This window comes from Eublepharis macularius, chromosome 15 (assembly GCF_028583425.1).
Source record: "Eublepharis macularius isolate TG4126 chromosome 15, MPM_Emac_v1.0, whole genome shotgun sequence".
Taxonomy (NCBI): Eukaryota; Metazoa; Chordata; class Lepidosauria; order Squamata; family Eublepharidae; genus Eublepharis; species Eublepharis macularius.
Genome location: NC_072804.1, coordinates 23,462,016 through 23,606,194, shown reverse-complemented (window position 1 = coordinate 23,606,194; position 144,179 = coordinate 23,462,016). Strand labels below are relative to the sequence as shown.

Sequence of the window (144,179 nt, the reverse complement as noted above, 5' to 3'; positions counted from 1 at the left end):
TTGGGGGATCCCATCATAAAAAGGTCTTAGTTTTTGGGTGCTGTGAGGGTGGAGAAGGAGCTTTCGGTTTCCCTCCCACCACATTTTGCCAGCTGAAAGGGTGGGGGTGCTTTTTGCTTTTTTTCTGGCTCCTTGTGTGCTTTCTCAGGGCCAAGCTACACATGACGAAAGACACTTGCCTGGCAAGTGGATTGAGTGGAGGGCAAGTGAACAGGGAGAAATACACTTGCCATTCAAGTGTAATTCGTCACTTGTAGCTTGGCCCTCAGTTAGCCTAACCTACCTTACAGGATTATGTGAGGAAAAAATGGGAGACAAAAGAACAATTGGTCTCCATGCAAGAAAAAGGAGGCATATAAGTGAAATAAGTTTAAAATAAAATTTAAAAACCGTTGTTCTCTCTACTGTGTTGTGCTATTACTGTTCTCTCACAGTAGAGGGACTGGATTCTTTGATCTGCACTAGCTTCCATGGTGGCCTGGGAGGAAGTGGTGTGAAAAGGCACTTGCCACACCCTTGGCCTCAAGCACAGATGTGCTAGTGAGCCATTCCCCTGGCACCTGTGTAGGCACGAGCGGATCCCTATAATTGGCTTGTGCAATGAGCCAACCATGCAAAGAGCAACCATTGTCAGTGAGCATCTCAGTGTTGGCAACTGATGCCAACACTGATACATAGGGTCACTATGTAGAGGCAGACAATGGCAAATCACAGCACTGACTCCAATTTGTATAGTTTTAGAAGCTTCTCAGCAGTCTTGCCCCTGACCCCTAATCTCCACTTTTTCCCCCAGGGTGTCAAATTTTACATTTGTTGTTATGGAACATCTTGCTGTTACTCTGCAGCTTGTATAAAATGTATTAGCTGACCTCTAATGAATCGTCCTTCTTCCTAGTCTTCAACAATTTGGAAAGCAAAGGGAAATAATCACCCACCTTCTTTGAGCTAAAAAAGCAAAAGGCTCAAAGGCAGGTTCCCCTGAAAAAAATTAGAAAATTAGAAACAAATATTCTAACCCAATATGAAGAATAAAGTGTGTCTTTCTGTGAAAATGGGCTGGCCATCTTCCTGGGCTACTTTGGGATGTATCCTGACTTGAACATTAGAGAAGAAAGCACTTGGCCAGCATGAGTTCCTCTAAAACTCTTGCTATTGACCACATACTTCTTCCTTTCTTATCACCAATTTATAAGAAAAGCTTTTGGATAGTTTCGTACTTGGCTCTCTATTTAAAGCAATATGTTCAGTTGATTTTGGTAAACGCCCACAATGAACTTCTCTCCAAGACAAAATTTAGGCTCCACATGAAGTCTGGGTTTGTCTGAGGAGAACTGGCAGCTGTAACCTATTTTGATAAAAGCCAGCCCAGAGCATTTCATTTGCATTAGCTGGCTATTCCCAGAAAGATGTATCTACCCGACAGTCCCATAACAGATAGTGTGTGGGGGGGGCGGGGGCGGGGGGGAGTTGTAAGAATCTGATACGGATATTAATGTCACAGAAATCCCAAAGACTTTATAATCACATAAAACCAGAATGCTTATGGAGTAACACACAGGCCCTATAGTTGGCGCTAGGGTTACCAGCTGTGGGTGGGGTGGAGAGGGTAGCTTAATGGTTCTGCCTGACCTGGATGGCCCAAGGTAACCTGCTCTCATCTGAGTTTGGAAGCTAGGCAGGGTTGGTGCTGGTTAGTACTTGAATAGGAGACCACCAAGGAAGACAAGGGTCACTATGTAGAGGCAGACAATGGCAAGGCACCTCTATTGGTCTCTTGACACACACACACAACCTGCAATTTAATCAGTCCCTCTGAAAATCATAGTAAGTGTAGAGTTCTGATCTGTTCCTGTTTATTGTGACCAAGATACAATAAGGATCCTGCACAGATAATGGGGTGGGGGAGCCCCGAGCATTTTATTGTGGGGAGGAACTCCTATAAAAGTACAGGGTCATTGGGCAGAGATCCATGCTGCATGTCTAGGGCTGCTTCTACACAGAGGTGATTCTCTGAGCAACTTCTGTTTCTGCAGAATCATTTGCAATAATAACAAGGCACCCACCCCAACCAGAGAATTTTTTTTAAAAAAATTAGTAACAACTTTATCAGTATAGTGTTAGCACCTATATTTCAACAATGCACTAGTCCCCAGCTTTCATTTTTAAAAAAGGAGATCTCTAGCCCTTTTGCTTGTGGAGTTATAAAGAGAAATGTGCAGCCCTGTACGTTTCCATTTATGACTCACAATTGAAAGAGCTAGAGACTTTTTAAAAAATGAAAGCTGGGGACTAGTGCATTGTTGAAATAAAGGTGCTAACACTATACTGATAAAGTTGTTACTAATTTTTTTAAAAATAATTCTCTGGTTGGGGTGCGTGAAGTAGGTTGTTATAAAACGAAGTAGGTTGCTGATGAACTAGGTTGTTATAAGATTATAATGCTAGAGCAATATAGCTGTTATTTTTTTAAGCCTGAAAGAAGTCTACCAGTTGACTGCAATCTTTTATAAGTGATCATACCAAATCAATTTCAGGTAGATAGCTGTGTTGGTCTGCAATAGAATAGCAGGACTGCAGTCCACTAGCACCTTAGAAACCAATACCAGCACCTTGAATTGAGCCCAGAAGAAATTTGGAAGCTTGTGTAGATGGAACAAGAATGGAGTGATACGGCCCCTACTATCCACTCCAGTTAACATGCAGGCCACAGCATTCTATACCAAATGAATTTTGTGAACACTTCTAAAAGGCAGCCCCAGGGAGGGCTCATTGCAGTAATCTAATCTAGAAGTAACAGGAGGCAACTGGCTAATCTGTTGAAGCTGGTAACAGGCACACCTGGCCACGGCTGCTACCAGTTTATCCAGCAGCACCCTCAAGCTATGTGCCTGCTCCTTCAATAGGCTGCTGTGTATTAACTATACTTTTAAATGCATATATTTTGTAAACTGTATTGAGCTTAGAGGAAAAGTGGGTTTTAAAAAATACATCTATAAACCACCACAGCAAATAATCAGAGCGACAACAGTAATAATACATTCTTGTGAATATTTTCCTGGGAACATAAGTTTGAGTCCCTCCCAAACTAAAGTCATAAGGAACTTTTCAGATGAAATGGAGAATCGCTGTGCTGAGGCTCATTCCCTAGAGATGCCATTTCTCCTCAGAACTATTAATCAGAGACAATCGCCTCAGAAGTCTCACACATTCTATGACACTTTTATTCCATACTAAAGAGTAGCTAAAGCTTGGAAAAAGGATTTTGCATTCTTAACTGCTGAGATAATATTCATATACTTTTTTGATGGATCCCTCCCAACTTTTAATATATGGTTAACAGATTATCATTATTGTGTTGCCAGGTATGACCCACTCTTTCAGGCAGGCAGAACGTGTCAGCATTCCCAAGACATTCTGGACCAGAGAACTCATATTGGGTAGCTAAAACTGGTTTTAATGAACAAAAAGTATCCCAGCCTGGTGTAATAATTGCACCCTACTCCAAGAATAAAACAAATGTTTCCATTTTGAAAACACTGAAAGAGGCTTGATGGATGAGGTGCATCTAATTCAGCAACCTGCTGTCAACAGTGGCAAGTCAGGAATTTCTGAAAAATTCAGAATGGAGTGAAGTTTAAGAGCCTTCTCCTGAAGTCTGTCCTCAGCAGCAGATACTCAGAAATATACTGCTGTTGAATGTGGTATCTCTTGATAGACCTTTGTGGCAGTGAATCCCATGGGTTCATTTATACATTGTTTTTTCTTTCCTGAATCTACTGCCAGTCAGTGTTATTACATAAGAAGAGCCCTGCAAGATCAGACCAATTGGCCAGCTGCTGTAGCACAGTGGGTAAGCAGTTTGGCTGCAAATCAGCACTCTACTGGTTCAAATCCCACTCCTGCCATAAGCTCAGTAGGTGACCTTGGGTGAGCCACTCCTCTCAGCCCCAGCTCCCCAGCTGTATTGAGGGGATAATAATAACACTAACTTGTTCACCGCTCTGGGTTGGGCACTAATCTGTCTAGAAGAGTGGTATATAAGCACAGTTGTGGTTATCCTGTTTCATGCGGTGGCCAACCAGGATAACGAAGTTAAAGCTTCCTCCCATTGCTGCCACTCAGTAACTAGCATTCAGAGGTCTCCTGCCTTCAGACCAGGAGTTGCTGTGTAGCCAAGTGAGGCTAATAGCCATCGGTGGACCTATTCTCTTTGTAGTTATCTAATCTCATTGACACAATAGATACTTTTTCTTTCAGGGAAGGTGTAACCAACCCAACCCCTTGGCCATTTTCATTGCTGTTTTTTGTACCATTTCAGCCCACAGCTGCCATTACTCCCCCCTTCACCCCTCTCTATTTGTACTGAAACCCCACATGGAACCCCCCCCCATTCCCTTCCTGTTTCCCTATTCAACTGTGTAACAGTACAGACCAGCTTGACAGGAGAAGGTGAAAAAGCTCTTTAAAAGGCTAAGAGGGCGGTGGTGATGTGCCACTTAAGCACTTGTTTCTATGATGCTAATGTGGACTTCAGCTGTCCCCTATCTCAAGCAGCTAGGCCTTGGTGAGGAAGCCACCTTTTCAGCCTCCCCAGCTCACAAAGTTCCTTCTCAATGGCACCACCAGGCTGAGTTAGACGAGCTTTTGTCTGGCAACCTATTTTTTGTCTCTTAAGAGACTCATTTCCAAATTAAGAATCACTCCTGTATGCCAAATCACTGTGTAGGAGGGAAAACCTTGGAGATCTTGTTTATCTGGATTATTCATCCCCAGACAGGCAGTACCCCACCTTCCCTTTGTATCTAAGTGTGAGCTGAGTTAGACTTGCTGCAGAGACCACGATAACCCAGTTTCAGAAAAAAATGTTTTTAGTTATATAGTCTTTGGCTGAAAAAAGAAAAGCTGAGCAACAACTAACAGAATCTGAGCAAAGGAAATTAAAACAGGCAATCAACACCCCCCTAGTTCCCTCTGCCCAAGAAATGTCTAGGTTTCTGCTCCAGGGTTGGATCGTGACCGTTTTCCTCTTTGCCATTCTGTTGGTTTTCCCTTCTCCTTGAGAGATACCTCCCCTCTACCAGAGATCCTTACTGGGTATTCCAACCTTGTTTCTCCCTCTCCCCGCTTTAAGCTCTACCCCCTCCTCAAGGATAGATTAGTTATTAAGGCCACTAGGAAAATCCCACGGGGCTGGCAGCTGGGGTGCCCACACGAGACAGCCAGAAGCTGCCACAATGTACCAGAAGCCTTTGACACAGATGCAAGTCACCGGACCTGGCTTTACATGAGCCGGGAGCCCTTATCCTGTGTGAGCTCGAAAGCAGAGTGGGAAAGAACGCCCCTCTGCTTTTGAGCTGTTGCACTGGGATCTTTGCCCTGTTTGTTTGCTGCTCATCCTGTGTGAGGCAGGTGCCTAGTCTTCTCCATGGGTGGGGAGGAGACCGGGCTTAGGGAGGTGTCTTTTTCCAGAGCCATTTTTGCTTCCCATTCTGCCTCTGCATATAATGGCAACACAGGGAGTCTCCACATGGACACTTCCTTACAACCAATATACAAATTTGCCACCAAGCCACAGGAAAGCCGCTTCAAGGGAAAAGCCCTGTGAGCGTGCGACTCTCAGTCACTCTATTATTTATCCTTTATATTCCACAGCCAACGTTTACCTGTAAAACACACTTTACTATACTCTGGTAAGTGAAAGACATTGAGACCATGGGATTTAAAATCCAAAATCTAAAAATGTCTATTAAAACATAATTAAAATGATAATATGGTTATTTAACTGGTCATTTGTAACGCAGGTATACCTTGTTTTCTTCCTTAACATTAGTGTGCCTGATCCCACTGCGCTGATTTCTTGATTCAAATAGCCCGTCTCCCTCTCTTGAGCCTCCACCCAAGCTAGCCCAGGACTCCCAAAGTTCTGCTTCTTTGCCCTAACCTCTTCTGAGCACTGATGGGGCCAGCATCACTTTTGATGCTGACAACTTCCTCCTGGCCAGGTCTGCTCTCTGAAGACACAGGAACTAGGACCACCCCCAACCACCCCCAAGATCCCCCAGCTTCCTCAGCTGACCCTCTCAGGCTCTTCTTCCGCCAGCCTGCATGCAGTCTGTCAGGCCAGACTTCTTTCTTCTTCAAATGGCTCTTCTGCTTTCCTCTTCTGCGTCCCTCTGTTCATATTGCTGCAGCTACCAACAGCTACTGCCAACCTGTCCATGACCTCTAAACCAGGTTGTGTCTGACCTTTTATTCTGTCTGGCCAGACCCCTTCAGTCAATCAAGGATTGGCACATCTCAGGCCAAAAGCTCATTGGTCCTTAGCTGTAGATCAGAATGAATGGATAAATTGTCGGCTTACTGATACATTTTGAATCCCTCTATTACATATAGTTTCATATAGGTAGCCATGTTAGTCTGTACAAGAAAATCAAGATGCGAGTCCAGTAGCACCTTAAAGACCAACTAGATTTCCACGGTGTGAGCGTTTGAGAGTCAAAGCTAACAAAAGGAAATCTGGAAATCTAGTTGGTTTTTAAGGTGCTACTGGACCAGAATCTTGCTCAATTCCATATAAATATGAGATAGACTTACTGATGACTTCAGAGAGAACTATTCTCTTGATAGCAGTAACTTTGAAGCACCTCCACAGTTTGGCAGGCCTAGAAATTTGTAGCCTTGAAAATCACTTCTGGAAGTAGTATCACTCCACTTTTACCTCATAACTTTACTAACTCTTATTCTGAATCATTACTCTATCCATCCATGTAGACCTATTATTGACAATTTTATGTAAGCATCTGCTGAATTCTTTTCATGTGACATATATATTTATAGGCCTTACCATGAGCATTTGGTGTACTGAGTTGGTAGCTTGCGACCTGAGGCACCCATGAGTCTCTCTAGACAAGACTTCTGACACATGTTCTTCACGTGTTGGGAGATGCAATGTTAGCCAGGAAGTGTAGTTTTAAATGACAGAGCCAGCAGAGATAGCTCTGGAGGGGACAGATTCTCTTACAGCCCTGTTCTGCCTCTGGTGTACCAGACTGTCTCCCCTTCCAGAGCCTTTGCCCTGCCGAGGCTCAGTTAATTCAAACGTTTAAGCAGTGAGGGCAGCAGGGCCAAGGCTCTGGGAGACAGTCTGGCATGCCAGAGGCGGCAGAGGGCTGTGAGAAAATCCATCCTCTCTGGCGCTCTGCCCTCCCCAAGCACTGTCCTAAAAACAAGGCTGCACTTTTCTGTAACTGTTGTTCGTTGAGTGGTTTTCTGAGCAGGCGCACATGGAACTGCGCAGGCGCACATTCCAAAAGCTGCTAGAAGTGCGAGATGCTCACTCGTTCTTTTTGTGCACTCCCCTCCTAGTGCACCTATAAAAGGGTGGGCAAGTGGCTCCCTCCATCAGTTCTATTGACCACTGCTAGAGAAGAAGAGTTCATGGGGGGGGGGAGTTTGGAGGGAGGGATGTGTACCTGCACAGAAGAACACTCAACGAACAAAAATTACAGGTAAGTGCAACTTGTTTCATCTTAAAAAGTGCCTTCAACGCCATCGAACCAAAGGCAGCAGTTTGCATAGGAGCGTTGTGGATTCGAGGAGAGGAGAAAGGCATGTTCTTCTTCAGCAGTGACAAAAGAAGAACTGAGGGAGGGAGCTTCTTGCCCGCCCTTTTATAGGTGTACTGGGGGAAAAGTGCGCAAAAAGGACGGGGGAGCAAGTTGTGCTTCTAGAAGCTTTCGGAATATCCGCAGCAGGCCTGCACATGCGCAGTTCCGTGTGTGCCTGCACAGAAGCCACAGCAACGAATCTCCAGTCATTTCCCAAGTTGCCAACTCCTGCGGTTGTCTCTGGCCCAAAAAGAGCTGCTGGCTTCAGTTTTTAGACCTGGTTAGGGAAAGAAAGTGCCCAGGTCTGTACCATTGCTTTTATTTTAGGGATCTTTTCCACCAAAAGATAGGGTGCTGATGCAAGAGGGGAATGAAGATGGAGGCAGCGTTTTAGCACAATAATCAGAGTGTGTTTATTGAGAGGAACCAAAGTACAAGCAAGCCATCAGAGTACAATATTCAAGAACATTACAGCACCACACCACAATTAAGCCCACAAAACCCAGTACTGCAGTCCTAGTTCCCCCCTCCAATACTGACCCAGTGTGCAGTGTGCATTTGTGGGCCAAGCTACATGATACTGTTTTAATAAGTTGGATCCAGGTTCCCCAAACACAACTTGACTTCCCCACAGCCACACAGCAGCAGCTGTGTGGCTGTTGAAAATAAAGGAGATACTATTTGCGCTTGGAGCACCACTGCAGGGGGAGGAAGTACTCCTGCTCGACTAGCAATTTTTCCATGTCAATACAGTTTTTTGGGAGAGATCACTTCCCCATTTTTGCTTCTACACATGCACAGAACATTCCATGTAGAGCAAGAACAGAGAAATAATTTCCCTCCTCTGCTACAACTGGGGCATGAGGTGGGAGCCTTTATTTTTTAACAGCCATTCCCACAGTTGCTATACGGCTACAGGGAATTTGAGTTGGGTTAAAAACCCCAAACCCTCATGTCTAGTTTGGCCCTTAGAGTAATCTCCTTCAGTTACAGGCTGCATAACTTTTGCTTAAGCAAGATGGATGCCAGACAACAACATATTGTGCTTAAAAGCACCCCGATTGGATTGGAATGTTTACAATAACAGTTACAGAGCTGACTGAGCCCAGTTGAGTAATTTCTCTCTGGACCTTTCTTTTGTGTCAGGACTGCTCCTTTCTGCGACCAAACTAGCTGGCCATTCTATTTCGCCGTTAACATTCAGTCTTGCAAAAACCCTCAACCATCATTCTCAAGCACGGGCTTGCAGGGCTTCTTGAGTCTCGTAGGATAGGTGGGCTGGTTACAGACCAAAGTGGCAAAGACATAGGCCAACACAATGGAAGCCGAATGGTCAAGCCAACCCATGGAATGTACCCTTCCTGGACTGTACAGGACACCAAAAACGTACTATTTCTAATATTTTTTTATTTACTGTTGTCAGTATTTATTGGATCATTTCTAATGATAAAATATATTCACTCTGAGGGCCAAATGTATTTAGCAGGTGGAAGAACTTTATAACATATCATATCATAACATTTACATTTAACAGAAATGAAATGTGGGTATTCTGAAAACAGCTGCTTGAGGCATCTGGTTAAGACATCTGTTTTCACTTAAACTAAAAATGCAGATACAATGCAGAATACTGGAGGGATTATGTAGAATTTAACATTTTCACTGCCATCAATTAAATATACATTAAACAAAAAACTACAGAATTAGTTGCCTCAGAGAGGCATAAACATGACAATCAAAATCTCATCTTATATGAACTCAGTGTGCCAAATTCTGAGATGACATAAATACTTCTGGTCAGTAACCATAACAGGGCTCTTCAGTGAATTTAACAGAACTATTTAAATTAATAGCAACAAAGAACCTGGATAGCTTTATGCGGACATAATTTTCCTTCTAATTGCTACAGTTATTTTCCAGCATGAAATTACTTCTGGGTTATTGTTCAAAATGCTGTTGGAATTGCCGTGTTAGCTCTCTTAAACAGACAGGGAAGTAAGATCCAAGCTTGAAGAGCATCTTGTTCTTGAGTAAACCACGCCAGTGAGAACTGGACAGGAACTGAGCTGCGTGGGTCTTGGTGTGATGATGCCAACAGCTTTGGGCATGGGCGTGGCTGCCATTTCAGCACTGTGCCACGCAGTACTTCCTTTAGCAAAATTACCTTCATTTTCAACATTTAAAACATGATTTCTTTCGTCATCCCAATCCTACCTTGGCCACTCCTGTATGCCGTTCCGCTTACATTCTGGACCTCAGTCTACCTACAACAGGTTTATTGGCACAAAACTCTGTCCACCAAGAAGGTCTCTCCAGCACTTTGCTGCCCTGGAGGACGGTGCTCCACAGGTTCTTATACAGCTGCAAAAGAAACAGAGGGGCTCCTGTTAAAGCAGCCAGCTTCGGCCTTTCCTGAACCAGGACCCACTTTTAACACAAAACGGCAACACAGGACTCCCAATGAAGTGTTTTACTGCACACTTCTGCCTCTTACTAGGAGGACCAGATGGGAAAGGGGGGAATTTTGACAGGTACACTTTGCCAGGAAAGACATTTGTGCTGAAATACTCTTTTTGATGCAATTACTGAAAGAAAAAAAAGTTTCGTCTTCCTTTTCATCTGGTCACTGTAATCTCTGGCAGAGCTTTGGAAAAAAGAGGGTGTTTTTTTTTTACCTCTCCATCTGCTCTGCCAATGGGGGAGTTGAGAATGAAGTCAGGAGGAGCGATAACATCCACCAAGGCAACAGCCTCATCCTTCAGCTAGGCAGAAACAAAGAATAGAAATTGGAAACACCTTTGAGATTTCCGTGGCGACCAAGAAATGACAGCACATTAGCCCCACGGTTGTGACAAACTGTTAGCTAACAGCAGCTGAAGCCTTTGGATCTGGAAAGCCCCAGCATCAAGTCTATCTTTGCTATTGTTTCAAAAGCTAAGTTAGTGACTTCATTTTGCAAGTTTCTATAGCTTACACTTCTCACCCTCTATAATATTATGAGTAGTTTAAATCTTCGTATTAACCCGGAAAAGATGCCTGCCACAAGCGTATCTATTGCCTCATCCCCTGGCTGTGCAATTCCCTTATCCACCTCACGTCAGAGATCAGCTTCTGCCCCCACTGAGAAAGAAACCCCAAGGACCGCGCTTCACTTTTGGCTCCTAGGAGTGAACCTTTCGTTCATTTATTATGAAATAACTTAAAGGGATGCACACGGCTGAAGGTGGGAAGAAACCTGCTTTCTCCACCAACTGAGATTCCAGTCCGTTGCCATCTTCTGCAGGTGCTCTTCATGCTGCTCCGACTGGCAGTTCTCTCAAATTTTCCCAGATAAGAAGAAATCATGAATAATGCTCCATTTTCATTGGATGAGAAAGGCAGGAAGGGAGGGAGGGAGGGAGGGAGGAGGAGGAATGCCAGCGGCGGAACGTATTTGCTGAGGATTGCTTTCCCCGTTCCTGTCTTAGGTACCTGATAAAGCTCGGGTTTGGTGAGAGGCGTAATCTGAGGGGCAAAGCCAAAGGACTCTCCTGCGGCTCACAACCTGTGACCTCAATCAAGCCAGCCAGGACCAGCCTGAGATATACCTGTTTTGGGTTTTTCCTTCCATTTGCTGTGCTCTGGTTTTTTTTATGTATCTTTTTTTTTCTTATAAGCCACTTTGGGTCCTTTTTGGACCCAAAACTATATTCAGAGCTTCAAGAAAAGGCTGACCCCCCCATTCCCTTGATAAAGTGTGAAACTTCCAGATAAACGTGCCACTGTTTAGGGTCAGTTATCGATTTAGTATTTTACTAAGCCAAATTTGGAACATACCTTTGAACAAAGCTCTAGAATTGCATCTTGCACAAGTCTGCCCGCCTTTTCGCCTGAAACGAAGCCACCTGAAAGATACATACAATAATAAGTAGAGCTAAAGCCCTCTGTTTCCATTACAAAATTCCATACATCTATTTGGTACATACAGTCTCTGGGCTATACTCAAGGTGCTGGTGCTGGCCTTTATATTATTCTGTGTCCTGCTTTCCAGGTGCCTCCAGATAACACCAAGAAACACAACAGAAACAGTTTCATGACACAACACTGTAAAAGTAATAAAAAAGGGAAACAGCAACTATGAAATGGCCAATAAAAACTGCAACAGATTAAACGTTGTAAGGCTGGTTGAAATAACAAGTAGGGCCAACAGAAGGACAAGAGGAAGGAAACACCTCTGTAACTTACCTCACGCCAAAGGCCCGGGAAAACGAAAACACTTTTCCAGGGGCATGAAACTCAGAAGCGAAGGCACCAGGGGCAATGTTGTAAGGAGGAAACTCTACAGACATAGATCTAAATGCACCCCCTGCCCCAGTTGTGAACTTGCTCCATCAGGAAGAGTGCAACCCCCACCTAGAACAAGCAGATTCCTCACTCCCTGGTTATCACTGAAAAGCAACTTGTTCTGGTGTGGACTGAGCTTCCATTTACTGGCCTTCAGCCAGCCCATTACTATTCCTGTTACACCTTCCATTGTTCCATCCAGTTCTGCTGATAAGAAGAAGCAGGGTTGTTGTATGCTCAGCACACTTCACCCCAAATATCTGCATGACTGCAGAATAGCTTCATACAGATGAAACTGAACATCATGGGGAACAAGTTGGAAACAGAGTTGGGCAGCAGTTTGAAATAACTGGAGCAGGAGCCCTTGATATCCATCTTAGCTAAATGAGCCAGGATAGAGATAGACGATTGCTGGAAATTTTGAAGCCGTCGGGGGGTTGGGGGGGGGGGATCACATTTTCCCATTAAATCATTTTTTTCTGTTAAAAAACAAAAACAGAAATTCATGGGAAACTGAAAGCTAAGCAAGCCTAAACTAGCCACAAAAATGTATAATTTATAATTTAGCACATAAAATTGACAACCTAGCGCATAAATTTGTACTATTTGGCATATTTACGGAATTTAAAAGTATGAATGTTTTCATTTTCTATAAAAAAAATACAAGTACACCCAATACGTAACAAAGAGCTACAAACTGCTGCACCTTACGCTACCGTAGCATGTGCATCTTTAATTTTTGCTATGTGAGAGGTAAGAAAAAATAAAAGTTGATGATAGAAAACACGTCGTAAACAAAAGTATATTATTTGTACATAGACACCCTCACACAGTCACAATAAGTATCAGCAGATATTAAGTTAAAATTGAAAACACTGAACTCTTCAATAGATATAAGAGCATATAAAACTGTGGACAAAATTAATCACATTTAAACTAACTTGAGAATGCTAGCATTGCCTTCATCAAGATGGCAATGAGATGCTTGTTTCCCAGTCTGTGAATGTCTGTGTCACCCTCCTTTGAGGACAGACCTGTAACGGTTGGCCACAAGGGCCAGGTCAAAAGAACAAAGGATTCAGGATGTGAGGGTTTGGGGCAGAAGCTGAAGACAACCAGTACTTGGTCAGGATCTTCATTCCTAAGGTGAAAATTGTCTTCTATGAAAGGAATGAATGGAAGATCCTGACCTGGTGAAATAGGCTAGGACCTTCCTTAGGCAGAGGACATGGACCTCTCCAACCTACCAAGTAGATGTGACTGAGAAGACAGACCTTTCAGGCAGGTTCAGACAAGAGAATGGACTGCAAGCAAGGAGGAGAGACACCAAAAAGTGTCTTTAGCACCAAGAGAAAATGACAAGATGGAAACACACATTCCAGGACTGAACTAATGAAAACAGTTGATAGTACTGTGATATTAATCACCTCTTCCTGGACTCCCAGAATGCTGCCCTAGGCTGCTGGCAGTCTTCAAAATGATGTCACCAAGAGCCTGAATCAGCCTTTCTTGTAAGACCTCCAGTATCTGGAGAATCAGTCCCTAACAAAATAGGAGCAATCAGCTCTGTGAACCACTCTTTCTGCGGCTGTTCCAGCATCCAAGACAGAACTGCGCCTGACTCCTTTCTTTGTTCTCAAGACATTCAAAGTAATTAGCTGGCTGGAGGGCACCTCATCCAAGCTAGATCCATTCCATTCCAATTACACCAATCAGGGGTGATATATTGTGGGGGAGGAGGGAAGAAATTGATACCGGATTTTTGAAATGGAAGAATCGAAATAATCAAAATAAATAAAATGGAGCTGTTACAATAAGAATGAGCACATCTGATCTTCTCAGGAACCCTAAGGAGAATCATAACCAGAGAGAAAGCGGACTTGAAGGTCAGGGAACTGAAAATACATCTCTTACATCCATATCTGCATCCGGGAATCTAGACATGAACTGCGCAGTCTTAGTCTGAGACTGGAGATCAGAAGTCCCAGGATTGGGGATTGCCAGGGATCAACGGTAGGCGAAATATTTTCTCCTTTTTCCTCTGGCAGTTCAGCTAATACGTAAGGAAGATATATAAGAAAAAAGGAAAAAGGCAAATCTTTGTAATGGAAGGGGCTAGAGATTTACTTTTTTAAAAAAATGAAAGCTGGAGATTCAGAGAACCTGCTGCTATTATTACAACACTAGATCATTATAATATTATGAAACTGACAACATAAAAAAAATTGCGAAAGCTTGAGACTGGGGGGCTTAAGCATGTGCTTAAAATAAAAAAGGGGAGGGGTGCTGTGATGCCGCTGATGGTAACAGCACACTTGCTTGAAAATACTGATATTTTAGGGCACGTGAGGAAGAACATAAACCGACTCCACAACTGTTAAAAAGCAGAGGGAGGGCAGACATGTGGAAGAACTTAATCTAAACCGATTCCAGTGGATCAACTGCTAAGAAAATCAGCAGAAAATCCCTCTATGCTGTCTTGCTGATCTTGTCCACTTTATCCTAGAGGAGAATATCGTGCACTAGTACTGGATTTATTCCACTGGCGTCACAGCACTTTTCATCTATTGCTGAAAAGCCTGTAAGCACCAGACAGTATCACAAAACCCGATTCCTGGAAGTGAGTAAACCAGGGAGTGAGGACAGACGATAGTCATGAGAATCTTGTTGAAGGTAGCTAAGTCGAATAAGCAAAGCTGGCATCAGAAGTGCTGCTGCTTATATTCAAACCTGAAGAACCAGCAGTCATCTGGGAGAAATGGGATACAGATTCTCTTCTATGGTGAAAAGGAAGAAATCTGCCTTATGGAGTCTGCTGCTGCAATCTTAACAATGGTACATGGGGTCCATTTCAAAAATCAGAATGGACAGCCATAGAAGATAGTTGGAAGTGGGATTCCTTGCCCCCAGATGGGGCAGAATTTAACAGGTGGGAGCCATTTGTGGCTCTGGGGCAAATGTCGTATTGAGTGGTGGGAATAGTTTGCTGCATCTCCAACCTGAGTGTCTCTTCCGAGGAGGAGAATACCCTCCATCTCAGCATAGGAGAAGATCTGAGCCAGGAGAGTTGTTGCACATAAAAACTCAACCCCTATTTTGCATTGGCAAGAATGGGAACAAAAAACAAGAGCGCAAAAGTCCACACTGGATGCCCAGCAGAAGCCACTGGAGTCGGGGCTAGAGAACCCCATTTTTTATTGGGAAAATTTCCCTCTTGGTCCTCAATCTGTGCTGAGATTTACTGAGACCCAAGGGGGGTTGGCTGTTTAAAAAGCCTTTCCTACCTTCCCCCTTTGCCCAAGACTGTTTCTTCAGCATTGGGTTGCCACCAACAAGAGAACTCCCCCTTCCTCCTTTATTCTGGCCCTCTTGCACCCTAGCATCTTTACACAACTTTAGCCCCCTGATCATTGTGATTTCCAGATGTATCCATTCATACTTTAGGCAAATATAACACATTGCATAAAAAAACCCAGAAGAAGAGCTTCATGGCTTTCAAAAGTTCAGTTTGTTATACAGGCAGAATGTTAACCTCACCTTGGTAGAGCACAGCCATGTGCTTGTTTAAAGACCACAGTCCGTATAGTGAACAGAGGCGCTTTAGTACTGGCTGAAGAGTAGCGGGTGTGTCAGCACTGTGGACGTAATCATGGTATCTTTGCAAAACAGTGTGTTCGATGAAAGCTATCGCTAAAGAACGACAGTAGTATACCTTGAAGAAAGGAAAAGCAACAGTCACAGTGAATGAAACCATAGATATGCTAATCTTTGTAAGGAAAAGGACATAATCAACTAAGGATCCTGATAATCCACAGGAGTCAAAATGTGGAGTCTCCCTACACTTTCCAGAGATGACAACTGAATACACACATGAACATGACGCTGCCTTATACTGAATCAGACCATTGGTCCATTGAGGTCAATATTGTCTACTCCGACTGGCAGCGGCTCTCCAGGGTCTCAGGCTGAGGTCTTTCGTATCACCGACTGCCAGGTCCTTTTAACTGGAGATGCTGGGACTGAACTCTGGACCTTCTGCATGCCAAGCGGATGCTGGGCTACTGAGTCACAGCCCCCTCCCTACAGACCTCTGCTGTTTTGAAGCCAGATACGCTCAGTGAGAACTACAGAGATCACACACGGCAGGGAGCTGTGTGCCGACTCCTCTTCTTCTACTGAGGCTGTATTACCTAAAACAGACAGAGCAGAGTTTTCTGCTTTGCATGCAGAAGGTCCCAGGTTCAATCCTCAGCATCTCCACTTTCAAAAAAAGGACCAGGCAGAAAATGACGGGAAAGACCTTGACCTGAGACCCTGGAGAGTATAAATAGTATATAAATATAAATAGCTGCCAGTATAAACAGACAAGACTCACCTTGAGGACAGGTGGCCTGATGCAGTATAAGGCAGCTTCATGTGTGTACATCTTTATATTTGTAAATAAAGCAAATACTACAAAGGTGTCCTAGGTCTCTCTCCTGCAAAGGGAAACAATCCGGTATAAGCACTGCCCCCTTAGAACTTCTCACCAATCAAACCACACTATTGTGATTGTCAGGTATCATTTGCAGCTTTACTGGGGTCCTGGAGGTCCAGGTCTCTGAGGAAGCGGGGGTGGGGAGTGGGCAGGCAAAATCAAGTTGAAAGAGACAGGTCAGTAATGTAGTCCATGAAAAACTATGCAGAACAAAAACAAAACCCAAACTCACGGAATTCTAGAAATTGTTTACCTGGCTGTTGTTCCTGGCCTCAAACTCAGTACAACCGGATTGTTCCTGGTCTCTCAGCTTTTGGAAACTCTCTCGGAGCAAGTAACAAACCAGCCACTTGTATGCTGTTAGAGATACTGGAAAAAGAATATGCAGTTGTTTGCTATGTGCATTAAGTTATTCAAAATACAAAGGAAGAGCGGACTGCAGTTTTTAGTCTGAGGGCTGTGGGAAAGTGTTCATTCTGGCTAAGGCAAGGAAACTGTGAGAAAGCCTGAGAGTCTACTCTTGTCTAGTTCTGACAGACTGTATTTAATTTAATTAATCTGTGTGTTCTGCTTTGCGGATGAACACAGCCTAAGGGCTTTTCCACACAGGCAATTTGCTCCTCTCAGAATAGTCACCCCTCAAGGATCGAATTCAGTTTGGCCACCTACTTTTCAGCACTTTGCTTTTAATCCTGGTGGGCAGTCAAGGTGGTGCCGGATTTTTTATCCCACACCCTCATGAAATAAAGAGGATTATGTGGTGAGATGGATGGGTGAGAAAGAAAGAACTTCTCTCTACTGCTCCTCATGAGCCACCAGGTGCCATTTAAGTTTTTCATTTCTTCACCTTCCCTCATCCTTGGGACCCTCCCCACAGAAGTTTTTGTAAAAGGGATTATTTTCCCTTTTTTTAAACCCTCCCCCATTGGGCATCCGCAGGGAGGAAATGCTTTGGGTACTTCCCATCCCTGCACAAGTTTGCACAACAGAATGTCTTTCTCTCCCCCCCCGCCCCCCGCCCTTAATCCATCCACTGCCCCCAGGACTTGCATGGTGGGATGGGTATTCTGCACAAACCCTTTCTCGAATAGGAAAAAAGGGGGTGGTTATCCTAATGGCAGAACTAGGGCACTGTGTCCCTAGTATTGAGTGAAACACTCCTTCAAATGAAAGTTCTGGAAAGGAAAAGAAAAACTAACACGGCTCGTGTGCAGTGATCCTGCAGAGCTACCCCAAACCCAGACCATCCGAAGAGCTACAGAACACTAATTTTTGAAAACCTAAAAGAGATCCGTGTAACCAAAACACTAAGTAACCCTGTCATTAGATGACGCTATTATATTATTAAGCTTGTTTTAAATAATTAATTCTGTCTTCAAGTCATACCACAGCAATGCTCAGACTGTCTACATTTTTGTTTATGTTTGATGGCTGACTTCATGACATAGGATAATGGATAGCACATGTGGCACTATGTTTTATAATCCAAGACAACATGGAGGGTAAATAATTCTCATAAAGCAATAATGTCAACATTTAGAACAATGTTATTAAGCTTTTTACAAAAAAAGGCGCATCTTGGCATCACGGAAAGGGGGGAAAGGGGGAGGTAAGAGTTGAGAGGAGGATGGAGGGAGAGAGAGACAACATGGAAGAGAGACCAATAAGTGAGATGTGGGGTGGAAAGGGGGGAAAGAGGGCAGAACAGACGGCAGAGGGGTGGGGGAAGGGAAATTCTGCACGTTAGGAAAAGATAAGTCTAAACTGCCTTGAGAAAAACACTGGGGGAAAAGCGGTTACAGAAAATTTGAAGAAAGGCCTTGAAAACACCACATTGAAATCTGAAGGCAGAGATAAGCATGCGGAATTCTGAGTGAAGATCTGTTTGGAAAATTAATCTTTGTGACTGGCTCTCTGTGAATATACGTTTTAGAATATATCACTATGTTGAAACCACCAAGATTAAGAAACTATTATGAAACTAATATGCTTATCAACACCCTGCAGCTATCATGCATACGTACTTACAAATAAATTCTGGTTAAGCAAAACACCTTTTTCATCTGGAACAGACAATCCTTTTTTTAACCTCACAGCCACCTCCACGAACTGATCATTCGGTCACACTACTATTGATAACTAATTTTATGATTTGGGGTTTTTTAATGTAAAATGCTACTGATATTTTCATATATTTGAAGCTGTCCTGAGTGCTTCTCAATGTTATAAATTAGGAATTGCTGTCCTGTATTACTCTGGTGGGACCACCACATCTCCTGTCCTGCCCCGTCCTTGACATCTCCAACCCCTACTCCAGTTCTAACCATTTGCCACACATCCTTCTCTGCTCCCCCCAACACAAGAAAGTCCCCTCTCGGCAGGCATGGCCAACACACCAAATGCCAGTGAAATCCCCTACCCCACCTAACCCCCCCCAATAATTAAAGCCTCTCCCTAATCCAATATTCAATATTCAACATACACATATAAGATCAGTTACAGAGTTTGCTGATGTATCTTGGACCACATGGCACCCCCGACCCCACCCCCTGGACAGGCACACTTTTCAGGAACTCTCTGGCAGGCGAGGGAGAGAAGAGACACCTTAGGAGGAACCTCTGGCAGTTCTCACCAGAATGTTGCCTTCTCCTCCCTCGCTCCTGAGCAAGCTGCTGCTCAAACATCCTGTGAGGGCTGAGGACGGATGAAGCCTCAAGCAAACGGGCACTGGCAACTGACTCACCAGCTGTTTTCTTCTCAAGAAGAAGGCTCCCAGTATCAGTTCTGGATTGTTGTCAATAAATCATTCAATGCATTATCAGAGATTGTGCCGCTAGTGAGGACTAACACGTGGCACTCACACAGCCCGTGAGGACGATCATCCTCTCAATCATCCTATCCACAGCCCAGTCAGATCTTCTTATTCTCATCTTGCACTGGGGACTGAGGCTGAGAGCCAAACTAGACGAGATGCCTGACACGAGGAGGCCACGTGTCAGTTTCCTGTAAGTTTCCACGGGAAATCTAGTGAGAAAGAACCTCTGCCAGGGAGATGAGGGAGAGAATCCCTCTCCTCCCTGGCAGAGGATCTTTCTCTAAGCATCTCATCTAGTCCGCTCAGCTCCTTCTTGCCCACTGGGGCACTCAGCTCCCTCTGGCTGCCAAGTGCATTTAGGGGAGCAAGCCAAGCGTTCCGGCAGTGGTCAGAGGGAGCCAAGCACGCTGGCAGCAGCGAAAGAGAGTATGCTCCCCTTGCTCCCCTAAATGCACTTCACAGCCAAAAGGAGCTGAGCGCACCAGTGGGTGAGAGGTTGCCGAGCAGACTAGACAAGATGCCTAGAGAAAGAACCTCTGCCAGGGAGAAGAGGGATTCTCTCCCTCTTCTCCCTGGCAGAGTTTTCTTCTCTAAAATTTGGGATATTAAACCAGGATAAAGTAGGCTTAGAATCTTGCTTTATAGGGAGAAAACAAATTCCAATTTACTCCAGTGTCTGCATACAGGTGGTATGGAGAATTGGTGTTTGACTCCAGGCTTCCCAATTCCTTTGATTGCTTTCTGATCTCAGATCCAGCACCTGGGAGCGTTCACGTCCATCACAGATAAATCTGAATGTGGCCATTGGGACACTCTGCTTCATACTGGGTGGGGGTTTGGCTTTAGACTAACATTTCGACAGTGCACAGATTTCTGCCCACAGGGCTCCATCTCCTCCCACCCAATCCTATTATAAGCCCTTGTGCTCATAAGAAAGGTTGGTCTGGATCCAAGCCACTCTGCTCTATTGCCCAAGTCTGGAATCAGTATGTCTTAATGACTGCCGTCTTCCATATGGTTTCTGAGATGTTCCACTGTATCTATCCTCTTACATTACCAGACACTGTAACTCACCCATCTTAGCTCTCAGATATCGACAATCATCCTATGGATCTCTCTATATGTTGACCCTCTCAATATACCCTTTTACAACTAATGTTGTCTGAATTGATGGATTTAGTCAGGGAGTCACCATCTCTCCTAGATGTATAATAAAATCTATTTTTATGTTTTTGTTTGTTTTTGACATGTTAAAAATCTCTACGGATGCAGTCTTAAGCACATTAATCACATCTGTCCCATGGAGACCTACTTCCCAGAAAAGGGGCCCACCTAAAAGGCATGTGAAATGAGAAGAGCAAAGTGAACCAAGTTACCTGAAGAATCCATGCAGTCATGAACGTTTGAGACTGAGAATTTCTGGCGAAGAATGTGGTCATAGCCTTCCAAATAATCTAATGAACCCAGTGGAGATGTCACGGGACCTCTGTCTGAAACAAATCCAAATACCAGTTCAGAGTACATTAAGATCTGAGTGAAATTTTACAATTTCAAATTAATAAGAACCCAGAACTCCTGCTACTGAACTTGGGAATGGAGGGAATTCCAGCCCAACACAGGACGTTGATATTTTATATGACAGCAGCAGCTAGACTTTTGTATGCGCAAAAATGGAAAGTACAAGAAGTGCCAACTATTGAAGATTGGACTTACAAATTGCTGTATATGGCTGAAATGGACAAGATGACAAGAAAACTGAGAGATCTGGACTCAGGGCAGTTCAACACAGACTGGGAGAAGCTGAAACAATACCTGGAGAAGAAATGGGAGGTGGGAGGAAAACTGTGGCAGTTTGAGAACTACTGAAGTATTGAAGTAGAGGGGGGAGACTTTACCGGGGGGAGAAGAGATAAATGTGAATTAATAAGCAGTCAGATTAATAGATTGACATATATATAGATATATATAGGTTAACAAACAGAACATAGAGAAAATAATTAATTATAAGGACTAAATATAAGGAGCGATTAACTAACAATATTTTCTTTTTTTCTGATAAGTTTTGTACCAAACTGAATGTCTGAAGATATAGATGGGTCAAATTGATTGACTACGTGAGGAGAGATATATAGAACTATTATAAAAAGATAGAATGAGTAATATATATAGAGAATAAGTCAAATTGTTTGATATAAACGAATGTATGATCTATATGGTTTATGATATATAGAAATATCTGAAATTGAAAAATTGGGATAAATTGTTTATCTAAGATGGAAACAAAGACTTACAGTTTGGGCATATAATGTTAAAAATAGTTAAGGATGTACTGCTTAGAATAATGGAGAATATATATTTGTTTTAGATAGAGGAAGCTAATAAAAGTAAGGGAAAGGGGACAAAGGGTTGGAAAGCTGTTGGAAGTCAACAAAAAGGGGGGGGAAAGGGAGGGGGTTAGAGATGAAAAAATTGGGGAAAATTGAATGTAAATGTGGAAATAAGGGATTCTAACCCAATAAAAATTTTTCAAAAAAAAAAACAGAGTACATTAAGATCTAAGTAGTGACAGCTTTGAAAGTCAGTGAGAGGCACAAATCTGCTCATCTGTGCATTCACAGAGATAATCGCCTCCTAGGAAGCTCTCTTCTCAGCAGTGTCAAGCACGCATTCTCCTTAACATCACATTCATACTTCAGGGTTTTTCTTTCCTTTTTACAAGACTGTCCTCTAAGCTGCCAACTTAAAAAAAAAAACACTGTCTTCATTTTTGCAATTTAGAAATGACAGACAATTGTGCACTCTAAGACACAAGCTCCAGATATTGTTTATGGTTTAAATGAACATAATTGGCTGAGAAACTTGCTTTGCAACCCTATGCTTCATTTGCACTGGCTGAATGAAAAGATATTTCCTTGCCCCTGCGGATCCAAGAGATCCTGCCAGCATCAGGGATCTCTGCCACCCTTACCCTTGAGGCTGCATAAAATAATGATAAGTTGTGACAATCGTACTGCCCAGATGGCACTGCTGATGCAAGAGCCAATGGGGGGGGCACACTGGGGATGTGGCAAGGGAGCAGAAGAACTCCCTGAGAATTGTGCGCTTGCCTAGATCTCAGTCCTGTTCCTAGCCAGCCTCCCTCTGGACTCAGCTCACCTACCTCATTCCTTCTACACCGCCTCTGCAACTAGGCTGGGGCGCAGGATTCCTGTGCCCCAGCTTGGTTGCAGAAGCGGTGTAGAAGGATTCCTATCAGCACTGCTGACCGTCCAACAGCAGCGTATGAATAGCCCAACATGGACCCTACCTCTCAGATAACAGGGTGTAAGACGGGGGCTGCATCGCCACTGACCTCAAGTCCACAGTGTACAGGTGTAGACTTTAGTGGTGGGGAATCTGGTAAAAGGACACTCTGCACAATAAAGATGTCCTGTGCATAAAACTGCTCTGAACAACAACTACAGAAGGGGCTGTTGAGTCCAATGTTATCGAGAGAGAGAAAGAAGGCAACTAAAGCAAAAAAATGTTGTAACAAAGAGCAAGGTCAAGTACCATTCTGCTAACTTGGCAAAGGTATGCTCAAGCTAAACTAAGAGGTTTCTTAAAGGGAGAGCAACCCAATCTGAAAGACAAACCAAAAGTTAAACAGTTGCATGATTCAATACAAGCATACAGTACATTTATATGTAGATGTGTTGTATGCTTGTATTGAACCATGTAACTGTTTAACTAATTTGAACACACTATATTTTGGAATGCATTGGATTCACTTTTGTATGAGAGAGCTTTTGGTTTGTCTTGCAAATGTGTGCTCAAGTCATGCCCACAAAGACTAAGTTTCTGAATACTGTGAATAACTTTGCATTGGAACTACTGGACATTTATGATAATAGAAAGTTGCCCCAAAGTCCAAAATTTTGACTTTATTTCAAAAGAGGGGCTTTACAAAAATGATGGGACTCATCAGAAGGAAGTTAAAAGAAAAATCAAGGGAAACAAATCCCTCCAGGATGTTTGGAAACTAGCTAAAACTACATTACATGAGGGCCAGATAAAATATATCCCATAGTTAGGAAAGGTACCACCAAGTCTAAAAGGATGCTGAAATAGTTAATGACACAAGTGGAGGAAGCCATAAAAGGCTAAAAGGCTTCTTTTCGAAAATGGAAAATTGACCTAAATAACATAAACAGACAGGAATACAAATTCTGGCAAAAACATGACAGTAATATAAATGATAGCAGAATCTGAAGAGCGGATTGCCAAAAACATTAAGACAAATAATAAGAATTTCTTCAGGTCTATCAGAAGCAGGCAAACAGTACAGGGATGGGGAAGGCTGAGCCTTTGGAGGACAAAGGAGTAAAAAGATTGCTTAAGGAAGACTGGGAAATGGCAGACAAACGGAATGAATACTTTGGTCTGTTAACACACGGAAGAACATGAAGTGTTTACCCATTCTGGAGTCACTGTTTTCAGGAACAGTGTCTGAAGAATCAAGTCCAACGGAGGTGGACAAGAGAGGCAAGTTCTAGGACTATTAGGGCTGCCAACTCTGGGTGGTGAATTTCCTGGAGATTTGGGGGGGATGGAGCCTGGGGAGGATGGGGTTTAGGGAGGGGAGGGACCTCCACGGGGTATAATACCATAAAGTCCACCCTCAAAAGCAGCCATCTTCTCCAAGGGACCTGCTCTCTGTGGTCTGGAGATCAGTTGTAATTCCAGATCTCCTGGCCCCACCCAGAGACTGGCAACCCTAAGGACTACTAAGCCTGAATGGACTGGTATGGCCAACACTTGATGGTTCTTAAAGAACGCAAATGTGAAAATTGTTCATCTTTTAACCAACATATGAAACTCATTGCTAAAATCATCCTTCATACCAGAGAACTGGAAAGATCAAAAGGGGATCCAGGAATGCTGCTTAACAACAACTTTTGATTTATATACCACCCTTCAGGACAATTTAATGCCCACTCAGAGTGGTTTACAAAGTGTGTTATTATTATCCCCACAACAATCACCCTGTGGGGTGGCTACAAGTGGAGGAGTGGGGAATCAAACTTGGTTCTCCAGATTAGAATCCTACCACTGTCTTAACCTCTACACCAAACTGGCTCGCAAACTGCTTCTGCTGACCACCTTAACTCCAACCCACTGACAGGCCTTGCCCATCTTCTCCTAGAATTAGTGCTCCGTCTAGTTCTACACCCTCACCTTGATGCCTGGCATTCATCCAGCTGAGCAAGTAGTTGCTAGTTTGCTGCAGCAAAACATTGTTGTCTCCTTCATATGTGCAGTTTGGATCATTGTCATTACGGATGTCACCCAGACGATTCACTTTTGGGGGGGAAAAACACAAACAACATGAAATGTAGCCTCAGTAGTTCTGCAGAACATATGGGCAGTGCTCAACTACAGATTTAGCAGTTTGCAATCACTCAGCCTGTTCTATTTTGGTGTAAAACCTGGCAGTGGTAAAATCGGAACCTAGAAAAGAAACAAGCCTGAAAAAGCTTATGCAGCAGCATAAAAAAACACTCCTTTATTGTTTACATTTCTAGCCATCTTTTGACCATATTTGGTCCCTAAGACAGTTCACAGTTCATTTTGGATGTATAAGCAGCAGATTTTAAAAATTCCCAACCCTTAATTCATAATAAGCTGAAGAGAAATAACTTCCCCCTGAGACTAACATAAAATATGATAAATAAAAAAGGTCTTCTTGAATGGGAAGGTCTTTGGTCCAGTACAGAAGGCCCTTGGGGATACGGTCACTCTCTGATCTGGGGAAGGCATTTGCAGGTGGAGTGCAGTAGCAGAAGAGGCCTTCCTCCATGTCCTAGCCAACCAAGGCTGGGACATGAAGGGGCCATGACTCAGTGGGAGATCATTTGCTTTGCATGCAGCAGATTCCAGGTTCAGCCTCTGGCACCGCCGACTTACAAAAAGGATTAGGTAGCAGGTGACGTGAACGGCCTCCACCTTTCACTGACCTCGATGGATCCAGAGTAAGGTAGGTTCCCTGAGGAAGGCCCCTCCTGTGCATCTCATGTTCCAGGTAGAGATGGTTCTTTAGGTGCTGGGGACCATGAAAAGCAGCACCTGGTATGGGCCAGTAAACAAACTGGAAACCAGCACAGATGGCATAACACGGGCTTAATCTGCAGCTTGTTCTCCTAACACAGGCAATGTGTTGTTGTAATGATCTTTGAAGCTGCGCTATGTACCACGTGCAGTTCCCAAACCATGTCATGAGATTCTATTTGTTATCCACCCAGGATATTACTAAGGCACGGCTGACTGCGACCAAGTCAGCTTTCTCCAGGAATGGGCACAGCTGGCAAAGAAGCTTGCACTGATAACAGGTGCTTTGGGAAACTCCTGCCACTCTCTTTCCGAGGACAACATGGAGTCTGAAAGCATTCCCAAGCAGCATGCTGCATCAGGGTAAGCGTGACCTGATGCAGAAAGGGCTGAATGGCTATCCTTGCTACTACTTCTGCGGACCTTCTCTTCCTTCAGTACTGGTAAAGACCATCCCATCCCAATTACTCTTTCCACTTGTTCCCTGTTTTCGAGTTAGCTCTGTATGTGTGTTCTCTGTGTTTGCTCTTTTTGCTCTGTTAATAAAGAAGCCTTGCAACTGAACACGCGTCTATTGACTCGAGAGTTCTCGAAGGGAATGATCCTGGTATATATTGGGGGATATCATGCAGTTACCTCCTCTCGCTGTGTCTCCTTGAAGGCTAATTCCCCCAACTTTAATTTTAATCAGGACCTCACCAAGTAAAACTCTTTTTCTAGATTTCTAGCTGTGCAGCTGATGAAATAACTGACTTACTGGCCAGATAGCCATGGCCCCCACAGGCTTCTCGGCATTCTTGGGCTCCTTGTTGTGCAAGCCAGGAGGACAGCGGCTTGCCTGAAGTAGATAAGGCATGTATTTCACGCCCAAGTTCAGCCTGATATAAAAGGGAACAAAGAATACAACAGTCAACGTACAAAGACTCCTGGCCTAACAAAGGTCCTCTGCTATATCGGAGCCTCTCTTTTGCGATGTGGAGATGGGCTGTCATACCAGCAGCCACAAACAGCAAAACGAAAGCACAACCAAGAAGGAAATGTTGACATCCTTGTTCCTGTGCATGCAGGAAGGAGCCTTCTCCTCCAGGCACATCCCAGCCCAACCTGGAAGGGCAGCGTCTCCCCCAGGGTGGACAGAATTGGTTTAGAGTCAACCATAGAACATTTGGTTGTTGTGGGTTTTCCGGGCTGTACTGCCGTGGTCTTGGCATTGTAGTTCCTGACGTTTCGCCAGCAGCTGTGGCTGGCATCTTCAGAGGTGTAGCACCAAAAGACAGAGATCTCTCAGTGTCACTGAGACAATACGGCAATACAGCCCGGAAAACCCACAACAACCATCCTTCTCCGGCCGTGAAAGCCTTCGACAATACATAGAACATTTCTCTATTAAAAACAATCCAGTTTAAAATTAAATCTGCAGTTCTGTCCTAGATCTAATGCTGAGCCTGGCCCCCATGTGGATTGACAGACCCAGAGAAGGAGGCTATGTTCTGAGAGAGGGGATTCTTCTGCAGACCCAAGGAACTCCCACGTTTTGCAGAAAATATAAAAAAAACCCAAATTGAGACCAAACCCAAACAGAGACACGATGTCTGCCTAAACCTGGGGACAGGAGGAAGGGGAAGAGTCGGCCAAACGGAGTCTCTGGAAGCCCACTGCTGAAGCCTCTCCTCTGCAGGCAGGCACGGAAAGAAGAGCAGGAGTTGCACTGCCCCCCCCCCCACTGCCTCATCTCCTCTGCAGGCAGGGATTGAAGAGCGGGAGTGACTCTGCCACATGCAGCTTCCCTCTGCCGCCAAGGCAGTGGGAGCTGCCACTGCTCACCCTCTCCTTTGCTAAAAGCTGCACCTCTGCCACCTCTCCTCTGCAGGGAGGCTGGCAGGGGAGGAGGAGCAGAAGCTGTCCCTCCGGACCATGTGAGCCATGCGGGTGGGTGGGGGGAGGAGAGCAGGAGCAACACTGCAGGCGGGTGGGCAAGCTGGGTGGCCCTGAGTGGCTGGCCCGCCTGGTGGCTGAAGAGGAAGGCAAGTCTCCCCTGCGAGTCTCGTGGGTCCCCACGTGTAATCTCTTAAAACTGATCATGACCTTCTTATAAAATGATGCTTTTATTTGTAAAAGGAAGAGCAGAACACGAAAGTTCGTGCGTCACAGATCTCGCCAGTAACAGCCACTAGGCCTTCTTTCTGGCTGGGAGTATTTACTTCTGTCAGGTGAGGCACAGCAAGGCAGAGTTATGAGAAAGGTGACCAAGTAACAACCACCACAGTTCATTTGTATACTGCTCTTCTGGACAGATGAGGGCCCACTCAGAGCAGTGAACTAAGTCAGTGCTATCATGATCCCCACAATACAGCCGGAGAGGCCGGGCTGAGCGGAGTGGGGTTTGAACCAGCTGAGTGCTGCATTGCAGCTCAATTACTTAACCTCTATGCTAACTCAGCTCTCACTACGTCCACCAGACAGTGGCAGGAGGAGACCCTTGAAAGAAGCAGCAGGGCCTGTCTACAAAGAGCTGCCACAGCCGCCCACTGTAAGGGAGACATTGTCGGGGGTTATGAACATCAACTAAAAATTAAGGAATGTGTCGCGTGTCATTTTCTAGAAAACAGCAAAAAGTTAAATACTTAAGAAACACATTGCATACCGTCTGAGGTTTTATAAAGGTTATGTTCAACTTTACATCAGTATGTTTTATCATTAGAGCAACCAACCAGTAAGTACTTTTATTTAGGAAGTTTTTAAATAATCAGAGGGGAGTTTATTAAACTATTTAAATTGGTCTTTTCCGTTGATAATTTAAATCACCTTGATTTAAATCAGTCCACACCCCCACAAACTATGAACTGTAGAAACAGTAATGGCAACAAATACTACACAACATAACATAACTCAGTGTGCTTGTGTAAAGCGCCATCAAGTCACAGTCGACTTATGGTGGTGACCCATGCTGGATTTTTCAAGGCAAGTAACAGAGGTATGTTTGCTATTACCTGCCTCTGCGTAGCAACCCTTGTCTTCCTTGGTGGTCTTCCATCCAAGTACTAACCAGTGTCCAGTCTGCTTAGCTTCCCAGATCAGATGAGATCAAGTGGACAAAGACCCGATCCACATCAGGTACAAAATACAGGTGCCTTGGTAAGCATTTGGCTACTCCCCATGAGCTGGGATTCTTAGCCAGGTTGTGGGGAGCAGACAACCTCTGATTTACCCAGGTGCCCGTGTTAGTGTACCAAGAGGAACTGGACGTTATTTCAAACCAGGAATCCTCGATTGCGCTTTTGCTTTGAGACCTGTACGTCTCTTTGTATACAGACCTTGAGAAATAAGCCACTTGGTGTCTTTTGCAACAAACAGGGGCTTAGCATGACGTCTGAATACAGCCTCACTCTATTTTCAACACAAAAACCAAAATAAATCGCACTCAGCTGGGATGACTGCTGTGGATCTAAGAGCGGCCCCTCTGAGCATCCATCTGTTGAACTTCTAAGCTGTCCATAATTTTGTCAGGCAGGATAGAGAGCTTGTTGGCAGTTGCATTTACCTGATCGCCTTGTTTAGAAAAGGGCCTTAGTTCCTTTGGCCGTAGGAACAGGAGCAGCTCCCATTTCTGTCCTCCTCCTATCTTATCTTAACTTAGCTTGAGGAGGGAATGGTTTCTTCTAGTAATTTGGGAAGCACCTCAGATGAAAATAGGCTGTGTGTCCTTGCTGCATAATCTCTTCCTCTGGAAGCTGATCATCCTCCCTGCTGGGAAAAAGGAGCCGGGCAGGCTGAAAGCCTCTGAACATACAGGGAATTTTTCCTCAAGGCATTCTTCTCCCTATCTTTCACTTCTATTATAATGGATCAGAGGGGGCATTAGGGACTGAGAACCTGGGTAAGAAAGGGGGGGGATGAATTTCCAAGGTTTGGAAGCAGTCAGAAACCTTCAGCTCTGCAAACTGTTTTGGCATCTCACTGTTTCCCATCTCAGAAAAATAATGGCATCGAGCATAGATGCTGCTATTTTAGGGGAACCCTCCACAAGGGACAAAGTACACACTTCGATCATGCCAGGGGTAGTGGCCTCATCACACAAATAATAACTGAGAAATCCCTCACCTGCCGTGGACTCTTGTCCTTCATTAGAAGGCCAATGTGGAATTCAATGAAATTCATAAACAACGATTTGGAGAAATGGTCTAAGGCGTAGACAGCCGCTAAATAAGGAATCAACCGCCATTGCTGGAATGAAAATGGAATTTGCATGAGGGATGCACATGAAAGAGTTCGCTTTCAAAACACACAAAGGCAATATTACCCCCTCTCATACGTGTAAACACACAAAAACCCTTGCATAAACTTGTGAAAGCTCTGACGTCTTTACATCCAATGTATGCATATTACTTTGGATCCTTATGACCCAGTAAATTAAAATATGAGTGAGTACATTTTCTTAAAGATGAGTCTTAGCAAATCCTAGTAATCAGTAACATGTCAGAAAAGTGGTTTGGACAGCAATCCATATTTCTGCCAAGATTCCTTTATACTGCTAAAGCATGAAAAATATTCTTAGGCAATCGTATTTCCTAATACTAAGGGAGAAAAAAACCAAACAGCCCTCCTCATTAAACAGGGAGCCCTGCAGAGTTAATTCTGCGTCTTCTCCCTTGGTAACTACGGCTGTTTCTATCTAGAAAACACACAGCCTTGGAAACCTCCCTCCCTCACCCCCCCCCAACCAAACAGCCACTTCTTGCTTATGATACCATAGGCTCTTGCAGGTATTAAGAACTTCAACTAGCTTTTGGCGGGGCCAGCCAATAATGCTCGTCAGCTGTGCCCGTGGAGTTTCAAAGCCGTTACCATGCCTGAGAATATGAAAGGCTTGTGTTAATGTTTTAAGTTGACACTGGATCCTCAGTCTATGTTAGATGCTCATCAGGTGTTTCTAATTTTAACTGATCTCTGTTTTTCACCTGCATTTGATATTCAAGAACGGGGATCTCTTTCTCATCTGTTGGTCCAAACTGATGCCGAGTAGCTGAGAAACGAATTGCTATTGATACGGCAAGCTTTAAATTAACCACAGACATGGCTATAATCATAACTCTTCCGCTGGACAAAGCTCCAAGAGAAGCTCCCAAACGCTGCTTGAGATCCTAAGGAAACAAGGCAATACAAACAATAACAACAAAAATGTTAAGAACTTTTTCAACTTTTTTCCATAGACAACAAATTCGCCAAAATAGACCAAGTTTAAACCGAAGCTCAGTCCAGGCAAGAGGCTTGGTTTGGATGAGTCAGCCTGTTCTAGAAGTGATTGTACTCTCCCTAAGGAACAAATTTGTACTTGGGAGATGTTGTTTTACAGCTGTCAAAAACAAAAGATTGTGTCAGTGGTATGCCAGATTTGGCTGACCCTTTGTTGAAGGTAAGGATTGGCCACAGTTGTTCATTCTGTAACTGCATCCATGTTAGAGCCTTACGTGAGGCTGCTTTTAAAAATGGCCCAGTGATTGTTAAAGAGACAGAGCCTTTTTAGATGTATCATCCTGATTATAGTAAAGAGTCCAGTAGCACCTTTAAGATTAACCAACTTTATTGCAGTGCAAGCTTTCAAGAGCCATTGTTCTCTTCGTCAGATGCATCTGACGAAGAGAGCAGTGGCTCTTGAAAGCTTATGCTACAAAAAAGTTGGTTAGTCTTAAAGGTGCTACTGGACTCTTTACTATTTTGCAACTACAGACTGACACAGCTAACTCCTCTGGATCTACATCCTGATTATGGAACTCTCCTTCCTCCCTTATCCGCCTGGTTCTGAGATGATCAAGCTTTCAGTGTCAGAAGACTTCTTTATTTACCCAGGGATTTTGTAAGTTTGTGTGTGTGTGTGTGTGTGGGGGGGGGTATTGCTGATCTTAAGCCATTATTTGTATTTGTTTTATGAAGATGTACTTTTAAAATTTCAGTTTGCTCTTCATTGCTGTCTAGCCTGCTTTTATGCTATTTTATCACCGCTGGTTTTTCAAGTGCCACTGTTATTCATTTTAATTGTGTTCTTATTAGGGTTTAGCTGTTAATCTCTGGTGAGTTTACACCTTCTAATGTGGTTTTTATATTTGTTTATAGTATGTATGTATAGGTGTGTGTTTGTATGTATGTATATAATGTTTTACGGTTGCAAACCACCTTGAATGTCTGCATTGGCTAAAACACACAATTTTTTCAGCTAAATAACAACAACCATGGGTGACATAATGTTTGAACTTCCTAATCCTCATTTACTGAAACAAGCCTTGATGGAAAATGCCCTGAAGAGCATGTGAGGAAGAACTAAAAGGATGGGCGAATAAAAGGAATCCTGTTTGGAAAGAGATTAAGTGCAAGCATGAAGCACACAGAGGTTAATTAAGCACAATCCCTACCTTAAATGCACTCGTGTATGTGCCCTCGGCTGTGATATCTCCAGTTCGGTTCAGCAAGTTTTCTTTGGGTATCCTAACATTGTGGAACATGGCGAACCTGTCAATAAAGGAAGGAATTCACTGCAGAGACGACACTTACGGACCCAGGAGTTCTCTAAATTAAAAGGCTGAACGTACAGTCCCCAAACCCAGAGAGAAAGACGTTGCAGCCACACAGGAGGCAGATGTTTCACTTGGCACCAACTCCATCAGTTTTACCAGAAACTGAGCGTGGATCAAGTGCTTTGCATGACTCACAGGGCAGTAGAAGAACCAGACGATGAACCAGACAGTGAACAAGATGTATCCGAAAAGCATTCTCCTGGCAGTGATAAACACTATCCTTATGGATGTGAGGGCACCAAAATACAGAACCAAGACAGAACAGGCCAGGAACAGCTGGCAGCCAGAGCGTTCCAACAATTCGAAGATAATAAACAGGGGAGCCATAAGGACTTGTGGGGAGCACCTTTATTTTCCTCTCCCCTACTATTTCTTTTCCCTTTCCTGGCAGCCCTCATATCTTCTCCTTTTCCTGCTTCGTTCTCTCCTACTCACCCACCAGCCAACCTACATTTATCTACCCCCATCTTCAGCTATATGGCCATATATATATTATACTTCGTTTATATCAGAGTAGTAAGCCGAGAGCTCTTTTCAGAAAGGAGCCCAGTTGAGGGAGGTGGGTGTGGCCTGAAGGAGATGTGGAGAGGGAAACAGCTTCAGGGAAGCAGGGCAGAATCAGAGGACAGGAGCTGTACACAAAGGAGACCTGTTGCACAAAGTCTGCCGTTCATTTATCCCTTTGTATCTGAAGAAGTGAGCTCTGTCCCATGAAAGTTCATGTTGCAAGTCTTTTAAGACGCTCCTGGATTTTGTTTGGTTTTATTGATATGAATGGCCAAGGCCAGTCATATAGGGTTGCCAATTTGCAAAAGACAAGGCATGGAGGCAGAGCCCAGAGGCCAAAGGTCAGAATCTAGCAGGGTCAGAGGGCAGAGTTCACGCCCCTTCCAAGGGAACAACCAACAGTAAAGAGGCAGAACTTGCACATGATTTCTTTCATCAGAGCAAGATTTGAGTCCAGTAGCACCTTAAAGACCAACAATATTTCCAAGGTACACATGCTTTCGAGAGTCAACGTTTTCTTCTTCAGAACCTGATTTTAGAAAGTTTATTCCCTGGAAACCATGTTGGTCTTTAAGGTGCTACTGGACTCAAATCTATGCTCTTTTGCTGCAGAATAACACAGCTAACCACTTGAAATTATTTATATGGGGCAGCAAGATTTTTGGGTCCAGTTGCATCTTTAAGACCAACAAGATTTCCAAGGTATTAAGTTTTTGAAAGTCGAGGCTCTCTTGGTCTTCTGCCCTGGATCCCTTTCAGTCTGATTTCAGGTCGGACTATGGGATGGAGACAGCGACCCTAATGGATGACCTTTATATAAATGTAGACAAAGGCAATGGCCTTGCTTCTGCTCTTTCAACGCTAAACAGCAGCCTTTGATACAGAGGACCAGACCATTCCATTGAAATGTTTGGATGCACAAGTAGGGATTTGGATGGAGTAAAATCATTATTTAGAGACAGGACTCAGAAGGTTGGGAAATGGCCCCCTATCACGACTCTGCTGACCTGACCACGTGGATTCATCCTAGTACACTGAGGCTAGACTACTGTAATGCACTCTATGTGGGTCTGCCCTTAAAAGACATCCCAAAAACTCCAGTTGATATAGAACACCATGGCTCAGCTACTATTGGGTGCCAAGTGGAATCCACATATCACTCTCACTCTGCAGGCACTCCATTGGTTACCTACTGATCAGGTACAGGCTTCAATCCAAGGTTCTACCTATTACCTACAAAGTCCTTAATGACATTGGATCTACGTGTCTGCAAGACTGCTTCTCCAGCTATGTTCTGCCACAACAATTTTGTTCGCAAACATTCTCTGTGGTAGCTCTTATATTATGGAGTGGTCTGCCTGAGGCTATTAGGAAGTCCCCCCCCCTGCTTCTTCCGTTTTGCAAACTGTGCAAAACAGATTTGCTCAAGAAGGCATTTTTGTAGATGAATAGAGCTGTGGTGGATTGGATCAGCTTGGGAAGTGACCTCTGTTAGGATTAGTGTGTTTTTGATTCCAGTCCTTCAATCCCAGCCACACTGTGTTATGTTGTTTTACTAGGAATCCTTGCTGTTAAACTGAACTGTAGTTATCTTATTTTGTAATCCACTGGTTGATTGACTGAATAGGTTTGCTTTACTACAAATCTCTGCTGTTAGACTCAAGTGTTATCATTCGAATATCATCTTATTTTGTAATTGCATGACTGATTGAATAGTTCTACTGTACTTGTAATCTGCCTTGAGTTCCAGTGGGAAACAGAGACTATAAATGAGAATAAATAAATTAAATAAAACGTCAGAAGCAGCAGAACCTGATATGACAGTATTATCAATTCCAGAGTGCTCCTGTCCCGCCAAAAGAGTTTACCTTTAATTTCCCATGTCACAAATTACAGCAGTCCAGTGTCTACTGGAGCCCTACAATTACAATGTGTTTTATGCCAAAAGGTATAGTTTCCTTTTGTCACTCAAAGGTGTAGGAGCTCCCTCTGCTAAAGTCACTAATGATGTAGGCGCTCCCTCTAGATCTTAGGGAAGCCTGCATGTTTGTTAATTACCAGAAGAATTAATATTCATGTCATCTAGATACCCTGAGCTGATATTCCTATCACTAATTCACCAGCTGAACCTAGAGAATCCTGGCCAGCTCCCCAAGAAGAGTCTAATGCTGAAACCATGGCAGAGTGCAGATTCAAACATGGTTCTCCCAGATCCTAGTCTAACCATTACACCACACAGGCTTATCACTCACTGCTCCGCATATTGGACTAGATTCCCCCTAGAGAGGATGTGATTTTTTGATACCCCCCCCGCCCCCGCAGATCTGGTTTTCCCTCCAAGCTATTCCTGGGGGGGAGGGGTCTGTCATTCTTCCATTAACTGCCTTTCGGGAGAATTATCTTGACCCACAGGCATTCTAGGTAGGATCCAACAAATGGTGGATTGCCAAGTATGCTGTCAAGAGACTTCCATTACATATTTCCCCGCTATCTTTTTTACAACAAAAATGGTTTATTCCTGGCAATTCCAAGGAAGTTTTTCCTCTGTGGAGAGCACTTAAATTAACAAGACTATGGGATGTTACTTCTAACAACACTCTAAAATCTAAGTCCCAATTGGAATCATCAAGTAACACCAAAATTTCATAGTTTGAGTATTTTCAGTTAAATCATTTAATTAATAGTTCAAAAATCCAAACACAACTTAAAAGATCCTAAACTGACTTTGAAAGATTGTTGATTTCATGGAGCACAAAAGAAAAAGGTCTCATTTCTATTTTATATAAGATTTAAAACTCTCAAAGACGGTGTAAAAAAGCAAGATATCAGCTCCGCTGGCAGTCGGATTGTAATATACCTATTTCTGACTCACAATGGACCCAGATTTGGTCTTCAAAAATCTGCTCCATCAATGCAATCAATATAACAACAACAACATTTGATTTATATACTGCCCTTCAGGACAACTTAATGTCTACTCTTAGTGGTTTACAAAATATGTTATTATTATCCCCACAACAAACACCCTGTGAGGTAGGTGGGGCTGAGAGAGCTCCAGAGAGCTGTGACTAGCCCAAGGTCACCCAGCTGGCTTCAAGGGGAGAAGTGGGGAATCAAACCCAGCTCTCCAGATTAGAGTCCCGAGCTCTTAACCACTACACAAAACCGGTGTATAAGAATAACTTTCAAGAAGATGGTACTTAACCCTACTCAAGCTACATTACATAAATTCTTCTTACGACCCATACTGCTGCCATGGCTGTAAGCAAATAGGCTCTTTTCTAAATTGTTGGTGGGACCGCCCTTTGATTTCTCATTATTGAATTTTGATTTTCAACATGATTGAAAAAAATCACAGGATACACTATCCAACCATGTCCTGAACTTGTTTTTCTTAACCTATGGGAAATTGATTGTTTTTATTATTGCAACCCTTAGACTAGACATACAGGAGAAATACATATTTAAGAAATTTCACAATTTGTATAAACAGGTAAAAAAACAGATTAAACTTGATATAACATCTAAGTATGAAAATGTTCTTAACCTGAGTATCATCATACAGAAATTGGCTACTTGATAAGTGATCTCTGTCTGCTAAAAGAAACTCAAGTTTAAGTTTTTAGAGAGATGCAGGTTTATTCCAAACAACAGGGTAATTAACTTGCTGTGTGCCACCTTACAGTGTGAGCATGAAAAAAACATATGTTCTATAGTCTCTACTTATGTTGACTGGCCTTTTAGTATAGCAGATATTCTTATACTTGCCTTCAAGTATGGCAGAAGAGTGGAACACCTCACTAAAGTGAAGGCCCTTCTAAACCCTTTTACTTCTAAAGATGTTAAATAGTTTGCCAGTTCCAAAGAGTATTTGATGTTAACCCAAACCTTTGTATTTTGTAAACTAGAGCGGTCAGATTGGTATTCAGTATCTTCAATTCTCTGCTTAACTATTGTTTTTTTGGCATGCTCTGTTCCATAAGGAAGAAGCATTTGGGGAGAAAGTCCAATTCTCAGTAGATATCTCTGAACAACCTTCAGCCAGCGTGACCGATAGTTGTCACAAAATATCATAGGGAATAGACCTTTTGGGTTGAGATGTCCCTTTAACTGCATATATATAGATAGAATATAGATCCAGGCAGACTGCATCTCGATTGTTGAGAACCAGAACTTCCGATCTAATTTTTATGAGAAATGGTGGCCTTTTTTGGACTTTATGGAACAGCAAAGTAAATATCTAAAATTGGTTCCTGATAAAGTTATTGCCATCTATTAAGACTCGCCTTTTCTTTTTATTGGGCATCTATATATATTGTAAATATTGTTAAACGCTCTTTATATGCTGTTTCGAGCATATGCTTGCACTGTTTATACTGTTATAAATATCTGTTATGTTGTTAAAATTAAAAAAGAGAGACTTCCATTACAACTGCTTTTCAGTTCTGATAATATACACGGGGCCACTGTTGTGAAAATGATAAAAAAAAGTTGTAAAAGTGGGCAGGAATTGACAGGTGCAAGGCATCAAGAAAAAAAATTGGAATTCTGTCAAAACATTTCATCTAGTTTCAGCATTAAGCTTAAAGAGCCTATATAAATCTTTGCACAATCTACCTTCATTACTGTGAAAAACCTAGTGGCTACTATAAATTCAAGAGAGATCGAATTCAAGAGTTTACAGAACACTATATTATCACAGAAACACGTGTGCCACCTGCTGGAGAGCAGCTATTGGTACGCGAGTGAGTGTGCAAGGCCCCATCAAGTCACAGCTGACTAATGACGACCCCCCCCCCCCCGCTGGGGTTTTTAAGGCAAAGGACGTTTAGAGGCAGTATGCCGTTGCCTGCCTCTGCATAGCAACCCTGGACTTCCTTGGCAGTCTCCCATCCAAGTACTAACTAGGATTTAACCTGCGTAGCTTCCAAGATCTGATGAGATCTGGCTACTCTGGGCATATGCCCAGGGTACATGCTTATGAAAATAAACCAAAAGCACACAACAGCTTTCTCTCGTTCCAATAACAACATTTAGTAACAGAAATAAGAGAATTTTTTCTTTAGTATGTACACTGCTGTAAGCACATGCAGCTGTGCATATGTTTATGTATTCTTCCCCAGTAAATCCCTTTAATGCTCTTCTCTCAAGCTGGATATAAAAGAGGATATGGAAAGAGGGGGAGAGGATACATATTAACAACAAGACAGCTTAAGGGTCAATATGCCTGTTACTCAAGGAAAAATACACAAAAATGTTAACAGGAACAAAATAATGGTCCAGTTTGCTATAATGGAGAAACATGGCGGTGGTTCCACAGTTCATGGCTTCTTGGTTTTTCAGTAAAGTTGAAACATTTTGTTCAACAACAGAAAAAAGATGATTTCACCTATTATGATCTAGCATTTGGAATGTATTTGTTGAGAGTGAGAATGTGAGCAGATCATAGGAAATTCTGCTGAACAGTGGCGGAGTCACACCAGTTTAAATAAGCAAGACCCAAGGCTCGCAACATTCCTTTTGCAGCCTGACTGCCCCAAGTACTGCCATGGCCTCCCTCCCACTTGTTCAGTGCATACACACTGCATGCTCCTAACATAAGAGGCAGCGAGGAGCTCCACTGATCTGTTCCTGAGGAGCAGCAAGGGCTGCCTGGCTGGTTTTCATGCTAAGAAGCTGAAGAAGGGAACCATCCCCAAGTGCTAATGCCCACAACGAAAAAGCCCCTGGCATTGGTGGCCACATCCCTCCAGTCTCCAGGTGTCCAGTCTGGCTGGGCCAGATTCAGCCCAGGGACTTTCTGGGCCCGGTCCCATCTGCTTCGTCTGCCTCATCCCCTGCAGGGTTCTCTTGCCTCCAGTGGTCTGTCACTCCTGCAGCAGCTGTTAACCCCTATCACTTGAGGCACCCTGGCCTCCCACATTGCTCCAGCTCCCATGGCCAGTACTACCTCACCTGTATGAAGAACCAGTGAGCCAGCCCCTCTGGATGGGGGCAGCCAAGCTACAGGTTAGCAGTGCCTCTTGGAGGGTGGCTGCTCTGAGGGGGCTGGGAACGTCTGCAGAGGACTACAGCCAGGCTTAAGGCTAATCGGGGGTAGCCTGCTGCCCCCCGCCCCCGCCCCCAGCTGCCACCAGAGTGAGCAGGCAGAGCCCAGTAAGTGCTGGAAGGAAGTTGTACCCTGGGACAGCATGCAAGATCTATGCCGCCTGCGTTTCCGAGGGAGGGGCCCTTGGTTTGCACCATGTGCACACTACATACGAAAGAGTGATGCTGAAGTTTGGGTCTGCTCGCAAAGCAAAAAGATATGCGGCAGCATGTGCTGCATGGGCAAGAGGGAGGGAGGTGGACTTTAACACAAATTGTATGTGAGACAGAAGTGTTTATAATGGTGCACATTAAATAATCTATTTCCTTTCTGTAAATACACAGACATTTTCTACATGCTGAATTCTTTACGTATATAAACCACCTTCTAACTTCAGCTGTTGCCTGTACTTTTGTTCACTTTCTTAAGCAATCTCCTCTACATCTGTTTTGTTAGTGATGCCAGGGATTCATTTGATTTGCAGACTGTGATCACAACACGAGGTGCAAGCTCCTGTCTCGGCTGTTGCCCATCCTTTCCCCTGCTTCCAGAACAATTTGGGGATAGCGAACAACGGACCACATGGCATGCCGAGTCCATGTACTGAGAAACTATAATGTGGAAATAATACACAGCCTCTTTCATAAGACTGAGTAACACCAAACTAAGACCGCACAAGTCAGAGAGTTTAGGAGGGTGAAACTCTGCTTTGCTGTGAATGTGGGAAAACAGAGATCATATTGGAAAGGCAGCTGGTTAGCTGTGCAAGGAACAGACCTGCCCAGGACAAAACAGGCCCAGCAATGGGCGCGTTGGCTAGACTAGCCCTCTGGGATGCCACTGACCCTCTCATATTTATTTTGAAATCTCCTGTTCAAAGACAGAGGGTTCCATATTTTGCTAGAATTCTTAAATGAGGGTTTTTAATTTTTTAAAAAAATTTAAATTCAATATTAGACAAACACAACATTTATTGCTTACATCTTATAACAACTCAAGGGTGCTTGTTCATCTTATACTAAACATTGAATGAATAGTTGTTGACAGCTTATCTATAAACATTGTATTTAATAGCAATAATTACAAATTAAGAATGTTTTGATATAGTTGTTTCGAAGATTGTGTCCCTTCTTTGTTGATTTATTCAAAAAAGGGCCAACATTTTCCATAAAATTTAGATGACCTTTTGAAGTGGAATCTTGATGCAAATTGTCTGTAATCTTTTCAATAATAGATTGATCCCAAACTCTTGAGAGCCATTGTTTTGATGAAGGAGATATTTGGTTATTCCAGTGTAAAGCTGTTAACGCCTTAGCGACTATTAATAAGTTGTTTATTAGTTCACGTCTTGTTAAATGAGGTTTTGATGGCCTTGTGTTCTACCATTGAGCTGAGCTGCCCCCATATATTTTTTAAAAATAGATTAAATGGCCTGGTTTTGCAATGGCTCCAATTGTTCCTAGTAGGAAGATTTCAAAAGATGGGCCTGGGAAACTATTTCTCTACCTCTTGGACACTTGTCTTACAGAGGGCCACAAAGCTCCTCATAGGCTTTCCTGCCCATTTTCCTCAACAGGCAACTGCTGTGGGAAGGAAGTCCCGAATCAGACCCAATTTGCAAAGATGTCAATGTCTCTCTGTCCTTTCCACCTAATTCTAGGCAAATGGACAAAAACTCTGAAGTGCTGCCTAGACCCCTTCTGCAGCGGACAAAGGAGGCGATGGGGCTGTAGGCATCAGTCTGCAGCTGCACCGCAGAGCGCTCTCTTTGCCTGCTGCACAAGGGGCCAGGGAATCGCCTGACTCCTGCAGGCTGGACTCAGCCGCTTGTCTGGGAAACCCCTGACAAGCAGCTGATTCAGGGGTTGAAATGCCCCTTTCTGTGCCACTGTGCATAGAACCCCTTGAACCCCTTGACCCGAAGCTTCCTGAAGCTATACAAATCACTTTGGGAATCTTTGATTCGGGGTTTCTGAAACAGACCTGGTACACTGGGGGTGTTTCGGAAATCCCGAATCTTTGCGAATCGGGTCTGCTCTGGAGACCCTCTGAAATTAAGTGAGGCTCTGCAGTTCTTGCATCAAGGGCTACTGCTGGCTGGCTGCTATCTGCACATATTTTGAGGGGGTTTCCGTTATTGTTTTTATACAGCGTTACACTTTTTAGTATTAAACTGTACAGTATGTTTTCTGTATGTCACTTTGCATAAGGATATGATATAAATATTCTAAATAAATAGCGCCAAAGTCCTAGGATTGTTTCTGGAAGATTGGACTTGATTGCCCTGAAGATACTTTCTACTTTATGATAAACTAGTAAGGGTCTTTGTTTATGAGGGCTGAAGAAATTCCACATGTTTGCATTACTATCTTGTAGAGACAAAGAATGTTTGTAGATACTTACCCATTATCTAGACCGTTCTGTCCAAGTTTCCTACCTATATCACCCACCAGTACCCCAGGCATGGGAAGCAGGGTTTTTGGATCTCGAACCTGTAACAAAAGCCTTCATTATATTCTTGTGATAATTTTCAATTCTATGAAATATTTTCAAGAAATTACTGAATACACTGTTGGTCTTGAATGTAGAACCCTGTGCATATTTAATTCTATACCTAATTCTGAACTTGGCCTCCACAAAACACAGTCCAAAAAATGGACACAATTCAGATCGACCTGGTCATGTTTTTATAAACCCAGGAGAAGCCATGGGTTTCAAGAACAATCTGAAAAGGGGAAGGGGATACTTTTTAAAATAAGAGGATAGCTGGAGAAGAGGTGCAGTTGCCTCCCCTTTCCCAGCCATTCTGCAAAAAGCCCACTTCCAGGACTGCCTCAGCAGCCCCTAAGGATGCCAGGAAAGATGGAAACAAGCTATCTTTAGGTCGTCTGAGGATGGCTGCAAAACTGGGGCTGCTCTCACTTCTGCAGGCCTTTGGAAACTGAAAAGGATCCACAACATTTTGCTGCAGCTCTCCACTTGTTTATTACTATTATTATTATTCTGGTAAATGGGACCTCCAACAGGCAGTCTTTGGACTCTTTCAGGCTCTAGCATGAGCAAGAAGTGAACCACAGGGTGAGGCTAGGAGCAGGAGCTACAAAGATGGTGTGTGACTATAAAGACAGGGACTAGCTTAAATGTTGCTGGTTTTCATTGAGTTACACAGGATAGGTTTTAATACACGAAAACAGATTAAGGTGCAAAAGCTGCTGCCCTCTCTAGATATGGTTCAGGGTTAGTCTTGTCCCTCTTTACGTTCACTCATTCCTAGGTGGGACATAGGAAAAGAACTTGCCCTCAACCCTTGACACAGGGCAACTCATCTTCCAGGTACAAAAATGCCCATGTGGCACAAAACAGTTTAGTATGCTCAGAGATCGCTCCATTAAGGCCAATTCAGTCAAACATTTTTCTACTTAACATGGAAGGCGCATGAGCATCAGACATGTGTGCCCTTGCACACTCACCCCCCCCCCAGTCTTTCTAACTGGAAAGTAACATACGCTTTGGCACAATACTATGGTTACAGTTACCTGCTCTCTCTCTAAATTCACTTTCTACACACAGACTCCAAGGGGTACACAGAGACTGCATTGAGGCAAAGACATACAAAAATCCAGATGAGTCTGATACGGCACTTGCGTCATCAGTTAAGAGCAGAAGGGAATGAGAAGGAAGGAGCACAGGTAAAGGGCACTTGTGAGTCTGAGGCACATATTCCCTTCATGTCAGGCAGGAAAAATGTACCTCTGAAGAGGGTCCCGGATGTCTCCAAGGGCCCTAACCCTTTAAACACAGGCTAGCAATAGCATTCAATGACCATAAGGCTGCCATTTCCCCCTCCACACGAGGACGCAGCAGTATAATGTGATCCAAGGAACTGGAATAGCGCTGGGGTCAAGAATGAGGTGGCCTGTGGGCCAAGTTACAGAAGGAAAAATATTTAGTCGAAAGATAAAAAGTGACCCTGTAAAAATAACGTTAAATAGCATTATTGATTAACGTTAAATAGCATTATTGATTAACGTTAAATAGCATTATTTAACAGCATTATCTGAAGAAGTGAGTTGTGACTCACAAAAGCTCATACCTTACCACAAATTTTGTTAGTCTTATAGGTGCTACTGGACTCTTACTCTTTTCTATTGCTACAGACAGACTAATGTGGTTACCCATCTTGATCTAGTATTATTGATACCAACTGAATTGTACATTAAAGAATTCCTCCCTCCTTTCTTGTCACAGTATTAAATCCTTAAGTGAATATATTTATTCATAGATCACAAACAATACAGACATTGAACTATTCACATTTTCTAGAGATAACAATAACATTTTCCTCATATCCTGTGATGTTTAACCTTGCAAGGATTGATACACAAGTGGTCCAAGGTAAACCAAAATGTTTGTGGCTCAAGTTACAGACAGATCCAGATGTTTTATGAAAGAAGCACATGGGTTCTGGTTTTCAGTTTACAGTAAGCAAAACATGAGACACAGGCAGCACACCTTTGCCATCTGGATCAGTCTCCTGTAAAACTGTGAGGGGGGAGGAATCAGCGGGTATTTCCCCAAAGCTGACACCTAGCCTTTGCTCTCTGCACTCATCTGCACACTAGTTAACACACTACACTATCTGAAGGGTTGCATGCAAAGACATCCTAGGATCATAAAGGAAAGGTGGGAGTAAGCTTTTGTTAGGTCAAGAACTCGGCACTTTGTCTCTTGCCAAGCCTAGCTGCAGGCTGGGTGATCCGTATTTCAGGGCAGAAAGACGCTCTAAGGATTTCAGAAGGTTACTTTGTTTTCTTTTGCTTATTTTGCTGGGTTTCACCTCTTTGTAGAGTCTACCCACTCTTTTCTGTCTCCTTACCAATAAAACGTTAAACTTGGTTATTTTGATTAGGAGAAATTTCCTGAATTAACTTCATATGCAGATACTTCATCTCCCGCAATCTTATAAACAGAGAAAAGGGAGGTGGGAATTGCTGCCTTTTCTCACATCCACATGCACTGCAGAGTGCAGGCACATATTTCAAGGACAGATCTACACACTAACCAGGGGCAGTATGGCTTTTGATAACTTTCAGGTTTTAACCGCTGGACACACTCATTGGAAGTTTCTCTGGGGTCCGGTTGAAAACCATCAAAGTTTATTCCAACATTCTAGAAAGGCAACATTTCTTCATCCCTACCTGGACAACAAAAGAATGCAGTCCATGGCACTGGCCATCTGGGGTATGTAACTGGGCATAAACGACTGCATGCGTGGCATTCTTTCCCAAATTGCCAATCCAGAACTTGGCAGCTTCAAAATCAGGTGTGTGAATGACAAATTCCTACACAGTGGACAAGAAAAAGCATATCAATTTTACAAGCTGTCTTAACGTCCCTTTGTAAAAGCACAACGTTAAAAGAAATCCAACTATTGCCTCTATTTTATGCTGTGAATTTGTCAGATTGAAATACAGTAAAATATCTGGACAGAAATCCTCAGAGTTAATCTTAATGTAAAACATATTTTAGGAAAATCAAGACCAAAATCTGACAGAAGTTGCAACGCTGAAGAGGAACGGACATGAAAGCCTGTTGATTTATCAAGATCTGTGGCCTGCGCTTCACCAGCACCATCTGCCATCTTCAGCTGTTTCCAAGTTTGATTTCCCCCCTTCCACACCAGTGCTGTTCCCACTGGGGGTTTTTTGGGAACATAGAGAGTTAAAACACAATACCATCCTGCGCTCTACGGCAGGGCCTCAGGCTGGGTTAGTGAGGCCTGAGAGGCTCCACTGGAGCTGGAGGCAAGAAGTTGGGGTGCAGGGCTTGCATCCAGTGGACGCCACAATACAACCTTCTCAAGCTTCAGCCAAAATCAGTTGGAGTTGACCTGGCTCAGCTGCGCTCGCTGGCCAGTGTGGAAGCTCCTGAGACTTCTGTGCCTCGACCAGGATCTTGCAAAGAAGTATCGGTCTCAGAGCCCTGTGCTGGATCCAGGCCGGCACTGCGCCTCCTTTGTGCTGCCTCAGCCTGGCCTTTTCGCCGATACTACTCTTGTGGTATGTGAGCAGGCCCTGAGGAGCTATGGGCCAGGGTTTGCATCCTGCCTGGCAGAGGCCTAGTGCAGGGGTCTCCAACCTTTAGAGACTGCGGGCACATTTGGAATTCTGGCAGAGTGTGATGATGGGTGCAACAACAATATGGCTGCCACAAAATGACTGCTACGGCTTCCCATCAGTCACACAGTGAAGAGCCTTGTGCTGTGGAAGCAGTTTCTGACAAAGCAATGTTTCTAAAAATCTGCACAGCCAATCAATACTCCAATGACCAATCAGAAGCCTTGCTTTGCAAAAGCTCCCTGGCCCCACCCACTTTCTAAAAACACATAGTGGGCAGCTAGAAAGATGTTGGGGGGCACAATTGTGTCCACGGGCACCCCAGTGGGGACCCCTGTCCTAGTGGCTATCTCAGAAGCAGATGGCAAGGTCTCCCTAGCCGGGTGGCCTTTACTACTGCCGGTCTGCAGGTGCCTCTGCAGGGTCAGGCCCTCCCTGATCCCCCCGGTCCTCCTGGATCCCTGTCCTGGGCTCCTCAGACTCCTCCTCTGAGTTAGAGTCACTGAGCCAGCCAGAGGGGATCATGACTAGAGATGGGCCCGGTCCACATTACGATCCAAAAAACCCCATGATAATGGCAATCGAGCGATCGTGACTCAGCAGATCGTGATCAGCCACGGCCAACGATCCAGTGATCGGGAGGGGGCTGGATCATGCTCGGATCGGGAAGCCAGACACTCAGGCACCAGTAATCTATTCCCAGGGCAACAGAGCCAGGGGAATGCCTGAGCTGTGTTTTCCCTCCTTCTGTCGCCCTGGAAACCCGAATGGAAGCCCAGCTTTCCTTGATAAGCAGGGCTTCCTTTGGGAGAAGACACCCAGGAGAGGGAGGGGGAAGGGGGTGTTCTGTAGCCATGGACACTCCAATCTCATCCCTGCAAACTAATAGGCAGCTCTGACGGCCAAACACAAACACAGATGCCGCCAGCATCACCCACCATTCTTTTCTTGCCAGCGCGCTCCTTTTTGGCCTGGCAGGCGGGCACATGGGGGGTGCCGCCGGCGAGCAGCCAGACTCCCTGCCCCCTGAGGGGAGGTGGCTCATCACCGTCTCCCCGTGCCCGCCGTGCCCGGTGGCCGCCGCCAACACCCACCTTCCCACATAGCTGGGAATAGCAGCGCACCCCGCTTTGGCCTCCACGATCCACGGATCTGGAACGGGAGATGATCGGTGTGGATCGTTTAGTTGGGATCGTCACCGGCGCCGATCCACGATCAGCTGGATCGGCAATTTTTTTTGGATCGTGCCCATCTCTAGTCATGACACATACTGAAATCTGCAGGGTGAAATCTGAGAAGGCTCACATAAGGAGTAAAAATAAGGATGCACAAATCAACCCATCAAATCAAAAGATAACACTAGGTAAACTATGCTTTTTTCCAAGAAAACTCCAAGAAAGCTCATAAATACCAAGCCAATCCTGAACTAGAGTGGGTTGGCGGGGGAGACTCTGGATCCACAACCTTCAGTTGCATCCTTAACCCTTCGGCCTTAATTCCAGGGAGCAAGACGACCTCCCTCCTTTCTATTTTGGCTCTGAAATTCTTTTTGCCTTTTAAAGCGTGCGTAGTGGGATGTACTAGCAGGACTCTCTTCCGGTTCAGATTCATAGAAGTGTTATTGTTTGTGAACTGCACTCTCATAAGCTTTCCTGACCCGAATTATACCATTCCCAGGCACAGATGGACAGGACAGTACGGCAGAGGATGAGAGGAGAGGATGCAGCTGCAGAGAAGGTGGGGAAGGGCAGCCTTCCTTGCTCTTTGTCCTTTCAAGCCCCCTGCAGCTGACAAAGGCAATACAAAAACTGCTGTCACCTGCTTTGGGGAAAGCTAAGCATGGAGGACACAGAATGTTCTTGCAGAGGTGAATGGGTAAGTCATAAAGTAGTTATAAAAGTCTTTTCTTTTTTAATTCCTTTTTTTTTAAAAAAAACTTTACTGCCAGTGTTCTCTATCTCCCAAGCTCACACTGCAAGGAAAATTATTTTTATTTATTCAGACCATAAACATATTTTGTTAGTCCATCTTTCACATCGAGACTCAAAATGGATTAAACAATTAAAGTCAATACAATCAATAGGAAAAGACATCTAATAAGCAATGCAATAGGACTGGGATTGTGGAAATCTGAAACAAAGCAGAAACCTGAACAAGGCATAAATATTAAAACGTTAATCAGTTAATGGTATTACACAAACTGGGTGATTCTGGGCGAGTCCCATACACTGAGCCTAACCTACTTCTCACCATTGTTCTATGTTAAAATGGAGATGGGGAAAACACTTCAAGCTACCCCAGGTTCCCTTTGTGGTCATATAAATGAACAAATGATAAAAATAAATATTCAAAGACTATACGAACACCACACGTTTATGCCAGAGAGAGAGAGAGGGGGGGGGGGGTTAACTGCTTTCAGAGGCAAATGGCCACTCCATATGGTGGTTCCAATATACATTCCTATTCAATTTATATAGTGCCCTTCAAGACAATTTAATACCCACTCAGAGCGGTTTACCAAGTATGTTGTTATTATCCCCACAACAATCACCCTGAGAGATGGGTGCAGCTGAGAGAGCTTCAAAGAGCTGTGACTGACCCAAGGTCACCCAGCTGGCTTCAAGCGGAGGAGTGGGGAATCGAACCCGGCTCTCCAGATTAAAGTCCCACCACTCTTAACCACTACACCAAACTGGCTCTCTCATGTATGCAAAGGAGCCACTGATGGAGCTTTCCTTTCTTTCATACTCTAGTCTCCATGGCTACTCATGGACCTAGCCTCTTCCACGAATAAGTCTAATCCCCTTTAGAGTCCCTCGCTATTAGTAGCCATCACTGTATCAAGAGGCACCCTGGCCACCCAGTTTGCTAGGTTGCTGCCATCCAACGTCCTCACCCTCCTCTTTGTGTAGCCCTAAAATCTGGAATGAATGATGAAATCTGTCCTCCATGCCAAGTGCTTCTGGGAAAGTTCTACCCTGCCCAGCAGCCATGCCTAAGGAATGTTCAGTGACACAATACGAAGATGAAAATCCGAAATACTGGCTCCACCTAACTGGGTGGGAAGCATTGTGAAACTTTATGAGTTCCAACACTGTTTTCAACTGTGACAGGGCCAGGCGGATGGGGGACCACACCCACCTGGGGCCAGGAGAACTACAGCCTGCAGGGAGCCGAGAGAGACTGAGGGAAGGGAAAGGCTGTCCAGACAGTAGTGAGCAGCAGGTTTCAGGAAGGCAGAGCCTGTCTCAGAGGGAGCAGCTTGTGGCTGACAATCCTGGGCCAGCGCAGAGCCAGCAGAGATCAGCAATGGCAGCTGAGAGAGGGTGGGACTGCTAGGCCAGTAGGCCAGGCTGCTGGTATGGACGGGCAGGAAAAGCAGCAGCAAGTGGCTCTTTGGGATGGCTGAAGCAGTAGCAAGAGGGATTCATGGGCCACATGGCAGAAAGGGTACTGTCGACTGCTTCTCTGCCTGGATGTCAAGAAGCTTGGAATCAACACCTGTTGGTGGCCGGATTTATAAGTTCAGTACATTCTTGGGGGAACAGGACCTTTGCCTAGCCTGTTACAGGCCCTCCTCATAACCCTTCTGCTCTCCATTTGAGCACAGCACCAGCAAGGAAGGTGCTGAATCATCTCCCACTTTACTCTCTAAGCAAAGAAGGGCAAGGAAATAATATAAAATAAAGATCCCCAATCTTCTAAAATCATCACAGGAATCTATTAACAAACACTATGAAGCCATTAAGGTACTTGAGCCAATGCAATAGCACACTAAGTAGATCACCGTGAAACTGTCTATTCACAATTTTGGATTATAAGGGTGTTGAAGGGAATATATCCCTCTATGAAGCATATCCTTGGTCTTTTTGAAGATGGATCTAAATTGCATATATTCAGCACAAAAGCATTTCACCCAAATGAGGTTGGACTGATGGAAACCGTAACAATATTAAATTAAGCAAAATGTAAAGGTTGAAATACCGAGTAAATTGCAGGCTTAAAAGAATGATAAAGAAAACAACCAAGCATCAGCAAAAAGTGCAGTTTTTTTCAGAGCCAGAAGTGGCCACCACCCCTTCTCCTGGGTTACAAGGGTGTTTGCAATTTTTTAATGTCAATTTCATATCAATATATTGATCTACCATTGTAATAATAGGTACAGCAGATTTTCTGAATTCCCAGCTTCCATTTTAAAAAATGTAAGTCTTTAGACCCTTCCCTTGCAGAGATTAAAACATATAAATACAGTTAAAACCCGAAAAACAACCATAAATACATGCAAACAGCATTTCGGATGGCGGCCTCCCTCCAATTCCCCAATCATTCTGATGTGGATGAAAGAGTGGATTATGTTAGATAAGACTGTTGGCAATTGAAGGCCATGACTTAAAGCTAGATTGGCACGCATTTGTTTGGTACGGTAAAGCTACTGTCCATAAATATTTTAAAAATCAAATAATAAGGAAATTTATTCTTTCAGTATGGGAAAAAATTGTACCATTAATATATACTAAAACGCCACAATGGGTCTCCCCCTTGGAAGCTTTTACTCTGCCGAAAGTATTCTCAACAAAGAAATTTTTAGATATAAAGAATTATTGGATGATAAAGGGTCTTTAAAAACAAAAGAAGAATTGATAAAGCAAGATCTCAATCTAGATTGGAGGTCAAGAGTACATATTGAGTCCAGATATCAAAAAGATAAAAAATTGGGGGGTTTCTATATGGAGCAAACTGAGTTTGAAAAACTGTTATGTGCTTCTGATGAAAAGCTGTTTTTAAAATGTATGTATTTTAAATGCGAATGAAGAAGGAAAATGAAGCGGCAAAAGGTTGTAAGATTAAATGGGCACAAAACTTGGGATATGAGATTGATTCAGAACAATGGAATAAAGTATGGAAGGTTAATATGAAAATAACTAGATCGGTAAATTTTAAAGAGAATATATATACAATGTTTTATAGACGGTATATAACTCCAGACAGATTGGCTAAAATGTACAAAAATACTCCAAGTAAATGTTGGAAATGTGGAAAATGTACAGGAACTTTTTATCATATGTGGTGGACTTGTAAAGTTGTACGTAGATTTTGGATAATGTCACATACAGTACTCCATACAATTTTACAGATACCAATACCTTTTAAGCCGGAATTGTTCCTATTGAATTGCATCCTGGACGAATTTAACAAAGAGCAAAAACATTTTATAATACATGCAGGACAGCAGCTAGAATTGTATCAGCATTTTATTGGAAACAACAAATAATACCAACTCAAGAAGAACTAGTGGGAAAGATCATGGAAACAGCGGAGATGGATAAATTGACAATGAAGAGTTCGTCGGACCCTGGATACCGTTCTACAACTGGATTACAAATAAACATAAAGACTTGAATTTGCCAAGAATGTAAAAGGATTCAAATATCTTATTATTAAAAGTACATCTTATCACTAAGAATGTTTAATGATATATTGAGCACTGCTGTAAACAGGATATTATGGATATATTTACTTTTCCTTTCTCCCCTTCCTAACTATACTCTTTTTCTGCTTTTTCTTTTTCTTTTTTCTCTTCTCTTTATTTGTTACTTATTTGAAAACTAATTAAAAAAATAAAAACCAAAAAACCACCATAAATACATGCAAACAGCATTTCAGATGACAGCCCCCCTCCAATTCCCCAATCATTATGTAAACAAGCAAAACAGAACAGAACAGAGGGGGTGCGGTGGGGCCAGACTTTATAATAATCTGGTGACTGCGCTAATTGGAGGCAGATGACTTTGTTGCCCCCCTAGTGGGAGACCAGTAGGGAGGCTCCTAAGATGATCAAAGACTGGCCTCAACTGTATGCCTGGCAGAACATCTCTGTGTTACAAGCTGGCCAAAAGGACATAAGATCTTGGCGGGCCTGGATGTCCTCCGACAGAGAGTTCCACCAGGTTGGAGCCAGGACTGAAAATGCCCTGGCCCTGGTCGAGGACAGCCAGGCCTCCCTGGGCCCAGGGACTACCAGTAGGTTCTTATTTGCTGATCTTAATGCTCTCTGGGGTACATATGGGAAGAGATGGTCCCGCAGGTATGCTGGTCCCAGTCTATTTAGGATAAAGGCTGAGGGGGGATAGGATTACTCTTTAAGTATCTGAAGGGTTGTAAACAAACAAAAAAACATTATTTGAAAATAAGTAAATTAATATAAAATTAACAACACTAACTCTGGTGTGAATTGCCACCAGCAAGTGACCTACCAACCCCTGTGTTGAATCTGCCCTGTCTCAAAACGTGGCTGTTATTGCTGCCAGCTTCTTTTATCTTAGTCTGCACAAAGAGCAATGCCAAGTGGTGCTGAGCTTCACCCCCATCCCCCTGCCCCAAGGTGCTGCTCTAGCACCTAAGGTCAATACTATTCAGCACCAGGAACATCCCTTCCCCAACACACGTACCCACCAAAGTTCAGGATGGGATAGTTTCAGAACCGCTCCTCAGCCTTGGAGGTCTCAGGGTGTGATCCTAAGAGCATTTTCCTAGGAGTAAGCCCTGCTGAGTAAAATGGTACTTCCTTCTACGCAGACCTGCTTAGAATTCCTCTCTCAAGGTGCCTGCCAATCAGCCCCCCTATGCTGCAGGAATTAACTTCACGTAACAATCAGCCCACACGAAACCTGTCACCTTAGTTAGGGCCTTACTAGTCTACTCTAACTGGGTCTACTGAAATCAGCCTTCTCTCCCTCATGCTGTATGAAGCAGATTGCTCCGCAAAGAGGATTCTCTCACAGCCGGTCCCCAAAAATTCTAGCTGGGCCCTGAAGCAATCAGCTAATATTTGGATATTGGAGGATGAAATTAGTTTGTCCATTAATTTCTAACCAAACACGTGTGTCAAATTTGCTGTTGGGTGCTCACGTCTCCCAACACTCTTCCTAGTTTAATTACCCCAATTTAAGGAACCTACTAGGCACCCAATAATGGCAAAGAATAATTTTGTTCACATTAATGGTAACCCAAGGTGTTTCTTGTCAGACTGCGTGTTCAGTTCCACGTTCCAGTTCGTGGCTCCTCAGTTATAGGTTCAGGATCTGCTTTCAAACAGGCATCAGAGCCGTGCTTTTGGCGATGATCCTACAGATGGGAATGATGTCAGAGAAGTCCAAAGCTGCAAGCACATCTGGGAGAATCCATGAGGCAATTTCACTTTTACTTCATATCAAATAACTCTGGCAGGTGCCAGTACAGAAAAGATCATTGTGGCCAGAACACAGCTCGATTTAAATATAAGGTCAAGGAAACCACACTAAAATGGAATGGCCATAACTGTGGACTAACCTGTGTAGAGGGGTCGTATCTAGCTGTAGTACGCATATTCTTGGTATTGCTGCCATGGCTGAGTTCAGTCAGAGCAAAACACCCAAAATTCTGTAGGAAAGCACACACAAAATTGATCTTAGTGTGTGTTTAATCGAACAAGAATACCACAAGATTCTCTGGGGTATTAAGGTTAAAGAAACAAAGGACCTCTACTTAAAAAGAGCAGAGCGGTATCTCCTAATTATAATCTTCCAGTAATGTGTATTATGTAAAGCAGGGTTCTTCAACCTTTGCTTGCCTGTGGTTACCTATGGAATTCTGAAACAGGGTGGTGGGCGCAACCACAAAATGCGTGCCTCAGGAGGTGGAGTCAGCCACAAAATGATAGGGAGTGAGGTCATATGTAACTTAAAATAGGAACTCTTCAGCATTTCAGTCAGAAGCTCTGTTTAACAGGATGCCTTTTAAAATTAATGTATTGTTTAAAAATATTTGCTTGCATACATGCAGCATACCTTCAGTCACACTGTAAACCTCCTTTTGCTGTTGTGGTAGCTGTTGCTGTAGCAACTTTTAATAATCTGTACAGCCAATCAGACTTCCAATGGCCAATCAGAAACCCTACTGGGCAAAAGCCTCACCTGTCCCCACCCACTGTCTAAAACTCTTGGTGGGTGCTAGGGAAGGGGTCAGCAGCCTATTTCACAACTAAGGAGCAGCCACAGAGAAAGCAGGCAGAGACCAATTTAACCTGACAGCACGAGAGGCTCCAAACTAAATTGGCAATTTCTGCTGATTCCCCCTTTCTGCTGCAAACCCCGCCCCCCATTAGTTCTCAGAGCCTCGCTACAAGTGACATTTTACACGTGAAGGACACTTGATCATTTTCACAAGTCTTTCTGGGAACTGAAGTCCCTCTCCCCCACCCCTTTTCCTTCTGTTCCTTCCCCACTCTGTTAGAATGGCTGTCAAGAGACAGAGAAAGCCTACGGCAACAGCAGCTTTTGCAAATCATCTTGCTTGGGGGGGGGGGATGCTCTGGAGAAAGTTGACATGCTGGTGAAGCTGAGCAGGACGCCCAGGGAAGGGAGAAAGTTGCAGCTGCCCCCCCCCCCAAAGATCATTGAGAGCAGGCTTGTGACTGGAGGAACGATTTGCAAAAGCTGCTGTTGCCACAGGCGCTCTCTGACTTTTCAGGCAGCGATTCTAACAGTTCTAACAGAGAGGGGAAGGACACCAGGACTTCACCGACATGTCAGCTTTCTCCAGAGCATCCCCCCACCCCCAGCAAGATGATTTGCAAACGCTGCTGTTGCCGTAGGCTTTCTCTGTCTCTTCAGGCAGCGATTCTAACAGAGAGGGGAAGGAACAGAAGGAAAAGGGGTGGGGGAGAGGGACTTCAGTTCCCAGAAAGACTTGCGAAAATGATCAAGTGTCCTTCACGTGTAAAATGTCACTTGTAGCGAGGCTCTCAGGGCCTCCTGTCTCCCAGAAGCAGCATTTTGTGGAGATCAGTGGACTGCAGTGGGAAGGAGGAAGCAGAAAAGTTCCATTTTAACATTTGAAATTTTAGTCTGGATCCAGCCGCCTGATTGAAAGAGCAGAGTCCCTACGCAGGTTTACATGGGTAAAGAGGCAGTCACTTAAGTATGTGGGTCCACTACCAAGATAGGCTTTCAAGGTAAGAAACAAAACCTGGAATTGAACCTGGAAACATACTTGGGAATAATGTGCACAGTGGCTAGTACTAACTCATTAGCAGGCCACTGCATGTTGTAGTTTCAAATGATTGTTTTCAAGGAGAACCACAAGGAGAGAGAACTATACTAGACCAGCTTTGCGGTTACTGTGGCCGGGATTAGCCTGGCTAGGTCAGTTGTGCCCAAGCAGGTGAGCCCCTTCCATACAGGTCAAAAAAGTTGGGGGGAAAACCACTTTTAACAGTGGAGGCCATGTGTTTTACTTACATACCCAAAACCCAAGTGTTTCATCAACTCTGCCAGAGACAGCATAATCCCATCAAGTGTAGGAAGTGCAGCCCCCTCCAGGACACCAGCATCACCACCCCCTCGTCCAGATTCAGATCCAGCTAGTTTGCCCTCAGACACTTGTCCACAGGGACAGTCTTAGTGATTCTGGCGCCCTGGGCAAAAGTTGAAGAATGGGGACCCAGAATCACTGACCGAGCCCCAGCTGAGTGGTGCGAGCAGCATCACCGTGAGTGGGCGGTCCAAATGGGACAGGTGTAAACAGCAGGAACCTCTTCTTTTTTGTATCCTTCCACCTCCAGCTTGAGGCCCAGGCATGCTGCTCCTGGCTGAGACCACCCCTGCTGGCCCACAGGTGTCACACTGGTCGAGAGAGGAGATTGACATTTCTGGGGTCTCAAATCCATATACAGCTGGAGGCATCAGCACCCTGATAACACTCATGTTCAAAGCTACACGAAATCTCACTAAGAGGTTTCATACAAATCATCATATAAAGAAACCAAGAAAAAGGTACCTCCATGTTTTCATTTTGTTTAAGGAAGTCTTCATGTCTTTCCGAGCCCGAACTCTCAATTGCACTTTTGAACACCTACAAATATCAAGGTGAGGAGTCAACATGCACAAACAACAGGCAAATTGTTAACAGATACCTAGAACAAGCTATGGTCAGCAAAGGATCTCTCTTATAAAGGTCTGTGGATGAGATCGCAGCTCAGGTATCCTCCCCTCCCCAACCCAAGAGAATACAGTCCCAGCTGCTCTCTGAAAGGATGAATGTTGTGGCACCGCAGAGACTAACAAACTCCTGCGTAAGCTATTGTGGACTACAACGCAATACAATTTTATTTGTTCTGAAGATGCCCTAAGGCTCCTTTGTATTATGCTGCCACAGGCTAAGGCTGCCATCACTCCAGAATTATATCCCATCAGGTATGCAGGATCCCCTCTTCCCCAAAATACTAAGCATTTCCTTGCTTGCAGAGTATTCTTAAGCAGTAACTAATTGTCCTTTACGGATGGGTTTTCTTGAGGAGGTCTGTGCAAGATTGAACTTTCCACTGCATGCATCAGGAAGGGCAAAAAGCATCCTATTCTGCAGTAGAATGCATTTCAGACCAATGATTTTTCCTCTTTTCTAGAGGATACAGCTTTGGCCCCTGTGCCTGCAGAAGCTGCTGGTCTTTCAGACTTTCTGCACTCTTCTAATGGTTTCCCCCACATTGTAGTAATCTCATGTATCTAGCTACAACTCGAGTTACCGTTCAGTTTAAATTCTTAGCTTCTGGTAAGGATAAGTAAGAACTCTGGAAAGTATCAGGTGAAGGTAGGAATAGAGGTGCCCCTTTAACACTTGTCCCAGTTCCCACGTGCTTCCAGTCTTGTGTTCCCTGAACGATCCTGTCTTCATGGTATGGAAGATAAGTAGTTCCCACCCAAACCTCCAATTTGTAGATTTTTTAGATCATGAGTGAACTTACAAACAACTGAAAGCTTTTTGATCCCAGACTTGTGTCTCATGGTGTACTAAAAAAAGAAAGGAACTAGCAGAAATCAGTTAGAAATAAACCCATGGTGTGTCTTGGTAGCTGAGGGAAGACAGGCAGGGATGTACCTGGCACTAGCCAAAGGAGGAAATCACACAGAGATCAAGTAGGAATAGGCTGGAAAAGGGCTGATGAGAGGGGGAGGGGGTGAGTAGATGTACAAAATCCTCAGAGATTGCTGTGGGGAGACCTGAGAAAGCCACTTGCTTTATTTTAATCTCATCCTGCACAATGATCGTAAATCTTAAGGCTTCTGCAATGAATGGAGGCCTCTTTAGGAACCTAGAAACTTTTTGCTTGACCTGAAATCACAGCAAGTACTCTTCTATAGCAAGAAAGAACTTTCTGATGTCCATTTAAGCAAAGTGAGTGAATATGGATTCCTAAAAAGGAGCTTGGTTCCATTCAAGAGCATCAAGTCCTTTCCCTCCCTCCCTTTCTCCTTTACATTTATTGCAGGGGGGGGCACTGTTTTCCCAAGGTTCCTGGGTGGCTCGCAGCAGTCCTCAATCCCAAGAAAGGCTCCTAAATTAGGCTTGCTTATGGTCTGAATTGCTGCTTCCTGTTGACTATGGATTGCTTTCACGTTGCTCCTGTTCAAAGAAGCAGCATGAACCCCATGTTGGATCTGCCAAAAGCTAATTATTAGCTTAAGCCTATCGAAGTATACGGAGCCACCATTAGCTTAAAAAACTTGACGCGTCTCTGAAGCAGGACAGACAGCTTAGATAATTGAGATGCAGTACATTGTCTCCCATTGTTACATATTTGGGTGATGTGATAAATGATCAGTGTACATTTACTGGCTTGTGATACTTTTTTCAAACATTCAAGCAATTGTTTTATGTTCAATTATCTCATGAAAAAATAATGTGTGGAGCTACTGGCACTTCCCACTCAAGGGATCACACACAGAGGTTTCTAGAAGAAAGGAAGGACTCCAGTTGGCAACTACAGCTATAATGATTCTTGCACTTGTATTGTCCTTACCTGGGAGTTCAGCAAATATTTGGCTCCAAGAGACCAATCATACATCCCCAGGCAGGTAATCAGCACCATGACTTTTAATGGTTTCTCCAAGATATCTTCCAGCCTTAGAAAATCATATTCAAAAAGTCTCTTACATCGGAGGAAGGTCAGCTCTCGATAATTCTCAAGGGATAATTCTTCTCCAGGGAGACGAGCAAAGAGTGGATCATGTTCAAAAGCGGTGAATATTCGGCTCTTCATTGATGACAAATGGCAACAGAATGATTTTAAATATAAAGATGCTTGCAAACAGTCATATCTAAAATGATACAGTAATTTTATTGCTGTATCTGTTTCTTACAATCCTAGGCTTGAGCTACACCTCCCAGAGGAGAACAGAATCTGGACTAAATTCTTTACAACAATCTACCTCCAAATTAATGCACAGGAGGGAATTTGTGACATCATAACTTTGAGTTATAATGTCACAAATGTGTTGATCTTAATTAAACTGACATAAAATGGAAGAAATGGGAAGTGTTGTGGTGTGCCAGGAGGACTGAGAAGCCAGCTCAATCCAGATCCAATGTTCCACCAGATCAAAGTTTCACCTACTCCACCAATATATAGTTATGATAGTTTAAAAAAAAATCTTACATCATTCCACACCTGCAGAAGCCATTCACAGAGCTATGCTTAACTGCCCTAGCAATCGGCTTAACCCACCCGGCCAATTATATATCTATACCTATCTATCAATGAGAGAGCCTGAATGGTGTGCTGGTTAGAGTGTCATAGTTAGAATTCTGCAGTGGGAACTGGGTGACCCAGGTGCGAACTCCACTCTGCTGTGGAAGCTTGCTGATTGACCCTGCGACAATCACACTCTCTCAGTCTCACTTACTTCACAGGGTTGTTGTGAGAATCAAACGGAGAAGAGGAGAACAACATTGTAAGCACCTTTAGGTCCCCACTGAAGAGAAAAGTGGGGTATAAATCTCCCCATAAATAAAATATATTTAGTAACAAAGTACCCCGTTCAAGGGCTGGAAGTCAGCCCTAACTGCCCCTGTAAAAAGATGGGTTGGTGTAGTTTAATCCCCCCATCCCTCATTTTCACATGGTTAAAAGGAGATTAGGGGCAGCCAGCTCTGCCACTGTGCAAAGTGTTGCTTCCACAGGGTTCCCACTACCATAATCCACTTGAGTGTTCTAAGGACCTATGGTTAGGAAGGTGAAATCCGTCAGCATAATCACTGCCTTCCTAACCACTGCCTCTCCATACTGTATCAAGAACTTTGGGGGACGTAGCTGAGAGAAGTCACTACCATCCATCCCATTCAAACAGATCCCCCTCCTCATACAGAATTTCCAGTGCAATCCTAAGAAGAGTCAATGGGCTTAGACTGGAGTAACTCTTCTTAGGAGTGTACTGTAAATCTTGGATGACTGTTGTTTGACCAACTTTGCATTTAGCAAGGCCACCTGCAGGCCTGAGGGAGCTGGTGCTCATTTGCTTAGAGGAGGCATACAAGAGGAGGAAACCCTGCAGATGTCCAACCGCTCTTCCCCTTAACTGACAAGAACTTCTTTCGCAGCCAGCTCTCCCTCTGCCTGTCAATACTGCTATTGGGGCACCATTTATCTCCCATAAACACATACTGGCAAATACATGTACATAAGAACAAAACAAAATATATATGCCCTAGTGCAGGCCAATGCAGCAGAAACTGCTTCCCATTCCTACTGATGCACAAACCAGCACCAGAATTCACAGCCCAGCTCTCTCCAGGCTGGTATTTCACTGTCCTCTCTGACACCAGTAGAATGTTAAAGTAGCCAGTCTCCAAGCCCCTCATCAATGCGGGGTGTGCGTGTAGCAAAATACACACACACTGCTTGATGTTGCCTCTTCTAGATCACCATGCCACTGGAAGTGGATGTTAGAAGCACCAGAAGCTGCCCTCTTCAGTGGGGTCAAGCTCTTCTAGTGTCCTGGGTTTCTCAGGCAGTTTCCGTTGCACCTCTGGGCAGTAGTGGCAGCAAAAGGAGATGGGGAGGTCGTTTAAATATCTGATTCCCTTTCCTAAGATGACTTGCCTCCCTGCCTCCACTAACGTTTGTTAACAGAGTATCACTTTTATTTCAATGTTTTCAACATTTTGGTTTTCCCACAGGCCTAAAAAAAAACAACCACACATAAATTGATTTTTCTTGTAGCTTCAAATTTTGGGGCAATGCTACATTCAATCCTACAAGAAGCTGCAATAAATTCACTCCTATTTAAAGTGACTTACTAACAATCTCAAAATATTAGTCAACACCACAAAGCAGCAGCCTTTGCCTTTCTATCCAGAAGTTGCAAAACTATGGAAAAACACAACTGTGACCACCCCCCCAGTCAGGGTCTACAGGAACGGCCGTTACTTCCTAATGCATTTCATTTTGTCAGCTAACTGTGGGCAATGTATTCTAAGTAGTGATGCAATATTTCTCACTTAATTTAGAAAGTTGCCAAGCAAGCTACTGTTTTGAATGTTACCTTGAACTGAATGAGATCTTCATCCTCTATGAACACTGCCATCTCCTTCCAATTGAAGGATGCTTTCTTCCGATAAGTACAGAGTGGCCCTCTGGGTAAGTCTGGCAGCAGCGAAGCATTCCAAGAGCTGTCCTCTTTCAAATCACTGGCTGATGGCATCTTGACATAAAACTGTGCTGGAAACAAACCAAGAAATATTGAAAACACCAAAACCACATTTACAAAAACAATTTTATGCCAGTGCACCCTCCCCCCTCCCTGACAGTCCAAGGAGGCATCCTAGGATTGAGCAGGTGCCCTTGGAGAAGATTCACAATTAATTTTCCCCTTCTGAGTGGCTAACATTCCCCCAACCATCAATAATGTGTAACTTTAAAGAAGTGCTTCCTGAGGAACTCCTTCATGAGACCTTCGCGCCACTTCTTCTTGGTGACCATTGCTGGGGGAAACCGAGGTCTGGAAATGCTGTGGACATTTCTTGCCTTCCTCCCCATGAGAAACTTGGTGTTAACAGAAATGCAAGAGAGCAAAAGAGCGAAAAGCGCAACACTCTGTGATGCTATCCAAGAGTGCTTGTCCATTACCAAGATCTAAGTGCGCCACTGATAACGGACTAGCATCAGCACTGGTGACCCTCACATGTGCTCTGGGGTAAATATCTCACACTTTCTGCCTAAGCCATCCTTGCCCGGCAATTCTTTCCTTTACAGACACACCAAGAAGACAAGCAGAGCAGGACAAAAGCAGTGAGATCTGCTCTCTCTTTCCAGACTTGGTTTGCCTACGAGCCCTTGGACTTGGTCCGTACTCCAGATGCTCTTATCGCATATAGATAAGCGTTGGAAAAGAGCAGGAGTCCAGCAGCATCTGTAGGGGCGGAGCTTTCAAGAGTCACAGCTCACTTCTTCAGATACTATGACTCGGGAAAGCTCCAACCATACCACAGCTGTCAGGAAATCTCATGCCCTCACTCAGCTGTGATTCCCCAAAGCTCCTAGCCTCCCACAAAATTTGTTAGTCTTCTAGGTGCTGCTGGGCTCTTGTTCTTTTCTCCTGCTACAGACAGACTAACACGACGACCCCTCTTGACAGATAAGCATTATCTGCGGCCAGTTCCAGAGCGCCGGGTCTCCGGCCCGCAGAAGCCCACCGGCCACAAAACCCGCCAAGGGCTGGCCTTCCCACCGCCCTTCGGACACGCCAGGCGCCTTCCCCTTCCCTCGGGGGCGAGCCTGGCTCAGGCACTGAGGAGAAAGGCGAAGGCAGCCCCACCGCAGGCGACGCGCCCCGAGGGTCCCACGGCGTCCCGCCTCCCGCCCTTTCCCTTCGGCGTCCTTCGCGCTCGCTCCCCGCCGCGCCTCACCCGCCCAAGGGCGCCCCGAAGCAGCCACTCGGCTGACGGCCTTCCGAGCTCCCTCAGGCGGGGGGCGAGGGTCGGCGCTTGCCGGCGTCGGAATCAGGCTGCGAGCCGGTCGAGCGCCCCCTGCGGAACGGGGAGGCTCCTCCTTCGCCTCGCAGCTTTAGCGCAGACCCAGCCGGCTTGGAGGCGCCTCTCGAGCCGGAGCCGAGTCAGAAGCGGCCGCTCTAGGCCCCGCCGGACGTGACGTCATCACCGGGCGCATCGCGGCGTTGCCATGGAGCTTCTGGGGGAAGCGGTCGGCCGAGCTCCTTGGCGGCCGTGGCCGTGTGGCTGGAGAAGCCGCAAGTGGGCAACAAGAGGCTCTGCGACGCCCGCCTGGAGGAGCCGCGGAGGCTGCCCCGGAGGACGGGCGCGCCGCCGCCGACGACGCTGGACCCCGCCCGGGAGGCCCGCCTGCTCCCGGCGCCGGCCCCCGAAGGCAGCCTCTCTGCGCCCACCCAGAAGATGGTCGTCAAAAGTGAGCAGGGCGTCCTTCGGGGCGCAAAGCCTCGCCTACGCCTGGCGGCTTTTCCTTGCTGGAGCCCGGCCTGCCCTGAAAGAGTCCCCGCCCCGCGCTTGGCATCGGCTCCTTGGGAGTGGGGAGCCAGTGGCTTGAGATCTCCCGGAATCACAACTGATCTCCAGGTGAAAGAGAGCCGTTGCCCTGGAGAAGACGGCTGCTTTGGGAGATGGACTGCACGATACTGTACCACACTGAGGTGGCTCCCCTTCCTAAATCGCATCCTCTCCAAGGCTCCAACCCCAAATCTCCAGGTATTTCTCAAATGGGAGTTGGCAACTTTGGGAGTCATGCCTTTGTCACCGCACAGTTGCCTTTCTAGTGTTATAAAGGACGTTTCTGGAAATTGGGAGGTGTGTTATCGTGCCAGTCTTCCCCACAGCAAGTTTTTAAGTTTTTATTTATTTATTGGTGAAAAAATGTTTAAAAAAATTAAAAAGCAAGCAGGAGAGAGAGGGGAAAAAAGAAAGAATACAATGCTGGCTACAAAAACACCACTGGCAAATCTATACATAGGTATCTACAGGGCTTTTTTTCAGGGGGAACGCGGGGGAACGGAGTTCCGGAACCTCTTGAAAATGGTTACCTGGCTGGTGGCCCCGCCCCCTGATCTCCAGACAGAGGGGATTTGAGATTGCCCTCCGTGCCACTCCTCGGCGTGGAGGGCAATCTAAACTCCCCTCTGTCTGGAGATTGGGGTGGGGCCACCAGCCATGTGACCATTTTCTCCTAAGGCAACCCACGGAGTTCCACCACCTCTTTTCCCAGAAAAAAGCCCTGGGTATCTATAAAAGATTTCCAAATATCTAAATATATTTAGATATGCACAGATTCCTTCTATATGCAGTATGTTCAAATGTTTATAAGGTCTTTAATCCTGTGATGTATAGGAGATGAACTTTTGTGTTTCTTGTATGTATTTAAAGTGTCTTTAATCCCCCACCCCCACCTGCAAAAGTATCCAAAGTAGCTCATGATGTTAAAATAGCAGTGCCAACGTGGCAACCTATTATGGGGTTTTCAAAGCAAGAGATGTTCAGGGGTTGTTGCGTTGGTGATTTGCCATTGCCTGCCTCTGTATAGTGACTCTGTTTGTTTTTTATAAAATTTTTATTGGGTGAGTTAACATACATGCTAATTAACATACATTCTATTAACCCCCTATATTCTTGTTTCCCCCACCCACTCCCTCCCCCCTTTTCTGGTAGACTTCCAACAGCTTTCCAACCCATTATTTAACTATATCCATTATTCTAACTAATACATAATCTAACATAAAAATTATCTTTTCTTATACTATTATTATCATCTTCTAACTTTTGTTGTTACCATCAGTAAAGACCTATCTCCCCCCTTAATAATTATCCAATAACCATATTTTCCCCTTAACATCCCATTTCTTTTCCAAATATCTTTTAAATTTCCCCCAGTCAGTAACAAATTCTTTTGAATCTTGCTCTCTTATTTTCCTTGTCAATTTGTCCATCTCTGCCATGTACAGCAATTTCTGTATCCAATCTTCTGTTGTCGGTATCTCTTGGGTTTTCCACAATTGTGCATATAACATCCTTGCTGCCGTTGTCATATAAAACATTAGCGTTCTTTCTTGGGTCGCAAAATCTTCTAAATGAAAATGGTCACATGGCTGGTGGCCCCGCCCCCTGATCTCCAGACAGCTCTGGGTTCTTACTCACTTTTTTCTGTAATATATCTGACATAGCATCAACAATATTCCCCCAAAATTGCATAGCTTTTTCACATGACCACCACATATGATAAAACGACCCTTCATGCTTTTTACACTTTCAACATTTATCTGACATTTGGCTATTCCCATAACCTAATTTCTTAGGTGTTAAATACCATCTATAAATCATTTTATATACATTCTCCCTTATATTGGTACATGTTGATATTTTTAAGATATTTCTCCACAGATGTTCCCATGCATCCATTATAATATCTTTATTACAGTTTATAGCCCACTTTACCATTTGCACTTTTACTACTTCATCTTCTGTAAACCATTTTAACAAAATCTTACATATCTTCGATATCATTTCCCCCCCTCTTGTAGTAAACATTCTTCTAGTTCTGAGTTTTTTGCTCTAAATCCTAATTTCTGTATAGTGACTCTGGACTGCCTCGGTGGTTTCCTGTCCTAGAACGAACAAGGCCTTCGCTTCCGAGAGATGGCAGGATCGAGCTAACCTGGAATATCCAGGTAGGGGCAACTCTCAAGCATGAAGGAATAATAACCAATATAAATTTTAGCAATAGTCAAGACATAAATATTTTTTTTCTGCTCTGAATTCTCGCCATAGCCAAGTGAGAAAGGTTAGGCTGAAAGAGTGTTTGGCCCAAGAGCTCTGAAATTCATGAGAAAAGGGATTTGAATCTACGTTTCTACAGTCCCAGCCCCAAAGGCACAAGCAGAATAGCTGGAGAGTTAGCTAGGGTTGCCAACAAACTTAGAGAAAAATGTTTTCTTCCTTTAACAATGTCAAAATGGACAGCTGATGCTTTTCATGGCATGGAGGCAAATAAATAAAGGGACAGGACCTTTTCTTCCAGATAGTTGGCAGCGGTACTGTTACCCTGTGGCTTGCTGCCTGGGAGAGTTAGTGTGGCAGACCTGGACCAGCACAATTTGTGGGGTTTTTATTTGCGCCTTTTTTCTTGTTATTTGGAACTCCTTCTTTGTTCATCATGTGGAGTTCCTCAGGCAAAAGAAGCAGCCTACATTTTTTACATGTTTAATTTTTTATTTGTCAGTACTGAGTTTTGCCTCTGCCTTGAAATTACTGGGTGTCTTTAGGTTAGGCCCCCTTCCTTTTCTCACCAGCAACGTATCATCTGCAAGATAAAGATAATAAAATTGATCTGCCCCACTGAGTGGTTGTACAGATTACAATAGGCTAAAGTAGCTGAAGAACATTAAATGCCATGTGGTTGCTGAGTGTTGTCATATATGTTGCATTTATACTCTCAAGGTTACCAGCTTGAGAAAATAAAGTTATTGTCCATCCTTACAGATGTCTTTAATGGGACTGTAACCTTTTTGCCATTGGAGCAACTCCATGAAGGAAAATAGAAGATCAAGAATTGCATCATTTATCAAATTCAACTTCTGCACACAAAACACAACATACCTTCTTGGATACTGTATTTCATGAGCCAAGTTGGAGACTCCTTCAGGGTGTCATGATTCTGGGCCTGTAGGCCTCAAGGAAGCTTAGGAATCTGTCTAGAACAGTGAATTTTCAGGCCTAATGAGAGCATTTGGCTTGGACTCTTGAGACCTAGCAGGTAAAGTTTTGGCCATGCTCTTTTGGACAGCAGCGAACAGCCTAGTTAATTAAGTGCAGCTGTCTCTTGTGCTTAGACTGGTTGGCCTTGAGAGACAGAGAGCCTCAGATACTGCACATCCTCTGTCTTAGTTCTGAGGCTGGCAATCTTGATATCAAAGTGAGTTCTGATTGCCCGACATAGTTTTAAAAGGTGTATCTTCATTGTGGGTTTTTTTAGCGGTCCTTTTTTTCTCTCACTCGCTCTCTCTCACCTCCTGTTACAGCATGTCTTACTGGCATGTTGGAGAGTTTGTGCCCTGCCAGGTTTCAAATGAGTAGTGCTGCCTGGCATGAGCTATGGACAAGTGTTGTGAGTATGAGCACTCGAACTTCATCAGAGAAAGCAAGATAGTTTGTCATGTGTCTAGTCAGTCAGGTTTTAGTCAGAATAGAATAAGTTGTTTGTTGTTTTATATGCCTTTGTTTGGGCCTTTGGAGTGGTTACTGCAAACTTGCAAACACTCTCTTAAGTCAATAAACGACGACTACATTTATGCCTTTGTCTTGAGTGCTTGTTCCACTGTGTGCAAGGTCCCTCAGGTAAAGAACCCAGAGACTGGGAAGCCTCAGACGAATTAAGGGGGTTGTTAAATCCTCCAGAAGGGCTGCTGGGGGTCTGAGCAGCTGACAGATGTACCGTGAACAGTGGCCAGAGGATTTTACCCACCTTAGACAAGATCCCATTCCCCCGGAGGGGTGGAGGATTCCCCTGCTTCCATCTTCCACCCCCTGCCATCACTTACCATGGTGAAGGGAAGTGTGGGTGTTCTGGTTCCTTCCTCGTTGAATCCCCAGACCAGAGTGGTGGCAGCCAGTAAGGCCTTTGCCTGTTCCAGGGCTGAAGGGATCAGGAGGGAGAGGGGCATTTGGGTGGGGGGAACCTCTGGGACTAGAAAAGCCCTCACATAACCCCTCTTATCCAAGACACAGAGGCTAAGACTTGGAGAAGACTTTTTCCAATGAAACCCTCTTGTCTGCTGCCGTTTGTGGCCGAGCAGTCTGTGGGTATACTTGATTCTGAATTAACCCAGCACACTTTTCGTTTCCTCTTTCAGTAATGTGTTTGTCATCATCTGGAAGGACTTTCTTGCCCTTTAGAAACATCTCAGCAACAGTGTGCAATATAACATAATATGCACATCCCCATAGTATGTCCCTGTACTATGATGTCCAAGTGAAAGCTCAGGCTGGAACCATCTCCTTAGAATGGGTGACTAGGGGAAGCATAGATTATGCTGTTGATGGTGTGATTGGTAGCCTTGGGACCTTGGTTGGCATGGGAGGGCAGAGAGTTGTTTGTGCTGTTAATGGTACCATTTGTTCATTTGGGGGAGGAGAAGCAGTTAGAGAATGGGAGAAATCTCTATATGCTGAGGTCCTTTTTCCTGGAAGGCACAGAGGATGCTGAATGTGGAAGTTCCACGGGTCTTTGAACCAAATTTGAGCTATTTTTGGATAAAAAGGAACCTAAAAAGGTTGTAACAGAACAGTAAGAAGGCCATGTTGCTCCTACAGAAAGCAGCAGTTCTGCATCTCCCCTCCCCGGTAATGTCTTATAAACGAAAGCCATCTGGTGTAACACCATCACAGACACACTTCCTCTGCTGGTCCTTCATTTGCTGCCAGTTGCACGGGTGGGGAAAACTGGCATTTTTCCAGTGACAGCAAACTGCCATTGATGGGAGCATTGGGTTTTAACAGAACTGTATCGAAAGAAAGGACAGGATGAGACACAAGGCTGCTGTTTTTGGCAGCGGTCATGTGTTCTCCTTGTTCTCTAGTTTTGCCCAATGACCTACAATGAGAAAGAACCAGGAGAAGCACTCCAGGTATCTGGAAAAGGTTCTTCTGTGATAGGTGGCTGAATTTCTACTTAAGTAAAAATAGCTAAGCATGACGTCAAAAAGGGGAAGGAAAGTCGTTTCAGAGAACAGATTCCAGGGCTGTCCCAGTTATGAAACATTATTTCCCTGAGGAAGAGCTTAAGTTCAAAAACTGAGAGATTCCTTTCATGCAAGCAAACTGATCCCCACACCAAAAGGAGCTGTCTGCATCTCCATATCAAAGGAGTTGTTTACATCCCCCCTCTCCCCCTCCCCTATATTTGACCAGTTTCCTTCTGCCCTCCTTGCATCTGACGAAGAGAACGCGATTCTCGAAAGCTTATGCTACAATAAAATTGGTTAGTCTTAAAGGTGCTACTGGACTCTCTTTCATGCACAGCGTTTTGTGAGGCTGTAGCCTGTCCTGTTGCCAAATCTGATTGGCTGTAGAACACTGCAGCTTCAGTGCATTTACAGTGTGATCCCCAATGGATTGAAGTCAGTAGGAAGAAGTTGTTAATGAAGAGATGTTTTAAGTCATGAATTCTGAAGAATAGCAGCAATTGTAGAATAAGTTATGCAGAATGAGAGGAACGATGAGATAATTGATGCCAGGTGCAGAATCCAACATTTCTTCATGCAGTTACATGCTTGAAGACCACTGAAATATAGTTAAGTCTTCCCCTCAATACAATTTTAAGGCTTGCTTGGATAGTTAATGAACGAGCACATGTTAGAATCCCTCCTAAAAGTCAACTGAAACATTCAGCAAAAGGGCTTCTAGGGCTAGACTGCATCAGAAGAATGGTGCAGGATTGCTGGTCCTTCCTGATTTGCTAGCTTTCAATAGGCAAGGACTTTTTGTCCTGGAAGAAACTTTCAAAGACACAATCTTCCTACTCCACTCTCGGGAAGTTCTGTTACAATGATTGAACTGATTGTGGAATGTTTGTCTGGTAAAACGCACTCTGCAGCTTTCAAAGCATTCCTGTATTCCAAAGGTGAATGTGGTCTTTGCCCTTGGGGTTGCAGGTTTACACAGTCGGGACTCCACACAGCTGCTTGCAACTCCCCCCTCCCTGCCTGCATTCAAAAAGGCAATTGCAGCCAAGTGTCAGAAATTATCTGTTCATACCACTTGGTCACTGGGGGAGGAAATGCGGATGAGAGAATTCCTGTTAGGCTGTTGAAAGAAGGGCCCTAGGCTAGGGGCTGAGCATCTGCCTGGAATGCAGAAGATTCAACATGCAGAATCTTCAGTTAAAAGGATTTTAACGTCGAACTACATACTACAAGTCCTTGTGTCCCTCCTATGCATCTGCCCTGGGTACTGCAAATCTGATGTTTTCTGGGAGTTCCGTGCTGAAACTTCTTGGGTGAATTGGGGCCCGATTTGGATCGTGACTGTGGTGCACAGGGAGAGGGAGCTTAAGCTTCCCCTTAGGCCTCCCCCACTCCCCGCCATGGCACACACCTACATCTTTTCTGGTACCGACCAAGTGTTTTTAGAAAGTGGGTGGGGCCAGAGGGAGATCTTTCCAGCAGGGCTTCTGATTGGACACTGGAGATCTGGTTGGCTGGACAGATTAAAACATTTCAGCGGCAGCTGCCACCACACCTTTGCTTTTATTTTCTCACTCCTGTTTTCAGTTTAATTACCCCTCTTCTCCTTTGCCCTTTGGTTTCTTCTGTATGATTGCATGTGTCGCTCTACCTCCTCCTGTGACACTTTTTTGGTTGGCTCCATGTGCTATGGCAGCCATTCTGTTGTTGTGCTCACCCTCCATGTCAGAATTCCAAAAGTGCCCACAGGCTCAAAAAAGCTGGGCACCCCTGCCCTACACAGTTTTCCTAATCTGAAATAGCCACAGATAACCACTATTTGCCCCACTAGAGAAGCATACATGTACTGATAGGCTATACTTGAGGGCCAAACTAGGTGTTACATATGACACAAGACAAGCCAGGTCACAGCCCAGCCCATGTAATATCAGGGAACTAACAAGCGGGATTCAGACAACCTGCTGGAAAGACCTTCATAAGGTGATAATTGAGTATATCCTGGAAGATTTCTTACTATTCTGCTCAGAAATACATTATTTTGCAGAAAGTCATCATGTGGCAAGAATTTCAGAGGGCCATGGCTTCATCAGAACCTAGATCGAGCTGTGGCTGAGAGATGAGACATTCTCCTTGCTGAGTCATCTTGACCCTCTGGAACCAAAGGTGGAGCTGTCAGCTTGCTAGTTCTTGTGATGAATTTGGAGGTTTTTGTTCTGCTTGGCAAGCAGACCAAGGTCTCTAAGTGCAGGTCATCCCCTGTGCCTTCCTGTTGTTTTTCAGTGTTTAGTCAAATTTAAAATGTCAACACAATACTTTTGCATTGCTCCCCACACCTCTCATGCAGTCCTTGGCAGAGATTTTTTTTCTGTAAAAGAGTACATTAGGCTTCTATGTGGATATACTTTCTTCCTCTTTGGAGCAGGAACAGCAAGATGATCTGTCCAGCCGGCCTTATGCTGGGTAGAAGCTTGGTTTGCTCACCTGAAATGATTTGGACTGACATTCCATTCCATCTCCAGCTTTCTATATTTTCACTGTAAACATACAGGATTTTTGTTACATTAGGAAATTTTATGTTCTCATTCATCTGAGTAAACTGTCTTTGCTTTTAAAACTGCTTATTCAATCAAGTTATTCATGAACACCTGCCTTCTCCATCATTAGCCTATTTTCTGAAGCGTTACAACCCGTCATTTCAGGGCTGGGGTCAACCCACTCAACCTTTGCATCTCAGACATCAGGAGCGCACCGCAATTCCTCAGTGCATGTAGCAAGTAGCCAAGTACAGAAAAAAGGTTAAGTCTGTGTGGTGGGTGGATCTTTCCATACATTTTTCTTTCCAAAACAGGCAGTCTCCTATTTATCTAGAAACCCCTCTGGGGTCTGGAGAGCATCACAAACAAAATGCACCACAGTATGGTGCAGTATAATTTCTAAAATTATACAGATTTAAAACGTTGAAACAGCGGCCAGTATTGGTGTCAGATTTTAATTGCTGAGAAGAGATCTCAACCTATTCATTTGCTTAAAAATAATATATGGCAAAAGGACAGGGGGGACGGTCCCAAACTCCAAGGCAAAAGGCACACTAAGGACACGCCAAAGGACCGCTGCTGCAATCCAAAGCTTTATTCACAAGTGCCGAGGGTCAAATCAAGAAGACGGGAGCGCCCACACTCTCCGGCTGCTCCCGGCGGGAGATTGGCAACGGGTTTGCCTGGCTAAATTGTCCCGTTTTGCAAGGCTCACAGCTTCATCAAAAGCCACAAATAAATTCTACAATGAAATATACAATACATATGTTGGTTACATCACAAACTGAAACAAAACAATATATAACATGATGGATTTGATTCATGAAATATTTAACTGGTAAAGATAGAGAAAACTATCTTCTAAAGACTAACATGGACCAGTTAGTTTAGATTTCTAGCAAGCTTGTGGGCTCTTTAAAAAATCCGGAAAATGTTCATTGTGTTCAAATAGGTATGAATAACTGCTGTTATCTATAGATAGTTATGCACTAGCTGTATTTACAATTATTCTTCCTCGCTTTTTTGTAAACGTACTGAAAAATCAAACAGGAGGGAATCAACAGCACTTGAACAAAACAGACAGAAAAAGCACATGGATCCTTTGAAGAATTTTATTTGTGATTAGAACTGAGTGATACAACAACCGAAGAAAAAATACAGGACTCTTCTGCTCCCCCCGCCCCCCGCCCCAAGTGTGTACCACACCATACACAACTAGATTTCATATTGTAATACAAAGAATTGAGAACTACAAAATTAGAACTTCGAAGTCATTGCATATGTGGTCAGAAGATAATTAGAGTCCCTACATTTTCTAACAGAAACATGAAGCAATGGCTTTTGTGATGCAGCTGCAACCCTCTGGCCATGTGACACAGCGGTGCAACATCAGGACTGTCTGCTGATTAGTGTTCACAGGACATACAAAGTTAGGAAACAAGCTGAAAGCCATTAGTGCCATGCAGTCCACGGGAAACATTAACGGTTCCGGTCTCTCCTCTTTTCTTGCAGTGGTCAGCTGCTTCTCTGTTTTCCTGCAGTGGTAGCATTATTACCATAAACGCTCCTCTCCCCATAACCCTTCTGCACCAGTCTTAAAGAGGCTAATTTGCATTGCTCTTTTAAACTGCTCCATACCTACCTATCTGGAGCCTAATATAGGCATTTTGTTTCTAACGAAGCTGCACCCAACCACTGAACTCATTCTAATAGTCTGTGCTTTCTCAAAGTACAAAGGGTAAGGCATTCAATGCTACTGTACCAAGCCTTATTTTTCCATTACACAGCCTTGAAGTGGTATATCATCCAGTACTAAGTTCTAGCTAATTCGTTAAAAACAGTATCATAGCTTCCCCTGACCTTAAGTCATACAGGAATTTTACTTGCTTCTGTTACAATCGGATGTAAGCTGACTTTTAAATTGTGAAAGAATCCCCATTATGGGAGTAAAACCTTCACTGTTTCTGGAACATTCACACACGCTACCCAGCTTAGTCTCTGCATTTTTTAAATGAGAGCGTTGAGAGAAAAGGACAAGCTCTGCCACTTAATGCCAGCGTACAGCAAACCTTGCCAGGGCTTTCCCGGCCTTGGCTTTAATTCAGTACTGGGAAAAGCCACTGCTGTATGCAGCTGCTGCTACTATAGGACCAGCAGCTGCCACAGACATTGGCCAGGCCCACGTAGGAGGCCACAAGCTTGGATCACGTGTATTTTCTTACCCAGGACTTGGCAATGCCCCCCCAGGTTTCTAGGAGCTGGAATTCTACCGTTTGCTAGAAAACAAGTTAGTGAAATAGGTGATTATTCTGTTGAACAGATTACCTTAAGCTTCATTAGAAAACAGGCAGGGTGCTCAGCAGGAAACAAGAAGTCACTTCATTCTTCTTAGACAAAACAAGTAGGTTTAATATCTCAGCTAAGCTACAATCCAAAATAAGAAGGGAGGAAGACCACATTCTTTAAAGCCTCAGGATAGCGTTGCTTCTAGTTAAACAGTGCAGAAGCAGATCAGTTCAAGAATATAAACTCTCAAAAATATAAATGCAGAGTCACCTCCCAGTTGCAAGGATTTTGGAAGCCACTTACAACCAACGTAGGCTCTGGGACAAGAACCACTTTTAGAGTGAGCAGATAGCAGCACACTTTAAGCAGGACACTGTGAAAATAGCTTGCCTTCATATATAAAGCAATGTGGGCTTGAAAAGTTACACACAGTGGTTCAGTGTCTTCTTCCATGGTTTACATACTAGGAATAAATCCAGTTTAGCTACTGCGGCATACACAGGATTAGCACCTTCTGCTTGTTAATTTTCCATTATAATCTTAAGCAATCAAGCTGTAACTCGAGGGTGTTATTTGTTCTGCTTTTTACATGAAAGACAAAAAAACACTCAGTACGATCCGATACATTCTAGTGGTTAATAAACTTAAAATTCTAACACATGACAGCATTTCTGAAAGTGTTTAGGAGTCAGTCTTCTTTTTATTTTTCTTCAGAAAGGAAGGCGTACGGAACTTCTTCTTCTTCTTGGACGGAGACTTCCCAGGAGACTCATCACTGCCTGCATCCGCTGTTGCCCCCTCCTCAGCCAATGGGGACAATGCTTCTTCACCAGGCTGCGCTTGGGGCTCTTGATTTTCAGCAGGACACTCAGTCTGGCCTGGGGTCAGTTCTTTATCACATTTACCTTCCTCTTCTTTTCCAAAGGTTGGGAAGGTGAGGGCTTCAGAAGGCTCATCAGGGGTGAGGTCTGGGAGGCTTTGCTTGAAAGTTGCAGCATCGCTATCATCTTTGTAAACCTGGTCAGGCTGCCTCTCTAGTGGAGCAATCGAAAGGGAAAAGTCTGTTAAGGTGTGCTGGGTGCCTAAATGGGTTCAAACAGAAATCTGCTCTGTGCAATAAATTACATGCAGAGCCAGGCATTTGGTCCCTACATAAGTGGCTGTTTAGCCACGTGGAACTCTTTCCCTCAAAGTTTGCAGAGTCAAAATTCAATCATGCAGATCTATGCCATTAATAAAGTGACAGACGTTGGTCTGTGGTTCATGTGCAAAAAATTCCTCTTGGGTTCCTACATTCCTTACAGCATTTGTCTTTCTACTAAAAGCACTTATGGCAACATACAAAAAATGTGTTACTACTTGCCACATTTTACCTTAATCCAACTTGGTAATTACTTTGCTTATATAAACTGAACATGAGAGAGAACTCATGCTTGTTTACCTTCATTTTGTCAAAGCCTCTTTTGGTTTTCATTCTCATGGTAAGCTTTACAGGCCATTTAACACCTTCTTGGAGGAGTTATGGTTTCATAAACTTGTCCAAGAGAATCCGCTACCTGTAGTCCAGAAGACTGGCTTGTGCCAGACACCCAATGCGCCACTTTGGCTATAAGCATCTCTCTGTAGAAGGGCTGTGAGACCTTCTGTGGAAAGCAACTCTCCAGGAAGAAGGCAAATTTAACTGCTGCCTGCTCATCCACAAAAGAAACAGAGAAAACGATACAATGCCTTTATCTGTGGACTCTGCAGATATTAAAAACAGACTAAGATTCCAAACTCACACAGATCCATCAGGGCTGGTTCAATATTTTTAAAAAGGTAAGAGGCTTGCAAAAGCAGACGCTTGCATCAGCTCCTGCTTCCGGTAGGATGTCATGAGAGCTTATGAGTTCTCCTTAATCACTTCTGGAGCTCATAGATCGAAATTCAGGCTGGATTAGAGACACTGCAGTGGAAGAGGGTGGGGGAAGCAATGGTTCCTGTTTTCTGCTTTTTCATTATGCATGACCTGGCTTTCAGCCTAAATTTTCTTTAAACAGTGAAAAAATTCACTTAGCTATCCCACATCTATAGGCTTTCAGTCCTACGATGGAAAGAGGGCATTAAAGCAGAAAGTGACCTTAGGGAGAAAAGGCCATGACTGAAAGGGAGAGGAGCTTCATTTGAAGAGTATGTCAGACACAGCAGACGCGTCCAGGATCATCACATTTTAGCCCCTACAGTTTGCACTCAGGAAGAAACAGAATTAAACCAAGTCACACCACCACCACTCCAAAAAGTGGCAGCAGCAATTTTTGAAACTTTGTTCTTTTAATGTTAATAAAGTGCTGTGGTGGTTTTCTGTTGTAGCAGTGACTTTAAAAATACTTCTATCATTAGTATTGCCCTGAAAATTTCCCATCCTGCATATGTTTAAAGTTATTTCAGTGTTTAGTTCATTTTTCTTTCTGGCGTTTATATTTCACAATTCTGTATGTGATGCATTTTTATAAGAAGCGTAGAAGCTTTTATAAGAATTTGGGGTTTGTTAGCTCAGCAGTAACAACCACTCCAAACTCAGCAAACCAAAAATGTTAGAAGTTTTAAATCGGGTTAAGATGATTCAAAAGCAGGGTGAAAGGAGAAAGCCATTTGGGAGGTTACAAGTTGCCTAATAGAACTGTAGTATGATTAACTTGGTTGAAAATACTTCATAGCATAGATCTTTCCCCCTACATTTAGCATGAAAGATAATGATTTCATGTCAACATGCCAAATATTTTGTCCAGGTAAATTTGAAGAATGTTGCTTATTTTATCAATAAGAATTTTATCAATAATAAAAAAAAATTAGAGCCTGTGTGGTGGTGTGTTTAGTGTGCTGGACTAGGATCTGAGAGAGCCATGTTCGAAGCCCCACTGCCGTGGAAACTTGCTGGGTTATGATGGGCCAATCACATCCTGTCAGCCTAACATACCGCACAGGGTTGTTGTGGGGATAAAATGGAGAGAATTACGCAGGCTGTTTAAGGTTCTCATTGGGGAGAAAACCTGTGTATAAATAAGGTAAATGTTCAAGAGAACGTAAAAAAATGCTGACATTTAAGGCCATTGGTGCTGCACTACTCAGTCATCACAAGAGGGAAAACGTTACACTAAAGAGGCTGAACTTTTAAACCTTTTCTTCAGATACTTAAGCATATCAACATCAAATGATTACATTTTATTTGAAACAATTTTCAAGTCATAAACTGAAAGTGTTGCAGAATTCGAAATTTTGCAGCACTATAAAAGCTAAGTAAAAATCATCCTTATGGATAAAACAGCCTCACTTATAAAGTCACCCCGTTAAAAAAGCCAACAATGTATGGTTCTATTCAGGCAGTGACTTAATCAGCTGCACTGAAAGAATTCCACAGTTCAAGGTGGTGAAGAGTGACAGACGGCGGCTTATCTGTCACTGGTGCTCTGATCATCAGTACAGCCATGCCACTGGAATTCCAGCCTATACAGAGCCTCCTTTGCTGCCTCCTGCAGCTATGTGTGAAAGAATGTTTGGTGACTAGTTCCATCCACTCAGGAGAAGAGGGCACCAACACACATAGTGGGAGCACCAGAGCTTCGCCATCCCTCTGGATTCTTTCCTGGAGCAATGCGGAAGACCAAATGTACACGTAAAAGGCCAAATGATGGTAGAGGTGGAGGGTAGGTTGTGCAACTTGGGCTGATTCCGCACACATTGGATGATGCACTTTCAATGCACTTTATCAATCGTTTGAGGTGGATTTTTTGTTCTGCGCACGAAAAAATCCATTCCAAATGATCTATAAAGAGGATTGGAAGTGCATTATCCAACATGTGCAGAATCACTCTTGAAGAAAAAAGCTACAGCTAAGTAACCTGTTCTTCTTTGGATCTCTGAGCAGGCACACAAATATAGGATTAGCAAGCTTACCTACCGAGTGGCAGGACACATTTTATCTGGCGAACATGGAGCTGAGCATAGGCCCTCCAAAAGCGTATCTGTTGTGGCCCGGATGCATCTAAGGCATAGTGCTTCACAAAGACCGACAGCTGGGACAAGGTTGCTGCTCTACATAACTCAAGAAGAAGATGCCCTAGCAGAGGGGGCGTGGCAAGCAGTGCAGAAGGGTCAATTTGTTGCCTGGTCTAGTGATTCATGGCTTAAGTAGAGAGATGGGGACCTTTTTGTGGCCCACCACAGCAAATGAGGAGGTTGGGGGTCTTTTCAGAACAAAGTTGTTCTGTCAATATAAAAAGCTAATGTCCTGCTTCCCTCTTAAGGGTCCATCTGAGGATACATTTGGAAGAAGACAGGCAAGACCAGGTCCCAGTTCTAAGAAATTTAGAGACAATTTTAGAAAGTAATTTGTTCATCTGGGTGAACCATTTGTTTTAGTACAGGATCAGAAGTGCAAACACTTAATTGTCTCACAGCTTATGGCAAACAGAAAACCAATCTTTAGGGACAACAGGTGAAAGTCATGTTAATAGAGTTCATTTGAATGGTTCGTGAACTATGAAAGAACTACCCAAAGGCTTCAAGAAAGAACAGAAGGGATGGTGGGAGGATCCCTCCAATTACCACTGAACCATAGGTTGAGAAAACAGTGACTGGTCACCGATACAGAAGCAAAAGGCAGAGACAGAGACTGAGTGTACTTCAAGGCAGAAATCAAGCCCTTGGCTGTGTGTGCAGAAGGTAATCTAGAATTGGTCCCAGGACAACTGAATAGGTCTCAGTTATGGGATCTAAGATGTAAAAGCAGTTCCATTTGAAAAGGTAGAAACAGCAGACAGTTTCTTCACATTCAGGACTCCTTCGAGCTGGGAGGATAGCCCCTTGAGGGAGCAACCCATCAAGCTGTTCGCTTCAATCTGTTGATGACTGTGTGAGTATTCTATTCTGGTACAGCGGCAGGAAGTGCTTGATGGAGAATGTGGGAGAAAGTTACCTTGACCTGGTACAGGAACACAGCTGATGGGGCTGCTAGTGGGTGCTCAGGATGCAGCCCTCGTGGTCCTACACATGTGATGAGATAGGCACTTCAACCCAATGTGCCAGGAATCCATCCCTGAGAGACTGACCATCCTGGCCTGCTCTCCTGTAGAATCCAAGACATTTCACCTGTCTCCCTGTGTAAGCAAGCATAGCCTGTGGGTGGATGCTTCCACAAGGCAAAAACTGGTTTCAACTAAGTTCACTTGCGGGTGTGCTCAGGAATCTACCAGATAGTTGTCTCTCTCTGCTCCTCAGGTAGATCCCAGTGTGATCCAGTGAATCATGTAAGAAGCTACTCTCTCCTGGTTCTCTACATAGTACTTCCCATAAAAGCAAGATGTAGCACTCTGACATGAAGCACCACTAAGAATGTCCAAGGGCTGTTGGGGCACTGCAAGAAGTTCCAAAATGTTGATGAGGGTGTGCGTTTTGCTGAGCATCTAGGGATTGCCTAGGTGGAGAAAATGGGTTTTTAGAAGAGATTGGGATGTTTAGTTCACCACAAAAAAGAGTGAAGGGGCAAGTAAAATTCACAAAAGAGAAAGCTGGAAAACTGGGGAGTACAACAACCGAGATCGTTTCTAATGATGCAGCTGTTGTGGCAACCAAAGAACTGAGCTGGACAGTCTGTCCCTCCTTTGCAGCAGGAGGAGGTGTCTACAGAAGTCCTTTCAAGCTTAGCTGTAGAAGGTTCTGAACAGGGCTCTGTGCAGGTGCAGCAACCCACCAGTGTTGCCTACACAGTGACCATGAAGACATTTCCCATCCCAGAATCCATGATACAGAGCTTCAGTGGGCGGGCCCTTTGCTTCAGAGTATGTGAGAGAAATGCAAACCCTACCAGAGTTACAGGATTTCATTTCAGGGCAACAGGAATTTGAGAGGACCATTTGTCCAGTACAAAGAGAAGAAGAATAGCTCAAGTTTCCTCCTCCCCACAGGCTTAGAATCAGTAAGGACATAAAAACCCATGGAAAAAACTGTGTGCTAGAGCCTTGTGAAGCCAACACAACTCAGATGAGAGTATTTTATTTGAAACATCATGTTTCCCCTTTTAAGGCAATTTCAGAGTTCTGTTATGGATTTAAAAGAACATACTGACTCATTAAAAAAGGTAAAGGTAGTCCCCTGTGCAAGCACCGAGTCATTACTGACCCATGGGGGGATGTCGCATCACGATGTTTTCCTTCCTGGCAGACTTTTTACAGGATGGTTTGCCATTGCCTTCCCCAGTCGTCTACACTTTCCCCCCAGGAAACTGGGTCCTCATTTTACCGACCTCGGAAGGATGGAAGGCTGAGTGAACCTTGAGCCGGCTACCTGAACCCGGCTTCCACCTGGATTGGTCGTGAGCAGAACTTGGGCTGCAGCTTACCACTCTGCGCCACGGGGCTCTTTTACTGACTCGTTACTGGAGAAACTAGCAGTTTGGGCTCAAAATCAGAATCTGAATGTCTTTGATTAAGGAATCTGGATTTGGAAAAAAAAAAGACCTGGAACCATGTTCAAGTTCAACTATCAGTACAAACTCAGCTCTTGCTTATGTCACTCTAATTGATCTGTTCTGGTAAAGCAACTGAAATAATTAAGCATACTTTAAAACTGTAAATGCCTGACTGACCAAACCAAACACCAACCCAACACAAAAAACTTCACAAAAAAATGCCAGAGAATGAAGCAAAGCACAGAAAAGTCAGGGAAAGCAGCAGGAACAGGTTGGGGGGTGGGTGGGATGGTACTTACTATGGCAACAGGTATTCTTTAGCATATCCACCTCCTGTTTGTAACGCAGCCACAAGAAGAAAAAAGCACAAGTAGAGAATCGATGCATCCATCACAGCCATTGTGTTATATTAAAAGAATGGTCAGAACCATTCTTATAGAATACTGAATGAGGTGGAGTGAACAGACAGCTTCGTAACAGACAAGTGATAATTCCCAGGGTAAAAGGAAAACACACAACACACCTTAGATTACACCTGTTTGTATGCTTAATTTGTGTTTACCCAAATCATTGTGGTCAACAGAAGTCTCTGGTATTGCTTGGTAATACAGAGACCTTCAAGAAAACCAATGTTTAACTTGGCCTCTAAATTGAAACAGAAAACTATGCCCAGAGGTGTAATCCAGTTACAATAATGCTTAAGAAATGTGCAATAACCAAGCAGAATCAACTCAACTTTTGCCAGCACACACTCTGCCCAGCGTGCATGGGTTCTTGGATGAGCAGACCCTCCTCATTCATCTCGACACGAGGCAGATGGCACAGGCATCCATCTGCACAAGAAGGCCTGCCTCTTTCTTGGAGTGAGTACATGTGTGTATGCACGCGCACAGCAGAGCGCATACATTCACAAAGAACTGCAGGACAACAATCTTACTCATTTCAAAGTCAGCGTGGTGACAAATTGTGAACATAATCAGATTTCAGAAGTATTCCAAGCCAACTCTCTGATTTCCATACAATAGTTATTCTGTAAGTCCCAGACTAGAAGAGCTTCAAAAACATCTCTTCATACTGGCTGACTACAGATGAGTTTCAGTGTTAGGTGCAAAGCAATCCACACCGGAACAAAATCTTAATTTCTGATCTCTACTGACAGGGTCTGTATTGGCAGTGATTATCTATGAAAGAGGAGATCCTGGGGTCATAAAGAAAGCTCAGTGAAAACTCATTGCAATATGCTGCAGCAATGAAAAAGGCAAACCATACTGTCCATTACTAATAAAAAGAGCAAACAGTTTATTGCAGCTGCAGCATGGCCACACTTCAAGCACTGTACATCATTCTGGGCCCGTTCTCCATCTAAAAAAGATATGAGAAAGCTGGAAAACACCCAAGAAGTCATTATGTGGTTTTAGGATACTTCCTCTGCTTTTTTGCTTACAAAGTTGAACAAAAGATGGATATTTACGACGATATACATGATATAGAGGCCTGGATAGCCCAGGCAAACCTGATCTTGTCTAATCTCAGAAACTAAGCAGGGTCAGCCTTAGTTAGTGATTGGATGGAAGATCTTCAACAAAGAGCAGGGTTGCTATGCAAAGGAAGGCAACGGCAACCGAACTCTGTTAGTCTCATGCCTTGAAAACCCCAGCAGGGGTCACCATAAGTCATGTATGACTTGACAGCAGTTTCCACCACCACACGGTACAGAGACAGAGGAAAAAATGTCTTCCTCTTGCACAATACAAGAACTCAGCCACGCACAAAAACTGACTCACCGTAAGTTAGTAAGTGACCTTTAAATTCCCTGGCAAAAGATGTGGCACTGGTCTTGTCTTTTAAAAAGATGAGACCAATTCAGAGAAGCGAGGTTTATCAACAGCTATCATAACTGAAAGTTCCTCTGACCTCTGTGCCTAGAGACAGCATACCTCCCACCACTAACGGGCTTTGGTCCATCCTTCCCATGCACGGCTTGAGAGCTCTCAGAGCCACTGGGCTGGCTGCTAGTGGAAATCAAACCTTGTGCTATGCAAACCTTGGTCTGGTCCAGCAAGACCATTTTTACATTCTTCATGCACATTTCTTTATTATTGTGAGCACAACCACTAGCACATTTAGCTACAGAGCTTTACATGGTAAAAATACAAAAATAATCCTCTCTCGTGAATACTAGCCAATGTAGTAACTGAAACATGAAAACAGAGGTGCCCCAATAGGAATGAACGGGAATTTAGCTCCCTAGGTCATACCTTCCTGTAGCTTCAGCGGAGTACTGGGTGGAGTACCAGCAGCAGGATGGTCTGGAGAACCCTTTTCTCTCTGCTGGGAGGCATCTTCTGAGTCTTCTACAAAATGTAACAGTATACAGAAGTTAAACAGACCTCTACCCAATCAATGCTGTTTGGCAAGAAGGAGAAAAGTTGAATCACAGGCACAGATATCTTTGTTTAAGGTATTGTATTATTTGAGGTATTGTGACGTTGTCCAAAAGCCAGTTTCTAATATAAGTAAAAATGGCGATGCCATTGCATTAAAATGGCAGTCTCTTCATTGGCTATGTCATTACCCTTGTTAAAGGAGGAAGGCAATTTGGAACTGACTTAGGAGGGCAGAGGTGCTCTGACTCCATCCACAGGAAGCAATTCTGTAAAAAGCTCATCCATTATGAAGAGAAACTGAATGACTTCAAAACTCTTCCTGACTTGTCCAGCTAATGCAATCGTAATTTCATAATATGAGGAAATCAGTAAAAATTTAAACCACAGCAAGATATGCTCAACACATAACCACTTGGCCAAGAACAAATTCAATTAAAGAGCAATCCAATGTAGAAGTGTGCACACTTCTACATTGGGTTGTGATGAGTTGTTTGGCGGGGCAAGGTAGGGTCTGGTGTCAAAAACTCTGCTAATTCAGACCAGATTGATCTTTTGGATAGCAGGAACCATCTTTTGACTTGGTTCTGAAGTAACTCCTATGGGGTTCAACAGAGATGGAGGAAGAAGCTGCTGAGAGTCTCTGGACATTGAGTGCGTTGGCTGAGAACAGAAGCAATTTTCTTTGTTATAAGGATATCTCTGCCTGAATGGATTTGGGTAGAGGGATGTGATACTCAAGGATCTGGCTGTCACCAGATCTTTTTTAGAGTTTTATCTTTTTAGATTTTCATCTGAAGTGGACGAAACAAGTCAGATCCCTCAAAGGGAAGGTCTTCCACCCTCATCCTATGGTGAAGGGCTAGTGCCATTGTTCTGAGCCATGCATGTCTACTTTTCACTATAGCAGGGGCTATAGCTCTGGAAGAGCAATCCCCGATATGCCTAGCCATGTTAATTTGTTGCTTTGAGAGCCTTAAAGCTTCTCCTTGTAAGATCTTAGCAAGCCGTTACTTGTCATCAGGAAATAAATTCATGTATGGGACTAACTTTTCCCATAAGAAAAGCTGGCAGTGGGCCATGATAGCCTCATAATTATACCAATTCTAAAGGTCAAAGCTGCGGAAGCATATACCTTTCTACCAAATATGTCAAGTTTCCTGTCTTCCTTAGTGACTGGAGCCGAATGGCCCATGTTTTTTGGAGGCCTTTCCCTTGGACGGGCTGTGACAATGGAATTGGTCAGGGGGTGAGTAAAGAAAAAGCCTGACCCTTCTTGTTTGGTTTTATACATATTATCCAGCTTTTTAGACATCACTGGAGTTGAAGCTTGACTGGACCACACACTTTTGGTCACATCACGCATCCCGCCTGCATGATCAGAAATGCTACAGGCCCAGCTGCTTCCAAATGAAGGACCTTGAAGACCAGATCTGAAGAGTTCAGAGCAGAGCAGTTCACCTCAATTTCCAAACATCTCACCATTCAAACTAACTGTTCAGTGTACAAATGGAGATCCTCACTTGGCGAAATGTCAGAGTCCTGAGTAAGAAATTCTGGTGGAGATGGTTCTGATGTAAAATCTGAACCAACACTGGAGCCGTTATCAGACTGTGTGGCAAGGTTCAATGGCACTTCCAGAGCAATACTGTTTTCTGGAACCATAGTAGGAACTGATGAAGATTTTGCTTTATGCCTTGGTTCCAAGTGAACTGGCACATAAGAGTCTTCATCATGGAAGAAGTAATGAGGCAGCGGGTACATACCCGGTGAACCTTCGTACTCATATTCATAATAATGATAAGGGGACCCATACGGAGAGTAATGGAACCGATAGCGCCTTTGATGATGAGTCAGTTCCAGTTGATTGTTATTGTCAGATGGAACTGAGGAATCTCTATGCCTTTCAGCAGGCCAGACTGGAGATGGCAACAGTGTGGAAATAGCTGTAGATGATTCGATGACTTCAGGAATTTCACCCTCTGAGAGAGACGGAATCAACACAAAGCAACGTCTGGAAGTTGGTGATTGAGTTTTTGGAACCCTAGATGGACTTGATGGAACTGAGGTAGTCGGACCCAAAGAAGAGGATTTCTTCCTCTTATGTGCCTTGGATGATGAGGGTTTATTGATATTCTTTTACTTGAGCTTAGCCTTTTCAGCAGGTGGCTCTGACTGGCACCAAGGATGAACTGATGAGGATGCAGCTGAACCGACTGGTCCTTCTCAGTCATGTCACATGCCGAAGAGCCTGGCGGAATCGAGGAGGCCCATTCTGGGTGCTGTGGTTCCTTATCCACGACAGTGTGATCAGAGTCAGTGGAGCCCTTCAGTGCTGACACTCAAAGAGCTGCTTTAAACCGTGACACCCTTTCATGAAGTGCTTTGGGCATGAATTGCTTGCAGATCACACACCGTAAGGTGTCATGGCCTCCGCACAGACAGAAGAGGTATTTTTCGTGCCCATCTTGATTGGGCCATCTTCATGCCACAACAGAAACAATTCTTGAAGATAGCCTTCGACACCATGAAACCATGAAACTCACATAAAACTTGACAGATCTGAGGAACGGGAAAAGGAGATGTCCTTCTTCAGTGGTGGCAAAGCACGTGCAAAGGCTAGGCGAATGTCTCATGCCTCTAGGAACTTCGGAACATCTGTGGCTGGCCTGTGCATGAGCAGGTCCCATGTGGGACTGCACAGAAGACATGATGATGATCTGGCTTTGTTTTCAAATCCCAGACTGCACACTGCTAGTCCTCTGGATACACTAAACTTTTTTTTTTTTTACACAAATAGCAAAACAAACTCTGCAGCTTCAGAAAGCTGAATTGTCCTTGACAGTTCAGGTATCCCAAATTCAGAAACTGGGCATCAAGAGATACCTCAGGATTGGATCTTATAATTGTGCTGTCTGGTGTGTGACATTCTTTTGGCTGGCATTTCTGCCAGTTGAATGTGATGCACGACAGGTTCCCGACAAGCACAAGAAGTCACCTAAGACAGCCACAGGGATGCTATTCTAAAGGCTGAGGTCCTGCTTATCTTTTCTAATCTGGAGAAGAATTCAATGATGTTACTGCAGAAGAAGTTGTGCCAACCAGAAATATTTTATTTTAGGACTTTTGATCCCCAACACTTCTGTGCATAAAGAGGCTTTTGGGGAGACAGCAAAATCTTTCTTGCCCTGTTAGCTCCTCACCAAACATCCTTGGAACTGTCATATCCTTGTGGCAAAAGGGGAGCAAAATGGGGGGGGGTCAACAAAACTGAGGTGACAGTACAGTTGGGAGATATATCCACTTAGCCACTCCTGGTTTTGCTTAGCAGCAATACAAAACACACAGCACAGTCAGACTGTCTCTAGAATATAACCTCTATTATTTAAATAAAACTTACAATACAGATATTCATTGGCCAAATTAAAAAACAAAGCAGCTCTTGTATAAGGCTGAAATACAAGAGCACATTTAGCTGACATGACAGATGCATTAAAAGGAACAGAATAAGAGCCTTCAAATGTCCTAGCAACACCTCTGATCTGCCAGACAGTCCCAATTGCTAAGTCATTTACTTATGACAGTGTCTCTTAATTATTTCAATCCTTGTAATTTCTTTCCAAAGAGTCCAAATCGTGCTGTTTAAATTTCTCTAACATCATAGCATTGCATCAAGATGGGGCTTCTGATTACTGAAACTACCTACAAGATGAAGTACTACTTGCTGAAGCCAACAGAGGACCCCTCAGGGAGTGCCAGGGGAGAAAGTAACAAACCCTTCGACTTCTTGCATTAGGAAGTCTCCTGGAGTTTGGTCAAACACCTTTCCAATGCTCCATACAGAGAGCACTTAGGCTTGCCCCAAGTTCCACAGAGCCTTACAAAAATAATCCTTTTTTTGCTTGGTTCCCCACACTGTGCTCCATGTCCAGATTTAAACTGAATGTATGGGGGCTCAGTACTCATGCACAATCTTGTTTTGCATTTAGAGCAGGGGAATTTTGTGGGGAAACTATGTCTATAATGCCTCCAAGAATTACAGGTTATAAGTATTTGTACTCTGATCGAGGTAACTACAAGTTCTAGTGACTCGACTAGAATGGAATGTTCCCATTTAGGCCCTGCTATGATAGCAACAGCTCTGTAGGACACATCTTGCAAGCACGGAATCATCACACCATAACATTATGAAAGCAAAATGGACACCAGCCAATGGGATTGCTAGAGCAAGCCAGGCACACTAAACTACGTATCCCCGCCATCTTTATTCCACAGCAGTACAAATGTCCGACAAACACAAACCTTCCGACTGCCTCTGTTTCCTTTCCACTTCTTGGCGATATTCTTCCAGTTCCCTGTCTGTGAGCTTGTTGAAGGGGTTTGGCCCCGTTGTGCTCACGATGACTCGTGGCTGGTATTCCTTCTCAATTATTGCCTTGGATGCTGTCACCAATTCTCCCTGGTTGAAAGCAAAGACAGGTCTTTCACCAATTAATCTAGAGAGTGTGGACAATGCCTCAGGTCTAAAACAATAGGAAAAAACGATTCAAGTCTGAACTAAACGAAAACGAACATTTCCTGTTCTGTTTAAAGAAGGTAAGATTTCTCCACTTTGCCGTATGTTCCTGGCACAAGGGAGGTCAGCAGTCCACCTCCCATTCACAGCAGGGTGCGTGACCAAACCACCACTTGCTACAACATTCAACTGACTTCATGAGAGTGGGCATTTCAGAAGGTGCATCATCTCTACATCCAGTGCTTCTCCACTCTCAGACAATATATCAAAATGTAGTATGAGGCCTAAGACTGGCCATATACTTGCTGTTTAAAAGCATTTTCTAGGCAGCAGAATGGACAGAGCTCTTAAATTACCCAACCACCTGGTAAAAAATAACCCTGCAGAAAACACATGCAAATCATCCAGGAAGGAAAGGATGCTCAGACAACTGCGGGGATATAATTTATTTACTTCATTTAAACCCCACCTCTCTCCCCAATGGGGATTCAAAGCAGTATCCATCATTCTCTTCTCCTCCATTTATCATCACAGCAACCCTGTGAGGTAGGTTAAGCTGTGTTTGTGTGACTGGCCTACGTTAGAGTAGGGATTTTAACCTGGCTGTCCCAGATCCTAACCCCACACTCTAACCATTGAGCCATGCTGGCAGTTCTACAAAACAAGCTAACTTTTCTGAGCACAGCACATTAGTGCCCCAACCCTGGACAAACAGGAAGGAATTTGTCCCAGGAAAAGACAAGTATTAAGTCATTTTTTGTCTGTTCCTTGGGCAAGCTGACAGCTACATCCTGATTCCACCTAACAGCCCATGAAGGGCTTACCTCAGATGAGAACTTTCAAACGGTTCTCATTTATCTTGGATGTTTCACCTTGCAAATGTTCCTCAAGTGGTGGTGGTGGTGCTGGGCTGTGCATGACCAGCTCATTAAACCAACTGCCACAGCTTTAACCCTGGAACGTGGGTACAAAACACTTATTTTGCCTCTACTATATAGAGATTGAGATCCTAATCACTTTATCTTAACCATATAAAGCAATGTTCCATAGCATGCCCGGATCATTCAACATTACAAATAAAAAAAAGAAGTCACATAGGACATTTGGAAAATTCACTTATTCATTTACACAATTCTGTATATTCGAATAGATTATTCTTTAAAAAGAGATTTATTCTAAAAGGAGGCACTTCATTTCAGGATCTGAAAATTAAGACACAATTGCATCCAAATGTATTCTTATTGCTGGCAATTATGATGAAACCTGCAACATCAACCTGAAAACTAAAGATTAGCCATTTAAATTCTGCATAATACTTGTACGATGAGACCTTGAAGAACGATCTTAAAAGAAGCTTTGTGGCCCTTGGTGCCTCCTGGACCCTCTATAGGTCAACTTTGAACTGGTCTAGGGAATGGAAGTCATGCTCACTCCTGGATTGTTAACAGGACACAGAGTGCCAGTTCTGCAGCTGTTTTCTCGACTTGCTATCGTTTCTGAACATTTTCCGAAGGCAGCCCCATGGAAAGTGAGATACAATTATATCCTAATTTGGATGTTATGGATGCATGAGTTACCCAAATTATTTTATTTTCATCCAGGGAACAGGTGTACTCAGCAAATGACATACTTGGTTACTGCCGACACCTGGACAAGTAATGGACACAAGAACCACATCCAGAGGTTTCAGGATCAGACATATTCCAATCTACTTCGCTATTAGGTTTGCTTGGTCGCCCAGTTCAAGGACCCGTTCAGGGTATAATTCCTCCCTACGATCTGATGGGAAAGTGATACAGAGCTAAGTATCATCTGCATTCTGCTGATGACAGCACAAACCACATTTCCCAATTTTGTCACCTAACCATTTTACGTAGATGTGAAATAAAATGAATGAGATGCAACCGGGTAGATCCGCACAGGCTAACAGCCATGATGGAGAGCAACAGTCTCCTTGAACCATTTTCTAGAATGCCCCTTCAAGGAAGAATATGTCACTCAACTCCAGGTGATACAGGAGACCATGGCTGATGTATTGCAACCAACTGAACTCTCCGAAGAACCAACAAAGATGCACACCAACTGTTCCATTCCCTGTGCATTAGGGCAGTTAAGGGGGTTGCAGACCCAAATCTAGGTTGAAAGCCAGATGGTGAAGTATCCACGTGATCAGTATCATCCAGTAACATGTTCCCATGTGAAATCTGATTAATTTGCATTGTGAAATAAACTCCCACAAGCCAGCTACAAATTTGTCTTTAGAAAGTGTCTTCTAAGTCTAGCCATATAGCATGCCTCTTTACAGGAAAATAGCTACCACCAGACTTAAATTATTTGTGTAACATAATATGTGGTTAAACAAGTCAGACTTGTGTAACTGGGACCACATTCGGGCTAGCAAAAAATGGATCTCAAATTATAGTTACTTGAAAAAGACCATGCACAGAACAAAATCACACACAAAAAAACCTTGCCATCTTCCAAGAGCAGAAAAGTTAGTAAGATCAATGTAAAATGTTTATAATTTATTCTGAAGGGTACTTTATAGTTTACATCAACATACATTCGCATGCATAACTTGTAGATTCACCTGGCCCTATACACATTTACAGGCAAATCTTGGGAAGTCACAAACTAGGGTAAGACAGAGGTAAAAGAGCAAACAACAGCATTTAGAGCAGTATGACAGGGCAGTAAGTACCTTTCTAACAGAGACAGATTTAGCTGGACTAAAGGCCTGCTCTGTGGGATCGAGCCCTTCAATTGTTTCCGTACAGTCTGAGAGGGGAGCATCCTGCAACAGTAAATTGAGTGAACAGAGCAAACCAAAGCTTGGGCTTTTCTTTATTAGCTAACAGCAGCATGATATGGTCTAAAAAGCATGCAGAAATGCAGCTACTAGTGGATACAAAAAGAATGAAAACAAAGCAACAGGCATAAATCTGTCAACCCCAACCCAAGATGCCCTGGCCATGATAACTAGTCAAACTTCATAAAGTACATTAAAAATGCATTTGTTATCACTCAAATTTGCTTAGCCACCCCCCATTTGGATAAAGCCCAACTTTTTAATCTATTAACCGGAAGACACGTAATTACCTTCAAACTAGTCCTTCCCATGAATCTATAGTTTGCATCAAAGATTTCATTTTTTATAAGACTTGTACTCTGTTTTTCAAATCCAAACCATGACATAAAGCCTGACTAGTTCAGAATGGGGGCCCATGGAAAAGCAGCCTGTGCAACTCATGCACTGCAACCAGCACTGATGGCGACACATTCATGCTTCCACTGCAGCTCTGACCCTAAGCAAGGTTGCAAAAACAGAAAAACATTACCTCTAATACTTACCGTATAAGCAGTTAGTCTCTGCCAATTAAAGAATAATTTCATAGTGATGCGTTAGGTGACAGCAGGAAGAAACCTCAAATTACCTCTAAATGAGTATTTTAAGCAGCCCGTTTCCTCACCTGTACTAGGTTTCTGTCCACAACAACCCCGGAAAGAACCTGAGACTGTGGACCAGCAGTCTTAATGTCTTGCAGGTTTTGCTCCCGGATCTGTAAAACGGAAATGACATGAAATTCATATAAACAGCAGACAAAAATGTGCTCATGGGTCTCATCTATGTATGAGCCACAAGAAAAGGACTCCTTTCATCTTGGTTGAGGCGATTCAGATACATAAGGAATCAGTTCCATCAGCTACCACTGTAATTTATTATTTTACATCTTAGTGAACTGGATTAAGCTCCCAGGCAACCAAGCGTCCTGCACTAAACCCCAGATTTTGGGACTGCAAGATGCAGTTTTCATCTTTGCTGTACATTTACAGCATGAATGGCTCATTTTATGGCATTCGCTTCTGCAGAGGAAAGACGGAAAGGGGCTCCTTGGAGCAGGATATTTGCTAAGCAGAGGGACAGATCATGACAGCTGTGAACATGGGGGGCCAGCACTAAATGAAGTCATAATATGACATTGCAAAAAGGATTGATCAGACTTCACCTAACTAAGCTCTTAGGAAAAGATTTCCCATTACTTTTTCACAGCAGCCAATTAGAATCCTGCTTTCAAAATGTATTTAAGGCAATACTACATGCTCTGTGACAGGCTTGAAGTGTAGTTTTGGTGGAATGACTGCAAGAACACTTCCTCTATTGCTGCTTTTCATACCTTAAGAAAACATGTCATTAAAAATTGCAAATACACTTTCAAATGCTTCTCTTTGAACAGGGCATACAAAAGCATAACTGACATTTGTTATAGCCAGAGCTATAAGCAGACTGTAACAAAAATTCTAAATTCAGCTCTCAGAAAAGTATATATAGACTTACAACAATTCAATGGGGAACGCAGTTCCAAAGACTTAAAATTCATAACTACAAGCAAGAATCTGTGGACTGTGCTAACTTTGGGAGCCAAGCTATTATAATAAAGGACAAGGCCAAGAAACTTTGGCTATATAAAGAGGGGGAGGAATGATGATTGATCCTTGCTGCATTTGTTTATTTTGCTTTAAAGTTGCCGCTTCAGCAATGTATCTGACACCTTAAGGCAATGCCAAGAGGGTCTGTATGATTCTTGCCAAATTGAGAGAGAAGACAGGCCCTGCATGTTCCCAGGCTAAGCTGAAAAGTCAAATCCCACACAGCAGAGGCTCCTGTTCTGTGGAGGAGGCATTAATAAGAGCTAAACTGCAAGAGAGGAATTACACTAGGACACTCACGTGGAGGGAGTCGAAATGTTAGCAGGAAAGGTGAGTTATAAAAGAGATTGGGAGGCTCTGTCAATTTCCCCTCTCTACAGAGCCAGCAAAGATGGCTCCTCAGAGGGTTCTTTATTATTTCCTCTTCCTCTCCTAGAAGAGGAGGTGAAATTGACAGAGCCTTTGGCAGGCGAAGATGAAATTAACAAACCCTCTGAGAAGTGACCTTTGCTGGCTCTGTAGAGAGGGGAAATTGACAAAGCCTTCCAATCTCTTTTAAAACTCAGTTTCCTGGCTAACACTGTGACTCCCTTCATGTGCTCCTCCTCGTGTAATTCATCTCTTGAAGCTTAGCTCTGAGTGTATGTTTTTTCCCCATTCCCTCAGACAGTTATCTTGTTTAAGACAATTACCACTTTCTTTATGATGCCTGAATGATACCAACGAAGAGAAATAACATTTCTAAATAAAAAAACTCCCTCAGAATCCCTCAATATATACATATTTTGCACTATTTCAAAAGCCATAAAAATCATTCAGAGATGCCACTACAAACCTTGTTCCTCATTTCTTGGACCTCCTTTGGATTAGTGTTCAAGGGAACAAATAAATTTGGGACAGCAGAGGTGGCAGTTCTATGTCCATCCTCTTTAGTCCACTGTAATATCAAGAATAATTACATAAATTAAAATTGCTAACGTAGTTACAACATTCATAGCAGCAAGTTTACAGCACACTAAATCATGCATATGTACATCCGAGAACTGAATCAATGACTGCATTCTAGCATTGTAAAATACAACCATTCCTCAATTGTGATACACTGCATTTTTGCATATTCAGAAGTAAGATGAAAATAATCAACTATAAAATTGAGTAAGCAGAGTATTGGGAAAGGTGTTACAGAAAATAGCTTCCACAGATCCAGTGGAGCGCAACCAAATAATCAATCAGCAGATGCCGATTTAATGCACTGTTTAGAAGTATTATTGTTTCATCCAAAATCAGATGGAAAAGTCAGTCTATAAATACAGCAGGACTACCAAGATTTAAAGCTGCCGTTTAATTCTCCCATCATTGATTCACTTCCCTGGAACTCAAAACACACCAAAGCCAACAGAAAGCACAAGATGACAGGAATATGAGAAGCAGTGCGATGTCAACAACCAGGTTGAGTGAATGATTCCGTGTGTGGAAAGAGTGGGCATCACCAAAGTTTTGAATTCAAAACAAAATTCGGAATGTACTGTTTTCAGAATTGTTTCTGCACAGGCAAATAAATGGTTCAGCCTAAGGGAAGAGTTTGGTGATGTCAAAATATTTCATATAAAAGCTTACAGCTTAAGAGATTACAACGAAAAACCCCATACACAAAGCACTTCATGGTTTGTTTGCAGGAGGTTGTTTTATATGGCCAGTACATTTAGTATGTTGGAAAGGGGGCATTGTGCCACAAGTATAAGCATTTGACTTCCACAATAATTTATGAAAATGCTCAGCCTCATTTGTTACATTCTAATTCTTAATGCACAGAAAATGCACTGAACATTTGAAACAAACCTGTTGTACACAGATGCTAACCCCCACCCTGAATAATTCTGAGACAAAAAAGATAGCCAGAAATAGAACTCTTAAAAAGCAACACAATTTTAAAATGTTTTGCAAGTATGAAGTAAAAAAATGGAATGAACATGGAGCTATGGATACTCACTGATTCTTATCTTTTCACGTAAAAATAACTCCAGCTTTTTATTAAAGATATTTAACAACAATATTAAAAACCTTCACATAACTGAAACTTCTTTAAAACTAAAGGCATTAAAAATTAAATACACAAACTAGGAATACTGCAGCATAACTCCTACAAGCTGCTCTAGCAAAATATTAAAAACACAGTGGTTTTTAAGTGCTAATTTTGCTGTATGATAGTTTCAAATAGTCATTTCTTTATATGTTCAAACAAAAGAAAACTGTGTAAACCCTATAAATATTTTCATGGTAGTACCACTGCCAAGAACAAAAAAACGGTTTCAGGATTTGACAGTTACGAAGTAAAGAATGCTAGTTAATCTTCAACAAAAAGGGGGGGGGAAATCACTACACAGTTCAGAGAACATCCCTTTCCTGTGGGTTTTCCAATGATTCAGTATTTCCCGAGAGCTACAACTTTCCCTCCTTAAATTCTGAAAGGGAAAAATTGCAATCAAAATTTAGGGAAATATTCAACTTTATACTGAGGGTAAAAATGTATTATGCACTTGAACAGTATGATTTTACATACTTGAAACTGATATTAGAATGGCTACAGACAGAGATATCTGGCAAATATCTAACATGCTTGGACCGTTCTCAGTTTTTTCCCTAATGGATTTATGAATGCCAATCCATTTCATGGTTTGCCAAGTTATATTCATAATACTTAACCTTTAAATATTAGAAAAACACAATGGCCACTAGAAGCACAAAATGTGCCATATTTGCTATTTTTAAGGTAAATGAGAGAATCACTATTGCATGTTGAACCCAACTTTCATGAATATTGAATGCTTAAGGAATCTCACAACAGCAAAATCAAAGAGAATATCCACAAATGGGTAGATAAAAGATGGCAATCCCATGCAATTTGTTGACAGCTGGTTATTACAATACAAATACAGCAGATAGCTATAAAATTACAAAAGGTTATAGGTCTAAATCTATTCTCTGTATCAGTGATACACATTCCGTGGCTCAGGAGCCACCTGTGGCTATTTGACAGGCCACTAAGGCTCTTCTGGACAATAATCTCCCATATGGTACCTGCTCCACATTTCAGGAAAGTTGGCAAGGCCATTGTCCTGTGGGGCCTGCGGCAGGTAGCTGGATCTCACCTAGGAGCAGCCATCACAAGGACTACAGATAGGACAGATAAGCTGTGAGCTGCAAGCCTCATGCCAGGGATGGAAGTAAAGGGCCTGCCCTCTTCACCCCCCCCCCCGCCTTGTCTCCACAGCCTCAGCACTCTCACCCAAGCACTGCAACAGCTACCAGGTAAGAGAGCAATCTGGCCACAGAGGGGCACTGGTGGCTTTACTCCTCTTTCCTTCACATCAGAGACACAAGAGCTGGGCTAAGGATCAACAGGGGTGAGGAGAGACAACCCTACCTGCTTAGAAGTAATCTGATAATTTAAAAGGTTATAGTTACAGTGATATTATTATATGTGTGGGTTTGGCAAAGTGGCGTGCAAGGCATATGTCCAAAAAGAAAACTAGTATATGACAGCAGCAAAAGAGCTATCGAGAAGTGGGTGCCAGAATTGGCAGTTCATAGCTATGTCTGAAATTTTGTCCTTGTTGATAAGTAAGCTCGGTATTAATGCTATGCAATGGTTTACGGCAAGCATTTCTTACTTTTCGGAAAAGGAAAACTGAATGGCTGATGTTCAAATGCGAGTTTAAGTTTTGATAACTATGAAGTAATGTAAAATAATTTAATTGAAAGGTTATGCTTAACAGTTAAACTTCCTTGATTTTATGTTTTATACTTTGGATTATATTTTAATAAAACTAACAGCCTAGCTGCAAATCAAAAACTAACAAATTTATTATAGTGAGGTAGCGCCCATGTCATCAGATGCAAAAGAGCCTCTGGGCCCATGAAAACTTATGTGACAACTTTCAAGTAACAAAAGACAATTTGTTACCTTGGCTACAGCAGACTAACAGGGCTACCCCCTCGGGATTTGTTAATAAAATGTTTTTTAAAAAATGAAGTTATATTCTTCAGCCTTAATAGGGACAGAATATTTACTGTTACATATTACATTTCCTAAACCTGAAATTATGCAGAAATCTTGGTTTTCTCAGCCATCATGTTTTTCATTTTCAAAGGTTAAGCATTTTAGATACTACTTGGTAACACCAAACAGGGATTCTGCCTCACCTCAAATTCTTTTGAAAAAAATATTTGCCAACTTTTCCAAAAAATGCTTTCACTTTTTCAAAAAAAGACACATTTTTCAGATTTCTGATTATATTACAAAGATTCCATTAAAACTTCAAGTTACTTATTATATCATCAGCAATATATTAACCAACCATTACAAAAGCCTGTATTCATGCATAAAGTACAAATTTTAAAAATAGTATATGCTATGATGAGCAGCACTTCCAAACTGCTACCACAATCCACATGATAGCATTTGAAAACCTTTAATCAGCACTGAAGTGTACGTTTTAACTTTGTAAAACAGCACTCTTATAACTAAGTCTCCTCAGTAGTGCTGATGATTGCCCAAGCTGCACTTTAGTCATGCCACACCCAGCTGATACTGGAGGAAAGATTGTCAAATTATGGCCATCTACTTACATGCAACAATTCATGCAGAAGGCTGTGAGCATTGGGAGGCTTTAGGGGTGATAGAGGAGCAAGAGAGGTCAAGCTATTAAGTGGAAGAAATGCTAAACAGGAAATAAAGCTTTTAGAAACCTGAGTCTATTGGTGGTCTACAGACTGGCATACATACACTTGAGCTCATCCTGTTCAGACCCACTGACTGCATTCAGTGGTGGCAACTAAAGCATATACTCCAGATTACGATCAGGCTTCTAGACGGAATACTACATGGAGCTGTGTGAATTTTTTCAGACAATATGCTGCTTTAGCTGAAGATATTAATTATGATTTTTTTCCTATAATATATTTTCTTTTCTGTTATCAAGTTATTCAACTAAAGCTGTTATTTTTTTTTCATCAGCTTGAACAGCACAGCGCCACTCCCTTCCACTGAGAAAGTGGGATTCCATTTAAAGACAATGTATTTACTACCATTACAGCACTTTAAATGGACATCTCAATGGAGCCGGATTAGAAAGCAAAGGAAGCAGCTCTATTTGACTTTATCCTCAAAGCCTCACAGTGCCTGCCACCCCAAGTTGCTCTACATCATCTAACTATGAACAGTAAGGTAGGCACAGACCAAGCAGTTGGTAATACAGCTTGGCACGCAGACACCGGACGAGAGAGACTGCAGCAAGGGTTTCACGTGATCGTGTGTAATGTTCGTCCACACCTTAGTCTTCGACTTGGGGCTGCCGCCATTCTGCCCTTCTTCAGAAGCATCGTCCCCTCGGCCTGAATTCAGCCACCTTGTCTTCTCTCGCTGCTGTTTCTGAAAACTATGCCGCAGAGGGGAACACGTGCCTGAGTCCCCATCACTAGCAAAAGAGTACCCTGTGACACTAGCGGGGATCTCCACATCACTGAATTTTTTAGACTTCTCTCTCAGAGCAGGGCATCGATAGGGGTAGCCAGTTCTGTAACCCTGAAACACCACAATAAAATGCTTTCATCATTTTGGACAGGATTGCTTAAAAAAAACTCTAACAGTCATTAAGGTAACCATTATCATACGCCACACTGTAAATGTCAAGTTTAGCCCTGAGTACCCATGACCTTTTGGTGTTTTAACACCTCAACAAAAAATGGCCAACACACTGAAGGAATTCCTGCAATAGAAAAATCAGTGTAAGTCTTCTTATATAAAATAGTAAACAAAGTTTGCCTTCACGAGGAAAATCTATAAATTATAATACAGGGAGGCAGTTCAAGATCTGTTCATTTCCATCCATGCTGGGTCCTTGCAAACTAGACCCATGCACATCCTGACCAACAAAAACTCCATCAGGAGAAAGCAGAGTCCTTTTTCAAGCTAGGACTGTCACAGTGACACTCTAATCAAGGGTATACTAAGTCAATTGAAACTAATCAGCTTAGGAAGGCATTCTCGTAAAACCTTAGAGCTGGGCAGCATTCATCTATACTCTAGCTGTTGCATGTATCATGGGTGGGGCAGGTGGCGATCAGCACAATTCTGTAAAGGAAACAGAAGGTGCCAAAATGCTCTTTTCGCCACTCTCATCAGCTTAATAAATAATAATGACTGGCACTGCCAGCTCCTTTGAGGACAGGATTCTGAACACATGCCATTCCATTCCTCCTAAACCATTCTATTCCTCCCCAAAACAAGAATGCTATTTTACTGTCCCACAACAGACAGAAGAAATATATAGTTTATTATCTTATCTCAATGATATTTAAAGTACGTAAAAGAAAAATGAATAATGATTCGAATCACTAGGAAGCAGCCCATGTCAGCACAGCTAGCGGTGATTAAGCTGTGCTATTGCCTTACACTAGCAATAGTGGCTCTTATTTGTTTACAAGAGACAGAAGGTGGAGACCACAACAAGGAGGCACTCTATAAAACTGCTCCTGGATTGTGTTACCTACGTGGTGGCACCAGTCCACGCCTTTGTAATTGCAAGACGTGTTAAAATGAACGAACAAGGCAAAATACAACAGCACCAGGACAGAATCAGTAGCATTTAAAATAGTTAAAACAGAGGCAAAAGGCGCAGATTCAGCATTAGCAAATTTTCTGTATTATTTTTAGAAAGACAGCTGGTCAGTCAGTTTTTCTGGAAAAAGGCCCTCTTATTTCTGCTTCTGAAACTCTTAAAAATAATTTTATTCCAAGGCCCAGGATCCTTCTGAAAATTTTAATTGGAAACAAAACCTTTAATTGGAAGCTAAACCGTTAGCGCTAAGCAATTGAACAGAACAGGTTTATTTCTTACCAAGTTATCTAGCATTCGCATAAGAGCTTCAAATTCCTGCTCTCCTGTCTGCCATTTTGGATGAGATGCTGTCCCCTCCCCTTCTGGAGACTCAGGACATCGGGATTTTGCTTTGTATTTACAAGGGTCCAACAGCACTAAGTTGTCCGGGCCCCCTGCACTGGCCAAAGTACGTACCTTAAAATAATCAAAACAAAGTTTCTATAATAATGGAGATGTAATTATTATCACACAGTTTCTGTTATGATCTCTATCAACCAGCTTTTTAAAATTACAGTCACAGGAAAATAAACAAACAGAGATCATGCTTACTTGGATCTCACAAGCAACAACCAGGTTATGAATATAGTAGAAAGCCTCTTCAACACTTTCTCCAACAGACACCAAGCCATGATTTCTGAGGATGAGAACCTTGGGGAAGAGAAAAAGAAAAAGGAAAGCTGCAGTTAAGACAAAGTTCCAGGGCAAACATATTTCTACTGGTCTTTAATGTGCCTCAGATAGCTTTGCTACTACTAACCTTGCTTTTGGGCCCTAGATTCTTCTGAATCAGCACTTTCTCCTCATCATCCACAAGAATCCCATGGTAATCATGATAAGCAACTTCTCCAAGGGACAGTGCCTCAGGTGAGAGAGGCAAGAGACCACATTTCATTGCAGACACCTGAAGATGTTATAGCAGGTTTTACAGAGAAGAATCAAAGAAGCAGTAATAGTGTATATTACCTATGTTTATACTATTTTAAATTATTAGCATATAATGATAATATTAACTGCACTTATATACTGCTATTCTAGACAGATTAGCGTCTTGCTCAGATCAGTGAACAAAGTCAGTGTTACTATTATCCCCACAATACAGTTGAAGAGCTGTGGCTGAGAGGAGCGGCTGACCCAAGGCCAACTACTGAGCTCATTGCTGTAGCGAGATTCGAACCAGCACAATGCTGATTTGCAGCCCTACCAGTTAACCCCTATGTTACGGCAGTGCATAATAATAGCCATTTAAAATATCATGAATGTTGAGGGGAACACTGCTGTTTAACAGAACTTTTACTGGAATCTCCTCAGAAAGAAGGGCTGCAGCTTCAGTAATAAAGTGGAGCTCCTTACCCTCAAATGTCTACATTATTTTTAGGGAGGAAATCTTATTTTTACTCATGACATTTAGAAGACATCTCTATAACCATTTATCAACTTACAGAGCAAAGGAACCAACTAAAGGTTTGGTCCTAAAAAGCTCCTCTCCTCTCTTTAACAAAAAAACCACCATGTTCTTTCCTACCTCAACGCAGGGTGTTTAAAATTTTGCCCCATTCCTCTTATAACCACTGTTGAGGTATGTGACTGTGCCACAGGAGGGCTGAGAGCTTAATGCTGAAGAGACTAGTCTTGACTCAACCTACTGGCCACCCATCACTACGCTTTTCTGCCCACAGAAAAGTGCTCTTTAACATATGCTCAGATATTTTCCACTTATCTGAACCTGACCCCAGTGCTCATCAAACAAGGCAGGTGCAAATTTTCTTAACAGTGCCATTCTTTGAAGATTTAATCCAGTCTGTTCATTGAAATCAATGGGGTTAGACTGGAATAATTCTGCACTGGACTGCACTATAAAATAGGAGATTTTAACCATGGTTGAATAAGGCTGATTTTTTTCTTGTCTAATTTTTATCTGAAGTGGGAGTGAAAGAGCTCAGTCTCTTCTTATTTCTGTTCTTCGACACTGAGCACCCCCTATCACTTCTACTGACTGCTGCTGGGAAAAGACAATTTCTCCCCCCTTTTTAGGAAGTGGGAATTTTAAAAAAAATCACATACATCCTTTTATTTTCTCCTGGAAGCTATACCACTTTATGTGAAATTGCTTAACACTTCATAGCTAGAGTAAGAAGGAATTTCTTACCGCTGCCCCTGCTGGTGTGTGAATATGAACAATGCACTTAATGTCAGGTCGAGCTGCATAAATGGCAGAGTGCAAAGTGAAGCCAGCTTGATTCACTCCCAAATTAGTGCTTCCACGGTCAACTACATCACCTTGAATATTTATTTTAACCTGATAACACAAAATTGCATTAGACCTCAGAAGCCAGATCATCCCGTTGCAGCACGGAAATAGATTCGATCATTCTGAAAGCTCCTCAATGAACCCATGATGTAAAATGCATATTGAAGCATGGTTGTTGTGTGCGACAATACATATGAAAGCAATTCCACCAATCATGTAAAAGAATCACACAGAGGCAAAGGTTCCCTCACCTGCTTGTCAACTGTGAACACTCCCCCTGCAAAAGCTAAATGCAGAGAAGAGCCACTTCTCCTTTCTTTACCCAAATGAATGATAGACTAAAGATCTCCAGGATCATTCCACCTGACCCACCATCTTCTGACTCAAGCAGTCTGAACGTTCTGCTAACTCTTCTGAGACATCTGAAATCCCTGGGAAAATTGGGTCTTTCCCCTCAAAGTTTGCTAGTCATGGGGTTGGACCGGGCAAAATCACTCATTAAGCACAGAGTGACAGACATTGAAAGACAAACAGATTTACTTAGAGCACCAGGTTTTATTTCTTCAGATACTACTAAATATATTGCCTCTCCTGCAGACTATTTTTACTTTCTTGAATCCAGTAACTCCAGAAGGGCATTTACTTTAGCTAGAAGTTCGACTCTACCCTCTGCCGTTCTGGAAGGAAAGTTTAAAGCTGTCCCTTATTCTCTTAGGCTTTGCTCCTGTCCCCTAAGAGAAATTGACTCAATGGAGCACATCTTCTTTAACTGCCCAAGTCATAGTAAAATTAGAGCGGAAACCATCAGTCCATTAGTAGAACGATGCCCTGGAAGTTCAAATAAAATCAAACTTGATTATCTTTTGTCTGATTGGAATCACCAGACAACACGTCAAGTAGCAAGATTTTGTGCCCAGGTCTACAAGCAATGTAAATTGCATAAGGCAGACTGAATGCATTTTAACCTTTTAAACAACTAATTTATGATGATCTTATTTTTTTACTCTTATATTTATTCATCGTTCTTCCCCTGTATCCAGTCTCAAACTGTTTTTAAACTGATTTGCAAATTGTTTTATATGTACTGGTCGCAGACTGTAATAATAGACTTGACTTCTGAGACAGAGTAAGTTTTGCACCGCTCAAGAAAAATGATGCTCCAATTCCTGCTGAATTGGGTGCCCTCCTGGCTGTTGGTGTAAGCCTCTGAGGTCACACTGTGTTCATCTGTTCTAGAACCTGCATAACAATTGTATGCAAAGGCTATTAGGGCAACCCCAGTGGATGAAACATCAGTTGCTTGCTTGCCAGCCTCCTCAGGGGTTAATAGCCTTGAATCACCAACTCTTGGCACTTGGCTACCCTTCCAGACAGACTTGCACCTGTGGTGATTTGTTTTCTGCACAGGTGTGTTTATCCACATGAATCTGTTCAATGTTATTCATCTTAAAACAAATGGGAATTATAATGGCATTCATTTCACTGGTGTCTAGCTTTGAAGACAACTCTGACTCAGGGAGATAACTCACAAAGCATCAGAAGTGATGAAACTGGCACCTATTTATTTATTTGTGTTTACAGTCCACCTTTTTGCTGAGTCTCAAGGCAGATTACACAGCGTACCTAAACTTCCTAATAAAAACGAACAGATCAAACAACAGGAGACATTTGTGTAAAAAAAAAATTGAGAACAGATCTTTCTTTACATTGTTTCCACTTATCATTATTGGCTGGAGGAGCTCCAGTTCCACATGTTGGACGTGCTCTGAGTATCAACTCAGTGGTGACATTTAGAGTTGCTTTGTGGCGCCTGCTCTTCTTGAGGCTCCTGCATATCAAGAGGCTGTTTGTTATGGTGAGAGACCACAACATGGCCAGGGCAATCAAGGATGGGAAGTTTGCTGAAGAGCAAAGACAACTGGAGGCTTCGCAAGTACATGGTCGGCTATTCAAAATTATTGGCATTTTGATGCTTTTGACGTATTCTGTTTTATGATGATGATAGGGGAAATCTCAATAGGAGAGTGAAGGCAAAATTAAAACAATGACGCTTTACTTACCACCGTAAACCATTATTTGTGCAATGCAACATTTGAAGGAGTTCTTGAGGTTAAGAATTATTACCAGGTGTATCAATGCAACTGTCTGAAGGCTTCTGAGTTACACAGAATGAAAAAGTATATACACAGAAAAACTAGCTATATATTTAACTAAAATGAGTCATTTCAGAATGGATTAGTTCTCATGACAACTGCACACAATTCTCCTGAAGTACAATGGCCTACCCATGGGCCAGGCTTACACATATGGAAGAACCACCTGTGCAAAATGACTTGAAACAACTGCACTTTTACTATATGTACCTAGACTAAGTAAAAAGTGCAACCATTCTGAACCATTTCATTAGCAAGCTGTGCTAAGCAAAGCCTTGTTCCATGCTGGAAAATTCCAAAACAACCTCATTGAATTAATTCTGCAGAGATCTTTGCTATTTATATGAAATCGGTGGGAGAGGACACCTGGGAATTCACAAGGAGGCACTGAGAAGTCTGCACAATATCTCTCCTTTCTCTCAAGAGTCATGCATAGTCAGGGCCGGCACCACCATTGAGGCGGTGAGGTGGGGGATGCGGGCGCCGCGGGGCCAGAAAGGGCACCGGGAGCGGAGGCACGCGTTCCACGCCGCCGTCGGCCAGCCCCGCACCACTGTCACTGCCGCTGCACACCCCTGGCGGGCGCAGCAGCCACAGGCCAGGGACGACAGGCGGCCGGGGCAGCATGTGGGCGGCCTCCTCGCGCCGTCCCAGCCACCCGTCGGCGGCACTGCGTGATGACGTCATCACATGATGACATCATCACAGAGTCCAGGGGGGGCACGAGCACTGTGTGCGCATGCAAAGCTGGCCTCCAGAGCCAGAAATTCTGACACCGGGGCTGCACATAGTATATTGTCCTTTAATCAGTAATAGGCTCATGCCAAAGGAAAAGGTTCAAATGAATCTCAAGAGAAAAGACACTTGTACTTGGATGGGGGCGGGGGGGAGGTATAAATGCTGGATCCTCAGCCCTGGCAAAAGTTAGTTGTGACTAATTTACATTAAAAGAGCTTGTTCTACTGGTTTCAACAGGATTTCATCACACAAAATTTCAGTTAGATTGTGATTCAGGCATTAATGAATTTTAATTTGTCTGAATTTTTTTTACTTACCAGACTAGATGCAGTAACCTCACTATAGAGAAGCCCAAAAGGCACAATGAGAAAGTGTTCCTGCTCAGAATTTACTCTGACCTACAAATAGAAGGAATAAAAATTGATTATGCACAAATACTACTTTGAAAACAATCTTGTACTGGTATGAAAAGTAAGACAAAAATAATCTCTTTCATGTCTAAGAGTTAACATGTAATTCAGGGGCAAAAATAATAACACAAGTCCACAAAATACCTAAAAGAAAAAAGGACATGAAGTGCTGAAGTACTACTGTTAAATCTGATGATTAGTCTGCAATGTAGAAGAACTCCCTGAAATCCTACTGGTGGCATTAAGATCCTAGAAAAAGATATTACAGATGAGTTTCACTGGACATCAGAACATTCAGTGTTTGCGTAACTTTAAAGTTTAACTTTTAAGTTAAAACATGTACCCTTCTCCAGTTGCCTAGAATAGAGAAAATACAACCCCCACCCCCAAGATAAAATCAAACTCCTCCATTCTTGGTTGTTGTGGGTTTTCCGGGCTATATTGCCGTGGTCTTGGCATTGTAGAGATCTCTGAGAGATCTCTGTCTTTTGGTGCTACACCTCTGAAGATGCCAGCCACAGCTGCTGGCGAAACGTCAGGAACTACAATGCCAAGACCACGGCAATACAGCCCGGAAAACCCACAACAACCATCGTTCTCCGGCCGTGAAAGCCTTCGACAATACATCGAACACCTCTACGACACTGAGAAATCTCTGTCTTTTGGTGCTACACCTCTGAAGATGCCAGCCACAGCTGCTGGCGAAACGTCAGGAACTACAATGCCAAGACCACGGCAATACAGCCCGGAAAACCCACAACAACCATCGTTCTCCGGCCGTGAAAGCCTTCGACAATACATCCTCCATTCTTCCTTGTAGGAAAGGTGTGCCAATCCCTTGGGCATTTTGGTTGCTCTTTTTTGCACCTGTTCCAGTGCTACAATAAATATATGTTCAAGGTCCCTGATCCTGCACTCACTGGTTCTATGGAGCATGAAGGGAGAAGCAGAAGCAGAGCCTCGGGGTAGCAGACAGAACATCAGTGGGAAGCAGCAAAGGAGACATTCATGCTTTGCCAACAGCAATGGTGTCAGTAGCCACCAACATGATGACTAGCAGGAGCAAACTGATATAGTCTGGAGCATCGAGGGTGGGGCCGTCTCCAGTGACGGCCTCTTGGCAGTTGGCTCGGCAACATGAGAGGAAACCACTGGAGCAGGCAGCCCGGCCAAACAGCAAGTCACCCTGGGGTCAGGCTGGTGCAGCCGTGGAAAGGAAGGGTTTGCGAGAGGTGAGGGCAAGGATGGAACTCTCCCTGGACTGACAGCCATGAGTGGGGGAGGAGGATAGTGGCCAAAAGGAGCCCATCTTGAGGCAGGGCCTTGAGGGAGGAGGGAGGGCAGGAGAAGCCACTGGCCCCTCTCCTTGTCATAGCCCAGGGAACCCCACAGGAGGAGGGCTGGTTGGGTGAGCCTGGGGTTGTCCCACCCCTAGTGGTTCCTTTAAATAGCCCTGAGGACAGAGGCTGGGGAGGAAGAGCACAGCTGCTTTAGAGGGCTCTGTAGAGTGACAGATCACTGGAGAAAGAAATGGAGCACAGTGAAGTAAATTCCCCTCCTCTCCCATTTCTGAGTCTTCTTCCCCTACATCCAGGCTGGACAAGGCACCCAAGGAGGGAGTGACAGCTCCAGATTCCACCTCTGGAGTAGCAGATATGGACAATGTCCTTTTTTGAGGCCATAACTGTACATAACATTCCAAATGTAGCCACATTATGGCGTAACACCAGAGTATTAGGACTGGCCATTTTGTTTTCAGTCCCTCTCCTAATACTCTCTAGCACAGAATTTGCCCTTTTCATGGCTGCCAATGAGTCAACATTTTCCTTGAGTTATGCACCATGACCACAAGATCGCTTTCCTGGTCAGTTACTGCCAATTCAACCCCCATCAGTATATATTTAAAGTTAGTATTTTTCATCTGATGTGTGTCACTTCACACTTACTCACGTTGAACCTCATTTGTCACACTGTCCTCCACTCACCCAATTTGTTTTTTTTTTTGAAAAAATTTTTATTGGGTTAGAATCCATTATTTTTACATTACATTCAATTTTCCCCAAATTTTTCATTCCTAACCCCCTCCCTTTCCCCCCCTTTTGTTGACTTCCAACAGCTTTCCCACCCTTTGTCCCTTTTCCCTTACTTCTATTAAATTCCTCTATCTTAAACATATATACATTTTCTATTATATTAAGCAGTACATCCTTAACTACTTTTCTCATTATATACCCAAACTGTAAGTCTTTGTTTCCCTCTTAAATAAACAGTTTATCCCCTTTTCCAGTTTCTAATATTTCTATATATCATAAACCATAAAAATCTTATATTTAAATCAAGCAATTTGACTTATTTTCTATATATTCCTCATTCTATCTTTTTATGGTAATTCTATATAGCACATCACATAGTCAATCAATTTGACTCTTCTGTACATTCAGTTTGGTGCATATAAATCTTATCAAAGAAAGAAAATATTGTTAGTTATTCACTCCTTATATTTAAACCTTATCATTAATTATTTTCTGTCAATATTCTATCTATTAACCTCTATATATCTAATTATATATCAATCTGTTAACTGCTTATTAATTCACATTTATCTCTTCATCCCTCGGTAAAGTTACCCCCCTCTATTATACTTTTATTATACTTCAGTAGTTTTCAAACTGCCACAGTTTTCCTCCCACCTCCCATTTCTTCTCCAGATATTGTTTCAGCTTCTCCCAGTCTGTGTTAAACTGCCCTGAGTCCAGATTTCTCAGTTTTCTTGTCATCTTATCCATTTCTGCCATGTACAGCAATTTGTAGATCCAATCTTCAATAGTTGGCACTTCTTGTACTTTCCATTTTTGCGCATACAAAAGTCTAGCTGCTGCTGTCATATAAAATATCAACGTCCTATGATGGGCTGGAATTCCCTCCATTCCCAAGTTTAGTAGCAGGAGTTCTGGGTTCTTATTTATTTGAAATTGTAAAATTTCACTCATTTCTCTTATTACTTCCCCCCAGAACTGCCTAGCTACCTCACACGACCACCACATATGATAGAGGGAGCCCTCATGCTTCTTACATTTCCAACATTTATTAGAAGTATTCAAATTCCCTAGCGCAATCTTCTTTGGTGTCATGTACCAACGATAAATCATTTTGTAAATGTTCTCTTTAATATTAGTACATGTCGTTGTCTTCATTGTAGTTTTCCACAAGTATTCCCATGCCTCCATTGTTATTTCTTTGTTAAAGTTTATAGCCCATTTCACCATTTGTATTTTAACTGTCTCATCCTCGGTATACCATTTCAACAGTACTTGGTATACCTTGGATATTCTTTTCTTATCTTCTTTAAAAAGGGTCTGCTCTAGTTCCGAATTCTCTATTCGTATACCTCCCTTTACAGCGTCCGAGTTATATAAGTCTCTAATCTGTCTGTACTGGAACCAGTCGTAATTAGGTGATAGTTCCTCTTGCGTCTTTATTCTAAGTTTAGCTGCTTCAGTTTTAGTTATTTCTTTATATGTTAAACATTGTTGTTCATTATCAACAGCTCTCGGGTCTATCACCTCATACGGAACCACCCACAAGGGACTTCCTTCTTGTAAATAAATTCTGTACTTCTTCCAGATTGTATATAAACTTCTCCGTACAAAATGATGCAGGAACATCGAGTTGACCTTTGCTTTGTCATGCCATAAGTATGCATGCCATCCAAATATTTTTTTATATCCCTCTAGGGCTAGTAGTTTCTTGTTCTTTAATGTCATCCATTCTTTCAACCAAACTAGACAGATTGCATCATGATAAAGTCTCAGATTGGGCAGTTGCATTCCGCCTCTTTCCTTTGCATCTTGTAGAACTTTCACTTTCACTCGAGGCTTCTTGCCTGCCCAAACAAAATCTGATATTTTCCTCTGCCATTTTTCAAATTGTTTAGAGTCTCTGATGATTGGTATTGTCTGTAGCAAAAACATTACTCTTGGTAACACATTCATCTTAACTGCTGCAATCCTACCCAACCATGACAAATTCAATCTGTTCCATTTAATCAAGTCTCTCTCTATCTGAATCCATAGTTTTTCATAATTGTTTTTGAACAAATCTATATTCTTTGCAGTTAATTCGACTCCCAAATATTTCACTTTGCTTGTTACTTCACAGTCCGTTGTTTCCATTAATAGTTGTTGTTTCTGCTTAATCATGTTTTTACATAGTATCTTTGACTTCTTTTTGTTGATATAAAAACCTGCCAAATCTCCAAACTCCTTAATCTTATCAATCACTCTTGGCATGTTCTCCAGTGGGTCCTCTACAATTAACATTATATCATCCGCAAATGCTCTGACCTTATATGAATAGTCCTTTATTTTAATTCCACGAATTTCCTCATCTTGACGTATTTGTATCATCAGAATCTCCAACACTAAAATGAACAATAATGGAGACAACGGGCAACCTTGTCTTGTTCCTTTACTTATCGTCAATTTCTTAGTCAATTCATCATTGACCACAATTGCTGCAGTCTGGTCTCTGTAAATTTCCTTAATTGCTCTGATGAATCTTTCTCCCAGTTGTAGCTTTTCCATAGTGGCAAACATAAAGTCCCAGTTTAAATTGTCAAACGCTTTTTCAGCGTCTACAAAGAAGAAACCAACCTCTTTGTCACAACGCTTGTCATAATATTCAATAGCATTGATCACTGTCCTTAAATTGTCTCTTATTTGTCTGTCTGGCAAAAAGCCTGCTTGTTCCTCCTCTATAACTTCCGAGAGCCACCCCTTCAATCTCTCCGCCAGTATCTTCGCAAAGATTTTATAGTCATTGTTAAGTAGCGATATGGGTCTGTAATTTTTCACATTAGTCAGGTCTTGGCCCTCTTTTGGGATCAATGATATGTTCGCTTCACTCCAAGTAGCTGGAATCCTTTGATCCCTTAAAATTCCATTTATCACCTCTTTTAGGAATGGTGCCAGTTCATTAGCCATTACCTTATAAAATTTAGCCGTAAGTCCATCTGGCCCTGGCGCCTTTCCTAGATTTGCAGATTGTATTGCCTTACTTATTTCCTCGTCAGTTACTTCGCTGTTCAGCTTGTTTCTCCAAGCTTCCGAGATTTCTGGAAGTTTGGTCTTCTCCAAATATGACGCTATTGATTCCTTATTCACTTCTTTCTTATTATACAACTTAGCGTAGAATTTATAAAAGGCTCTACTAATGGTAGTCTGCTCCAAATACGTTTTGTTATCTTCACAGATTTTATTTATTATTTTCTTTTCCCTTTTCTTCTTCAATTGCCATGCCAGGTACTTCCCAGGTTTATTAGCGCCCTCAAACACTTTCTGATTCAGTCTTTTAAGATTCCATTCCAATTCTTTATTACTCATTGCTGTTAGCTGTTCTTGAAGTATTTTAATTTCCTGATATATTTTCTTTTTCCCTGGTCTCTTTTTTAACTGCGATTCTTTGGCTTTTATTTTCTCCTCAATCTCTTGTCTTTTCTCCTTTTTCTTCTTTCTTGCCCTACCATTTAAGTCCATTAGTATGCCCCTTACAACCGCCTTATAAGCATCCCAAACTTTATTGGTTGGTACTTCTTTATTCACGTTGTATTGTATAAAAAACTTTGTTTCTCTTCTCAATATTTCCATATTCTCATTTTCTTGTAACAAGTCCTCATTTATTCTCCATGCTTTCCTTTTTCTCCTTTTTCCTAGTTTCCACATAATTGGATTATGATCTGAGCCTACCATCGGCATTATTTCCACCTCTTTAGTCCATAACGCTAAGTCTTTTGAGGCCCAGATCATATCAATTCTTGATAATGTAGCATGCCTTGCAGAGTAAAAAGTAAACTGTCTGCTTTTAGGATACTCTCTCCTCCATACATCCTCAAGAGTCTCTTGTTGAATCAACTCAAAAAAAAGCTTTGGTAAAAGTCCTTTTTTCTTTTGTGCCGTTGTAGTTTTTTTATCTAGTTCCAAGTCTGTCACTCCATTGAAGTCTCCAGCAAGAATTATCTGGTCATATACAAAATCATCTAAATGCTTCCTCAAGTCCTCAAAGAAGCTTTCTTTTGCACCATTAGGTGCATAGAGTCCGACTACCAACACTTTCTTTAAATTCCAAATACATTCCACTGCTACAAATCTAGCTTCCACATCTCTCATAACAAATTTTGGCTGTAGCTCCTCTTTTATGTACAGCACCACTCCTCTTTTTTTCTTGTTAGAGGCCGCTACAAATTCTTTGCCCAGTTTTCCAGATTTTAAATATTTTACATCCTGTTTTCTAATATGGGTCTCTTGCAAACACACAATATCACATTTTTGTTTTAGTAGCCAGTGGAAAATGTTCTTCCTCTTATTCGGTGAGTTTAGTCCGTTTACATTCCAAGATAATACTTTACACTCCATATTCATGGTCTTGTTGGTAAGTCTTTTTCATTGTCCTTAATAAATCGCTCCATCTCTCGCTCAGATCTGATGCGTTTTTTGGCCCCTCCAAACTCAAAGGACACTCCTTCCGGTAGCTCCCATCTGTACCTGATTTTCATGTCCTTCAAAATCTGAATTAGCACTTTATATTTTTTCCGGTCTAATAACACTGATCTGGGCAATTCCTTCATTATAATAATCGTCTTGCCATCAATCTCCAATGGATCTTGAAACTGTTTTGTCACAATCATCTCTTTCATATTTCGTGTTGTAAACTGCACGATCACATCTCTTGGTAATTTCCTCTGGGTTGCAATTCTCGAGTTCACACGGTATGCCACATCTAGGATAGCCACAATTTCCTCCTCCTCCTTCCCCAGGTATTCAGCCAACACCTCAGTCATCTGTTCTTGCGCTGATTTTCCATCCACTTCTGGCAAACCACGAAAACGTAGCTGCTTCTCCATATGTTTAGTTTCTGCAACTGACATTCTCCCCTTCACCAATCTCATCTCTGTTTGTTGCGTGTCTATTAAATTCTCCATCGCGTCTTCTACTGTTTTAACTCTCTGCTGCGTTCCTTGTAATTCACTACGAATCGTTTCCATACCTTTTTTCACTTCTGACAGCTCCGACTTTACTGTCTGTGTAACCTCTTTAACCTCTTTAATCAGCTCCAATTTCGTGTCCTTAAGCTCTTTAATCATATCTAAAAGTTTTTTGTCCAGATTTTTATCCAGATTTTCTATTGCCGATTGCCACTCTTTTTTCGACATCGTGGGGCTTGCTTTAGCTCGCTCCCACGACTCTGCTCTCTTCCTTAACTCCGTGGCGTAAAATTAAACGTTTTTCTTTTTCAAATGTCCCAATCTTCTTGCCAAAATTAAATTTTAAAGTGTCCAAAATGTCGGGCGTCTTTTCTCTATGGTTTCTCTATGATATTGTAATCCAAGATGGCCTACTTCCTTTTCCGCTGAAGCCGCGACCCTTCCCTTTTCAAAAATGGCGATTCCCTACTTCCTGCCCTCCAGCAAGGGCCGCTTCTCTCCAGCCACTCTATTGTTATTACGCACTTCCTGTCTCCCGTCTTCCCACAGCAGGTCTCGCGATGGTGTCTTTTTCTCACAGCTCCAAAGCCACAGGTATTCAAAACAATAGTCCAATTTCTTTAATAACTTCTTTAAACTTAGTCTCTTTTCAAATACAACTCCTGCCAAGTCTTCACCTCCTTTTCACTAGTCTGTTGCAGTTTAAAAATCTACTTTTTTTCCTCTCTGTTTTTGTCAATCTGTCCCGTATCAAAAGATAACGATCTTTACCTTCTCTTCACTTTTCTCGGGTTGTAATCGCTGTTTCGATTTTAAGTTCTCCTCTCAGCTTCTTCCCCCAATCGAAGCTTGGGTATGTAGGTCTTATGCCAGCCGAATTGGCCCCAAAACTGCCGCAGAGATTGTAGCCGACCCGTCGCAAGGTGGGACCTCAAGGATCGGGGGGAGACTCGTTGTGTAGAGCCCCCCCTCGTCCGAGATCTAGCTCACCCTAGGGTCTTGAGCGTTCTTTGCCTGCTCCCCGCCTGAGAGCAGTCGGCCGCGGGCTATTTTCACCCCTCCGGCCGGTTAAAACGGCAGTCCGGTCAGCTCCGCAAATGGAGCTGCGTTAGACCTCCATGGATCCCAAACCGGAAGTCCCTCCACTCACCCAATTTGAAGAGTTCCTTTTGGAGCTCCTCACAACCTGCTCATGTTCTCACATCGTGAATAATTCGGTGCCCTCTGCAATCTTGGCCATTTTGCTACTCACTCGATTCCAGATCATTTATGTACAAATTAAACAGCACCGTTCCTTAAACCGGTTCCTGAGTAATCCCACCCACTGCTTCACTGCAACAACTGCTCATTTACTCCTGCTCCTTCTTGCTGCTTAACTAGTTTCCAATCAATTAGAGGGTTTGTCCATTTCCCAAGGCAAAAGGCTATCAAAAGCTCTTTGGAATTCCAAGTGCATAATGTCTGCTAGTTCACTTTTGTCTGTGTCTGTGTCTTTAAGATGCTAGTGAGACTGGAACCATGCTGACTCTTCCTCAGTAGGGCTTATTTTTCTACGTGCCTTTCAGTTCTATCTTTAAGAACAGCTTTCACAAATTTATATGGACAAACTTTGGGTTGGATCCAACCAGCATCTCTGCTGGTGAAAAACAATTTGACCACCAAAAATTATTGTGCTGGGGATCATGCTGTACAAAATTAAAACATTCCTATGAAACAGTTTATGAAAGGCAAACTGACTGAGGTATATGAAATTCTCCCCTCAGACAAAGTGGTAAGATATGAAAATTTTAAAGAGTCAGTATATGACAGGTTCACTTTAGGCACTGATCATTTCAGAAAGAGATCCAGAACTTTACAGCCTCAGCTGGGGAAGTCATATGTAGCCTTTGGAGCAAAGCTGGGAGATCTTTTAACAAATGCCTGAACTCAGTCAAAGCAGACGCAGCAGAGAAAGTGAGGAATCTGAAGATTCTTGATCAATTCTTATCTCAACTGCCCTCCAAAATAAAAATTCTTGTTAAAGACAAGTTACCTCTGAATGTCACACAAGCAGGTGAAGTAGGAAGACTGATGGCTCCTAAACATAGGCTGAGGGTAGCTAGGACATCCTCTGATAAAAAGGGAGACAGCCCTAGAGCCTCATCACCTTCTCTCAGCAACCAAGAGAAGACATACAAGCCCAGGTGATCCCAAAGACGGAAACACTGAAAATCATATTTATGTGGTATTCAAGTCAGCAGCACATATGTTGATACAGAGCTTAGGGGAAAGGTACAATTAAATGGAGAAAATACTTAAGCCATTTTAGATATTGGATCTAAAGTTACCCTGATAAAAGCAGACCTTGTGAAACCAGAAGATACGAATCCTGACTACTACACACTTCGGAAAGCAGTTACAGGGAAACCAGGAGAGGTTCCTGTAGCCCATATGAGAATGGGATGGCAGAGAAAGGAAGGTGTCCATAAGGTTGCTGTTAACACTGATCGGGAAGAAGTATTATTCTTGGAAACTCACTCTGAATGCCAGCTAATAAGCTATGATTAGTTCCCTCTGAAAAGCCTTTGCAGTGCCATGAAACAAAATTCTGGATATGTTTGGCTTCTTAAATAGAAATTTAAAAAACAGTAATACTGTTTATGCTGCTGCAGATAATGATTCATTCTTTTTCTTAGTGCAGTGGACCATCTGGTTTTACTGTCTCTCTAAAATATAACTGCAGCACTTGTATTGGATGTCCCTGATAATATACATCTTAAAGCAGTAAGAACACACTCTTAGCTAAGAGTCTGTGCCAGTCGTCCACATTGTGACTAATTTATTGGCAACCACCATAATAATGCTCAAGGGAATGACCACAGCATTGCAATGAGCTTCCAGCTGCAATGGGAGCATTAGGCTACAGCTGTAGTGAAAAAAATAAAGTTGTCTTTATTTATAACAAAGCTTGACTGTGAAGAGCTTTCCAGGCTTCTGAGTCTATCTTTTACGTAATTTCTCTTAACCACTCGGCTGCTTTAGTTGCTTCATTCTCAATTGATGTTGTTTTCCTGAATGTACAGAAGATATATTGTCGAAGGCTTTCACGGCCGGAGAACGATAGTTGTTGTGGATTTTCCGGGCTGTATAGCCGTGGTCTTGGCATTGTAGTTCCTGACGTTTCAGGAGATACAGAAGTACAGAAGATACTTCAGAGAACTAAATGAGGGCCTGTCTTGTGCAGAACACAGCAGCTCCCAGGAAGCTTGGAGCTAGAGTGTCCTCAAGTCAAAGCTGACTTATGGCAACCCCTAGTGGGGTTTTCATGGCAAGAGACTAACAGAAGTGGCGTGTCATTACCTGTCTCTGCAACCTTGGTCTTTGTTGGAGGTCTCCCATCCAATTACTAACCAAGGCTGACCTGCTTAGCTTCTGAGATCTGACAAGACCAGGCTCACCTGGGTTTTCCAGACCAGGGCCCCAGGAAGTACACATCCTTGATTTTCTTTGAGTACCATACTTTTTATGGTGTATATGCTTGCAAACACAAGATTTATCACAGTCAGATGACTTTTAGATGCACACTGAATGTACCTTGGCTGTAAATTATAAAGCAGTTCAGAGATGCTAAAGGCTTTCATTGGACCAAGCAGTTGGTCATGGATCTGACTAGAGGGGAGGCAGCCCCTAGGCTTGATCTTTTAAGTTCAATATTTACATAAAAAGAACATTGCCCCAAAAGTCCAACATGACCCCATTTGATTTCAGGAGAGGAAGGGTCTCAAAAATCAGTGGATTAGTCAAAAGGAAGCAGGGTGGTGGTGGTAAAAGGGGTCAAATCCCTCCAGGATGCTTGAAAATTATTTAAATGTGCAATAAAGGAAGCTCAAAACATGTATCACAAATTAGGAAAGGCATCATCTTACATATGGTGATATCAGTGTGGTTCAGTCAAGGCAGCTACAAAAGGCAAGAAGTCTTCCCTTTAAAAGTGCACACTGACAGCAAGGCACACAGAAAGAAAAAAATACCAGGAGCAGATTGCTAAACAGTAAGAATGTCCTAAAAGGCATCAGGAGCAGGAAGCTGTCCAGGAAGGCGAGGGGTCCTTGGACGCCAAGCGTGAAAGGTGTGCTAAAAGAAGAGCGCCAGATAGATACGATACTTCACTCATCTCCTCCTGCTTTTCCTCTGAGGTAGTGTAAGAGTCCACTAGAATATGGATCCTAGCCTGATAACATCTCTTCCCAGAATTGCCATTTCATTTGTATATTCTGTATGACAAACATATTCTCTAGATATTAGTCCGGGGGCTGAAACAACCCAGCCTCCTCACCAATGCTCAAGCCCTGTAATAAAATTAGCACTAAACTAACAACAGGTCTAGCAGAAAGATACTGTTTCCAGAAAGCACTCCCCACGCCCCCAAAGGAACAGGAAGGAAATGTTCCTTTGCCTTTCCAGATAAAATATGCATGAAATACCCAGACGGACCTATTCCTCTTTTTCCTTATAAGTAAAATATGCTTAAGTTTTATGTCACACCTTGATTAAGATTTGATAGGGTCACACTGGTCAGATAAGACTACTTTTGGGACTGGATTCCTCCCATGGTTGGCTAACTTTGCTCTAAATAATGAATTAAAAAAAAAAAACAGAAATCCAAATCTGAAGATTTAATACTCACTGTTATGTGATTGTAAATAAGCTGTGACCATCCAAACAGGTCAGCTAGCCTGTAGAAAGCTGCCAGTTTACATCGCAGTAACTTCTCTCCCTTCTCATATGCAATCGAATCAGATCCCCTGAGATCGTTCACAGGTGTCACCATGCCAAGACCTGAAGAGAGAAGGAAAAGACATGCTCAGCACTGCAATTAAATGTCTGCAGCAGCAATGCCTCAAACTAACAAGAGTTACAGTATATACTCAGGTGAGGCAAGCATTTCACTCTTATTTAGAATTTATAAAATGTACTAGTTCATTCATTCTCCAGAGACAGTGTCAGTCCTTGGCAGGTAGAATTCCCAAGTTCTCCACAGCAAACACACAGGTGTATTGGTTGAAGTAACTTTATTAGAGATCCATCAAGTTCAAGGTGCTCAGACAAATGAATTGGCAGAGGTGACGTAAATGAGGTTGGTGATGTTAGTTAAAGGGAACGTTCCTGCCATCAGGATAAGGACAGTTAAAGTTTTGGGCGCAAAAGAACCAGTGGGGGTGAAAGGGAGAAGCTAGGTTTAGGCTAGACAGAACAAAGAATGAAATAATCTCAGTTCCCAAGAAGGATACATTTTGAGCTGGCCACAGCCAGTCATCAAGGACACTTCTGGAGGCAGCGGGGAAAGAGAAAGTAAATACTTGCAAGATAACCTACTGCCTTAACATCAATAAGAAACTTCTCATGCCCTCACAGGACCAGTACATAACACAGAATACGTTCATGGAAGATATGCAGACAGGCATATATGACAGACAGGCTAAAGGCCAGGGGCAATTATCACATCCAAAACTGTAGTCAAAATTGTATCAAGCGAGTGTTGGTCTGCTTTTACTGGTTTAATAACATAAAACACAATTTATAACTTAGCATAAAAATTGTACTATTTGACATATTTATGGAGTGTAAAGGTATAAATATCTTTGCTTTCAATAATAAAAATTGCAAGTTTAACCAATACTTGAGAAAAGGCCGCTAAGTGCTGCACCCTAAGTTACCACAGCACACGTATCTTTAAGTATGGAAAGGAATAAGATGGGACAACAGGCTGCTCTGTGCCCAGCAAAGGAGTGCCATGACCTCCTCATGAAGTTGGCAGGAGCATGTGCCCCTATCAACTGACTATGCTTTGATGGTCATGTTATCTGTCCTTATTAGGACATGCCCACCTTACTGACACTGGAAAGCCTGAAGGGCCTGCACTGCTCTCAGCTTCAGTCAACTATGATGTGGGAGGCTTCCTTACTGTCCCTTGAACCACTCCGTCCTTGAAATGTGCCCCACTGTGATAGGCTAGGGTCTGTGGTGAGGAGGAGACAGGGCAACTGTCTGAGGGAAAACACCCTCGGAGAAACTAGGGCACTGAAGCCACCAGCAGAAAGAGAGGGCAACTGAAGATGGAATAATTATTGGAAGACAACAGCAACTGGCCACCGTGTTTGTATGGGAGAAGAAGGCACCACCATGGCATGGAGTGGGGGTCTCACTCAGGTCTCTTTCTGTATACAAGAGTTCATGAAGTCTTATATCTGTGGCATAGTCGTAAGATCCACTGAGGACCTGAAGCAGAGTCCCATGGAGAAAAAGTCCCATGGAGAAAAAGTGGGATATAAGCGATTAGAATTAATTAAGCAAACACACATTTGAATGGGTTTCTGTAGTTTGTCAATCCTCTTTGCTGGGAGAGAAGCTCTGTCAAGGGAGGTGCTGAATCAGACTCCAAAGGATGTGAGGTGCTGGGACAGAACTGTGAGTTCATGTCCAGGTTTGCCAGGAAACTACTAGTAGAGCATCTGACAATGTCTGTGACGTGGCTTTCTCCATGCCTGAATCACCAAGAGTATGTGAGCAGGTATGGACAGAGGCTGATGTCCCAGAGGTCTCATCAGGCTTGAAAAGACCACGGGGAATGACAAGTTGAAGGGCTACAACTAGACTGTTGGGTTTTATGACCCTGAAACCTTGTGGCATTGTTAGCTATCCTGAGTATCAGGAGATAAGGTGGGATATAAACACTTTAAATAAATGTATAAATCTCACCCTCCCCCCCCATATCTTCCTTCGCATTTTGAGCAATTGTTTCAGGGAACAAAAGGAAACAGGTGATGCAGGTTTATTTTAGATATGTTTCTCATAATTCCTTGGGGAGAAAGTTGAGACTCAGGTTCCAAGTTTTCCCCCAACGTCAGGGTTGACAGAGTTTTTGTAATTAAGAGCACTGTGTCTTTGAGAGGATTGTGTAGGGGTGGGAGAAATCTCAGGATCATTAGAAGAATAAATAATCTCAACAGCCCACAGTGAATAAAATGCAAAAGCTGGTGCAGAACCGGCTCCTGAGGGGATAGCTGAGTTCTGGGAAAGTCTGGCCTGTTCTTCCTTTGAACCTTACTGGTTTGGGGGGGGGTGCAGCCCAGCGCCCATGAAACCATGGAGGAAGAGTTGGAGGTCTCTTATATTTAATGGATTTTCCCACCTCCAATCCAAGTTATTTATAAGGATTTTTTAAAAAAATCACCAAGGTCTGGCCACAAAGAGAAAGCCTCAGTTGCTAGAAGAGGATAGGACCAAATTCGATTGGAAAAGACCCTCTTGGTGGGTAAACAGCAAACTACACTCCCCTTCTATATGTATCCTACCATTACAGTGACAGTAAAGAAGGGGGACCTTGATGCTGCAGAGATGCCACCCATAGTGTGGTATATACTGTAAAGCACACTGTTAAGGAATGGGAAAGGGCATTCAAAACAGTTCACAATGCCCCTCTTCTTGCACTGGGGTGGCCTCTCACACAGCAGCCTCCTGCCATGGTTCTGTGCAAGAACAATGACCTTTTTGCCCTTTTGGAGGCCTAGGAGCTGCTTGGTCAGCAACCATCAGCTGCCGGCAAGCCAGGACATCGGGCTGGAGCCTCTCCACTGATCTTCTTGGAAACTGGTTCCTGCAAAGATGCTCTTGTGTGCAATGGAATGGGCAGGCCCTTAAGACTGGGCTGGATAGTAACTAGGTTTTCTGATAATTTCTGCCAATTTCCCCTTCCTGCTGTTTGCTCCCCATGCCATTCTTGAGGGTCTCTTGTCCTGTGTCAGCAAGATTAATTGGCTGCAGCGGAAGGGGAAGAGAGACAGGAAAGGCCTGTTTCAGTGACGAAAGTGTCTTCCGTTACTGAAATGATCAGAATGATCAGAGACCAAATTGGGGGGGGGGGACAAAAGGCAGATGGAGATCCTTCCCTTCTCCACTTTATTCTCACAACAACCCTGTGAGGTAGATTAGGCTGAGTGTGTGACTGGCCCAAGGTCACCAAGCAAGGTTCCATGACAGAGTGGGGATTCGAACCCCCAGAGTGGGTCTTCCAAATCCTAGTCTGTCACTCTAGCCACTACACCATACCGGTGCCAGGTGTAACAGTCCCAATTCATTCCCAAAAGAGGAGTCGTAACTTACTCATATTTAAAGCAGCCATTCCACCTTGCGGTGCTGCTGGATAGACATTTGGCACGTTTGCCGTCATGAAGTCTGCGATCTGTTGCAAAGCCAATAAGCCAGTTGGATTCTTTCCTTTTTTGAACTGCTCCTGGATCATGGATTCCAATTCTTCACAAAACGCCTAGCAGGATATTACACTAATTAGTACAATATGGCAGAACTTGAAACAAATTAAGCTTCCCTCCTTCCACCCTTGGAAGTAACCAGCGATTCTTAATGAGCCAGCTACTGTCCTTTAGGTGCACAGCCAAGGGGTAGAAAAGTTTACTTCTTATCGATCTACATATGCAACATTGTGCTTATTATGCAGTTATTTTGTATAATATATATTTTAATGGCTTGTAAGATAGCAAAGAAAAGTAAACTGAACAATAGAAATAATGCAAGATCACTGAGGACTACTTCATGCAAAAGTGATTTTCCTTCACAGATCACCTTCATAGAACAAAATTGTAAATGCTGATTAGCACTTATTTTTCTATGTGGCCAACGATGTGTGTGGCAAGAACCTGCCACTGATCCAGGTGTCTTGCCACACAAGAGATACCTGTGTTTTTGTCATAGGATATGGTACAAACTGTAATTTTTTACAGGAAATTTAGCTCTGGGCAGGAGAATAGTTATGTCCAAAGCAGCCCTGCATTACTAAAAATGAGACACAAGAGTGTCACCTGAACCCGTCCCACTTCCACACACACACAAAAGCAGGATCCCAACCTGCTTCTGAAACTTAGGGGAGCTGCTGGAAAGTCCACCAATGGAGTATAAGGAGATACAATGGGGGAAAAGATCAAATGTGGGAGCTCAGCATTTGCGACCCAAGTGCTTACATGCACCTTAAGATTCTACCTTTTTCAATTTTTTTTCTTTAAAACAGATATAGAAGTTAGCGCCACTCCTGAGGCAGGTGTTTCTCACAAAACACATTTTTGCTATGTAGTTTAATTCATGCAACTCTGCTTCCCAGGCTGCATTACACTTGAACCACCAAGCAAAACCAGACTGGATCATGAGTGATGACTATAGACTCTTACTGGGCTTTGAAGAATCATGGAGACTCTCTTCTTTTGCTCCATCATATTGAAATCCTGGCGAAGGTCAGGCGCCATGTTCCTCTCTCGCAAGTACTCTGGGTTATTTTCATCAACTCGATCAAAATATCTCTCTTTGTGAGGGGCTGTGGGAGGTGGTGAAGTTACCACCTCTGCTCCAGATTCACCATTCATAGCACTATTTCAGTGATCCTATGGAAATAATCAATATTGTATTACTGAGTCATTTATGTGCCAAAGTTACTTTACTCCACTAACCCTCTCTGTCAAAACAACAACATGAGAAATGTGAAACTTGGGTTCTTAGCTACATTTTAACTTCCATTTAGTTTGACCACTTCTCCCACTCAAACCAGATTGGAGAAAATTAGCTGCTTTTACAGAACCCGGCAAAATGGCTCTTAAATCCTCATTCTCTATTGAATGTTACTGTAGATAATGTTTACTTTATTTAAACAGTTTATAATAATAACAATGGCAACAACATTCAGTTTATATTCCGTCCTTCAGGACAGCTTAACGCCCACTCTAGCGGTTTACAAAGTGTGTTATTATTTTCCTCACAACAATCACCCTGTGAGGTGGGTGGGGCTGAAAGAGCTCCAAGAAGCTGTGACTGACCCAAGATCACCTAGCTGGCTTCAAGCAGAGGAATGGGGAATCTTTCCACTAAAATTGCCTTTACTTAAAGTCTTGGACAGTAAACTTTCCCTTCCCACCTGCCCAGCACTTTCTTCATTGCAGAGTGAATTCCTCTGGCACTAAACACTTTCTACTAATGCAAGACTAACACCTCTACTATCTCACCTTGAGATTAGGTAAGCTCTTCAGGATGTTTTCAGACACAGACACAGCATATCATACACAACTATTTGAGCATGCCTGGAAAAGGCAGCAATTATAAGCAACATTTTGAAGTCTTTGAATGTTAGATTACTTTTTTTCAAGGCACCTATCCTAGGAAAATTCAAGTATAGAGATTTCTTTCATTTACTATTCATATGCTATTCAGTTGCTTGTTCAAGTCTGTGTGAACACTTTTGGCAATATTTGACTTCACTTTCCATTTCAGATATTTTCTGACAAACTTCTAAAGGAAACACTGACACAACAATTAGACTGTTCAAACAAGGGGACCTATCCCAATTAAATGAATGAGGATGCAACTAGTTGAGCAGACTGAGGGGATGAGAGCAAACAGCACAACCCTCAGGCTCCTGTGGTACTGGCAGGAACCCAAGAAAGATTATGAAAAGCAGTACTGTACTTCCTATGCAGTCTCACCAAATTTCCTTCCTCCAGGAAAACCAGAAAAATATGAATATTTCCTACTGTCTAGTTTCCAGTTAACATTAAAGCTGTTTGTAGGGTTGCCAGCTTCAAGCTGGGAAATTCCTGGAGATCTGGAGCGGAGAAACCTGGAGAAAGTGGGGTTTGGGGAGGGAAGGGACCTTGGCATGGCATAATTCCAGAGAGTCCACCCCAAAAGTAGCCATTTTCTCCAGGTGAACTGATCTCTGTGGCCTGGAGACCAGATGTAATTCCAGGAGATCTCCAGCCACTACCTGAAGGCTGGCAACCCTAGCTGTTTGCCTCTTTATTCCCATTATTCTTGACCATTATTTTCCATGTTAGTTATGCATAATTGCCTCTTGCAAAGGGTCTTTCAAACATGAGATCATTTCCCTCCCTTTCTCTGACCAATTTACGTTGACAACCATTAAAGATTTTTTCCAAACAAAATATAGTTGTACTTTTCACTTCCCCAAAGGCCAGTGGCGGCTTTCCAATGGCTACAGAACAGGCCAAAGGTGACAGTCCATATAAGCCCCTTTGCCAGATGCAAGGGCCAAAGAATCAATCAGCTGCTAGGCAATTTTAGATTTGGTATGGGAAAGACCAGTCCAGGTTAGTTAGATCAATTCCTGGTGCCACAAAACAGTTGAAATGCTGGACTGCATCTGATATAGTGTTTGCCTTATATAAAAAAAATGTCATTCATCCCCTTGGACAGACTTGGTCAGCTGCAGCTACATAAGAGTGGCAGATAATACATACTGCAAAATATCTGGCGCAGAATTAAAATGTTTTGAACAATGGAGTTGGAAAAATTGATAAACTCTGGGAAATTGGAAACTTCCAGTGACTTAATCACTAGATGGCTTGCAAAAACTATGACTTGCAGATTGGTGAAGGCAGGGGCTTTACTGCTGCATGGAGAATCTGCTAATGTTCAGTACTGTCATTTTGAAAAAAGCTAAAGAGGGGAATGGTAGGAGCATAACTTCTGAACATTAAAGCCTTCAAGTCCATTTCTAATGGCCATGTTGTGTTGATAATACGTAACAGGAGAGGACGATTATATTACTGCCATAATGAGAGGCTCCTATACAAATGGGCAGATTGAAATACACTTAGAAACGTAATCTACTGCTCTATTTCCCATCAAAAAAACAGCACAGCAAGATGAGCCAATGTTGCCAATTTTTATTTTATCTTGATGTCTATTGATCTGTGAATTAGAGAAAGCTGGGACAGGTTTTGCGAGCAACAAGGTTCCTGAACTGACATTCACAGATTATGCGGTTATATTAAGTGAACACTGGGAAAGTAAAAATTAAAATGTTGGCCACTACACCACTCATGCCCAATTCCAGATCATTTATGAACAAATTAAAAAGCACTTGTCCCAATTACAGTCTTTCCAGGACTTCACTACTTACTTCCCTCCAATGCACAAATTTTCCATTTATTCTGTTGTCTAATAACTGTTCTTTGAATCTGCACAAAATAATGTCTTCCTCAAATGTAATTAAGGGTCCAGTTCCTACCACAGAATAATGTGGAATCTAGAAGTACTGAATCCATCCAGTTTTTTTTACCCAATTTGCTTTGTGAAAAATGTCTCAAATAAATAATCAAAGCCTAAAATTGTGATGTATTATGTTTTTCCCACTCAACAAAATCTAGTAACACCATCCCTGTTAAACTTAGCTTACTTAACTACCATAAAGGATGAAGATGTGCATAGGCTTATACTTAACCCTCGATAACAGTAACACAGGAGTCAAATTCGATGTTTAAATGAGCTCTGCTATTTTACTGGCAATTTCCCAATCAAACTTCCAAGGCAATCTCGCCACATTTCTGTTCTAAATGCAGAGGGGCATCCCACTTTCATGAAGTTATCTGAAAGTTCAAACAATGTTGAGCTACCAACTCATAACAAGGAGTTAATTCAGAAGAGCAAATCCACCCTTGGAAATTGATTTTTTTGGGTCAATGACAGACCAGTGCTTTTCCCAGCACACACAAATTAGTTTAACATTTTGTTCCAACCTTCAATTTTATATTTCATCAACATTAGGATGGTAAAGAGTAAAAATACGAATGCTGGCAAAACTGAGTCTTGGAGAAGAAGGTTTTGGATGAGACCTACCCACATCATCTCCAGTTCGGTGACACACAGAACCTAGCAATTTCAGGTTGGAAGTGAGACATATTCTCAGATACCTAACAAATTTAAAGGAACAACAAACTGCCATTTTATACCTATGGGAACTGTTAATACTAATTATTTCTGAGGGGGTTCCTCTATGAATTATATCCCAGAACAGCACTAAAGGCATCCAGCAATCATACTGTAGCAGCCTCATGAGCTTCTCCAATGCTATTTTATCTGCATATGCTGAAAGATATTCAACATCTCTGTAAAGCCATTAGGAAAAACCATTCATAGCTCTGGAACTGGATGTCATCAATACGCAAATGAAATCCAGCTCTTCAACTTTCTACCCAGATCCCTGAGTGATAGAGAGGCCTTAACCCATTGGCTGACAGCAGTGGTCAAACAGCTGAAGGCGAACAAACCGAAGTGCTCCCCACTTTCAATGGGGTACAGTAGACTCTGGCAGATTCTGGCATTGCTACTAGAGAAGCAAGTTAATGCAGCTACAAAAATCGCCTTCTTCAAACTTAGTTTAGCCTGGAAGATGGACCCTACTTTAACATAGCTAATCTAGCCATCTGATCCACACCATGGTTAGAGTTTGAATGAATGAAATCCTGCCCTCGAGTCATGGTTGACTTATGGCAACCCCTGGAGGGGTTTTCATGGCAAGAGACTAACAGTAGTAGTTTGCCATTGCCTGCCTCTGTAACCTTGGTCTTCGCTGAAGGTCTGCCATCCAATTACTAACCAAGGCTTCTGAGATCTGACGAGATCACGCTCTCCTGAGCTATCCGATTACTGTAATTCATTCTACATACATACTCCCTCAAAGTCAACTTGGAGACTCCAGTTGATGCATAATGCCACCCCTCGGTTATTATCAGGAGCTAAGCGAAGCGTGCATATCGCTCCTATACAGCAGACACTCCATTGGCTTCCCTTCAGTTACTGGGCTCAATTCATAGCTCAATTCATTTAGAATTGCTTTTTTGACACAAGTAACATGGTTGTGCTGTAAGGAAACGGATCAATTAGATGAGTCGGTAAAGGGACAGGGACTGTTGACTATACTATTATGTGTTGTCTGTTGCTGTAAGTATGCTCCCACTAGTTTCTCCACGTTAATATGTTATGTCAATTTGCTTATGTTTTAAAACAGAACATAAAATTTCAGCTCTGTATTGGATTTCTATTGTATTGTTTATAATGAATATATTGTTAATTGAATGCCCCAGCCATTGACTGTATTGACTTACACTGTGTCACTTGACTCTAAGTGAGATAGGCAACTATAAATAATGTAAATTAAAAAAATAAAATAAATCATAACAATAGCTAAAGGCTTTACATCAAGAGCAACCACGACAAAAACTTTAGCTATTTCAAGAACTGAAGGTATTGGCTAAAGTAAAATACACAATTCTGCTGTAACACATTCAGTTACAGAGAGATCAAATAGCCAAGTCATGTGTTTCAAAGCATTTTATTAAAGAAATACATGGGAAACGTGTGGGAGCTGAGTACATATTCTATTCTTTTGAGTACATGAAAAATGCAGGCAGAGTGGACAAATACAGAATATAAGTAAGAAAAAAACTGCTCTGCACCAAAACCTACCTTTTTCTTCACTCACCAATTAAGCGATTCAAAATATTTACACATCAAGCTTGACAATTAAAATATTGGTTCTGGTTCTCTATATTAGAGATGTGAAGGCCCAGGAAGAAGAAAAACATTTTCCCCCTGAGAACTTTTCCAATATTCAGAGAAATACAAAATTGTGGGGAGCACAAAAAAAGAACGCCTATGAAATTTTGGAATAAAATATTTTGATACAAGCTTTAGTTCATTCAAAGTGTGTAGAATACAGCTTTTAATGTAAAACAGTCTACAGTGTTACGCAGGGGTCATTTTGTAGAAAAAGAGCTGGAGGAACTCATTAGCATATGCCATGCCTCCTGCCATCACCAGAAGTGTGTCATTAGTATAACTGATTTGCATATGCCACACCCCCTGACATCACCTGTTCTGTTTTGGACCCAATCCTGGCCATTCAGGGCCGAAATTGGGCCCAAAATGGCAAAAGGGGGCTGAAAATGGCTGAAAAGGGGCCCAAAATGGTCAGAATCAGGCCGCTGCTGAGTAGGAGAGTGATCCACCACCCATCAGAGGCCTGATCTGGGCCATTTCAGCCCCAATCCAGGCCAAAATGGGCCCAAAATGTCTGAGAGTCAGGTGGGCGGGGCCACCTGACATGTGACCTCTTTGTGTTCCTGTGTGTTCCCCCTCGAAATGAGCCCTGGTGTTAGGTAAAGATAATTCCTGTAATTAAAGTCATATACAACGTATTTTCAAGGATATGTCCAAATATGACAATTGTTTACAATTTGCAATATTGTGTTTGGTGAATATGATATTGAAGACTTCAGTGCTTCCAAAGTGATAAAGTTTAACTGGATATCCAAATATGCAGCTAGTCATATAGCAACTGCATGAAACACTTTCTGTCCAAATAATCCAATGCCTTTTATTAGCTACAATATTCATTTTTTTTTTAAATTATTTTTGTGTGTGTGATTTTAATTTTCAACTCTCCTGTCTTTCAGGTGACACAAACTAAGGTATATGAGCCAAGGTAGCACAGAGTACAGCAGTTCACACTTCACTCTGTATAACTGGGCGTATCAACTAGTTTGCCTGTACTAACAGTGGGCTTAGACGAGTAACTTTGTTTAGGATTACACTGTAAGGCATTTAAATATGCCTAATATATAAATATGACAAATAGCACAATTGTATATACTATGTTCTAAATTATGGATTTTATGTTAAAGCTCCAAACTTAGGTTTGATGGGTACTGAAATTGTCACACAATTTCCAGTAGAAACATTTCCCCATAGCTTCAAATTTCTGGAAGTTTTGCATCTCTGGTCCACAGTTCTCAGCCTTAGTTCTTACATTAATCCTACTAAAACAAGGGTGTGCTTATTTTTTTCACAGAGACTTCATATAATTCTATGAAAGCTGCAGTAGTCGCTGCATTAATCTTCAGCTTAATTTGGTTTGTCTGTAGCACCTTCTTTTCCCCATGTTTTTCAAACTGTTGCAATGATCAGTCATCTTCTACATAACATATATAATGATTTTCACTCTGATCCATCTGTATTATGTGCACTACATGTTCCCTGAGTGTGAAGAACATAAGTAGCGCTGTTCTGTAATTCTTTAGTTTCTCTTTTTGTCAAGGTCGGTGTTCCAATCCTAGCATGCAAATGAAAGCATTTTAATATATCATTTCTCTTGGCCTTGAGTCTGGGTGTGGCTTTTAGCTGTAAAGCTACAATGACCTCATTTGAAAAGAAAAAGTAGAAAGCTACAAAAACCAAAGGCATTTTTCTCCTTAATACATAAATTAATCTAAAATGTTGGCAGCATCGCTTGACATTTCTGGCAGCCGCTGAGGTTTCTCGGTCTCTGTTGCTTTCATTTTTTCTTTCCTAATCTTATTCAGGCTTATATTGTTTCCACACAGTCATCAGTAAGAACCAATATGCAGCACATGTCCTGCCTGTTGCCTCACGTACCGGGCCTTGCTTAACTGATCCAATGTTCTTTTTGCAGCTAGTGTGGGGTGATTTAGCCCACAATACAGGACTAGACTGATCAGCAGCTTATCCAAGGTTACAACCAACCACATCTACCACCAGAGTGGTAAACATACTTGACTAATATGTAAACTCTGCCCAAGCTCTTCCCATTTTAACACAGGGCGGGATTTCTAGTCTATCTACAGCCATGGTGGCAGTTTACATGGAAAGAAGTTCTAAGGCCCCTTTCACATTTCAAGTGAAAGGGAAACCCAGTTGTTATCAGTAACAACCCTGACTTAGTGTAAAGCAATAGGGAGGGGGCAGTTTCAAACAGCATTTACATCACTTATGAACCGTGAGTCACTGTGGCCATTTCAAACACCACTGCTTTTTCTGGCAACAGAAGAGGCTCCCCTCCCCTCTTCTAGCCCACCAGGGTTTTTGCAATTAAAAAAAAAATCAGCACAAAATATTACTATAGCATTGTAACAGTAGGTGTAGCAGGTTCTCTTGCGTGTGTGTTATGTGCCGTCAAGTTGTTTCCGACTGATGGAGACCCTATGAATGAAAGACCTCCAAAACGTTCTCTCTCTAACATACCTACTCAGATCCTGCAAACTGGAGGACGTGGCTTCTTTTATTGAGTCAAGCCACCTCATTTTAGGTCTTCCTCTTTTCCGGCTGCCTTCCACTTTTCCTAGCATTATTGACTTTTCCAGAGTCTCGTCTTCTCACGATGTGACCAAAGTACAATAGCTTAAGTCTTGTCATTTTAGCTTCTAAGAATTCCGGTTTGATTTGATCTAGTACCCACTTATTTGTCTTTTTGGCTGTCCATGGTATCTGCAAAACTCTCCTCCAGCACCACATTTCAAATGAATCAATTTTTTTCCTGTCAGCTTTCTTCACCGTCCAACTTTCACATCCATACATGGCAATGTGGAATACCATAGTTTGGATGATCTTGATTCCCAGAGAGACATCTTTATCTTTAAGGATCTTATCTAGCTCCCTCAAAGCTGCACTTCCGAGTCTGTCTTCTTCTGATTTCTTCATTGCAGTCTCCCTGTTGGTTGATGACTGAGCCAAGGAATAGAAAATCTTGAACAACTTCAATGTCCTCATTGTCAACTTTAAAATTGTGTAGTTCCTCGGTAGTCATTACTTTTGTCTTCTTGATGTTCAGTTGTAATCCTGCTTTGGCGCTTTCCCCTTTAACCTTCATCAGTAGTAGTTTCAAGTCTTCACTATTTTCTGCTAGTAATGTGGTGTCATCTGCATATCTCAAATTGTTAATGTTCCTCCCATCAATTTTCACTACACCTTCTTCTAGATCTAATCCAGCTTTCCTTATGATATACTCTGCATAAAGGTTGAACAGGTAGGGAGATAATATGCATCCTTGTCTGACACCCTTGCCAACTGGAAACCATTCTGTTTCCCCATATTCTGTCCTGACAGTAGCCTCTTGTCCAGAGTACAGGTTGCGCATCAAAACAATCAGATGTTGAGGAACTCCCATTTCTTTTAAGACTCTCCATAGCTTTTCATGATCTACACAGTCAAAAGCTTTGCTGTAATCTATAAAACACAGGCTAATTTTCTTCTGAAATTCCCTGGTATGTTCCATTAGCCATCGTAAATTTGCAATGTGATCTCTGGTGCTTCTTCCTTTTCTGAATCCAGCTTGAACATCTGGCATTTCTCGTTCCATATATGGTAAGAGTCTTTGCTGTATAATTTTAAGCATCACTTTGCTTGCATGGGAAATTAACACAATTGTCCAATAGTTACTGCACTCCGTGGTGTCCCCTTTTTTTGGGATTGGAATGTAGACTGAGCGTTTCCAGTCGGTGGGCCATTGTTTTGTTTTCCATATTTGTTGACATATTCTTGTTAAGATTCTGATGGACTCCATTTATGTGGCTTGAAATAGCTCTATTGGAATTCCATCTACTCCAGGTGCTTTGTTTCTCTCAATTGCTTTGAGTGCAGCTTTTACTTCACTTTCTAGGATTTCTGGTTCTTCATCAAAAGATTCTTTGTCAAAAGTATCTGTCATCCTTCCATCTCTTTCGTATAGTTCCTCAGTGTATTGTTTCCATCTTTCCTTTATTTTGTCCTGATCAGATACTGTTTTTCCATGTTGATCTTTTAGCATCCCAAGTGGTGGCTTGAATTTCCCTTTGATTTCTCGGATCTTTTGGAACAAATCTCTTGTTCTTCCTTTTTTGTTGTTCTCTTCTATTTCATTGCACTGGTTATTATAATAGATTTCTTTGTCTCTGCATGCAAGTCGTTGAAAAGCTGCATTTAGATCTGATTTCTGTTGCCTTTTGTTTTTGCTTCTCGTCTATCTTTAGCAATTTTAAGAGCTTCCTCAGACATCCATTTAGGCTTCTCCTTTCTTTTGGCTACATGGATAGTCTTTGCACATTCTTCCTTGATAATATCTCTAGTTTCAGCCTATAATTCTTCTGGCTCATGATCAATTAAACTTAGTATTGCAAATCTGTTCCTTACCTGGTCTTTAAATTTTTCAGGAATATTATTTAGATTGTACTTTGGCACTATGATTTAGTGTTTCTCTTCAGGTTTATTCTAATTTTTGATATTAACAACTCATCATCTGTATCGCAATCAGCTCCTGGTCTTGTTTTAGCTGAGAGAATAGAGCTTCTCCATCTACTGCTTCAAATTATGTAATCTATTTGGTTCCTGTATTGGTCATCCGGTGATTTCCACGTATACGATCGTCTTTTTGGTTGCCTGAAGCATGTATTAGCAATGAACAGGTGGTTGGCTTTACAAAACTCTATGAGCCGCTCTCCTGCTTCATTTCGTGATCCTAATCCAAATTAGGTTCACGAAATTAGCAGGTTCTCTTAATTCTCAACTTTTTAAAAAAAGTAAATCCATAACTCTTTCCCTTGTAGAGATATAAGGGGAAAGGCATATCTCTGCAATGGAAGAGGCTAGAGACTGCTTTAAAATGAAAGCTGGGAATTAAGAGAACCTGCTATACCTACCATTACAATGCTGTAGCACTAATCATTATCTGTTTAAAAAAACAGACATGGGCAGAAAAATAAAAAAGGCAGCACTGACAAAAGGGCCACCAACATTTCAAACAGTGCACTGCAGCAAATCAGAAGCACAAAGAACACTTGGGAATGGAAGTAAAGGGCTTTTCAAAAAGGCTCAACCCTGAACTGCAAACAGGACAGAAGCAGCTTTGTCTGAAAAGGCTTTTTGAAAGTCTGCTAGCAACTGGCAGCTAAGCCAAGTGTTTGAAAGGGTACCAAAAATCCACTAGCAACCAGCAGCCAAAATGGTTTACAAAGGCTGTGTGAAAAGGGCTGTAATCCAGACTGAGGTGCGCTGGGCCATGAGGAAGCTGTTCTTAATTTTAAGCGAATGAAAAGTATATTTCAGGCATCAGGACTTAGTAGCAACAGACCTGTGACATGACATTTCCAGGCTTAGGTTATGAGTGCTTGAAAAAGTTACCAACCTATTCACATCATCTTTTGTTCACACAGCCAAACACCATGGGCAAACTTTCTCTGTTGCAGTATACTATATTCTAATCCCCCAAAAGATAATTCCAGAGTTGCTGTATGCCAGGGAGGGAACCACACAATACATTTCAAGAACAACTCTTTTTTCACAATTCAGTGGTGGTTGAGAAGTGGTTAAAGCATTTCAGTTATCTTTTGAACTTTCACTGTAGGAAGAACAATAAATGATGAGCTCTGTTATGTGCTCCTTTCTTTATTCTCATGCACTAATAAGGACTAACCTGGAGGGACCTTGATGATCTGATGTAGCACTTCAACAGCCTTTAAGGTACCACTCTGTATTTACGTTTTATTTTCCAACATATGCTTTTGAAGACCACTTCAGATGCTGTAAGTGGACTCCACACTGGAATAACCTTTTAAGTCAAGTCTTTAAGATGTCACAACACACCCGTTTGGTTTTAAAGTAGAATATCCATTACTTAGAACATTGTTAAAAATGCATACAAAGATTTATTTGTTAAAATCCCAGTTTATTTATAAAATTCCTAATTTGCTTTCCACTGAACATGATAAAGCTCTATACAATTTTTTTTTAAATTAGCTCACTTGTAATAAATCAAAATAACAAGAAGATATATAGTCAGTATATACAATGTGAACATAAACACACACTACATATACAAGCAGTACCTTGGTTACCAGAAGTTTTCTAAAGCAGATAACATGATTTAAGGGCTGATTTCTTTTTTCACTCCATGGTTGAAGAAGCTGATAAACTTGAGGAATTTGCGTTTAATCTACTCTGGTTTCTCACCTATATCACTTAATGCCCTTCAAAAGTTTAAGAAAGCTAGTAAAACTAGCTGTGAACTTCCAATGTATATCTGTGAGATAGGATAAAGGACTACACGTTACCTGCTTATCTACTGTCTTTGATTTCAAAAGGGTAGCCATGCTGCTCCACTGCTGCAAAATAAAAAGTCTAGTGGCAACTTAAAGACTAACAGCTTTTATTTCAATGTTGGCTTCTCTGAGTTGCAGCTCACTTTTATCCGTTTGTCTGGGAGAAACACCAAGACCAATGTAACTTAAGCCAGTATTCCGGTTGCATTTTATTTATGCTTCTTGTCAGCAGAGAATTATGTTAAAAGTGGGGTTTTTTTGCTGTTTTAAAGATCTCGGACTGCAATTAAACTCCTGCCCATGCGCCTGGCTGCTCAATCACAAAGAGATACCAACCACCTAGCCAAGCCAGAGGAACTAGCTAGGGCCAGGAAGAGGGAAAGCCACTGTTCCTTACGGGTACATGCACAAAACCCCCACTTTCTAGTGAGTCAGTGACTGGGATGGCAAAATAGTGGGGGAATAAATAGTCTGACTGGTGACAGTTACTACATGGAGAATAGAAAAGGGCCACTAGGGTTTTCCAAGAAGAAGGTTCTGGCACCCCTACATCAACCTGTGACACTCTGGTTTCTCAAAACCTAGAACACAGGGAGGGAGGGGGAGAACCAAGAGCTCACACAAAAGTGTTAGTCTTTAAGGTGCCAATGGACTTTTGTTTGTACAGTCTTTGAGCCATGTTCTCCAAAGAAGGCGACATGGGAATATTTTTAAAAAGACAATCTGTGCCTTTTCAAAACGGTAGGTGCCCAACTGCTCTCTGGGAACATCATAGGCCCAGAGCTTTTGGCTGGCCTTGTCAGCTGAAATTTATGCTTGTGCTTGAGACATTTTGAAGCCATGGAAAGCCACGTATTTATTTAGGCTATTTCAGTGCCATCCCCATCCAGTCCTACATGAGGCGACTTACAATAAAAAAATTAAAACCAAGTTTTAACCAAGTTTAACGTGCGATTATTAGTTTATTGCTTTAACAATATAAAATGAATCATTTAATTTAGTTATCATATAAAACTGAACTATATGGCATATTTATAAAGTTTTAATGCCTTAGTTTTCTACAAGAACAGATGCAAACACTTCATGTGAGAGACAGAAGCACTCTATGCTACCTTAGCACAAGGATAGAAGTTTCATTTAATCAAGCAGCTGCTTAAACTATCAAAAATTATAATTTGAAAATTAACAAGCTCTCAATCTAGCCCATGTACATATTCTTACATATGATCAGCTCTACTATTGACTTATTATTTTCCCTTAACATGTTAGCAGCCTTTGGTGTCCATCCTGCTTGCAGACAACAGTAAAGCCAACACAGGAAAATATGCTCTGCTGGCAAAGACGCCTGTAATGCACAGGAAATACTTATCCAGTTTTCTAAACCACAGAAAACACTGAAGTGTTCACTTTAATATTAATCAGAAAAATGAATCCTTATCAGCCAGTTGGGTGTAGTGGTTAAGAGGGTGGGACTCTAATCTGAAGAACCGGGTTTGATTCCCCCACTCCTCCTCTTGAAGCCAGCTGGGTGACTTTGGGTCAGTCACAGCTCTCTTGGAGCTCTCTCAGCCCCACCCACCTCACAGGGTGTTTTGTTGTGGGGATAATAATGACATACTTTGTAAACTGCTCTGAGCGGGCATTAAGTTGACCTGAAGAGCGGTATATAAATCAAATGTTGTTGTTGTTGTTGTTATTTAAAAATCTAGTGTGTTAGATCTCTAACATGCACCTTAGTTTTCGGCTGAGGAAAAAATAAGCATTGCGATTAGTAAAATTGTAATTAAAAAATGTGTTATTTGGACAGCGTCTCATACAGTCCTAAGGCAAGCAGCATATTAGCATATTAAATTATACTTATTTATTTACATCATTAATACCTTGCCTTTCTCCTGAATGGGGACCCACAGCGGCTTACATCATTCTCCTCTCCTCCATTTTATCTGGACAACAACTCTATGAGGAAGGTTCACTTAAGAGTGTGTGGCTGGCCCAGCAACACCCAATGGGCTTTCATGGCAGAGTGGGGGTCTGAAGCTGTGTTGTGGTCAACACTCCAACCACACCACCAAACTGGCTACTTGAGAAAACTGAACTATTCAATAGAATATAATGTACATTGCAACATCAACAGAATCTGGTAAGACAAAAGTATTGTTGGTTGGGAAGAAGGAGATCTTGAAGGACCTTATGCTTCCCACTTTCAACAGGGTTCAGTTGATCCTTGATGACTAGCTTAAGAGCCATGGGGTGATCTCCCAACTGTGGCCCCCTACCTTGACACAGCTAATCTGGCCACCTGAATTTACATCATGGTAACACTGAGACTGAACTACTCTAAAGCACACTCTACGTAAGTCTCCCCTCAAAGGCAATCTGGTGACTCCAGCGGTTACAAAACGCCACAGCTTGATTATTAGTAGTTCTGCAGAGCATGCAGTCATCCATCAGTAGTTGACGGTGAAAAGTGCTGTCAAGTCACAGCAAACATATGAGATTCCCCCCCTGGGGGTTTCACAGCACGAGACTAACAGAGGTGGCTTGCCATTGCCTGCCTCTGCATAGGAATCCTTGTCTTCCTTGGTGGTCTCCTATACGATTACTAACCAAGGCTGATCCCACTCAGCTTCTGAGATCTGACAAGATCAGGGTAGCCTGTGCTATGCAAATCTGGGCACTCGTGAATTACCAGGCTCAATTAAAGGTTTTGGCTATCTCATACAAAGCCCTTCATGGCCTTGGTCTTTACCATGAAGGGCTTTGTATGTGACAGCCAAAACCTTGTATTGAGCTCAGGAACTGATGGGTAGCCAATGGAGTGATTGCAGAATAGGAGTAATATGCATACTCTGCCCAGCTTCTGATAATAACAGAACTGAGGCATTGTCAACAAAGTCTTGCTGTTACCATGCCTTAGACCCAGGCAAACTGATTGGCTGTGTCAAGGTAGGGGGCCATTTTCAGGCTGGACCGAGTTTGTGGAAAGCATTTTTTCAGCCACAGCAGCCTTGCCCATCTGAACAGGGCCTTCACCATGTGCCATCCCACACATGGGTAAAATCAACAGCTGCCCATATGTACACACATTCTGTGGTAGCCCCACATTATGGAATGGCCTAACTGTAGAGTCAGGAATGCCTCCGTTCTCTCGGGCTTTCTGCAAGTTAAGCAAAACCGAATTACTCAGGAGGGCTTTTTACTCAGGTAATAGGCCTGTGCTGTAAGAAATGGCTTAGAGAAGTGTCTTGGTAAAGGGACAGGGCCTGTAAGCTATACTACTGGGTACTATCTGTTGCTGTTAATATGCTCCTACAGGGAGTTTGTGCCATTTCATATGTTTTTGTAAGTAAAACAGGTTTGCACTTATCTGTAACTGTTGTTCATCAAATGATCTTCTGTGCAGGCACACATGGGACCTGCGCATGAGCAGGCCAGCTGTGGATGTTCTAAGCCCCTAGCATAGGGAGATGCTCACTACAGTAAGGATATCCTAGAGTAGCAAGATACTTTTCATATGCTTTCCCCCCAGGCATGGCTATAAAAGGCAGGGCAAGTGGCTCCCTCCCTCAGTTCTCTAAGCCACTGGTGCAGAAGATAGATAAGAAAAAAGAGCTCACGGTGGGGAGGAGGGAGGGATGTATGCCTGCACAGAAGACTGTTTGATGAACAACAGTTACAGGTAAACGTAACCCTGTTTTCATCATTATGTCTTCTATGTGATCCCACTTGGGAGATTAGTGAGCTAATTTACTCAAGAAGAGGGTGTGAAGCTCTTTAATGGAAGAGACTCTTCAGGACGGCCTTGCCAACAGTTGCATTCCTCACAATTCACTCGCCTTCCTGGCTGAGGTTCTGGCCACCAGAAAGGCTGTTTTAGCTGCCAATATCTTAAGAGAGCAGGTAGCTAGGGACTGGAAAGATCTACGCATGACTGAAGTGAGGACCAAGGAGAGACTCCACTGGGGAATCAGCCTCAATGCTGCAGGATACAGTTTTCTAGCCTCAAACGGAAGCCCTTGAACTGGGGAGGAAAACATTGGCCCAGGGGAGATAAATCAGGCTGTCCATTTTAGAGTGTCCAGGCCATGGTGGAGAACCACCTCACCCTGCAGCAGATCTGGGGTTAGGGGGAAATGGTGGATTCTGCCCTGTGGCATTTGAAAGGGAGCGGCAAACCAGGCCTGCCTTGGCTAGTAAGAGGCTATTAAGAGGCCAAGGGACTTTTCCTCATCATGCCACTGAGCGTTAGCATCATTAAGAAATAGAGGGCAGAATGCATACAGAAGGGTGCCTAACCAAGGAATCCGTTCCCTGGCCTTGAGCAATACCATGTACATTTCCTGTTGAGGTATGTGTCAAATAGGTCTATGGTCGGATGGCCCCACTTTGCAAAAACAGGGTGGAGAAATTTCCTGTGGACAGACCATTCACACTCCTGAGATTTGGACCGACTCAGAGAGACTGATCTGATGCTGGATAGCCCATTTCCATATTAGTGAGGCTTCCTGGGAGAGAGCTAGGAAAGCTGTGCCCCCATCTGTTTAAGTAATGCATGGCAGTTGTACAGGGGTACAATAAAGTTTATTGTCTATGGCCAAAGGCAGTTTACAATCGATATGCATAAAAGAATCCAACAAAATTATAGATCACCATTACAAATGTTTAAAATAAACAACAACGACAGCTCAGGCCCGAATTTTTTTGGCTGCTACAGCAAAGAGTGATACTCTGTAGGAAACGAATGGTCTGAAAGGAGAAACATCAGCTTCTCTATAACTGGGGAGTATCAACGAGAAAGGCAGACTATAAATAACAAATACATGAAAATAAATTGTTGACTTAGTTTCATTACATGTATATGTATGATGCATATGCCTATTTTATGGACAGGATCTAATGCTATAGATTGCCTTATATGTTCATACTACAGATTGCCCTAAACAAGAAAAGGCGCGAAGGTTCACTATGTTGAAAGCTTGCAAGAAACTCAGAGAAGTAACCGCTTTAGAGCTGCAATAATAATACTTTGGGTTGTCACCTATTAAGTCTGTATCATGTTTGCAAGCTTTTTGCTGCTGTAAATTTGATACGGTTGAACGTAGTGAACCTTCACACCTTTATAAACACAGAACTCAGCATTTGCATTTTATGATTTGTTTACTGTATGACGCTGTGTTCTCATGTTTGTACCATTTTTCCTATGAGCTGTAAATTGTCAGTTGCATAACCATTTAGAGTTTATGTTCAATTTGTATACTAGACATAAATAACTGTTTAAATTCAGTGATTGGATGTATCTTTAGTCAGTAGGTCACGGTTTTCTTGTTTAGGGGAGTCGTTGCTCCGTGACCCTCTCTTTCAGGTTCACATACTACAGACTGAGCAAGTAAACCTTGTATTTTAATAAAGGCATCTCAGCAATCCTAGAGAGAAAATGAAGGTTTTTGGATGCTCCCCAAAGTTCTCCCTGCCCCCCTATCCTGACATGGACACACAATTTTTTCTGGCCTTTACACCTCTAGCACATGCCCCACCAAAGAGGCAGAAAGGTGCCTCATTTCTGACATGTGCAGTTCAGAGTGCTTCCATACCTAGCAAGATCAGGGGAAAGCCAGGCAGAGTGGCAACAGCAGAACATGCGGCTCCAACCCTTTCCGGTAGTCACTGCAGCAGCAAAGAAGCCAACAGCAGCTGATGGCCAATGCACGTTTGTTGCTCCAACTGCACACAGAGACTTTTTGCCAATTTCCCCCCTCGTACTGCAGATTCCTACTTTGCTCCCCCAACTCTGGTCCTTCAGGTCCTCTGACTTGGGAGCACAATTTCAGGCAGCAAAGGCAAATGCCAGGAAGCAGTGTGTGTGTGCATGTGGGGTGGGAAGTGGGGATTGCCTTCCTCTAGTGTGACTTTACTCATGGAGCTTAGGAGTTAAACCACTAATTTTGCAGTAAAACAAAAAGAAACATTATTTTGACAAGAACATTCTCATACGATCATAGTAGTACTAGAAGCACATTTGGACACACGTTAAACTTGATTAGCACTGAGGACATTGATTTCTTCAATAGTGTCTAACAAAGGGAGCTTTGACTCTCGAAAGCTCACACCCTGGAAATCTAGTTGGGTCTCTAAGGTGCTACTGGACCCAAATCTTGCTGTTCTACTACAGACCAGCAGAGTTACTCATCTGAAACTATCTTCAGTAGTGTATTTATTGTCCACACAATCAAGCTATGGACACCATTAGTCACACCTGAACACTAGAAATATCCTTGAAAACATGTTGTATGCCTGAAGTGTACATTAGAATCTTTATTATTTTAATCATGTGACGTTTCAATTCTGCTGAAAATTTCTATTTTTTTCCATACAAAAATTTGAAAAAAAGTTCAGAACCTTACCAACCTCCTCCTTTTTCTATTCACACGTGCAGCATCCTCAAAGCCCAGAAGCTGTTCCTACCAATAAACACTGCTTATTACTGTTCTTGGCTCTTCTTTAAGCTCTTTCCAGGCAGGCCTCCAATACGGGTTGAGCCAACAATGGGCCCCATTCACAGCACAGAGCCCAACCACCTGCTGAGCCTACATGACCCACAACTACTGCAGCCAGCAATCTTCTAGCTGCTTGATAGGGGGTTGCCAATTCTCTCATTCTAGACTGGCACCTACACCGCTACAAGCTACTTAACCATTATATAACCAGCACAGTTGTCTCTCTCCAGGGAAAGCAGTAACAGAGGCAGCACTACCACTGGTTCTGCACAGTGCAGCTTCCAAAAGTGCTGGAGCCTTTCCAGACTGAAAGATGGAAACCTCATAGATAAGACTTACATTCAGAAGCTGTCCAATATTTTTTTTGTTTTACAGTTGTTTTAATGTGGTTTGCTGTGTCTTTTTCATTACCAACCTCACCTGTCTACAGAATGGGATTTGAGCTTGGAGGAGGGGCTGAGAGTTCTCCAAAGGCTGCAAAATTATGCCCTAGAGACATGGAAAGAGAGGCTCCTCAGCAGTCACAATCCTCTTGATCACTGCTGGGAAGAGAGAAGAATAACAAAGATGGCTAGCATGTTTAGCAGCAAGCAACAGTAATGATCATCCATCCATTCATTAGTGACACGGCTGGTTCGTGATGTGCTAAGCACACAATCGGCAGCCTTAGATGCCAACCAACATGAGTGGCTCATCCCCAGTTATAGTCTGATCTGAGGTGAGCCAGGAATTCCTCCGTGAACACAGAACAAGAGGTGTAAAATTTCCAAAAATTATGAAACCAGAGGGAAAAAATTGGGGGGTGGGGTGGAAATAGTACAGATATTTGAAAAAAATCTGATATATGCACAATAATAAAGTTTAAAATCCAATAAAGTTTTTAAAATCCATTAATTATAACTCAATTAACATAAAATTGCACTATTTGCATACTTACAGAATATAAATGTCTACAAGAAAATTACAAGAAGACCCAATATGCAGGAAAGAGTTGCAAGCTGCTGCACCCCATGCTACCATATAGAACATGGATCTTGATTTTTATCATGCGGGGAAAAAATAAAAGTTCAAAGTAGAAAACAAGTTCCGTAGTAAACAAAAGAAGTGTTATTTGAACAGAACCACTCACAATAGGTAGTGCTATCAGTATATTTCAATACCAAGTTAAATTTCTTAATGCTGAAAACACTGAACTCCTTAATAATGTGCTATTAAACACATTACAGCATACTTTTGGCCCTAATTTAAATTTAAAAAATTATTGAAAATATTATATATATCTACATTATACACAAAAATAATCTAATGCTGTATATTGTCATATAATTTTTTCATATTACATATTTTGAGCAAAAGCTTGTCTTTCATTTCACTCATTCCAAAAGGGAAAAAGTAATCATAAAAGTGTCTTTCAGTGCTCCACAAAATTTCCCAGTTTTTTTATTCTGAGGACTTGTCTGTGCTATATATTTTGAAAGAGAAAAACCAGGTATTTTCATTCATTCTAAAAGAGAATGTATTTCTTAAAGAGTTTTTTTTCAGTGCTCCCACAGGTTTCCTAGCTTTTCCATTGGAAAAAGTCCTCTGACTTATTCCAGCTATGAGAACACAAAAAGTGGCCTATTATATCAGACCAGTGCTTCATCTAGTCCAGCATCCTATCTCACACGCTGACCAACCAGAGGAGTTTGCCGTGTTAGTCTGTAGTTGCAAAATCAAAAAAAGTCCAGTAGCACCTTTAAGACTAACTTTTTGATTTTGCTACTACAGACTAACACGGCAAACTCCTTTGAACCTTTACACAAGCAAACTGATCCCCACATCAAAAGGAGCTGTTTGCATTTCCATATCAAAGGAGTTGTTTACATCCTCCTCCTCCTCCCCTCTCCTCCTCTATATTTGACCAGTTTCTTTCTGCCTTCCATGCATCTGACGAAGAGAACCGTGGTTCTCGAAAGCTTATGCTACAATAAAATTGGTTAGTCTTAAAGGCGCTACTGGACGTTTTTTGATTTTACTGACCAAGCAGTTACTCTGGAGGGCCAACAACAGGGCACAGAGGCTAAGGTATTTCCCTGAAGTTGCCTCCTAGAACTGATATTCAGTGGTTTACTGCCTCTGAAAGTGGAGGGTTTTTTTATCCACCATGGCTAGTAGCCACTGAAAGACCTATCCTCTATGAATCTAATTTCCTTTTAAAGTTGTCTGTGCCTTAGGTCATCACTACAACTTCTGATAGCAAATCCTACACTTTAATAACTTGTTATGTAAAAACGTATTTCCTTTTGTCTGGTCTAAATCTACTGCCCATCAGCTTCATTGGATGTCCAAGTTCTAGTATTTTGGGTGAGGAGGAAAAGTTCTTACGCTCTTTACTCCATGCATAATCTTATAAACCTCTACCATGTCCCCCCTTGTCTTTTTTCTAACCGGAAAAGTCTCAAAACTTTTCAGCTTTCCCCCATAACTGTCAGTCATCTTTCTTGTGCTCCTCAGAAATTTTTCCAGCTTTGCAATTTTTTTTTTGAAACATGGTACCCAGAACTGCACACAATACTCCAAGCGAAGCTGCACAATAGCTCTATATTGGGTATTATAATACTGACTGTTTTATTTTCAATTCTTTTCCTAATCAACCCCTGCACATGCTTTCATTGAGCAATCCACTATGACCCCAAGGTCTCTTTCTCTCTCAGTCTCAGCAAGTCCAGGCCCTATTAGCATATACTAGAAATTGGGATTTTTCTTCCAAAGCGCATCACCTTACCCTTGCCTACATTTATCATCATTTGCCACATTGTTGCTCACTCATCCCATTTGTGGAGATCCTCCTGGAACAATTCACAGCCTCCCTATTTTTCAACATCCTGAATAGCTGCGTGTCATTTACAAACTCAGTTACTACACTGCTCACTCCGAGTTCCAAATAATTTATGAACAAATTCAACAGCACTGGCCCCAATACCAAGCCTTGGAACCCTGCTGCTTACTTCTTTCCATTGTGAAAACTGTCCATTTATTCCCATTCTCTGCTTCCTGTTGTTTAACCAATTTTCAGCCCATAACAGGACACATTATCCTATACCATGACTGTTAAACAATCAGCTGATTTTACTTTTTGGTTAAACATTATTTTATTAAGAACGCGTATATGCAACCTCTCCAGAGACCTGCTTGGCAGAGGCTCATGTGAAACATGAAAAAAAAATCATTAAACAGCATAACTATTAAAATTAAACAAGCCATTAAAAATTCAGCCTGAGCATAAAAACAGCATAAAACATTTAGCAGCCTAAACTGATCTTCATAAAACAGCCCACAGGCTAGAAGCAGTCTAAACACAAATTAAAGAGATCAAACCACTCAATTAAAAAAAAAGTGTAGTCAAATCAAAACTGATTTATAGCAAGACAAGAGCTGAGCAGAGATGGTTTTTTGACATTATGTTCCTCTGCACAGCAAGCTGCATCTTCCTAGTCTCAAGCCGCATAGGACCTTAAAGGTAAAAAAACAGTGGTGCCAGGGAAGAGATGGGCAGCCAGTGCAGCTTTCAGCACAGGAGTGACAACACCCGTGTCCAGCCCCTGACAACAGCCTGGCCACTACATTTGGAGCAGATGACATCTCCAAGCAGTTTGCAAAGGCAGCCACATACACAGAGCATATTACTATAACCTAACCTGAGTACGGATCACCATGGCAAGAGCACACAGTTAAAGCTATTTTTTAAAAACTGTTAAAAATCACTACTTGTCACATGCACACAACTGAACTATGTGGCATAAAATAGTTGCTAGAGACTAGTTGTTGAAATTAAGTTTGGAATTCAAAGGAACAAATCTCAATAAATATAATACTTGATGCACATTACTGCACATTTTAACTATATATGGATATATTTTGTAAACTGCCTCAGGCATTACAGAAAGACAAGATATAAACAAATAATAAATAATCTCATTACCCAGCTTCAGCATTGGTTCCAAACTTCAGTCAGTTAAGGCTAACAGGCCAACAAAGTAAGGGGCAGGAGCATGAAACTAAGTGGTAGGTTTAAGAAAAACACTGCTATCCCATCTTCTAATATCTATATGGGAACCCCCCAAAGCAAGAAACAAAAATAGAACACTAAAAAAAATCATTAAAAAAACCCAATCACCAATGCAACAATGAAGTGTACCATTAGAAGACCCAAGATGTGCTTGCTCATCTAGCCATGTCTTTATGGTATGAAGGAAGCCGAGAAGAGTCTCAAAGGCTTCATGCTATAGCTAAGGTGGCCCTCTCCTGTGCATCATACTTCAGATGGGCAAGGGAACAGACACACTGACAACATCACATGAGCACACTGGCAGTCAACTAACAACCAGGCCTTCACCCATTTAGGGGATTAAAAGGCTACAGCTATACACCACTCTCTCTAACCCAAATGGGCATGGAGATTAACTGAAGACAAAGAGCCAGGTTCAAGACCCCATTCTTCCAAGAAAGCTTCCTGGATGACCTTGGGCTAATTACAAACTCTTAGTCTAACCTACCTCATAAGGTTGTTGTGAAGAAAAACTGGAACAGAGGAAAACAATGTAAATTGCTCTGGGTCCCCACTGGGGACAAAAGCAAGGCATAAAAGAAATAAATGAAAGACAGCTAGACCTTCCCCAGGGAAGTCACACCAACTAAGCTGAGCCAAAGTATTCCTGGCCACTGCTGCTGGCACAACAAGTTACAACTACTCTGTTTCCTAGTGTATGAGTGAATTCCTAAACGCCTTAACACTTCTTTTTAACTAAAAGTTTTTTTAAAAAAAATCTTGAACATTTTAGTATTCATAGTACTTAGGATCATGGTTCACAAATAAAACTAGAAAGATACTGTAACCTCCTAAACAGCTGCTGCCAGTAAAGTCCCACTCTTTCTAGCAAACCCCAAACCTATTCTGAGAACAAAACTCTTAGTTACCACTTCATGCCTGGAAGTTGTCACCTTAAGTCTGACTTAAACACGACTGAAGATGATCATACCAGGTGCTGAATGCTACCTAAACTACTATCCAAGAAAATAAATGACTACTGGATGAGTATACGTTTTTGTTTTATTTAATAGAAGCCTTAAATACAGCCTTGGAGAACCACCATGGACTCCCCAGCCCAAGGCTCCTTCTGGTCCACCCTTCATACCATATTTGCCCTGCACTTGGAGATCACACAGACTGATGCTGCCTGCCAACAGACCTTCCCCTGGTTCCCTCCAGAGTCTCTCACCCCTTCCCACCCCACAGGCCTAAAGTCTTCACACAGTGGAGACTGCACAATAAGAAAAGCTCCAGGTATCATCCTATTTATTTATTTATGTCATTTATAGCCCGCCTTTCTCACTGAGACTCAAGGCGGAACACACAGGGTGAGATTAATACAGTCAGTTTCAAGGGCATTTTCATAAACGAGGCCATAGGGTTAATAAACAAACCCTATATAAACCCCACCTTTCGGGGCAGGGGAATAGGAACAGTAGAAGGGGTGGGGGGAGGGAGCAGACCAGCAGGCGCGACAGGGGCCCGGAGTGGACTAAGCGGGCAATTCCTGAGGGGAGAGACTAGGCACCGCTTGGCCCGGGCCGTGATCTGCTCTTCCAGGAGCGGGGGACCAACTGAGCCTCCATTTTGCATCCCGCGTAGGACGAGGCAGCAGGATGGGAGCCGCTCAAGATGCAGCTTCCCCCGGCCGCACAACCTGTGGCTGCTGGCGAGGAGAGGCTTCCGACGGGCTCCGCGCCAACAGCTACGGAGAAGCCCCCGAACAAGCGCCCCACCGCAGCCCCGATTCCCCAGCCAGCCTCCCGCCGCCTCAAGATGCCTCGGCCTCCGGCGCCGCGACCCTCCCGAGCGCAGCCCGGCGCAGGGGGCTCCCCTTCCCGGCGACGCCCACCCGAGGAGGGCCCGTCAGGAGCGAAAACAACGGCGGCGCCCCCTCCGCTCCCGGCCTGGAGGGCCAGCGCTGGCCCGAGAGGAAAGGCGCCCCGCCGGCAGCGGGCAGGCCAGCAGGGCCCCTCCCCGCTTCCTCCCTCCCGCGCCGAGGCAGCGCGCCTTCTCACCCGCAGGGACGAGGAGGAGACGACGGGGCCGCGACGGACACCTCCGGGCCGAGTCAGTCAGTCGGTCCGCCCAGCCCACCTCCCTCTCAGCGGCGCCAGGGTGCGGCTTCGGGCTGTCCGCAGGCCAAAGAGCGCAGCCCCCATTGGCCAGCGCTGACACCGCCACTAAGCCGCCTGCCCATTGGATGCGCCTAAGGAAGGGGCGGGGGCAAAAAGTCGCCCCGCCCCTCCGGGGGCGACCCAGCGGAGGAATCTTAACGGAAGCTTGGCGCGCCGCCTGAGGGGAGCTGAGAAATTGGACGGGAGACTTTCTGCCTCCGCCTCGGGCCTCGACTCGTCGGACGCCCACCCTCTTAGCGGTCGGGGAGAGAGAGACGTCCCGCCTGAGAGCTCAGTTGACGTGAAGGAACCGAGCACGGCCGTTCGTTCTTCGCCGAAGTAACCCCCACATGGCCTCCGGATTCTTTTCGTTAAAATCGTTGAACCCTTTTCACACGAATTCACGCATTTCTAAAACATTTATATACATAAACGCGTACAGAAGCACACGCTGCCCTACTCAGTTCTCCGGAATGCTACTGCTCTAATCGTATGGGAAGGGGTTCAAACCAGAAGCGCTTGCCAATTCCTGGAGATTTGGGGCTAGAGCCTCAGGATTTTATAGATTACAGCAAAGCTGTAGATTTATATACCGCCCTTCAGGACAACTTAGCCCCCACTGAGACCAGTTTACAAAGTATGTTATAATCACAATTACCTGTGAGGTGGGTGGGGCTGAGAGAGCTCTGAGAGAGCTGTGACTGACCTAAAGTCGCCCGGCTGGCTTCTAGTGGAGGATTGGGGAATCAAACCCAGTTCTTCCGAGTAGAGTCCCATCGATCTTAACCACTATACCAAACTGGCTTTTGCTTGTATCATGAAAAGCTATGGAAAGTGCTAAAAGAAATGGCGTTCCTCAACATCTGATTGTTTTGATGCACAACTTGTACTCTGGACAAGAGGCTACTGTTTGGGCAGAATATGGGGAAACAATGGTTTCCAATTGGCAAGGGTGTCAGACACGGATGCATTTTATTTCCTTATCTGTTCAAGCTATATGCCGAACATAGCAAGGAAAGCTGAATTAGATTTAGATGAAGGTGGAGTAAAAATGGGTGGAAGGGACGTTTACAATTTGAGATATGCAGATGACACTACATTACTGGCAGAAAATGGTGAAGACTTGAGATGATGAATGTTAAAGAAGAAAATGCCAAAACAGCTGACCATCAAAAAGACAAAAGTAATAACTACTAAGATATTACATACCTTTAAGGAAGAAATGGAAATTGTTTAGGATTTTCTATTCCTTAGCTCAATCATCAACCAAAAAGGACACTGCACCCAAGAAATCAGAAGGAGATGGACACTTGGAAAGGCAGCCATGAAGGAACTAGAAGAGATCCTTAAGGATAAGGATGTATCACTGAGGACCAAGATCAAAATAATCCACACTATGGTATTCCCCATTACTACATACTGATGTGAGAGGTGGACACTGAAGAAAGCTAATGAGAAGAAAGGTGATTCGTTTGAAATGTGGTGCTAGATGAGTTTTACAGATACCATGGATCGCCAAAAAGATGAATAAGTGGGTTCTAGATCAAATCAAGCCTGAATTGTCCCTTGAAGCTAAAATGACGAGACTGAGGCAATCATTTGGACACATCATGAGAAGGCACTGGTAAAGACAATGCTAGGAAAAGTGGAAGGCGGCAAGAAAACAGGAAGACCCAAAATGAGATGGCTTGCCTCAATAAAGGAGGCAGGGCTGTTAACGATAGGATGTTTTTGAGGTTGTTAATAGGGTTGCCATAAATCAGAAGTGACTTGATGGCATAAAATACACACACAGGGCATGTATAGTTTGAGAACTAGAGGCATTGTATGTTTATATCTTTTGTATTATTTTGCTCAATCTATTGCTGTGCTGAGAGTGTGTGTGTAGACTAGAGATGAGCACAAACCAGAAAAAAAATGAACCATGTGGTCTGTCACATTTCATGAACCATGAACTTTCACAAACCTGCTCCAGTTTGCAAAACGATTTGTTTGGTTCGTGAAAACATCTTCTGGGGCAGCAAATCACCACTTCCGGGTCAGCAGAAGAAATGCAAAAAGCCCATCCACCATTGCCTAGGCAACTGATTGATCGGCGCCAAGCTGTCTGCAGTGACAAACTGAAAAATGAACTAAACAAACTGCCCTAAAGTTTGTGGTGGTTTGTCAGAAATGGACTCTGACGAACTACTGGTTCACGAACCACAAACTGGCTTCATTCGTGCCAAACTTTGGTTCATCTTTCGGTTCATGCCCATCTCTAGTGTAGACATTTTACTTTTAATAAATTCTTTACTGTTTTGAATGCTAGTAATTGTTCTCTTTACCATACAGATTTTCACTGTTGGAATGCACTATTCAAACTGGGTGCTAGGGGAAGGGAGGTAGTCTGTTGGTAAATCTCTATTTCCCTGAGAGCGTACTACAGTAGTAAGCTGTTCCTGGGGCGACCAGACACTGGATAGTGGGAGACTGGAGATCTCTCTATATGTGCAGATTTTTAAAGAGTTGGGTCTGGGTTCCCCAGACTCAAATTGGGTATCTGCAGCAATACAGCAGTTAAAAAGTAAATGGCTGTTAAAAAGAGGATCCCCAAAGGGCCACAGAATGCCTCCGCAGGGGGAGGACGGCCTCCTCCCTTCCCTCTCAAGCATTTCATGTAAAAATAGCATGGGTGGAGCTCTCCCCCACCGCCGTTTTTACTGCTCCATGTGCACAGAATACTCCACATGGAGCAAAAAACAGAAAACCCCTCCATCCATGGCTATCGTGATATGGGGAAATGGTTGAGGGGGAGGGAGGAACTCCTCCTCCCCCCGTGGAGGCATTCTATGTCCTCTTGGGCTCTCCTTTGTTTTTTTAACAGCTATTCCCCAAAGCTGTTGTGTAGCTGCAGGGAACTTGAGT

The 144,179-nt window shown here is 42.9% G+C and overlaps 2 protein-coding genes and 1 long non-coding RNA gene across 14 annotated transcripts; 1 reads left to right on the top strand and 2 right to left on the bottom strand.

Moving 5' to 3' along the window:
- Nucleotides 1–8,009: 8,009 nt before the first annotated feature.
- ACOX3 (acyl-CoA oxidase 3, pristanoyl) lies at nucleotides 8,010–60,498 on the bottom strand. Of its 4 annotated transcripts, none has more exons than XM_054999445.1 (18): nucleotides 60,310–60,498; nucleotides 58,947–59,122; nucleotides 56,426–56,659; nucleotides 54,406–54,480; nucleotides 51,919–52,008; nucleotides 43,672–43,815; nucleotides 40,877–40,965; nucleotides 31,717–31,813; nucleotides 30,268–30,450; nucleotides 29,411–29,533; nucleotides 26,067–26,187; nucleotides 24,440–24,562; nucleotides 20,599–20,712; nucleotides 16,661–16,776; nucleotides 15,468–15,642; nucleotides 11,424–11,491; nucleotides 10,283–10,369; nucleotides 8,010–9,968 (listed from the first exon to the last, which is right to left on the bottom strand). In XM_054999445.1, exons 2-18 carry the CDS (start codon nucleotides 59,103–59,105, stop codon nucleotides 9,849–9,851), a joined length of 2,118 nt encoding a protein of 705 aa, XP_054855420.1. In that variant the 5' UTR covers nucleotides 59,106–59,122; nucleotides 60,310–60,498; the 3' UTR covers nucleotides 8,010–9,848. The 4 variants fall into 4 exon arrangements, with proteins under 4 accessions (XP_054855420.1, XP_054855421.1, XP_054855422.1 ...); XM_054999446.1 differs by having other exon boundaries at nucleotides 58,947–59,117; XM_054999447.1 differs by lacking the exon at nucleotides 60,310–60,498 and adding an exon at nucleotides 59,586–59,639 and having other exon boundaries at nucleotides 58,947–59,117.
- A 152-nt stretch (nucleotides 60,499–60,650) lies between these two features.
- On the top strand, nucleotides 60,651–64,709 carry LOC129343575 (uncharacterized). The gene is made up of 3 exons (XR_008598305.1): nucleotides 60,651–61,119; nucleotides 62,996–63,089; nucleotides 63,901–64,709. It is a non-coding gene; the product is annotated as an uncharacterized LOC129343575 (long non-coding RNA).
- Nucleotides 64,710–69,733: 5,024 nt separating this feature from the next.
- ADD1 (adducin 1) lies at nucleotides 69,734–141,287 on the bottom strand. 9 transcript variants are annotated; one of them, XM_054999844.1, is made up of 18 exons: nucleotides 141,174–141,287; nucleotides 135,504–135,625; nucleotides 117,103–117,312; nucleotides 116,027–116,189; nucleotides 112,551–112,702; nucleotides 100,813–100,893; nucleotides 97,503–97,652; nucleotides 96,114–96,257; nucleotides 95,906–96,004; nucleotides 95,594–95,770; nucleotides 94,027–94,278; nucleotides 89,530–89,631; nucleotides 87,737–87,826; nucleotides 87,618–87,635; nucleotides 86,968–87,060; nucleotides 84,053–84,209; nucleotides 79,625–79,720; nucleotides 69,734–71,955 (listed from the first exon to the last, which is right to left on the bottom strand). In XM_054999844.1, the coding sequence occupies exons 3-18, from the start codon at nucleotides 117,292–117,294 to the stop codon at nucleotides 71,603–71,605; spliced, it is 2,319 nt and encodes a 772-aa protein (XP_054855819.1). In that variant the 5' UTR covers nucleotides 117,295–117,312; nucleotides 135,504–135,625; nucleotides 141,174–141,287; the 3' UTR covers nucleotides 69,734–71,602. The 9 variants fall into 9 exon arrangements, with proteins under 9 accessions (XP_054855819.1, XP_054855820.1, XP_054855818.1 ...); XM_054999845.1 differs by having other exon boundaries at nucleotides 135,504–135,622; XM_054999848.1 differs by lacking the exon at nucleotides 135,504–135,625 and adding an exon at nucleotides 77,666–77,699 and having other exon boundaries at nucleotides 71,867–71,955.
- Nucleotides 141,288–144,179: the final 2,892 nt, after the last annotated feature.

Coding starts and splice junctions, on each gene's coding strand:
- ACOX3 (XM_054999445.1), bottom strand. CDS start 59,105: ATGCCATCAGCCAGTGATTTGAAAGAGGACAGCTCTTGGAATGCTTCG. Junction 11,492..15,467: donor CATGGCTGTGCTCTACCAAG/GTGAGGTTAACA, acceptor TGTATCTTTCAG/GTGGCTTCGTTTCAGGCGAA. Junction 9,969..10,282: donor TTGGCAGAGCAGATGGAGAG/GTAAAAAAAAAA, acceptor TTTCTTTTGCAG/CTGTATAAGAACCTGTGGAG.
- ADD1 (XM_054999844.1), bottom strand. CDS start 117,294: ATGAATGGTGAATCTGGAGCAGAGGTGGTAACTTCACCACCTCCCACA. Junction 100,894..112,550: donor TTATTTACAATCACATAACA/GTGAGTATTAAA, acceptor TTCTATTTGTAG/GTCAGAGTAAATTCTGAGCA. Junction 96,258..97,502: donor ACACACCAGCAGGGGCAGCG/GTAAGAAATTCC, acceptor TAACATCTTCAG/GTGTCTGCAATGAAATGTGG.